Below are 122,040 nucleotides of genomic sequence, written 5' to 3' on the forward strand. Positions count from 1 at the left end.
CGCCCGCCCTGCGCCGCGCTGCTGCTGCTGCTGCTGCTGCCCCCGCCCACCACGGCCCTGGCCTGGCCCTGCGCCCCCTCCTAGCCCCAGGCTGCCCCCACACACACACATACACTCCGCCAGCCACTTGCGCACTGGGACGCGCGCGCGCGCACACACACCACACACACACACACACACACACACACACACACACACACAGGCACATCCTCCCGGGGACACGCGCACCACACACAGGTGCATGGCGAGCATACACACACAGGCATGCACACACAGGCAGGGGAATCTTGAACAGGAGCGCACACAGCCAGACACACAAGCCCAGGCATCGCGTCCACACACGCAAAACATATGTCCTGACATGCGTGATGGTCGCAGGTACACAGGTGCATACACACTTGCACGTGCACACAAATGGTGGTGTCTACACATGTGCACCCATACACATAGCTAAACTCGTGCACTCTTCACATAATCCTTTCGCTTTGCACACCAAGCACACACATTCACGCACATACCACCACCTCCCCTTAATGCCACATCTCCCCTCCCCATCCTGTGCTCAGTTTGGCTTCTCCCATTTCCTGCTTTCTCCTCTGTGTTCCTCCCCCCTGCCCTCTCTCGGCTGACTTGACCGTCGTGTGACCCCCTCCTCTTGCCCACCCCTGTCTGGGAGGCTCAGGCTTCCTCCCCAGCCTGTCCCCAGGCGCCCTGCCCTCTCAGCCTCCTGGGGCCTATTGTCTGAGCCTCACATCTCTCTGCCTCCTGCAGGGCCCAGGCCTTTCATCCTGGCAGACAGACCAGCCTGGCTGGGCCCTGACCCAGGGAAACCCCATTTTATCACTGGCCTGGACCCCAGCTCAGCCCAGGGGCCAGAGAATTGGGCTGGGGAGGCAGGGCCTATGCCCAGAGCACAAACCTCAAAAGGGCTCCTAGGCCCCCCTCAGCCTCCAGCTTCCCCTTTAATGTGAAATATAATTATGTGTCTGCACAGCGGGGAGACTGGCTGCAGGATTCTAACCAAGGAGGACGGCTCTCTGGCCTCCGCCCAGATTGCTGGCAGGCAGCTCAGTGCAGAGCCGTCTGCAGGCTCCCCCAGCCCAGGGCTCTGACCCAGGCTCTTCACCCAGGCTCCACAGTCATCTGGAGCACTCACCATCCTCAGGCTGTGCTGCGTTTGAAAATCCCACTTCTTCCACTGACAAGTTGGAGGCAAGTCACTTGCCACTCAGGGCTTCAGTTTCCCTATGGTCAAGTGAAGATACGGGGAATCCCTGTCTTAGGGAGCTGGAGTGAGGGCTAATGGAGATCAGTATACATAAAGTGCTCAGCATGGTGATAGGCTGGGTAAAATGGGCTGAGGTCATTGGGTGCTCAGCTCTGTGCAAAGGACCTGACTAGTTTTACACCATCCCTTTGACCCTCTGGGGTAGATACCCTCATTGCCACATTTTACAAAGAAACTGAGACCCTGCCTTACAAGTGGAGAGAAAAGAGATATCCGGGGGGACTTGACCCCAACACCCCCACACCTGCCCTGGACAACCACACCATGTCCTGGTTTCCTCCTCCTCCTCCTCCTGGGAAACAAGACTCTCAAGAGACCAAAAGCTCTCAGGACGATTTTTCCCTTCTCCTTCCAAGTGTCCAAGGAAGGAAATGACTCAGTTCCTACCCTTCCCTGCCCCAGTGTCCAGAAGAGGGCCAAAGGTGGGGCCAAAAGAAATAGCCCTCAAAGTCCCTCATTTGCGTTCTAGAAGACTACTCAACTATCCCAGGAGAATGGGGCCTAAGTCACCCCTCTGGGAGGGTCCCACTGTGGGTGCCCAAAGGATCCCATAGCATTCCCTTGGCTGGGGGCGGGGGTAAGAAAATGAGCAGACACACTACAGGGGCTCCTCTGGGTCTAATTCTGATAACTCCTGGGACAGGGGGTGAGTCTAGGATGTCATCAAGCCTCGATAATCAATATGCATGAACGCACATCTCCGCGTGCAGGAGCGCGCACACATACACACACACACCCCTCCCAACCAGTTATTCTCCAAGATGGCCCATGGGAGGCAGGTGGGGGGTCTTCTTCCTGGGCCCCATTTTCAGACTCATTTCACAGAAAGAGCAAGTGTCTTGCCCAAGGTCAGCCAGCGGAGAATGCCCCAGGAGAGAAGCAAACCAAATGGTCCAGGCTACTGCCTTTAGGTTTCACACCTTTCCTCCCAACCCACTTGCAAGGTTGGAGTTCAATTCTTAATCACCCACAGCTATTGTGGGTCCTCTGCCAGGCATAAGGGCACCAACCTCCCTTTGAGGAACATTCCCATGTTCCAGACGCAGAGACTGAGGACCAGGAGGACAGACACACAGGCAGGCCTCTCTCTAATCAGTGCACACACCTGCACTGGTGGGCTCCACCTGTGGGCAGAAGGGCTCATGCCCTCCCCCTGCAAGAGCAGAGGCATGCCGCCTGCTTCCTGTTGAGCTAGAAGTGTTTGGGAGTGTCCCAAGGTGGACCCACACTCTAGCACTGCCACTCCCAGGAGACAGCCCTTGGATACATCCCTCTATAAACTTGGGGTGGTAACAGCCCCAGCAATAACAATAATAACCTCCCCCCTGACACAACCAGAGGAGAAGCCAGCGAGATGGTCCTATGCCGGGTGTCCTGTGGCACTGCCTTGTACCCAACTGTCCCTTAACCTGAAATTCCCCTTCTTCCCCTCCAGGGAAGGAGCTGCCCCAGGACAAGGATGTTGTCAAGGTACCTCCCAACCCTGTCCTCAGTACATGAGCAACAAAGGTATGCAAGGGGAGGAGCGTCCCTAGAGCCACAGTCTGGGAGGTCAGAGGAGCCCCTCGTTTCATTTTTGATCTCTCCATTTTGAGGACAATGAGGCTCACCAAGTGGCTCCCAGAGAGTACACTGTGCACAGCAGGGTCGGAGCCTCAGCTCTCTATGCTGCAATTGCCAGTTCTCTTTTTCTTTTTCTTTCTTTCTATTTTCCTTTTTTTTTTTTTTCATATTGGGGATTGAACCCAGGAGCACCCTATACTGCGCTTTTTATTGTTTAATTTTCTTTGGAGACAGGGTCTCATTAAACTGCCGACTCTGGCCTCCTGCCTCTGCCTGAGTTGCTGGGATTACAGGTATGTGCCATCATACCTGGCTAGCTGCCGGCTCTTAGGGTCGTCACATCTTCATAAAACGCCACTGCTTTTGTTTTAGGCATAAGTCAAGCATTCGCTATTATCAACTGAGATACCGAACCCAGACGACCCCTGTCCAGTATCTCTTCTCAGCCAGCCAGACAGCTGCACCTACCTGGTGCTCCCCAGGAATGCTTCCTGCAGAGAAATGTCAGGATTTCTCCTGCCTGCCCTAGACCATGGCCTGGACTCAGCACTCGGGGCCTCTCCTGGCCAGCAGAAGACCATCAAAATGTGAAATGGGTCTGAAAGTCAAAATCTCCCAGGCTGGGGACCTGCCACTCTCAGGACACCCAGGGCCCTGGGAATCCCTCTTCCAGACCCACTGGCTGGTCATGCAGGCCGGCTACCAGCTGGGTCTCAGCACCCACTGACTGTGCTGGGTCAAGAATGGTGTTTCTTAGAATCATTCTTCCTTTAGAGCAGCTAGTTCAGCCAGCTCCCCCGGAAGAGATCTACCCCTGGGACTCTTCCACCTCACTACTCTGAGGTGTCAAGTTTAATATTTCTCTCTCCCCTTGGCCGATCAGCTCTTTGAGGACAGAGACAGGTCCCTGGGTGCCGCCCAGGGTTCAGCACACCATGGGTGTGTGATAAGTGTCTACAGAATGAGAATGGCAGAATGCATGAATGGATCTCCTCTGCTGAGTTCTTACAGCCATGCCTCCCTGCACCTGTACTATTGTAGACCCGCACTTGACCCTGTGTGAAATCATAGTCTACCTGTCAGCACAAAACTTGCAGGTGGCCAGGGTCGGAGCCTTACCCTCTTTCTCAGTGCTTTACCCTGCCAGAGAGACCTGTGTGCTGGCTGGTTCCAGAATACACATTTCTGTTCTGAGCCCAGGGCAGGAAGCCCAGAAGGGCAGGGTTGCATTCCACTTAAGCTCCACCCACCCCAGGGGGTGGTGTCAAAGGCCAGTTGAGCTGGAAAGAAAGGTTCCCAGCTCTCTCGGACAAGAAGCCACAAAGCAGAACCCAGGCCCCGTAGCTTTACCCACAGCCTGGTCTCTTTCCTTAGCACCATTTGTCCCAAGACAGTCTGTGATGATAATGACCAAAACTGATGGTGACAATGGCCGATGCCAGCTGTGCTCTTGGCATGTGCTAGGCAACACACAGGTGGGAGTGATTGCCGAGGGAAGACAAGGGCCCTGTCCCCAGAGATGCTGTGGGGGTGGGGTGGGGGTGGGGAGTGGCTAGGACCTTGCAGGCAGTCACACAGGCATGCACATCCACCCCTCCCCCACCCAGGTGCCTGAAGGCCCCAGGCTGACCCTGAAGCATTGATCTGAGGCGTGCAGAACTTCAGGAATGATGGCAGCCTGGGGAACAGGACACTGAGTCCCTCCCGCCCCTCCCCGCCTGCCGGAAGCAGGCATTGATCAGCTCTGGGAGCTGGCGCTGACTGATTCCCTTGTGCTGGGCTCTGACAGTCCCTCGGCCTACCTCTCCTCCCCCGGCTCCTCCCCTGGAGCTCTGGCTTTGAGGAGGATGCTCTCACGGTGGCCAGGCAGGCAGCAGGGGGCCAAGTGGAAGGCCAAGACTTTCCATTGGGCTCCATCCTGCATCTCCTGGGCATCAGGAGGGTCTGGATTTTTAGGATTTTGTCCAGGCTGGGCAACTTTCAGAGGTATCATGGGTCCCAAGTCCTGCCATTGTTTAGGCCCCCCTCTTCTGAGAACCTTACTCTTGGGGATCTCACCCACTCCTCCGACCCCATACCCTCCACCCCATACCTCCTGTGGGGTTGGGGCCATCCCCAGGCCCAGGGGTAAGAAGTGACCGAGGCCTGGCAGTAGGCATCACAGTGATTGGTTGAATGATACATTCGCCAACCAGCGAGATTCAGCCGTAGGACTTTTGTTGGATCTGCAGAAAAAGGAGGCGTTTTACTTCCCAGGGCTGCTAGAGTGTTGGAACGGAGCCTCTGGGGACCCCAACGTTGGGTGAACCCACCTGCAATGACACCCACTCAGAGGAAAGCAGAGCTGAGATACTGAGAGAAGCAAGATTCTAGCCCCATCTTTTGAGTCCCATAGATCTACCCCTAGACCTTTAGTTATGAACCCAACAATCCTGGGTTTTTTTTTTAATATTTATTTTTTAGTTTTCGGTGGACACAACATCATTATTTTATTTTTATGTGGTGTTGAGGATCGAACCCAGGGACCCGCGCATGCCAGGCGAGCGCGCTACCGCTTGAGCCACATCCCCAGCCCCCTCCTGTTTTTAATTTAAGAAATTTCCAGTACCCTCGAGGGGCTCCTGGTGGAGGCCACAGAGGGTAAAAAGCCCGAGGCCTCCAAAAATAACATCCCTTAAGCTTCCCCAAAACCTCTTTCTTGCTCTAGAACAGGGCGCTGAAGAGGCACCCGGGCAGAAGCACGTGGGGACCAGAGATGTGGGTCCATGCAGAGGGATGTTTTCCCCTCTCCCTGCCCCCTTTTCATCCTGTCTCCTCCCCTAAAGGGACACAGCTTCCAGGAAGGCGGGCCAGGCCTTCAGGCCCCAGGAGGACAGGAATAAAGGGCAATAATGGGAGGGAGGGAAGTGGCTTCAGTCTCTCAGAGTTAAAAATAGCTGTCCCCCAAGGAGGCCTTCCCGCTGGGATAATCCGGCCAATTACCCAGCCCCTCTCCACCCTGGTGGGCACTGCCTGCCCCCCTCCCGGCCTCCCCCACTGTGGTCCCCACGTGGGGCCATCACTCCACAGACCCTGGGGGACTCTGCCCCAAAGCCAGGACTGGCCCTCCTCGCCCTGGCCCTCGTCCTCCTTCCTCAGCAGCGGGCAAAGCCCTTGGCCTCCAGTGTTTCATCTGAGTCCAGTGAATTGTCCCAAACTGCCCCCTCCCACAGGAATCAAGAGGCAGATTCGGGACTGCTATGTGATCCTATTTATGTTAAGAAAAAAAGAAAACTACAAATGTATTTGCATCAGCAAATGGAGAAATCTAAGAGTTTGGAGACCAAAAACTGTTGGTGATTTGTCCTCCCAGGAGGGGACTTCTGCTCATTCATTTCTGAGACCTGACTCTGAGGGCTCTAGACTCCAGCTGATTTGGAAGGGTGGGGATCCCACCGCTTCTCTGGCCACTGACAGGTCTCTCCAGGCCCAGCACCCCCACCCCCACCCCGGGGGGCCTCTGCTCAGTGATGAGGAGTGTGTGAGGCACTTTAAAAAAAAAATTTGAGTTACTCTGTGAATGGAATAAGCTGGGTAACTGGAAGATGGGGAGGGATAAGGCTTCGTGGTGGTCAACAGGACAGGAATCCAGCCTGGTTGGAACTCAGCTCTGCCCCTACCCACCCATTCCTGGGTCTTTTGAGGCCTCTGATCTCCCACTTGCCCTGTGGTCAGGCTGGACTCTAGAACATCCTGAGCACCATCTAAGTGGGCCTGCCCCAGGTGGCTGGCTGAGATTCCCAAAGGAATCTGCTGTCCTGTTGGGCAGGGGAGATTTCCTAACTGCCGACTTGATCCTTGTCTGCTCTAAGGCTGAGCAGAGTCTGGGGAGTGGGTCTCTCTGGGGTAAAACAAATTTGTGCTTCAGAGAGCTCAGCCAGCTAAGGCCTTCTGGGCCCTGGGCCTCCATGTGCTCGGGTCTGACCTTCCAAGGGGTCATTACTCTGTGAGAGTCAGGTGAGGAGGTGCTGGGCCTCCCACCCCAGCAGGAGCTGAAGATAAACCACACATCTTTGTCTCAGAAGCTGTGGAGCCACGGGAACAAGGCTGGAAATCTTCCTTCTTTATTTATTTTTTTAATATTTATTTTTTAGGTGTAGATGGACACAACTCAATGCCTTTATTTTTAGGTGGTGCAGAGGATCGAACCCGGGTCCCGCCTGTGCTAGGCGAGCGCTGTACCGCTGAGCCACAATCCCAGCCCAGGGTTGGAAATCTTGCCAGGCCAGAGCAGATTTTGTGGGGGCCCAGCCCCAGTATCTGGGGCCATAGGCAGGACAGGAGGGATGGACTGGCCAGCTGAAGCCCAATCCCAGGAATCAACTGGGACTGCAAGCGCCTACTTATAGGAGCATCCTCAGCCCAGGCAATTCTCAGGGGTGGGAAGCAGGAAGGATGCAGATGGGATTTGGGGGACCCAAGCTTTTGCCTTCTCCTTCCAAACCTCAGCTTTCTGAGCTGCAGAATGGGCACAATGTTCCCCCCCAAAGTGAACTGCTTCCCCTCCAGTGCTCTGTGCACTGACTAGTGGCAGTAGTGCCAGGTCTGTACTCAGAGTATTCACTGGGTGAGTGGAGGGACCACCCAGAGCTCCCAAGACAGCACACAGGGAGTCCCAGGCTGAGTCTCAGGCCTCCTCCAGGCACACGCAGCCTCCCGGACTCCTCTATCACAGCTCTCCAGGGACATTATCCCTCTCTACTTCTGCTCTCCCTCAGCCTGAGGGCTCCCGGGGGCTCCTCCCTCCCCAGCACTTGATCCCTTCACAGTCCTCGCATGTGCCTCTCAATCCCTATCAGCCCCATCTCCCGCAGGGTCACCTGGGTCCCCAACCTGGGACACCTCCCTGTCCACAACCTACACCTGACATTGCAACCAAAATCTGGTCACAGCTGGCCACATTCAGACTCATCCCCTTAATCCTGGAAAATTCAGGCCTAGGAATTTATCCCTCTGATAATCTTGCAAGTTGTGCATCCAAATTTACTCACGCTGTGACAGGACAGAGCGGCACAGTGTCCCCCCAGGCGAAGGCCACCACGGCACAGCGTCAGTGCCGCAGAGCAGGACAGCCAGCCGCCAGGACTCTGAGGGCAGGGCTGCCCTCCTGACCACGTGACAGCACTGCCTGGCACTTAGTAGGTGCTCCATAAACGTCTGTGGGATGCATCTCACATAGAAGTGTCATAAGACATGGTAGAAAAACCAGTACAAAAGAGCAGGCTTTGGGTGCCACCCTTGAGGTTTTTTTTTAAAAAAGCAAGATAGATACATACAAGGGTGTGTTTAATAGAATATTCTAGAAGGAGACACCAGAAACTGGTTGCTGGGAGGGGAAATAGGAGGTTAAGGGAGGACAAGAGAGAGACGAGCCGTTTATCTCTAGACCATGTTCCGTGATTCCATGTGGTCTCCCCCCAAATTAATTAATTTTAAAAACAGCTAAAGCCAAAAGAAGAGAGAGACCGCCCCATTCCGTGGGAGGAGGCTGGCCCCGACGCCCCAGCCCCTGCTCTCCTGTGCTGAACTCCAAAACCCACCTCCCCCCAGGCCTCCTTGCTCACGGGGTTCCCTCCCAGGGCCGATGCCCCGTGGAGTTGCTCAGCAGGCCCGACCCCATCCTGTCTGAGGTGATTAATGAACACACAGTGATGGCCTGGATCTCACAGGAGCTCTAGGGAGTGGTACATCCTCTTCTTGGGGACAGCCTTGTCCCATGCCCCTGCAGCAGGAGGGCTTACTGATACCAGGGACACTCTGGAGGTTTCTGTAGTAGGTCAGGAGATCCCACCAGGGCACCCTTGCCCAGGCTGTCCCTTCTACCCAGCATCCTCCCTGCTCGCATCCTGGCCTATTTAAATCGGTGATGTAGGTCCCCGTGAGGGTCCCTGCTCAGAAATTTGGTCCCAGAGCTGGAGGAAACCCTCCCCACCCCCCGCCAGGCTGCCTCATCCACAGCATGAGGGCAACTCATATCGACTCCATTTAAAACCCATTAACCTGCCCAGGAATGGGCCTGAAGACTTTAGGAACCACTGTGGATCCACAGAGCCCAGCCCAGCCCAGAAAATGTCCCTTTGTGAACACAGAGGATTCGGCGATGACCCTTGAAACGGGCCAAACATCTATTCAACTCCACTTGTGTGCCCACTATTCTATTGTGGGCAGTGGGAGATCAAATAGCACAAGCTCCCTGGGTCAGACAACCTGGGGTTCAAATCCTGACATCCTTGCTCATGAGCTGTGTGACCTTAGGCAAGTTACTTAGCCTCTCTGTGTCTCAGTTTCTTCCTCTGCACAATAGGGACTACACTAGTGGCTGCTTCACAGACCTATGTAAGGATCAGATGAGGGAAGCACTGTGCCTAGTGTCTGGCACAGAGCAAGCCCTCAATGAAGACTAGTGGCTATTATTTTGTCACCGTCATTTCTTGCATGTGACCTTACTGATGTTGCTGAGGCTCTATTCCTGGCAGGAAGTTCTAGAACAGGAGACATGTAAGGGGTGGGACTTAGGGGCACATGAATTTGAATGAGAGAAAAAAAAATAAGTATCCTTATTTCTAGCAACCTCCACCTGAAATTTAGCCTTTCCTTCTACTCTGAATGGAGACAACAAGCCCCAGCCTGAGACTTTGTCACAGCCCACTCCAGGCTCACAGACTTCTCCAAATGTCCTTTAACAGTTCATTTCTGATTCAAAGGTATGATTATCAGGCTTTGATCTGCTATTCAATCTCCGTGCAGGAGCACATTTCCCCAGATCACAAGTGTGCTTCTTGACTACTCTGACGCCTGGCTTTCTGTGCACCAGTGGATGCTTTAAGACCAGGGTTCTGAGCAAGGGTCTGTAGCACAGAGAAGGTCAGGCACCACCTCCAGAGGAAGGGCCCCAGGTGGTGCTGGTCCCCTCTTAGCCAACACTCCACGGCTCAGGTCCTGGCCCTGACACCATTGGCCACAGAACCCTGAGCCAACCCATCCTCTGTCTGCACCTTGCAAATCCATCTGAGCAGGCATCTCTGTGACCGTCAGGGGGCTCAGCAGGTATCTGAGTCCTGACAGGCGTTAGGGGGAGCTGGGCAGGCGTGCTGGGATTGGGGTGCCTCTGCCCACCTTGTGCCCTGGGGAGACAACAGGCATTCAACCCCACAACCCCAGTTTCCAAGTCTGCCCAGAGAGCCCTCTCACCTCCAGCTGCACCTCTCCCTCCCTCCCAGAATCTCTTGCAAGTCCGCCACCGTCTCCAGCCCTCTGGAACAGCCAGGCAGAAGCCACGGAAATGGAGGAGTGAGAAGAGAAGCCCCAGGATGGGGTGAGCCCCTGCAGGATCCGGCTTCTGAGGGCAGGGTAGAGGAGGCGAGGGAACTGGGGTGTCCACAGCAAGAGGCTCCAGAATGAGGCAGGAGGGTGGCATGGAGAAAGCAGCCCCTCCCTGCTCCCCCAGATCTGGGGGCTGAGCTGAACAGGAGGCCCAGTACCCCCACCTCTTAGAGAGGTCCCCAAATCCCAGGTTATCAGCTCATCCGGGGCCACCAGCATGCTGATTTCTCCAGATAGCCAGATCGCCACACTCACCCCCTCATCTAAAGCATTTTGCCATTTTTGCAATGAAGGGAAACATTTTGCCATTTTTGCAATGAAGGGAAACATTTTGCCATTTTTGCAAAGAAGGGAAACCCAGGACCACATGAACGCTGTGTGTACCTGGTAGTCATGCTGCACAGTTGCGGGAAACGTCTGCACAGGTTCCGTGTGGGCTACACTTTTGTGCATGTGCGGGGAGCTGGGGATTGAACCCACCGGCCCTCCACCGCTGAGCTGCACCCCAACCCTTTACTTTTTTTTTTTTTTTAATTTTGAGACAGGGTCTCACTAAGTTGCCCAGGCTGGCCTTGAACTTCCCGTCCTCCTGCCTCCGCCTTCTGAGTGACTGGGATCCCAGGCCGTGCCCCTGCTACTGACAGGTGCAATTTTTTTTTTTTAATTCTTCAATTGCTATTGGCTGGGCCCAAGGTTGTGGAGCCTTGGACAGAGAGGGCCCCGTCACACCCGCTGCCTGAAGAAGTCATTCAAGGTCTGAAGCCCCACCCCCACCCCGGTCCTCTGCTGCTTAGAGGCCCAACATTGCAGCAGGGGAGAGGGTGGCGAGGAAGGGATTCAGGGCAGGGAGATCAGTGGGCACAGAGGGCTGGCCGTGGGAACCCGGAGGGACACATGGTTAGCGCTCTTGGAAGCCCCAAACTCGGCCTCTTTCCGCCGCTGGCACAGAAGAAAGAACAGCTTTTTCCTGTGATCCTAACAGCTCAAAGCCAAGCACGGCTGCCCTGGGAGGTAGTGAGCCCCACAGCGCAAGAAGCATGCAAGTAGCAGGGACACTCTGTCCCCGAATGGCAGGCCTGAGTGGGAGACTCTACTCTGCTCACCCTGGCGGCAGGGGGAGGCTGGGGGGGATACTGCCATGAAGCCCATCCCGGGCACGACCATGAGGTCAGCAGCCAGAGCTGGACACCATTGTCCTGGGATCCCCCCTGGGCCTTCCGCTGAGCCGGGGCTTAGGCACAGAATGAGTGCAATGAAGGGAAGCCAGATGCGGAATTTGGGGCTTTGTGTCAGCACATAGCTCCTGCGGGGTGAGGCGGCTCCCCCTCCACCCCTCACCACCCCTCCATCAGACCCCCCCAGTCCCACCCCCCCCACCCCCAGCACCAGCTGGGGACACCACTGGGAGCTTGAGAAAGGATTTTCATCCTTTTGCTTTTGAACAATTTGGGTTTATGTTCCATGCATATCCTTGGGGGTTCCCACCGCGGGAAAAGCGGGCCACAGACTGTTTCCAAATTAAAAACCCCAAGTTTCTGAAGGCAGCTCTGAAAGGGATGCAGGCTCCACACCACAGGGTAGGGCAGCCACCCCCGGCACGCATCTGGGTGCCCCCGGCACCCTCCTTGCATTTGGCAGTCAGGAGCCCAGGTTTGGGGGCTCAGGTGCTTCTCCAAGTTGGGGCCCCATGAGTTAAAGTCAACCTTTGCCTGGACCCCAGTGGAGACAGTGACCAGCTCCCTGAAACCTCCACTGGGGAAGGGGGAGGCAGGGCTCAACCCCACCAAGTTCCCAGGAGAAGGGACGCTCCGTCACCGAGGACAGACAGCCCCTTCCTCGCACATGACAGCCCTGGGGAGCCTGTTTGAATCTCGAATCTCGGCTGTAAGCCCTCCTTCCAGCTCAGCTACAACCTCTAAGCTGTCATCACCTCTCAGGTCTTAGGCTCCTAGCCTTCTCCCTCTCACCCTTCCTTTCTATCCCTGAACATACCAGGTCCATACCTACCCCAGGGCCTTTGCACCTGCTGCACCCACCAATGGATACTCTCCCCTTCCAGATTTCAGTATGGCTCACTTTTTCTTCAATTTGGGGTCTCTATTCAAAGGCCTCTTCTCAGGGATATACCTGTTCTAGATATTTTATTTAAAATTGTACCCTTTTCTTCACCCTCCTTCCCCTGTTTTATTTTTCTGTATCCTACCCCCCATGACATGTGCATAATTTGCTTAATTTGTTGTGTTCATTATCAGATCCCCTAAAGCAGGAATATTTGACTGTTTTGATTTTTGTTTCGTTTTCATTTTTTTTTTTTTTTTGAGATGGGTCTCATTATGTGGCCCAGGCTGACCTAGAGCTCTTGGGCTCAAGTGAACCTCCTACCTCAGCCTCCCTAGTCACGGGGGTACAGGTGTGCACTGCTGTATCTGTCTCATTTGTCCGTTTGATTGACTGCTGTGTCCCTAACTCCTAGAAAATAAATCCGAGGAAATAAATCTCTGCTAACAAGACTGGAATCATCTTAATGAAGCTGCAAGTCAGGTATCTACGCCTCCATTTTAGAGTGCGGGAACATCAGACTACTCTGGAAGGATCGCTGTGCCTGGGGGTCATGTGGCAGAGCCGGTGGGATGGCCCCCAGTAGGAGAAGCACATCTGTTCACAGTGTTCCCTGAGCCAGCTGAGGAGTGGGATGCCCCCTACACCGTGGGTCTGTGGACTGACTGTGGCTGTGCTGTGCTCAGAGGCCTGGGCACCAAGGATTCTTGCTGGAACAGGCTGTCTTCATCCTCAGTGAATCCTGCCAGCCACTCTCCCACCCACACCCTTTCTCCACGGGGGGCCACCAGTGCCGAGAGTCCCGTGGAGGATTGTGGGTTGGTCTCCCCCGTCTCACTCTCCTGGGACCATACATGACTGCCAACATCAGATTAGACCTCACAGACCTCCCCAAGAGGCCAGCCAGGGGGCAAGCCTGCTCCCAAGATGAACCCTCTCACAGGACAGAGACAATGTCCCCAAAATTTCAGGGTAGCAGAAGGGGGACTCAGCTTTACCTGAGAGCAAATGTGACCTCCACTTCTCCTCAGCTGTGACATCTTGGTGAGCCATTTCATGTCTCTGAGCCTTTGGTTTTCCATCTGTAAAAAATGGAGACCGAAATGGTTCCAGCCTAAGGTTGTAGCAGGAGGGCGATGATACAAAGTGCAGGACACACAGATAGCACTCGGAAAATGATTCATCATCATCATTATGGTCACCCTCTCCATCTGTCCACCCATCCATCAATGACAGATCCACCATCTATGGGCCTTCTGTCCCCTCCTCCCTCCATCTACCCTTCCACTCATCTTTCCATCCACCCACACACCCATCCATCCATTCACTTATCCACCTATCCACTTGTCCGTCTGTCTATCCATCTTCTCATCCGTCCATCCTTCCACTCATCTTTCCATCCACCCACACACCCATCCATCCATTCACTTATCCATCTATCCACTTGTCTGTCTGTCTATCCATCTTCTCATCCATCCATTCATCCATTCACCCATCCACTCATCCATCCATCCCTCCATCCATCCTTCCATCCATCTCTCCATCTATCCACACATCCACCCACTCACTCATTCCTCCACTCATCCATCCATCCTCTCACCCGTTGATCCACCCCTCCATCCATCCTTCTGTCCATCTCTCCATCTGTCCACACATCCATCCATTCCTCCATCCAACCATTCACTCCTCTATGCATTCATTCACTTATCCAGCCACCCATCCATTCATCCATCCTTCTGTCCATCCATCCGTCCATCCATCCACCTATCCATCCATCCATGCACCTGTTTTCCTTTCTTCATCACAGCATGAGCTTTTGCACCCTTCCATTCTCTCTCTCTCCAAAGACTTAAAATGTTAGCATCTGACCCAACTTTCCCTACATAAACCCCCCCTCTGACTTCTGCTGACAGAATCAAATCTGAACTTCAGACTTAGTGGGGTGTTCATCTTCTCCTCCAGGCTCAGGCACCCCAGGGAGCAGGAAAGGCAGCCACCCACCTTCCCGCTCACCCTGCCCTCCAGCATACCCAGGGCTGGCTCCCTGGGAGCAGGCAGGGTGCCCTGCAGGCAATCTGTCCATCAATCAATCATTGAAGCCATATTTATTAGGCACTCCCCGTGTGCCAGGCACTGTGCCAGCTGTTGGGGACAGGTCAGTAAACAAAACAGACAGATTTCCTGTCCTTGCAAAACTGACGCTCTAGTACAGGCAATAGAGTGTATATGAGTGGGGAATTAGAATGTCCAGATGAAAAATCAAAACAGGCAGGGTCAGAGAAGGGACTGCAATTTTAGGTTGGGTCACCCAGAGACTGCACTGAGACAGAGCTGAAGGAGATAAGGGAAGAAGCCCAGGAGCGTCCGGGGAAAGAGGGATCCAGGTAGAGGGGACGGCATGTGCAAAGGTCCTGGTGTGGAAGTTGCCTGGTGAGTTTCAGCAGAGGCCTGTGTGGTTGGGCAGAGGGAATGAAGGCAAGTGGGGTGGGAGGTACCCAGGGTCAGGCATGGGAAGTCTTGAGGAACTTTGGCCTGGAAAATGGAGAGTCATCGTTGGAAGGCTTTGAGCAGAGGGGTCACCTGAGCTGAGATGGATTTCAAAAGGGCAACAGGAGAAACTTGTGGAGTGCCGTGGACTTCAGTGTCCTGAAAGTCCCTCGAGACCCTCAGGGTGGCTGGTGGTGGTGGTGGATTCTCTTACATAGTTCCTGGAATGTGACTGGAGATGCCTACCGGATAGCCTGTAGGTGGCTGGTCCCCAGCATTCAGCACGGGATCTGGCGTATGTCAGGGGACGGGGAAGGACTTATTGGGAGACAGAGGGAGGGCGAGAGGGACAGGTGATGGGAACTGAAAATACGTGAAGAGGGAATCGAAGAAAGAGGGAGGGACAGAATGAGGCTGGGGGGTCTCTGCTCTTTCTTCTCTGTCCAGACCTCTGGGGACCCGCTTCTCACCTATATGTGGGACAATGACCCCCGCCACCAAGGGGGCCTTGGGAACTCTCTCAGTCTCCAGCAGCAACCCTTGGCTTTTACAGCCTCTAGTGACGGTGCTCCTAGGACCTGTGGCCAGGGAGATCTTTTCTCAGGTCCAGGACACCTGAGGCTGGGGAGGGATGGTGGGAAGGCTCAAGGAGTCTCTGAGTCACGGGCTACTCACTCCCCACCCCCCACTCCCGTCCCTGAGACCATTAAGAGCCACGCTCTGTCCACCAAGCCTCTGTGATAATGGTTCAGCCCTCCCCGGAGGCCTCCACCCAGCCCCAGGACCTCAGGGACAATTAGCTCCTCTATTTCACAGATGAGGAAGAGAAGCTGCTCAGGCCAGCTCCAGAGCCCCCCACCCCACCCCACCAATAATCCTCCATCCAGCTCCATCTGGCTCCCCTTTCCCAGGCACCGGCCCAGCTCCAGACATCATTGTGAAGCCTAAATCCTGTTTTCAAAAATCAGTTTGAAATTTTAAATTTTTCAAGATCGAAACAAGTGTGTAGTGTTCTACCTTGTCCCTGCCCAAGTCAGGCTCTAGGGACACAGCTCTCCTAGAACACCCAGAATTCCAGGATTTTAGCCCTCCCCACCCCCCATGGAATCGATGCACTAAGTAAGGCCTCCTGGGAGCTGATTTTTACCCAGCCCAGGGAGCCCCTACCGGCTGATGAGGTAAACAAGAGGGTTTTTTACTGAAGAAAAAAGAGTGTAACTCGGCCATGAAAGATTAAGATTTTTCAGGTATGTCAAAGGCCAGGCAGCAGGAGGAGCCTGGGGAAGAAAGTTGCTAGCCTGCTTTAGAATAGTGGCCCAGCCAGTAGTGATCCTAGGGACCTGGGAGGCTGAGGCAGGAGGATGGAAAGTTCAAGGCCAGCCTTGGCAACTTAGTGAGACCCTGCTTCTAAATAAAAAAATTAAAAGAGCTGGGGATGTAGCTCATAAGTAGAGTGTGGTTCAATCTCAATAATAATAATAATAATAGTAATAATACAATAAAGCTTTGTCCAATGCTTTGTTAGCCTAACAAATGCTTGTTGATTGACTGACTGATCCAACGTAGCTCCGCCTGTGTAAAAACCTCCGCCCAGAGTAGTGACATGGTAGGTCCCAGTCTTAGGACCTGCTCTTTCTCGGCCAGGGCCGAGGAAGGTCACAAGGGATCACTAGGGACCGAGGAGGAGCCACGAGGGTAGTGACTCACACAGTGAAATGTGGGTCCCTCCCTCTGAAGGTCTCCCCCTTTCCTTCCATTGTGGGCAACGAGAGAGGGTCTCCTGGATTCTGGGATCTTCACCAGAAGTGTCCCCTCCTTCCCCTCCGCGGCTGAAATTCCCCCATTATTAGTGGCTCATTAGGGGAGTGAAGTGACTCAAGGGATATAGCTCAGGCAAGGAGAGGCTGACTCCAGCTCACACCCAGGAGAAAGAGCCTCCATCGCTCCCTCGCCCCCACATCAGCACTCACCCCACCCTCTCTCTCTCTCTCTCTCTCTCTCTCTCTCTCTCTCTCTGAAAATGTTTGTGGCGCTCTTCGCACACTGACGGGCTCATTATGAAATAATTGAGCACTTGTAACAGTTTTTCTCCTCAAGGATCCCAATTAAGACATCACTTTACGCTCTCCCTCCCTGGGAAGAGCGTCTCTGAGTCCCCTCCCCGAGCACGCTGGGCAGCAGCCGCTAAAAATACTTGCCAGGCCTGGCTCTTTCTGCAGCTCTTTGTCCCCCCAAGCCCCGAGGTCATCCCCCCCGCCCCTGCCCAGGACAGGACCCAGTCCCTCTGAACAAGCGATCCCACCTCTCTGGGCCTGTTTCCTCTCCTACAAAATAGGGAGGATCATGGTACCCGGCTCCTCGGGGGGCGCCAAGGGAACAGATGAAATGACCCGAGTGACGTGCTCAGCACAGGGCCGTTGGGGACAGCAGCCAGGACCTCTACTGCCCCCAAAGACATCTATGGCAGGGAAAGGGGTTGGTCAGGCAGGGAGGGCAGCTAGCCTAGGGCAGCTCAGCTCCCTGTCACAGTGGAGAGGCGAGGCTGGTCCCCCACCTCCATGAGCTGACAGCCACCCTTCACTGCCAGAACATCATGAGGCTTCTGATTCCATTCTAACTCCTGATTCAGAGAATCTCATAATTATAAGATTCCTGAAGATCCTAGTTCCTGACCCCTCGGTCCCAAGCAGGTCCGAGTCTGTTCCCTTCTGTCCGTCCCCCTGCCTGGTTGGAGCCCCCCGACTTCTCTTGCCATGATATGGGTAGCAGAGAGAGAACAGCCTCACTCCCCCGCAGTTAAAGGATTCTACAGACCAGAGCCAGGTCCTGTCCTTCAAGCTCTGAACACCCAAAGGATTAACACGGCTGTCCAGGGCTCTGCCAAACAATAAATATTTGTTCATGAACAAATGAGTCCTGTCATTAGGAGTCTAAGGTCTTGGCCCTCCTGCCAATGTCCAGTGCTTTGTTAACCTCGCAAATGCTTGTTGATTGACTGACGGATCCAGCGTAGCTCTGCCTGTGTAAAAAGCAATCCACATACGATAAGGGAGAGAAAGAGACCGGCATATAACCCGTCTTTGGCAAAGATGACAGAGGAATCCTCTTGCTGATTTGCTGGGCCCACAGCCCACACCTCTGGACCTACCATCTCCACCTGCCTCTGATAAAGACTGGTAAAGCCCAGCCTTGAGGGTCAGGCTAATAGCTCACAACTTGACTCTCTTCCTCTCTAGATCTACAAGGGATGGCCCTGGCCCTGCCCAGACTGACCAGGCCTTAACCTCAGATGGGGGCCTCTGAGGCCTGGGGGGTGGTGCTGGGCCAGGAGGTCTGCCGGGAAGTGAAGGGCAGGTCCCAAGACTGGGGCTGGGGGCTACAGGAGGGAGGAGGATGGGACTAATGGGCTGCTAATGGCCTCACAGCTGGGCCCCAGTGACCCCTGGATCCCCAGAGTCTGGTAACTGTGCCAATGAGGGCTGCCCCTCCCGCAGCAGGCCCTTCCTTTCTGGCCAGGACCCATGAGAGCTAAGTGGGTATGTGGCAGGGAGTGGGGGGGCAGAGCGTGCACCCCTCCTTCACAGTCCCCTTTCCCCCAGGCACAGGAGGCAGCTTCGGAAGCCCAGCATCTAGCTTAGAGTGTGAGGAAGGACATCACCACTCTACCCTTCGTGGTTGGTGGGGAAACTGAGGCCCGGTGCATGAACTTGGTCTCCCTCGCCACCTCCCCTCCCACCCGCATGCCCATGTGCCCTCTCGGGGCCCAGGCCTCCAGTCACAGATCCCAGCTTTCAACCCCAGCCAGAGGGAGAGGGTGGGGGGCGAGTCATCCCTTGGGTACAGCAGGCACAGTGTCCAGAGCCCACCTGGCTGCTCAGAGCACCAGCAGGAGCAGTGACAGGAGAGACGAGCTAGCTTGTCAGAGTCCTGAAGCCCAGCCCCTTGTGATGAGAAAGATGGGGGCAGATGGCAGAAAAGTCTCTGCAGGAAGGAAAAGAATGCTGAGGCTGATGAAGACACACAGGCAGGTAGCGGAGTGGACAAAGGGTGAGCACCTGTTTAAGGAGGGACCACTGGATGTATGGAGACAGAGCTGGATGGATGGAATGGACAGGTGGGTGGATGCGTGGACAGGTAGACAGGTAGGTGGATGAATGGAGGGCCGGTGGGCGGATGATGGGGGAAGTGGATAGATGTTTGGATGAATGAATGGATGGGCAGATAGAAAGGTGGACTGGTGGGTGGATGGGGGAATGAATGGGTGGAATGGATGGATGGATGGATGGACGGACAGATGGATTTTGAATGGATGGATGGATGGATGAATGGATGGACAGGTGGATTGACAAGTGGGTGGATGGGTGGGTGGATGGATGGGAATTGATGGACAGGTAGATGGGTGGGTGGAGATGGCTGAATGGATAGATAAACTGGTGGACTGGTGGGAGGAAGGATGAATGATGAACAGATGAATGGATAATGGATGGATGGATGGACAGACAGATGGATTTTTGAATGGATGGATGGGTGGATGGATGAACAGGAGGATGGGCAGATGGATGGATAGAACAGTAGATTGGTGGGTAGATGGGTGGGTGGATGGATGTGTGGATAGGTGGACAGGTGGGTGGATGAATGGATGGGCAGAGAGATTGGTGAGTGGATGAGTAGGTGGGTGGATGATGGGGGAAGTGGCTGAGTGGTTGGATGAATGAATGGATGGAAGGGGGAATGAATGGGTGGATTGGATGGATGGATGGATGGATGGATGGATGGACAGATGGACCAGTGGATTGATGGGTGGGTGGATGGATGGGGGGGATTGATGGGCAGGTGGATGGGTGGGTGGAGATGGCTGAATGGATAGATGAACGGGTGGCTTGGTGGGAGGGGGGATGAATGAGGGACAGGTGAATGGATGGATAGACACGTAGATGAGTAGATGGATGGACATATGGACAGGTGGATGAATGGATGGATGGATGGAAGGATGGATGGATAGACAGGTGGATGAGTGGATGGGATGGACAGATGGCCAGGTGGATGAGTTGATTGATGGATGGATGGATGGATGGATGGATATGTGGATTGGTGGGTGGGTGGGTGGCTGGCTGAGCAGGCAGGTAGGTGGATATTTTGGTGACTGTATGAATAGATGGATGGCTCAGTGAGCAAAGGTATGGATGCATAGATGAATAGACAAGTGGATGATCAACAAATCATATTCATCTCTATACCAATGCAGTCAGAGAGTACAATTTTAGTATTTTTCAAGGAATAATTGATTCTTGAAAGCAGTAGTTCTCTGGGTGATTAGAGTCATGATGTGTGTCAGGGGAAGGCCCAGCAGCCCTCCTCTGGTGACCAGCCAGGGGATTTTTTTCTCATCTTCCTCTCTCCAATATGGCTCAGCTCTAAGATGTGTCTATTTCCCCACCTCCAGACCTTGGCTTAGACTGTTTCCCATTCCTGCATCCTCTCCTCCTCCAGAAAGCTCTCCCAAACTGGCTCAGGGCCACATTTGGGCTCCTGGAGGGCTTTGGTGGCCACCCAGTGGGTCCTGGGCTCCGTTATCTCTCCACATGGATTGAGAGCCCTGGGAACAAGAAGTGACAGCCCTAGGTATTCTGATTTTCCCAGACCTTGATTGTGTGCCAGGCCCCTCATTGCAGCCTCTCACCATTCCCATTTGGGGATATGGTAAGGTGGGTGACCAACCCCAGCTCAGTAAGTGGATTCTTCTTCAGCCTCTAGATCCCTGCCCACAGGAAGTGGGTATGAGGGTCAGAGGGCAAAAACTCCCGGGACAGGGACCCCCAGCAACAATACCAACAGTAACAAAAAACTACCAACCATAAACCAAAATGCATCTTTAATACCACAGCTGATCCTCCCCTTCCTGGCTCTGTGACCTTGGAGAACTTCTTTTTACCTCTCTGAGCCTCATAGTTATTTCACCTGAAAAAAATAAGGTTCGTTATCACTCAACCAGAATCCAGAAGGCCGGGGATCATGGTTAATGGATGTCCAGGTGCTCAGGAGATCTTCCATGATTGTTATCATCATGTTCCCTCCCCCAACACTTCTTGGCTCCCCGCAATCCATCAGGGTCCAGGGGAGGAGCTGGAGCTGAGGAGAACTGGTGTATTAGACAGCTTTCTGTGACTGTGACAAAATGCCTCAGATAAGCACCCGAAAGGTTTATTTTGGCTTGCAGTTTCAGAGATTTCAGTCCATGATCCCTTGGCCTTGTTGCTTTGGGCCTGCGACAGCACAGAACGTCCCCTTGGGAGCATGTGGCCGAGGAGGACTCTTCAGCTCATGGTGGTTGGGAAGCAAAAAGAGAGAGAGGGGGGCCAGGATCCCATAATCCATGCTCCAAAGAAGGGGTGGCCCCCCTGGGAAAGGCTGCAAATGCCAGGTCACATGCTGTGGACTTCACCAGTGTGCAGTGGGGACCTGCGATGGCAGGCAGGGCAGGACATGGCCAAAGGCTCCCCAGATGTAGCTAGAGGTGCCTCGGGCTCCACCAGGGGTGGGGGTGGGGTGGGGTTCTGGGACAAGAGGACCCCGGGAGGCAGTGGACAGGCCATTGGGGATGCTGGAGACAGGCTGGCCAGGTGAGAAGTGACAGTGACGTTCCTACGTGCGCACGTTCATTCACTCATTCCTATGTCAGGCACCTTTGATGTGCTGGTCCCTGATCTGGGCTTTGGGGATACCAACAGTGACCAAAAGAAGGGGGGGGGGGGAGAAAAAAGTCCTGGCCTTTTGCAGCGCATGTTCTAAAACAGGAGTCAGAGCACAGAAGTGGAGAAGAGCTGACTTCAAAGGAGAGAGTTTCAAGCCATGCATGGTAAGGGCTGGGGAGGCCCCAGGCAGAGGGCTGGCGGGCGGCAGCCTGAGTGGCTACTTTCTCCAGGGAGGTCAACAGAGGCCCTCATGGAGAGGGGGGTAAGCTGGGGCAGAGAGAGGAGGCACGCTCAGGGAGCAGGCACCAGCATGTGGCTCTTGGAGGAAAGAGGATCAGGAAGGCCCAGCCCTCCCCCCCACCTCTTCTCTGCCCCCTGGAAACCACGAATCCACGTTCTGTCCCTGTGGGTTTTCCTACTCTGGACATTTCGTGGAAGTGGAATCATACCCGTGGTCATTTTCGTCTGGCTTCTTTCACTTAGCAGGGTATCTCTGAGGTCCATCCATATGGCAGCATGCCTCTGGGCTTCCCTCTTGGGTTTAATCACGTTCTTTGTGTGGATGGACCCCATCTTCCTTGTGCATCCATCTGTTGATGGACGCTAGGGTCGTCTTCACCATGAGGCCATGGTGACGAGGGCTATATAAAATGTGGGTGCACCTGCACTGCTCTTAAGGCCTATTCTATTTGTCCTGGGTGTATAATAACCAAAAATGGAGTTTCTAGGTCATAGGGTAACTGTATTTAACTACCAAAATGGTCTCCTTTATGCTTTAAACTGCCTCCAGTTACCTTGAAAACAGGGGGTTAGATGGGCAAGAAGACCAGAGAGGTAGCTACAGCACTAGTCCAAGCAGGTGCTGGTTGTGGGCAGAATCAGGAGTGGCAGCGGAGGCAGGAGAGTGGATGGATGTGGGGATGAAAGAAAGCAAGGAATTGCCAGGGATGGAGCCACCTTGAGGTCTTTGCAATTGCCGTTCCCTCTTTTTAGAATGCTGTTCCCCAAAGGAGTCTCATTTCATGCCTCCCCTGCCTCATTTTTCTAAGGCACCAGTCACCACCTAATATTTATCAATCGCCCTCCAGCTTGAATGTTATCTCCACAAGGGCAGGGACCTTGTTCTGTCACCACTGGGTCCCTGGCCCCTTGCCCAGGTCCTAGCACACAGTGGGTGCTCCATAAGTGTTGTAGATTAGGAAACATTGACAGGCAGTGGGTGTGAGGGCCTAAAACCATCCACTGACAGTCATTCCTTCCTCCTATCCATTCGTTCAACCCTGTTCATTGAGCACAAAGTCGTGTCTGATCAGGGCACGGGGAGGTGGGGGCGGGGCCACATTCCTGTCCCCTTGGAGACCCCACTCACTCCAGTGAGGAAGACACATAATCAATGTGCAGTGAATCCTTCAAAAACCAGACAGCTCCACAGTAGCCGAGCTAGAGCCGGGGTGGAAATGAGGCAGGACACAGGACCAGGTGACCGCTCCTCTCCGTCCGGCTCTGAGCGTGTGCTTCTGTCACAGGGGGAAGACTCAAGTTCTGGGTGACAGGAGAGCCACTCATCCAGCCTCACAGCTCCTCTTAGCAAGACCCCAGCCTCTCTGGCCCCAGCCACCTCGGGTTGTCACTTCCCGGTCCACTCTGCAGAAACCCACGCTTGGCTTCCTCCTGGGTGGCTCCCTTTCAGGAAGCAGGGCGGATTTGCTCACCCGTGTGCGGGACCTGGGGGGCTTTCAGGGTGGGCAGGAGGATGTCCTCTCCAGAGGATGCCCAGCTTTCTCAACAGCTCCTGGCTGCCCAGAGAGGATGGGCCCTACCAAGCCACCCAGGCAGGAGGCCAAGGCCAGGGAGCGACTAGAGATAACAATGTCCCTGCCCACCTGCCTTTCGGGACTGCATGAGAGGAAATGAGCCCTGGTCCTCCACTCCTGGGAGAGCCTGACTCTGCCCTGGCACTTCCCTGAGCCTCCATTGACCCAGACACTCGGTAGCAATAGACCCACGGCTTCCCTGCTCCCACGCTGAGAGGAGTGCCCCCCACCTCGGGCAGGGAAAATGGCTGGGATGGTGGGGGAGGTGAGGCCAAGCCCCAAGACCAAGCCCAAAATAGCCTGCGATGGCAGGATGATCGAGGCAGTGCCAGGCTGGGTGGCAGGAGCCCGTAATTGATCGCTCTGTGCCGACCATGAATAAAACATCGGCCTCCGCTCCGATCCGGGTTCATTATTTGCTAAGGGGGACAGGACTCATTTGATAGGGTCGCCTCTGCTCGCCCCCTCCTCCTCGGGATGGAAAAGACCCTGCTCCCTCGGCCCTCCCTCTCTCCCCCTTTTGCAGACTTGGCTCCCAAGCGCCCAGAGGACACACCCAGGCTCTGGGCGAGATGGCCTGTCCTTGTCCCCATCCTGACAACCTGGCAACCCTGTCCGCTCCCTGAACTTCCACACTTACCTGCCTTTGCCAGCTGTCCCCCTCTGCCCGGATTGACCTTCCCTCTCCTTCTCCTGGGAGAATATCCTCCATCACCTCCAGGCCCAGTAAGGTAGACCTTTCGGGATGCTCTCCCTGCCCTCGAGGCCAGGCCGGGACATGTGGGGGTCCTTGCCCAGCCCACCACTGATGACTTGCTGCCTGGCCGGGGTGGGGGGGACTTCTCTCCCCACCCCTAATCAACTTTGCTCTATTGGAAACCAAATTTCAATCTACCTGCAGGTGCCACGGTCACCCATCACATTGTCAGGGATCCCAGGGAGGCCCAGGAACGTGGACACCTAGTTCAGTGCTGGCTGGTGTCAAGGACACCCAGCGGAACTCGTTTGCACAACCAGGGTGCTCACCACAAAGCTCGGATGCATACAGTGTGGTGTCACCACTGCCCCAGCAGGATGGTGCAAAGCCGTGACAAAGAGCAAGGTGACTCAATTGCTCCCCACTGGAGACGTTTCCAAGACACATTATACACACACACACACACACACACAAAGTGTAGAACAATGTTCACACACATGACATTTTATATTCAAAGAGCCACAGAAAATATTTCTGTGACATGGGCCCATGGAAATCTCAAGAAGGACCCACAAAATCCAGTGGTCATCTCTGGAGAGAACTGAGAGGCTTGGGGTACGGGTGGGAGGAAGGAGTGTCTTTTTATGCACTAGCACACCTCCCCATTTTTTGGAGCTAGTGTATACAGTGTTCCTTAAAATAAAACGAACCCACAGACCCAGGTGTTTCCCAAGGAGGCCCAAAGCCTTACGGAGGTCATTTTAGGATATGCGGAAGTCACAACCTCAGGAAGGCTACAGTAGCGTTGCTCTCATGGCTGAGCCGTGACAATGACTCCAAAGTCCACTGTCCAGCAGCTGCCACCGTGCTGTCCACACAGAAGGCTCTGACAGTGTGGAAAGGCCCCAGAAGGAACTGGGAGTGGACAGCAGAGGCTGGGCAGGACAGCCATGAGGAAAGACCCAAGCTAGCACCCAGGTGACAGCGTGTCACGGGCAGGGCTTCTGGGCTCTTCTCGCTGTTGTCCCTGTGTTTTTGAGAATATCTAATCCTGGTGGGGCAAAGGGACTCCCTGCAGGCTGCCTGCCTCTCCAGGCTGAGTCAGGGACCCTGTGGCACCGCACACCCACCTAGTCACAGCCTGGGCTTCATGGGGGTGTTGTGTGCTGTGTGTGTGTGTGTGTGTGTGTGTGACTATGCAAGTGCGGGCCGCCCTCTGTACCCATGGGTTTCCACAAATGCAGATCAAGAATATTCAGGGGTGGGCGAGGAATTCCAGAAGTTCCAAAAAAAAAAAAAAACCCACAAAACTTGAATTTGCCAGGCCCCTTACGCACCACGTTGAATCCGTGCAGATAAAGTGACGCCCAGGCAGGTCCCGCGCCAGCCTCCCGCCACTCCACCGATCCTCTGTCTCTCTCTCTCCAGCACTGTCGCTGGAACATTGTGAGCCTTGGGTCTCATTTGGGTACCATGTAATTAGGCCTGTGATGGCTGCATTTGTACTGTACACCCTCAGCCTTTATTTTCTTGTCATTTTTCCCCCAAACAATACAGCGTAATGACTATTTATGCCGCCTTTACATTGTACTAGGTATTATACGTAATCTGGAGATGATTTAAAGTGCACAGGAGGGTTTGCATGGGTTCTATGCAAATACTATGCTATTTTATATAAAGGACTCGAGCATCCAGGGATGTTGGTATCTGGGGGGGGGGGGTTGCCCTGCAAGCAATTTCCCCTCCCCTGACACTGAGGGATAAATGTATGTATCTATGTTTGCATGTCTGTGTGTCTCTCTCTGTATAACTTTGCAGGTGTAGACATGTATGTTTATCTCTGTGTGTCTGTGTGTGCAATTGTGTGTCCATGAGTATGTCTATATACACATGTATCTGTGCACCTGTACGTATCCATGTGTATTCTTACCTGTGTCTGTATGGACCTACCTGTGTGTGTCCGTGTGTCCGTATGTGTGTGTGTGTGTGTGTGTGCTTGTGTGTCCTTCCTGATGGCTCCCCCAGAGCAAGGCCATGTCTAATACTGACTGTCCCCCAGGACCACCTGGATTTAGGGAGCGAGTCAGGTCCAAGGGCTGTGAGGGCTCTGAATCTTTGGGCATAAGAATGAAGAGAAGTCCTGAGTGTGTGACCCAGACCTCTCCTCACAGCCTCCCAAGAGGGCGGGAGAAAGAGGGTGAGGCCCTATTGCTCAGGCCAGTCCTCTCTGCCCCCCGAGAGTGCAGGGCCTGAGGTCCCCCGCCCACCCTCCTGGGCTGCTAAGTGTGAGAAGCCCCCGTCATGGCCACTGCACCCACAGAGAACCTTCTGGAGCCTCAGAACAGGTGGCTCTATCTTTGGGAGCAGATGGGTCTCGCACACCTGAGGAGCCCTGAGGGATATGCTAGGGTCAGAGCAATGCTCAGGGCAGGAGGGCAGGGGCTCACCTTCAGGACACCCTGGAGCCTTCAGACTGCCCCTGTGTGCCCACTACAGCAACGTGGAGTGACTCACCAGATGTGACATCAGAGGTCTCCTAGAAACAGAGGTCCTCACTGGTGTCTGTGATGTGCAGCCCAGACCTGCTCGGGTGGGGCCTGCAGGACTCATGTCCTCCCGAACCTCCAGCCACTCCCTCAGCACTTACCGAGCACCTGCTGTATGCCAGGCCCTGGATGGAGGACGATGGCAGGTGGTGCTCACACACTCAGTGTTGAGAACTCTGATGAGAGCCCCAAATGCGAGAGCCCGTCGCATGCGGGGTATCAGGAAGGGCCTGAAACGGGAATGAGGACAAGGCCTTCAAGGTGGGGACAGAGAGGAGGAGGTGACAGTGGCCATGATCTTGAAGGGGAAGGTCTGGTCTTTACTCTGAGACCAGGGTCAAGCCCTTATTTTGAGCACCTACTGTATAACAGGCCCCGTGAGGTGAAATGTCAGAGCATTTACTTCTTAAGACAGGCTGGAAATCTGGACTTTTTTTGTAACATTTTAGTTGTAGATGGACACAACACCTTTATTTTATTTATTTATTTATTTATATGTTGTGCCGGGGATCGAACCCAGTGCCTCACACATGCTAGGCAAGCGCTCTACCACTGAGCCACGACCCCAGTCCCGGAAATCTGGACGTTTCATAGGAAAAAAAAAAAAAAAAGAATTTCAGATTTTAAAAGGTTGGCTACCCATTCAAAATTCTAAAACTCTCTTGAGAACTAACTCACCGTCTGTGTCTACAGGCTGAGCCAGAACGGCCATTTCTCAGGTCAACTCCCTCAAAGGGTTCATGCATTGCTGACCTTAGGGCCTTTACCTGTGCTGCCCCTGCCCCACCACTTCCTCCAGGTGTCTGGTCCAACACGGTCACCTCTAAGAAACCTCGACTCAGTCTACATTTGTTCATAAGGGGGATGGTGAGCACCTCAGGATCCTGGGACATGGCTTCTAGGGCCACAGAACATGGTGGCATGGGGCTTGGGGCTCGCTCAAGGAGGCCAACTGAGGTCTGGCAAGAGTCAGGGATGCTGGTTCTCACCCACCCCACCCCCACAGACTGCGTGGGGAGCTCTGAGAAGGCCTGACTCCACGGAGGCCTCGGCTTCCTGCCTGCACAATGGTAGGACTGGTAGGTCTCCAGGGCGCTCATGGCATTCCCAAGAGAGCCACCATTGACACTGGAGTTGCCATCTCTCTTTGGGAGAGGCAGACCAGGTCTGGGTCCGGTCCCAGCTTGGCTCTAACTCAATGGGTCCTTTTCCCTGTGGCCCTTGATTCCCCATAGGAAACCTGTCCTACCGGGCCTGGCCGGAGCTCCTGGTATGAGAGGAAGGAACAAAGCCCCATCTGCAAGGGGCAGATGAGGAGCTTGCAGGCAATGCATGGAGTCCCTGGGGAAGACACGTCCAGGGTCAGACGGGTGATCAGAGCAGAGCGAGCAGAACAGTGGTCACGAGGACCGTGGTGAAGCCCTCAACAGCCAATCAGCCAATCCTTATAATACCAGGGACCGTGCACAGCAATCCCACCCAGAGGTCTCTGCCACAAAGAACCCAAACACGTTTTTAGAGAAAACCTGTACGTGAACGTCTACCTAAAGGTAGACACCAGTGATGTCCATCCATGAACGAGTGGGCGGTTCAAATGTGGTCCATCTTACCATGGAATATCACTCAGCCTTGAAGAGGAAAGAGGAATGTTCTCACCACAAAAGAAGATACGCGTATGAGGCCACATGTGTCCTAATTAGTCCGATTTAAGCCGTTCCACAAAGCAACATGTTGTAGATGAGAAGTACCGTCTATACTGTAGGCTGGGAATAGCTCAATAGAAATGCTGGGTTTGATCCTCAGAACCATAAAAAATAAAAATAAACAAAGGCTTTATAAATCTAAACTCTCTTTCAAAACTGAAAAAAGAAAAAAAAAGATGTGATAACTATTTTTTTAAAAAATGAAGGCTGGTGTGTAGCTTTGTGGTAAAGTGCTTGCCTAACAAGCAGGAGGCCCTAGGGGTTCCATGCCCAGCATATTAATAATAGTAATAAAAATAATAAATGAAATACCACCAGGCATGGTGGTGCATGCCTGTAATCCCAGCGGCTCTGGAGGCTGAAGCAGGAGGATCACAAATTTGAGCGAGATCTTAAGTAACTTAGTGAGACGCTATAAAAAATAAAAAAGGCTGGGGATGTGACTCAAAAATGATAGTAATAAATAAATAGGTGGAGTACTGAGCCATGCTACAATATGGATGACCCTTGAAAGCAAACATGACGCTAAATGAGAGAAGCCAGACCCAGAGAGTCACACCCTGTGTAATTCCATTTTTATGAAATGTCCAGAATTGGCAAATTCATAGAGACAGAAAGCTGATTAGAGACTTCCAGAAAAAAAAAAATAATAAAGACTTCTAGGAGCTGTGGGGAGGGAGTGGGGAGGGCCTGTCAACAGGTACAGGGGTTGCCATCTGGGGGAGGAAAGTGTCTTGGAACCATCCGGGTGGTGGCTGCCACACTGGGAATGCCCTCGATGTCACTGAACTTTCTAAGATGGGCAGGTTTATGTGATTTTACCTCCAGGAAAGGAAGAAAAACCCCACCAGGAGCATGGCAGCAACAGCCACCAAGGTGAAACCGTCTAACGCACACACACACTCCCTCACACTCACCCACACACACACTCATTCACACACCCACTCTCTCACACTCACCCGCACACATACTCACTCATACACCCAGTCACACATATTCACCTGCACACACACACATTCACTCTTATACACACTCACCTGCACACACACTCCCTCACACTCACCCACACACACACTCACTCACACTCCCTCACACTCACCTGCATACACTCACTCATGCACACAGTCACACACACTCACCTGCATGCACACACATTCACTCACCCTCACACACACACTCACACACACTCACCTGCATGCACACTCATACATATACTCACCTGCACACACACACTCACACACTCCCTCACACTCACCCACACATACTTACTCACACACACACTCCCTCACACCCACCCACATACTCACTCATACACACTCACCTGCACACATTCACTCACACACACACACTCACACACACTCACCTGCACACACACACATTCACTCACCCACACTCACTCATACACACACTCATACACACACTCACCTGCATACACACACACGTTCACGCACACTCACACTCACCCACACACACACACTCAGTCATACACACACTCACCTGCATACACACACTCACACACTCGTTCACACACACTTACACTCACCCACACACACATTCACTCACACACACACTCACTCATACACACACACCTGCACACACACATATCACTCACACACACTCTCACCCACACATACTCACCTGCACACACACTCTCACCTGCACACACACTCACCTGCACACACACTCACCTGCACACACACTCTCACCTGCACACATACTCATTCACATACACACACCCGCATACACACCGGCACACACACTCCTGCGGAGGAAGAGCCTCTGGGAGTGGGGGCAGTGTGGCCCTGCTCCGGGGGCGGATTCACCCTCCAGCCACACTTTATGAATTTTGCATCATCCTGGCTATGAATAGCTTCCTCCACAGCAAGACAGACAGTTCAAAGGGAGGAGAAGGGCCTGAGGGGTGGGGGAGGGGAGAGATGCACCCCGAATCCCTAACTCGGGTTCTGGAGGCATGGCCCAGGGAGGACAGCTGGGCACCATGAGGATCTGAGGGTGGGAGGCCATCCCAGCCACACCCCACACGAGTCGGGTATGCGCCCAGGGCCGGATGAAGCAGCCTAGGGTCCCAGCAGAGGCCTGGTGCCCCATCCACGCCTCCAAGATGGGGGCCCAGAAGAATGCAGCAGGAGCAAGAAGGGCCTCGGGGAGCCTGGGGGAGCACCCAGGTGCACCTTCAGGCCCTGTCCTTCCCGGTTGTGGCTACGAGGCCATTTCTGAGGTACCCTGAGACCTGGGGCGGCCACTATTGTGCCAAAGGACCCTCACACTGGCCGGGGGCATGAAGAATCCATGAAGTGGCCCAGGTTGAGCTGGGAATAAGGGGTGACAGAGGGTGGAGTCCAGCTGTGGGCAAGGGAGGCCATGGTAAGGGTGATGGGATTGTGGCCACTTCTACTGACTCAGTGACTGCAGGTCCTGAATTCAAATCCCAGCTCTACCCCTTCCTGGCTGGGTTGGACTTGGGCAAGATGCATAACCACTCTGGGCCTCGGTTTTTCCCAGTGATGAGTTTATAATGAAATCATGGACGTAGGCCTCCCGGGGATGGCCCAGGTGCTGAATGTCCCCTGCCGCTGTCCAGCCATGGATCTTTGCCTCAAGGCTCATCTGCACCTATAGAATGGGCCAAGATACTATGCCAGGCTGTGAGAGAATTAGGCACAAGGCACTCAGAAGCCTTTGGCCCAGCGTCAGGCCGCGTGAGCATCGATCAGCATCGCTGTTGACTTTTTGGCCAGTGGAAGGTGAAGGGGGCCATAAACAGAGAAAAACCACTGCTAGGCAGCCCTCTCCCCACCAATGCAGGCACCCCAAGTGTTTGAGGCACATGTCCTGCTCCTGCAATGTGCCTTAAGCCATATTCTCAAGTCCCCACACCTCTGTTTGCTTGTCTGGAAACCGAGAAGAGTGAACCAGGCACCTCACGAGGTGGCCTGTATGAATGAACAAGCCAGCACCCTGCCAGCTTAACCTCTTCCTGACCACCGGCTGTACAAAGTCTCTACCCCAGGCCGGGCAGTGTCCCACAAGATGGTGATGCAGACTTCACCATCGTGCCATCCCCCCGACACACCCACCCATCCTCAGTGGCGTCTGGTGTGTGTACGGGGAGAACAGGGTGAGTGCTTTCCTGACCCTGAGCCTTGTGTCCCCAGCAGCGTTGAGTCTGGGACACCGAAAGCAAGATCTGGAGCTCAATCCCCAGGCCTCCACTAGCTGGACGGATGAGCCCTTAACCCTGTCTGTGACTGTTTTCCCCTCTAAAATGAGAGCATCCCAGGATCCGGCTCTTAGGGCAGTGCCTGGCCTTAGTAAGTGCTCAGGAAGTGATGGTTGGGCTCCCCCAAAGGGAAGGGTCTTTATGATCCCAGACTGGAGGGCGGGGGTTCCAAACAGCCAGGACCCACAGAGTCTTGGAGGGCATCCGAGGCCCAGCCCCGTGGCTGTAGGAACCCATGTCCCTCAGAGCAGGCAGCTGTGGGTCTGGTTAGCCCTACCTCGCCTCTTATTCTCAGCCTCCTACATGCCAGGTCCACTTCCCGGAAGGTCTTTTCTCTTCCTTCTGGTCGGGCTGGAAGGCACTCGGAGAAAGCAAACATCAAGGGAATGGGTAGCCCAGAAGGGCAAGATGACTGCCCTGGTCCTTCCAAGCCCCACTCCCAAGTAGGCCCTGGAGCCTAGAATGTTCCAGGCAGGGCGGTGAAGAACCAGGACTCTACCTGGGCTCTGCGGCTTACAGGCTGTGACACCTTGGGCATATGGCTTTGCCTCTCTGTACCCCAATTTCCTCACCTCTAACATGTAGGTGGTCACCGCCCCATCTCAGAAGTGGTCTGCAAATTCAGTACCATGTCACAGACAAAGCAACTGGCCTGGTAATCACAGGGCCACTCTCCTGGCTCCCGAGGCTCAGCCTAGTGAGAAGGAGCAGGGCTGCTGGCGGATTTCCAGAGCCACATCTTGATTGGTTGTGTGAACCTTGGGCAGCCGCCTCCGTTTCTGTGCCTCAGTTTCCTCATATGCAAAATAGGCTTGATCACACTGAAGGAGGCAAATCCAGGAAAAGCCTCAGCAAACATACTGTTATTGCTACCACCGTTCCTCCTGCTAAGCTGGAGATGTCACCACAGGCAGTCCCCAGCCCGGGGAAACCCAGGGCTCTTCTCAGACTAAGACCCCCTCCCTCCTTTCCAGGGGACAAGGAGCAGTTGAGAGATGCACCTCCTTTTGCAGCAGGACCAACACTTGACAGACACGTGAGAAAGGAAAGGCAGGTTTGAGACCCACCCAGGAGCTCAGCAGCAAACCCCCAGGTAGGTCCTGGCTGGAGCCCCAGGAGACACATCCTGGAGCCCTTCTTACTACCTATATTTGGGAGGCTGCAGAAAGTCCAACCCAGCCTCCACATCCAAGCCTCCAGTCACCTGCCTCCCAAGCTCACTAGCACACGCACCTGCAGGATGGGACCTGAAATCACTGGCTCACCTGAAAACATCTCACCCACTGAATCGCTGGGATCGAGATCAGCTGGCCTGAGATAGGCACAAAGAGCCAGGCGTAGTTGGATCCTAATCCCAGACCCACCTTGAGCTCTGCGGCCTCATTCGCCCTGAGCCTCCGAAAATAGCTGCCAAGATCGTCCAAAACACCCCCTGGAGAATAATTAGTGCAGAAGCCTATAGCTCTTGTCCCCTCTAGCCAAAGGGCACTTGATAAAGCCCTTTCGTGTTTTGTTCCCTCCCACCTACCTCGGTGGCCTCATTTCTGGGTTAGGCCAAACTTTCCATTGATTTTCAGCACCTTGGATGCGCCCAGGTCTGAATGGGAGGCTTCTGGAGAGCAGGAGCCAAATCAGATTTCTCTCTCGGTGACCCCAGCAACACCAGCCTAAGACCTGGTATTGGGAAGCTCAATAAGAACACGCTTATTGATCCAGTGTACGATTGCTTTCACCACGGAGGAGCTGCCAATATGGATGCAAATTTTTTGAAGCAACTTCCATTCAGAGAGGACTTGATCCTGCAGGCGGAGGTATGCTGTGCCTGTTCTAAGAGTAGGTCTCAAAAAACCCTTGCATCTGTCATGCCCATGCTAGCAATACGTCTGTGTGGGCTAGCCTGGCCGCAATTGAGTTTGGAGGACGTTGGTTTTGGCATGATATCTGATTGACATCTGCCATATTGCGGGGTAAGGAGATTAAGGTTTCAATAGGAGCAGAGCTCGAGGTCTTATCTCCACCTAGAAATGAAGCCGTGGATGCAAGTGCACACCCAGGCACGGGAGTCCGCGACAGTTTCTGCCAGCACTTTTGGTTGCATCATTCAAAGCATCATTATTAATAAAGACATATCGTTGCAGATAAAGCTTATGCCAAGGGGCGCCTTCTAATTGCTCCTGACGTTTTTTGTGTACTGGCTGCTCATGGATCAAGCTGGCATCCTGGCCCCCACCAGAGAAAGTAAAAGAGCCCGCCCCATTGGCCTCTGCCCCGCCCATGGACCACAAGGGCTCACACCCGCCCCCAATCAGGTAGCACCTAGATACCCACAGATGAGGCAAGGGATGGCAGAGTTACCAGCCCAACCTGACACAGCTGGTAAAGAGGTAGGTCAGGATTCACAGTGAGTCCTGCTTCAGAGCCCCAAGGGCTTCCACACCAGGCAGAAGGGGCACTGCAGTCCCAGGGCCCTCAAACTCCCGGCTCTGCTCCCAGATCACCATGTGACCTTGATCATGACCTTGGCCACATCACCATCCCCTGAGCTTCGTTTCCTACCCATGACTCATGGTCCCATTCTGACTGTGTCACCCTCTGACCACAAGACTCGGGGACAGTCAGTGGCAGGGACGGCAGCCCAGCCGGGGAAGTCTGTGTCAGCTGGAACTTGAGCGCTGTGTGAGTCCAAGCCAGGCAGAGCCTCTGCCACCAACCCTTCCTTCCCCCTCACCGGCCTCACAGATGCCTGTGTATCCTCCCGACTCACGGCCACTGAGGTTAAAAATACACCCAAACGAGGTTTCCATTGACTGACCCTGAGTTATGGACCAGGGCCTGGCAGCCGCTTCCAATTCAAGCTCCAGGAGAGGTCGGGCACGTGCGGCAAGCCACAGCAGGAGGGCATCGCCTCACCTCTCTCACCTGGGGAACAGGCTGGCATCACACTCCCTGAAGGTGCCTGGAAGCATTTCCAGGGACAACACCTCTGTCCCCTGTCTCCCCCAGGCTCGACCCTCTAGCCCATGGGGACATGGTCAAGCTGCGAGCGATAGAGCCGCAGATAAAGGACATTCGGGATTTGCTACGGTGCCAGCTTCTGATCTGGAGATGGCTGAAGAGAGGTCAGGAACAGAAATCAGAGCCAGGGGGCCCTAAGACACATCGGAGAGGACAATGAGCCTTCCAGAGAGCTCAGGGTGGGGCTAAGGGTCTTGGAAGTGGTGGGCACATCAGGTCACTTGTCTCCAGCTCCCCTCTTGGGAAGGAACCGGGAGCACTAAGGTCACAGTCCGTGTTAGTGCCTCTTTCCCACCTGCATGCTCTACACACACCTGGTCCCTCATCCCGTTACAGAGGCTGCCAGGGTCGGACGACTCGGTTACCTCTGCAGCCATATCCCTTCTCCCTAGTTAACAGAATCTTCTTCCGAGGTCCCCACAAAGCTGTCCATCACAATAGCCACATGCAGCTCTTTAAGCTTAAATTCGTTAACATTTCCTTTCATAAAAATTCAGCTCCTCAGTCAACACTAACCACATTTCAGGCACTCCATCGTCACACATGACTGCCATATTGGATGAGAGGTCTAGAACATTCTGTCACAGCAGAGAGCTCTCTTGGACAGCTCAGCTCTGAAGGGTGAATCCTAACTGGTCCTAACCAGTCAAAGAATCTCATTTGTCAGTGGCTGATCTATGCCTGCCTCATGACACACTTCTGAACAAAGAGATGTAAGGGGAGGCTGGGAGAGATGGTTCTCCTGGACACAGAGATAGAAAAGAGATGAGTGCACTCTGAACACGACAGCCACCTCCCTTGCCTCCAGTCTTTGAAGGCTGTGAAAGGACGCGATGACTGGAGCTAAGGCAGCCATCTTGCAATTGTAAGGCAACGGACCACCATTTGACCCAGCTATTCCTCTTCTCGGACTACACCCAAAGGACCTAAAAACAGCATACTACAGGGACACAGCCACATCAATGTTTATAGAAGCACAATTCACAATACCTAAATTGTGGACAAACCTAGATGTCCTTGAGTGGATGAAAGGATAAAAAAAATATGGCATATATACACAATGGAATATTACTCAGTACTAAAAAAGAATAAGATCATGGCATTTGCAGGGAAATGGATGGCATTAAAGAAGATTATGCTAAGTGAAATTAGCCAATCCCCAAAAAAACAAATGCCGAATGTCTTCTCTGATATAAGGGGGTGACTCAAAATGGAGTTGGGAGGGAGAGCAAGGGAGGAGGATTATCTCTAGATAGAGAATAGGGGTGGGAGGGAAAGGGAGGGAGAAGGGGAATAGCATGGATGGTGAAAGGAGACCCTCATCATTATACAAAATACATGTATGAAGATGTGAATTTGGTGTCAACATACCTTATATATGATCAGAGATATGATAAATAATGGTATAATGGTGTATTAAGAATTGTAATGTAAAAATAAATAAATAAATAAAAATCATTAAAAAAAGAGAGAGATGGAGCAAACACAACACACAGGGGACAAACCTGTCGTGGAGTGTCTGCCCCAAGGTCCTGTGTCTCTGCAGGAATATACAGAGGTAAAATGATTGAACTGAGAGAGCTGTCACCTAATCAGTCATCCTAGTTTGAATGGTCTTTGTGATAACTGTAGGCAGCTGGGGTGTGGCTGGAGGAGATAAATCACTGGGAACAAGTCCTGGAAGGGTGCATTTTCCCTGTGGCCCCTTCCCCTCCTTCTCTCTCTGCTCCCTGACCCCCGCCCTGAACATTCCTCCACTGAGCCCTTCCCTCACCCAAGCAATGGAGTCCGCTATCTATGGACTGAGACTTCTCAAACCAGGAGCCCCAAATAAATTTCCCCTCCTCTAAGTTGTTCTTGTCGGGTATTTTGGTCACAGCGGTGAGAAAGCTGGCTAAAACCAAACCACCCTCAACCCATAGCAGGAATCTCTTCCCTCTTATGCCTTTCTGGTAACTTAGAGAGTCAAATAGAGGGCTGGGGTTGTGGCTCAGTGGTAGAGCGCTTGCCTTGCACTGGGTTTGGTCCTCAACACCACGTAAAACATAAACAAATAAAATAAAGGTATTTAAAAAGAGAAAAATAGAGAAGCAAAGAACTGTTTTTTTAAAAATATCTTTGAAATTCAAGTGGAGTTTATTAAATGTGGTTGATAATACCATGGAATATTACTCAGCCTTTAAAAGGAAGAAAAATCCTGACACATATTCCAGCATGGATGGATTTTTGAGGATATTATGCTGCATGAAACAAGCCAGTCACAAAAGAATAAATACTGTATGGTTCCATTTTGTACGAGGTCCATAGAGGAATCCAATTTATAGAGACAGAAAGTAGAATGATGGTTGCCAGAGGCCAAGGGAAGGAAGGAATGGGGGAGTTGGTGTTTATGGACAGAGAGCTCCAGCTGGGGAAGAGGAAAGAGCAGCTCTGGAGTCGGGTGATGGTGGTGGTGGTGGCTTCACAGCAGTGTGAATATACTAGATATCACTGAATTGGACACTTAGTAGTGACTAAGATGATACATTGTGTTATTTGTATTTTACCACAATTTATTTTCAAATACTATGTAGAACACATATATCCAAAAGAGTCTATAAAATATGCTTAAACCAGATGTGATGATGTACCGCAGTGGACCCACTCCCTGCCTGAAGAAACAGAGTGTCATAGTGGCCCTCTTGGAAGCCCTGACGTCCCCGCCCCCCAGCTCCCTCCTCACCCCTCTCCTTAAAAGAAATTCCCCTTAGAATATTGAGTCCATTATTTCCTTACTGGGTGCCACAGTTCTGCAGGAAAGCAGATTCTTCAATAATACATACCGTCCAGTTTTGCTTGGCTTTAACTGTGAAATAAATGAAGCAAACCCTCTCTCTCTCCTGTGACTTCTTTTTCTCCCTGAATATTTTGAGAGCGAACATTTTTATTATTATCTGCTAAACTTGCACACATGTCATGTTCTCTTGGTATGTCTCATACATTTCACAGTTAAAAATAAATACATGGAGTGTGAAATATAAAGATCGAAGCCTTAAAAAAAAAATAAAGACATCTAAGTGACTGTGGTTTTTTTTTTTTTCATAAGCTTCAGATGGGGAAATCTCTTCCCAGGCATAATACCAAAAGCAGAAGCCACAAATGCATAGGTTGACATGTTTGATTACAAAACAATCTAAAATGTTTATGAACTGAAAAGCACCCTAAAGCAGAGTTTTAGAAAGATAAAACACAACTGAAAATAAGACAGAGAAAAGATTATTTACTCGGATATTTACTCAGACAGGAAAAAAAGGATTAGCCGCTGCCCCCAATTCTGGTCCTTCATATAAATTGGTACAACCTTGTAAGAAAGAAAAATGTATCCGAGGCAAAAGAAAAGTTCACTCTTTTAACCAAGCAATTCCACTTTTAGGAATTTTTGCCTTAGGAAATAGCCAGAGATTATGCACTCAAATTTAATGTCAAAGATGTCCTTCACAGATGATGTATCTACAATCAGGAGAATAAATAGAAGTGACCCAAATGTTGAACTACAGGGGATCATTTGAATGATCAAAACCATTGGAATCATTCTCCAGAAGCACGTTTCCTTAGGTAGGGAAATAGGGATGCTCTAGGAGAGTCTTGTTCAAAAGCAGGTTAGACTCCCACCGAATGCTGATTGCAGCGCAAATGGTTTCAGCCACTTTGGAAAACATTTGGGTGGCTTCTTCTCAAGTCAAATATGCATTTATTACACAACCCAGAAAATCTATTCTTATATACCTCTACTCCAGAGAAATTAAAAAAAAATATGTGACCACACAAAAATCTGCATACATACAAATGTTCACAGCAGTTATATTGGCAATCACCAAAAAAAAAAAAAAACTGGAAACGACTCAAAATGTCCACCAACTGCCGAATGGTCAATAAACAAACGGTGGAACATCTACATTACGGAATATGACTCGGCAATAAAAAGGAATGAACATTTGGATCAATCTCAAAAGCATTATGTTAAGAGAATTAAGCTCAAACACAAAAGGCTACATACAGTGTGAATCCATTATGGAATCCATTATGCATGGCATTCTGGAAATGCAGAAGAACCCGTAGTGATAAACAGATCCGCGTTTGCCAGGGAATGGGGGTGGGAGTGGAAATCAACTGCAGATAGGCAGGAGGGAATTGGGGAGGATGAAGGAGGTAGGCTATAATCTCGATTTTGGTGGTGGTCATACATGGTTGTCTACTCTTACCCAACTGTCATTCAAATTGGCAAGTTTTATCATCTAGGAATTATACCTCAAATCAGCTGCTTTTTAAAGGCTTTTTAAAGTCAATTCTAAAATAACATGGTTGGTAGGGTCTTCCTTCTGTGTCAAAGAAAACACGACTTTTGTGGGTCAGTTCAGGCTGAGATATGCCATGATAACAAAACCTAACCAGCTTGATGACTGAACCAAACTAAAGTTTCCTTTGTCATGTCCCCAGTCTCAAATTAACTATCCCAGGCAGTTCTCCTCCACGTGGGGACACCGGTTTCCAAATAAGCTTCCTTTCGTCTTGAGACTTCATCCATCTCAGCATCTGATTTTCAGCATCCACCAGCAAAGGAGAAGAGAACAGAGGAGATGTTTCACCTCGTAACTGTCTCAATCTGAAATGGAAACACTAGTCATTCGACTCATAATTCATTGGCCGTGAGGGGTCACATAACCCCAACCCAACAGCAAGGGAGGCTGGGAAATGAAGGAGACTGTGACTATTCAGCCAGTGTTGAATTCTCTTCTAGTCACCGAATATCCCTGGGCACCATTTTTCCCCCATAGATAGGACACACCTTTCCCTTTGCAAACCCGTCTCCTCCAACCATGGCGACCAGGAGAGAAGGCTGGCAGGTCTCTCGGTGGCACGCAACGGTGATGGGTCTGTTAAGTTCCTCTTTGTCCAGAGTCTTCTGAACAAAAATAACAAGTCATCTGCCCCTTCCACACACCATCCCCACCCAATATATTACAATGGAACAGGGCGACCAGATAATCACAAAAAAATCTTTCCCATTTCGAACCTGGATAGACATTTCAAACCTCAGAGCAATTCTGAGAACCCACCAGTACCCACTTCGGGCAGCCTCTGTCTGGAGGGTGAGAAACCTTTTTTCCTTTTAAATACGTAGTATAGATTCTGGTCTAGTTTGCCTCCAATCTGTTGTAGGGGGCCAAGGACTGCGCTTAATTATTTGCAAGAAATGATCTTCACTTCCGCAGCCTTCTTTCTCTCACCTCCGTGACCGGGTCCATCTGGAGCAGTAGGTTGGAAGGGCACAAGCTTCGTCTAAGGCTCACCCTCGGAGGCCATCATCCAGCAAGGAGTTCTGCTGAGCTTGTGGTTCAAAGTGCCTGGGAATTACCATACCCTCTCTAACTGTTAGGAATCCAGAAGCAACTGAGGTTGTCAGACCTGCTATGTCCTGACTTTCTGACTGATCCCAACTCCTTTCACTTCTTTTCTGAGCTGATGTCTTCCTTCGAACCTTGCCAAACGCAGTCAAGAGTGGCGAACATTAGCCTGACTCACGTGGTCTTTTCCGGTTTCTTCCTCTAGAATGTACCTTCCAGATTGCCACAGGATATAATAGCTTTACTGAATGGTTTGCCTCTGAGACACTCAGGTCTTTCATCTTTCCAGTTTCCTGGCCATATCTACCACTCTGCTGCCACTCCAGTGTCCCCTGTTTCAGGAGTTTGGTATGACCACATTTCTCTCTCTCTGGGTAAAGTCAGTTCTTTATTGCTGTTGTTTGTTTGTTTGTTTATATTGTTTATTTGCAGTGCTATGGATCCAACCCGGGTCTTCACGTTGCTAGATCTACACTGAGCCATCCTCCCGGCCCCTCTTAGTGTAAGTCAGGATACAACAGGCCTCATTAGCAATGAAACTGCATCAATGTTCAATGCCTACTTTGCAAAAGTTTCCTTTTTGTTCACACACAGTTTAACAGGGATTGATGGGGAGGTAGTGTGATGCCAGATTCGTGGGACCCCAATAGACCTCCAGGAGCCGAATCCGATGCAATCACACAAGAGTCTTTATTGCAAGCTCGAGCCTGGACTCACAACCGTTTCCGACGCAGCCGTCCCAGAGAGTGAGTCCTGGTCTTTTGTTCAGTGAGATTTTATAGGTTTGGGGGGATATTCTATGTGTCACAATATCACACACCAAATCATTCCATACCGCGGGAAAATCAAACAACAACTCTTAACATTGATTAGCAGCATTCACTGGTGGGAACAAGTTGGGTAGGGAGATTGGTTAGTGCAAGAGGGGGATTCCTTTGAATTGATTGGTTTAAGCCAGGAGGGGTGTACGTGCTAAACTACATGGTTTCCCAACATGTTATCAACCACCATAAACTACTGGGAGGGTCATCTGGCATCCCAGGTATTTCCCTGTCTCATGCTGATTGGTGGTTGCTAGGGGGTTGCTATGGGTCCTCACCTAGCCTGACTGAGTCAGGGACACCTGGTGTAGCAGATCTCTCCTGTTATTTGCAGACAAACAACTCAGCAGGGTGGGTATGTGCTTAGGAGTGCTCTGTGGGTTTTTCCAAGGACAAGGGTCACGTGCCCCCTTCCTTGGACAGGCTTTGCTCTGAGGTAGAGGCTGGTTTCTCAGTAGGACTCAGAGATCCAAGCAGCCATGTCTTCCAAGGAATGCAAGTGGATCACAGGAGTGACGAAAGAAATGGAGGAGGGAACACCAGGTCCTATTTGCCTCAGGCTAGAGGTGACATGCCCTGATGACCCCAGGACTTAACCACACACACACATCATGTGTGGGGATTGCAGGGGTCCGGGGTAAGGCTGGAAGGGCTGGAGCAGTCCCAAACCCATGAACATGATAATAAGGGGAAAACTCCCTTCTAGATCAGGGCTCCAGCAAGCACTGGCGGAGAGTAAAAAATCCAAATGAGGCAGAAGAAAGACAATCGGAAACAAAAAAAAAAACCCCGAAGATACAAAAAGGAGGGAGGGAGGGAGGAAAGGTCTAGGAAGAGGGGAACAAAAACACAAGACCCTGTTTTTCAACATTTCATGAAAACAGTATCACCAAGAACCACAGCAGAAAAATGACCCTGGCCCACCCTTCCTTGAGAGCTCAGAAAACTCATTTCATATAAAGATGACCAACAGACAAAGATTGTGATTAAATCTCATCCAGTTATTATGAGAAAAATGGAAATAAGGAGCCGTGCCACTCCAGATAATAAAGAATTCCAGAAAGACATGCTCCCTAAACAGACTCATTTTTAAAACAATGAGGCAAGATGGCACATCAACGAATGGAGCTGGAGAATATCATGCCAAGAGAAATAAACTAAATCCCCCCCCCCCCAAAATAAAAGGCCAAATGTTTTCTCTGATAAGTGGATGCTGATCCATAATGGGGGTGGTGGGGGGGGTAGGGAAGAATGAAGGAACTGGGCAGAGGGGAGTAGGGGGAGGGGATGGGTGAGGGGAGAGGAAGGAGGTGGAATGAGACTAACATTATCGTCCCATATACACGTATGTTTACGCTACCCGCGTGACTCTGCACCATTTGTGCCCAGCGTGTCAAAATGCATTCTACTGTCATGTATAACTAATTAGAACACATTTAAAAAATTAAATTGAATTTTTAAGATGAGGCAAGAACAATTAAGAAAGTAATCAAATATACAAAAAGGATAACAAGTAGAAATTAGAAGGCTTCAGAAAAGACGGGCGAGAACTAAAGAAAAGAATTAAAACTCTCATTTCGGAATGAAGAATAATCTCGAAGGAACACGAGAACAAGAAAACCCAAAAGATAATGCCTTTAAGGGAATTAGAAGATAAAATGGTGCAATTTTTTTTTTTTTAACAATAAACGGAAGTCTAAAGAGAAAGCCCCTGTGTAGAAGACAGGCAAAGGCTTTAACATACGCATAACAATGTATAACAAAAATCGCTGAAGAAGAAAAACAAAGGCAGGTAAACAGTGCAAATCAAAAATACTTTCCTAAAAAAAAAAAAAAATACTTTCCTAAAATAAATAAAAACTTGAAACAATAGTCTGTAACTGGGAAAAACTGACTCGGTGCCTCCAAAAGAAGAATCCTTTTATTTCACATGTTCTATCAAGTCCCTTGTCAAGAAGATCAGATTCTTGTCAGTCTCACCTACATCAATAGTTCAATACATCAATAGGCATGGGAGCAAAGCAAGACTGAAATCCAGCTGGGCCAAGGAGAACTGTAGCTCCATGTCCAGCATCTGGGGCCCATGGCATGGTGATGTTCTGTTCAAAGGGCTTGTGTATCTCTGCCCCTGTGGCTTTACTAGTTTCAGCCCACATGGCCTCTTCGTTAGCTTATCTCTACTGGATTCCTGCAGCTTTCTTTAGTAGATGTTCCACGGTGCTCCCATTTCTTAACCTTGGGGGTCTACACTGCAGCTTCAGCATCCTGCTCACATCTCCATGCATCGCCCTTTCAGAGGCTGCCCACAGAAGACTCTGACCCTCCTGCATTTTTCCTGGCCTTCTAGGTCTTCCTTTGGAATCTTGGTGGAAGCCTCCAAGACCCCCCTAACTCTAGAATCTTGCAATACTGAAGAACCAGCACCACCTGGTTCCCACCAAGCTCCATCCATTACCATCTTGAGCAGTAGTGAAGACTCCAGGACCCCTGGCTGCAACAGCCGCTAATTGCCTGAATGGCTGAGCATGGTGAAAAAAACTTCCTAGGCCCCCCTTGTGCAGGCAGAGTGCCCCACTGGTCTCCTTCTCAAAAGGAATTTTTACTTTTAGTCCCTGAAGCCTGAGATGTGGGTAGGTCTTGCCAATTCCTGAGAGGCCCTGAGCCATCTGTCTCGGTATCTCTGGGCAAAGTCTTTAGCATTTCGTTAGCAGCAATCCTGTCTTTAACAACTTACAACTTCCTTAGCCCCGGTTTTACTCCCACCTTTCAAGTCCAGATTTTTCATATCTTTCTGCCCCTGGAATATCACAATAAAAACTCAGCTAAAAGCCGCCAGCAATACCCATGCTGCCACCTGAATACTAGGCTGCCTAAAAATCTCTTCCACCAGATTAAGAAGTCCATCATTTTTAAGAATCCGCCTCACAGAACAATTCTCAGGACATGGGCAAAATGTAGACCAACTTCTCAGCTGGAACATAGCAGGAATGGCCTGGAGTCCAATTCCCATAGTGTCCTCCTTTGCCTCTGAAACCTCGTGAGCCCTGTCTTTACAGTCCGTAGTCCTATCAGCCTTCTGGCCTTCTGAACTCCCCCACCAGAATCCCCCATTAAGCTCACCTTATAACCATCGAAAGCTTTCCCAGCTTGCGTCACTAAACTTTCCAAATTTCCCTCTCACAAACTCCCAAAAGCTCCAAAAGCAATGACCCCCACTCTTGGTACCAATTTCTGTTTTCGTTGTCAGCTTTTTCATCTCTGTGACCAAAAGACCAGACAATCACCATTAAGAGGAGGAAAAGTTTATTTGGGGGGCTCACAGTTTCTCAAGTCTCAGTTCATAGAAGACGGGTTCCATTCCTCAGAACTCAAGGTGAGGCAGAACAATCATGGAAGAAAGACCTGGTGGCAGGGGGAAGCAGCTCAGGACGTGATCAGGAAGAGGAGAGGGGTGGAGGACTCTTCCCAACAAAGACAAAATATGAACCCAAAGGTATGCTCCCAGAGACCCACCTCCTCCAGCCACACCCTACCAGTTACTACTCAGTTAATCCCCCCATAAGGGGATTAATTCACTGAATGAGTTAAGGTTCTCATAACCCAATCATTTCACCTTTAAACCTCTTGCATTGTCTCACATATGAGCTTTTGGGGGACATATATCTAAACCATAACAGATGGCTTTTTGATTTTATTGATTCAATATCATTGAGACCCAGACTCTTGCCTAGAGAAGAAATAAAAACAAAATCATAGAAATAAAAGCCCCTTTGTCCTGAATTGGAATCAGAAGCATTGGTGTGTGTGTGTGTGTGTGTGTGTGTGTGTGTATATATATATATATATATATATATATATATATATATATATATAAATGATGTGGAAATTATGGCTAACACAGTAGTTTTGTGCACGTCTAACACCAGACTGTGTTTTCTAAACCCTATTTCTCATTAAAAGACCTAGGGCTCCCTAGAGAAATGGTTGACTCCAGGTCTAAACAGGTATAAGATGAGCTTGTAACAGTTTTTCCAAATAAAATAGCAAACACTCTCCCAAAGAATAGAAGGTCCGGTCCAAGGACTCAAAAAACAACTTGAAAGATGGGACAATAGGAGCCTAAATAAATAAGAGTAATTATTCTAATTAACTTAAAAATATACCAAATTGTTTTAAGTTCATGCATTTGTAGTTATGTCTATTTGTATTTTTTTAAAGAGAGAGAGAGAGAATTTTTAATATTTATTTTTTAGTTTTCGGTGGACACAACATCTTTATTTTATTTTTAATGTGGTGCTGAGGATCGAACCCAGCGCCCCGCGCATGCCAGGCAAGCACGCTACCGCTTGAGCCACATCCCCAGCCCCTTCTATCTGTATTTGACAGCAAAAAATTATTTATAAAACTTCAAGAAAGGCCATATCAAGCATACAATCTGTCTTTCCTTTACAAACCAAACATAACACCAGGCAGGTGTGATGGTACACACCTGTAATCCCGGCAACTCAGGAGGCTGAGACAGGAGGATGTTCGTGTTCAAGGCCAGCCTGGGCAATTTAGTGAGGCCCTACCTCAAAACTTTTTTAAAAACATAAAAAGATCTGGAGATACAGCTCAGGGGTAAAGCACCCTGGATTCAACTCCCAGTATCAAAAACCAAACCAAACTCTACCATCAAGTAGCCAAACAGTAGAAGTTTGGCTAAGAGGGAGTTTCTCTGTACAGAAACATTTTAGCTAATAAACGAAGAAGGAAAGATAGAATGAGAATCATCATGGCACAACCACTAATTTTGTTTTAGATTTCTTTGCAACCACTAATGAATTAATGAAACCAGCCTTGACCAGCAGCAGCTGCTAACACCACAATGAGATGGCAGCACGCTGTGCCTCCCGACGGAGAGACACAGAACTCTCTACAAAGTGTGCTTTCCAAAAAATTTAAAATCCCACCTCTCCATCACACTCCCACAATGTACTGCAACCTCATGAACCAGGCCTACCTGGGCCACTGTGACTCCAGCACCCATGCCCTTGCAGATACCTGCACTACAAGTGACGGGGAGGATCCAGCACAGCATGGGGTGCCACCTCCAAGACTGGAAGAACCAAGCTGCCTTTCCCTCCCCACACCCCAGCCGCCTGCAGCCTCAGCCTGCAGCACCACCCTGGGAGCTCACCACTGTGGGGCGTGAGGATGCGACTCAGTGGCCCGTGCTCCCAGAACCAGCATTGATGTTGCTGGAAGCCCTCGCCACCAGTGACGCTCACCCCTGAAATTCCTAACAGCATGTCCCTCATGCTCCACACCTTTGGTGCCAAAGGATCCTGCAACAGTTGGTCTTGCCCCTCGTGAGGCCTGAGGATGTCTACTGTTCTCCACTCTCCTGGAACCACGGGTCCCATTGCTGGGAGCCCCCATTCAGCAGCTCCTGCTTCTGTAGGCTTGAAGACACATACCCCATCATCTGCACCCTCTGGCACTGCCCTGGCCATGACCAGAGACCCAGCCATGACCGGCACTCTCCCCTCTAGGTCCTAAGGTCACACATCCCTGACAAGCCCATAGACATGGTGTCTACTACCACCACAAACACCTGTGGTCTATCCAGACTCTCCAACACCACTGATGTTGGTCCCAGCTGAGGACTTCACACAGCCTTTGTCACTTGGTGTTCATTTGGAACCAAAGCCAAAGTACCCTACCCGACCAACACCCTAAAACTTTTACAAGAAAAAAGCATTTCCCTCTGAAGACTAGTCTGTAAAATTAGAAGGTGATTGTTACACCAGAAACCCAGGCATGAACACTTGTGCAAAATAAAGGATATCCAAGAAATGCCTGAAAAGGAATTCAAACCAAGGATCCTAAAGAAACTCAGTGAGATGGGAGAGAATACAGATGGGTAGGTCAACAAAAGGAGGGGGAAAAAATCATCCTTTGAGTGAAAATGCAACAAGGAGTTAGTGTCGTGAGAAAGAACCAAAAAGAAATCTTGGAGCTGAAAAATCCAATCAATGAAATAAAAAATGAGATCGAGAGCCTCAATAACAGACTACCCTAAACAGAAGGAAGAATTCTTGAACTTGAAGAAAGGTCTTTGAAAATAATCCAGTCCCAGATTTTTAAAAATAGAGAATAAAAAAAAGAATAAAGAAAGACCATGAGCCGGGTGCAGTGGGGCAAGCATGTACTCCCAGTGATTCAGGAGGCTGAGGCAGGAGAATTGCCAGTTTGAGGCCGGCCGCAGCAAGTTACCAAGGCCCCAAGCAACTTAACAAGATCATTTTTCCAAGTAAAAAATAAAAATCCCTGGGGATGTGGCTCAGGAGTTAAGCATGCCTGGTTCAATCCTCAGGACCAAAAAGAAAGACAGAAAGCCTATTGGATTTATGGAACACAATAAAGTGAACAGATATTCACCTTATAAGTGTTTCAGAAGTAGAAGGCAAGGGGAAAGGCATAGAAAACCTATTCAACAACATAATAGCTAAAAACTTCCCAAGTCTTAGGAAGGATATGAACATCCAAGTCCAGGAGGCTCAAAGAACCCCAAACATATTTAGCCCCCCAAACAGGTCCTCTTCACAGCATATCATGGTCAAACTGTCGAAAGTCCAAGACCAAGAAGATAATTCTAAAAACAAGGGGAAAGCATCAAGTCATATTTAAGGGAAACCCCCCCCCCCCGGCCATTACACAAATAGATTTTTTTCATCAGAAATCTTATAGGCCAGGAGGGAATGGGATGATCTATTCAAAGTTCTAAAAGGAAAAAAAAATCCTAATCAATTATACTATACCCAGCAAGGGTGCTCTTCAGAAATGAAAAGAGAGAAAGACTTTCCAAGGCAGGAGAAGAACTGAAGGGATGCATCCCTCATCAGTGACAACTGGCCCCACAAGAAGCACTTAAAGGAGTCCTGGAATTGAGGACAGCAATCGTCATCACAGAAACACACAGAACAATGAAGCTCTCGGGTAAAGCAGGTACACAAAAGCAAAAGGGAAAATAATCCAGCCTTATCATTGAAGAAAACCACCAAACCAGTAAGATAAGAAATCTGCTGGGCTGGAGTGGTATGTGGCTCAGGGATAGAACAATTGCTCAGCAAGTGGGAGACACTGGGTTTGAGCCTCAGCACCACATGAATATAAATAAATAAAGGTATTGTGTCCATCTATTGAAAAAAAATTCATACGTTCTTAGGAAAAAAAAAAAAAGAAATCTGCTGCTAGTCTAGTCTAAAGGAAGTCATGGGGGTGTCCCTTAATGGGACCTAGTGCTCTTAGAAGTCTGTGTCTTGGACGTTTGACATGCTGTGAAGAGGTTTTGTGTATCCCTGTGGGTGGGGGTGCATGCACACGTGGACATGCACGCTGGAATCAAATCCAGGGCTTCATGAATGCTACATGCCTACTCTACCACTGAATCACACCACCCCGCCCAAAGAGGGCTTTCTGTGGTCAAGTGGATTAAGTGTTCTTTGAGCTTCCTGGACCTGAATATCCTTATTCTCAAGGCTTGGGAAGTTTTTAGCTATTTATTTCACTGAATATGTTTTCTATTTCTATTGTGTCAGCAAAAAAAAAAAAAAAAAAAGATAATAAAATGGTGGAAACTGATTCTTCCTCATCAGTAGAAACCTGAATGTCAACGGACTCAATTCCCCCAATCAGAAGGTGTTGGGATAGCCAGGTGGTCCTGGAATCCCAGGGACTCAGGAAGCTGAGGCAGAAGTCACAAGTTCAAGGCCAGCTCAGCAACTTAGTCCTTGTCTCCAAATAAAAAAAGATAAAAAGGGCAGAGGATGTACCTCCGTGGTAGAGCACCCGTGGGTTCCATCCCCAGTACTGAAAACAAATGAGGTGACCATAGTCTACAACCACTGACTGCACATTTCAAAATAACTCGAGAAGAAACCGAAGGTTCTCCACCCAGAAATGATCACGTTTGAGGAAGATGAAAACATTAATTACCCCTGATTTTATCATCGCACTCTCTATACACATATATGTATATTCAATTACAATACTGTGCCTCCTAAATATGTACAAATAGTCTATATTTAATAGCAGCATTAAATAATAATTTTTTAAAAAGAAACATTAATTATTAGACAAATAATTATTAATAATTTATCTTGTTTTTGTTTCAAGATAAATATCATCACAGGGTTACATTCCAAAAGATAGTGATCTTTACATTTTTATATTATTTAACTATAACAAAGCACAATATATTAAAATACATATTTTTTAAAGAGAGAGAGAGAATTTTAACATTTATTTTTTAGTTCTTGGCGGACACAACATCTTTGTTTGTATGTGGTGCTGAGGATCGAACCCGGGCCGCATGCATGCCAGGCGAGCGTGCTACCACTTGAGCCACATCCCCAGCCCAAAATACATATTTTTTTAAATGTTTATTTTTTTCAGTTTTTTTAGGTGGACACAATATCTCTATTTTATTTTTATGTGGTGCTGAGGATCGAACCCAGTGCCTCACGCATGCCAGGCGAGCACGCTAACACCTGAGCCACATCCCGAGCCCCAAAGTACATATTTTTTAAAGTTCTTACAGCTGGGGATATAGCTCAGTGACAGAGTGCTTGCCTAGAATGGAACGCCCTGGATTCAATCCCCAGCACAGAAAAAAAAAGAAGAAGAAAAGAAAGAAAAAAAAATTCTGACCTGAATCTGATCAAATCTCTAGACACAGCTATTAATTTACAGGAAACATCAAGAGTGTAGGAAACTACAATCTAATAACTCAATTTCTTCAACCACAACAAAAAATTATAAGGAAGAAAACATGGAGATGAAAAATACTGAGGAGAGATGTCAGCCAGTTGTGATGTGGAGCCTCATCCAGTTACCTATCTTTTTTATTACCTATATATTTTTATTTGGGGCTCTTATGAGAATCAGACTTTTGAGGGGCAGAGGGTGCAGCTCAGTGGTCCAGTGCTTTCCTAGCATGCACAAGTCCCTGGGTTCAATCTCCAGCACCACTCCTGCTGTTTGGGTTTGAATCTTTCATAATAAAAAGCTGCATGTAAATTTGTGCATATAAATTTCCACACAATTAAAAACTGAGATGTAGGGAGAGAAAAAAAAAAAAGCTGGAAGACTCTAAGTCAAAACGTTAGCCATAAATCATTCTGACGATGGCATTATGAGTAAACGTTTCTTTTTAAATTACTTGCTATGTTCTAATCGTATTTTTTTTAAAAACCTGGGAAAGAAAGATAAAATCCGAACTAACCCCCCACCCCACCCCATTCCCTCAGGGCGAAGGTTTCTCGGGGCTCTGCAGGTGGACGGGCGAATTGGCACGGCTGGGCCAGGAAGCCATTTGGCCGCACAACCCATGGCCCTTACAGGCAAATGTACTTCCCCTCTACCCCACTTCTTTTCTGGGAATCATGCCCGAGGAAATCATTCCAACATCTGAAATGTCAACAAAGCTGGCCGGGCAAGGGTGTCCACGTTGGAGTTATTTACCGGAGCGAAAACTTGGGAGTCAGGGCCACTTCCCACATCAGGGGGAACTGTCCCGGTCAAGTCCAACAGGAGATGATGCAATGATAAGAAGCCATCAGAAATGGAATCCTGGGAGGAGAAGGCCTCAGGTTTAATTTGTGTGTGTGTGTGTGTGTGTGTGTGTGTAACGAGGATGCACATCTGTAACATCTGACATGATTCCAGTCTTGCAAATATGCATGCAAAATGAATGGCATCCAGTTAACCTCAGGGGACACCCAGCTAACATTTAAAATTAACATGACCTAGCCGCTTATGGGGGAAATTTGGCATTCTCGGCCATTCTCAGGAGACTTACGCTCCCTTAACCCTGCTCGCTCCCATGTTCCATGTCTGCCACATTCCCCAAGTGGACTCTCTTCAGTTTTTCCCTCTGGGTGCCTGGTGGGTCTCCATCCACACTCTACTTCTTTTCTTTGATCTTCAACATCCTTCCCAGACTACTGTGTTTGACTGTCCCTGAAAATTAGAGAAGACTGCGTTTCAAAGTGAATGTCTTCTCATACCAGGCAGGACTCCCTTCCTCCCCCAACTTCTTGTCCTAGGGTGCCCTGGACCACTAGACAGCTCCAGAAAAAAATCCTCAGCATCCTGTATCTATCTCCCCTGGGCTCTCCCTAGCAAGAGCTCTCCTTTATCCACCCACTGAATCCTCAACTTATTTCCTTTAAAAGAAAAAAGACCATTCTCTCTAAAAGAATCTTATTTCCTGTTTAAAGTAACATTCTGTCCCTACTTGTGGTGGGAGTGGAGAGTTTTCCTCCATATCTATTCCTTTCTCCTGTAGCCATAGAACGCTTGGATTTGCCAGTGCCCGTCTGTGTACAAAAAGACTACATTTCCCAGCCTCCCTTGCAGCCACAATGACTGAGAGCTGACCAATGGGATATTGCCAGCATGGTTTGTGCTACTTCTGGGGTGCACCCTACCAGGGAAGGGATGCGCTGCCTCTGTATCTCTCCCCATCCTGCCACCTGGAATGTGGGTTTCATTTTGGAACAATCTGGCATCAAATGCCCCTAGGAAGGGCAGAGCAGTCATATAGAAAAACCTAAACTGTGGCACTGCAAAAGTGCCATGGTTGCTACAAACCACCACCCCTCAGACTGTTGGGAGAGAATAATAATCTATCTTGTTTAAACCACCATGAAGGTGGGTTTTGTTTTTATTTTTTAATAAGTAGCCAAGCCTAGATCCTAACCAATAAATTCACTCTATTAAAACCCACCTGTGATGGACTCATACATTGCTGGTGGGACTGCAAATTGGTGCAACCACAATGGAGAGCCCTACGGAGATGCCTCAGAAAACTGGGAATGGGACCACCCTTTGACCCAGTTATCCTGCTCCTCGGTATATACCCAAAGGACTTAAAAATCAGCATACTTCAGTGACACAGCCACATCCATGTTTATAGCAACTCAGTTCACAATAGCTAAGCTATGAAACCAACATAGGTGCCCTTCAACAGATGAATGGATAAAGAAAATGTGATAAATACATACACACACACACACACACACACACACAGAGTGGAATATTACTTGGCCATCAAGAAGAATGAAATTAAGGCATTTGCCGATAAATGGGTGGAACTGGAGACTATCGTGCTAAGTGAAATAAGCCCCTCCCAGAAAAAAAAAAAAAAAGGCCAAATATTCTCTCTGATACATGGATGCCAACCCACCAGAAGTAGGGGAGGGAAGATTAGAAGTACATTGGATTAGACAAAGGGTGGGGGGTGAAGGGAAAGGAGGGGGGATGGGAATAGGAAAGACAGTTCAATGAATGGGACATAACTTTCCTGTGTTCATATATGAATACGAGACCAGTTCAACTCCACATCAGGTACAACTACGAGAATGGGAAGTTTCACTCTGTGTATATATAACATGTCAAAATATATTATACTTTCATGTAAACTAAAAATAACAAATTTAAAACACGCTTAGGACACCTAGTGCCGGCAGGTTGCCAGCTTCTCCCAGAAGCAGAATCTGAGACAAGAATCGGGAGCAGGTACTTCATTAAGGAAGTTCTCCGTGAGGCAGGGTCTCTCTGAGTTGCTGAGGCTGACCTCAAACTTGCAATCCTCCTGCCTCAGCTTCCTGAGCAGCTGGGATTACAGGCCTGTGCCACAATACAATAATTTTTAACTGTCACAGATTTGAAGCCCAATTGCTTTTTTTGTTTTCTTTCTTTCTGTGCTAGACATGGAACCCAGGGCCTCACGCATGCAGGCGAGCCCTTAACACCTCCAGGCCCTGACCGCTTCTTAGCCCCTACACGCCCCACCATAATCATCAGCCATGTTGGCTCACCAGGATCTCCCACCACACTGCCAGACACACAGGTCCCCTCTCATTACCTGATGGAAACGCAATTCTTCCCAGCTGGCCTGCTTCCCAACTACACAAGCAGCCTTGGCCCCAGAGAAAGCCCTGGGCAAGGTCCCCATGACTGGGAATTCACACCCTTAAGGGGCAAAGCAGGTACCATAGCACCTGCCCAGGGAGGTACCCCCCCCACCTTGGTGGGGACTGAAAGATGCCCCTAGGCTCCGTGACCAAGCAAGCTCCTACAGAGTGTCTGGTCACGTGGCCAGACCCTGCCCTTGCTCCCATGAACTCCAGGATGAACTACGGCTCCAGAGCAGCCCGTGAAATCCGTTAGTCCCAATCAGATGTCTCCAGACACCGAGACCGAGGGTCAAGCAAGTGGCAAGCCTGGCTTGGCCACAGATGTGTGTCTTGGGGGAGATCTCTGCCTGGTGCATAGTAGTTGCTCAGGTAACTCCTACCATCTACCAAGTCCCGCTGAGAACAATCCAGACACGATTCTGGGGGACGGTTCTAGTTTAATGACAACAGTGGGAAGGAGAGCGAATCTGAGGAGGTAGGAGGAGCAGGGCTCAGTGGTACACACTTGTAATCCCAGCAACTCAGGAGGCTGAGGCAGGAGGATCACAAGTTCCAAGGCCAGCCTCAACAACTTAGTGAGAGCCTGTCTCAAGATAAAAGAAAAAGGGCTGGGGATGTAGTTCAGCGGTGGGTTCAATTCCTAGTGGGTGGGCAGAGGCACAGGAAGACCTGGACTAGAGGGACGGGGATATGAATTGGGCAGACCAAATCATGGCTGCCCTCGGCGGGACTTAGAAGTTTCCAGGTTTTCATTGAAGCCACCCAAACTCCTGTAGGACCAGGATCAGGAGCACAGTTAGTAGACAGGAAGCCGGGTCTCAAGGAGGTGCTGGGGACATCTTCAATGTCACACAAGTTACAGCGAGAAAGTACAATTCAGGGATGTCTGAGCTGGGGGTGACAAATCTTCATGTAAGGGGACACAGAGCAGGCCACTGAAGGCCAAAATATGTGTCCCCTGGCAGAGATGGAGACATTGCAGCAGAATACCTTGTCATTCTTTTTTCTTTTTTTTTCCCATATAAATCAGATCATGTCTGTCCCCTGCTTAAAAGCCACCGGCAACTTCCCACGTAACCTGCCCTCCAACCCGGCATCCTCTCCAATGCTACCAAGGTCCCTCCCACCTTGGGAACTTTTAAATTCAAATATAAATCATTTAATTAAGCAATCGAATTGAATCACCTAATTGTAACTAAGCTTAATTTGTTTGAATTGTTTAATTAATTAATTTTAATTTAATTTGATGTTTCTCCCTAGGGAGCCATCATGAGAAAAAGTTCACAAGTTTAAAAGAAAAAAAAAATGGTAGGGAAGGCTGCTTTAAGCATCTGTGAGTTTGCTTCGACCCGTGTCTGATGTCCTCACGCAGCATGCAGAGGGTAGGCCCAGGTCTGTCATCGTCCCTCTCTGTAGCTCCAGGTCTACAATACTGCCTGGTGCATAGCAGATGCTCAGGTAACTCCTACCATCTGCCAAGCCCTGCTGAGAACAATCCAGACCCGATTCTGCTGTAGAGAAGTCATTCTGGGCCTCTTCTCTGCTAGGTGCCATGAGCCGTCAGCAGCCACGGAAGGTTTAGAAGCTAGGCAAACGGAAGAACTTTCTTGATGCACAGAGCAACTCTCGCATCCCCAACCAGAGATTGCTGCTCCCAGGAGCTGCTGCTACCTCCCCAAGCCTCACCCAACACAAGTCCCCCACAAGTCTGGGAAACAGAGCCACCCACGGTTTTCTGTGATACCACAGGGGGGTGGCTGCCACTAAAGATGGCTTGGCAGGTGTCCCACTCAGGGTGGGGCAGAGCTCTGACCAGGGGCAGGATATCTGGGTTTCCAGGCTCTGCCTGACTCTGCCCACCTTCTGGATGGCCTCCAAACAGGGCCAGAGTCTCACGGAGACTTCATAACCTCCAGCGAACCGGGATGCCCCGGGCACAAAGATTAGCACTCTCAGATAAACACAGTACAGCTGGTGTATATATAGGCCCTCCCACCTGTTTTCCAAAAGGATTTGCAACCGCTTTCACAAGAGGCAGGGAAATGAGCATTTAGAGTGCGCCAGAGTGTACACACGGGGGCCCTCCCATCACAGGCCTCCTCAGAAAGAGAATAGGACAAGAAGAGGGATCTCAGATCCCTCCGGGAAGCTTGTCTGTCTGTGTAGGAGTGAGCTCCCCATTGGGGGAGGTATGTAAGCCCAAGCTGGCAGGTCTTGGCAGGGGTGTGGCTGGAGAGGGATGCAGGCATCCGATGGAGGCTTGGGCAGATGCTTTTAGATCCTTGCTGGGAATCAGGAGCCTCTTAGGCCCAGCCACAGCTTCCTATGAAGGATCCAAGAAAACAGACTGAGATAAAGCCTTTATAGGGAGCCACGTGCTGGCCCCGTCCCTGGGACAGAGTTACCCAAATGGGTTTATTTATTTATGTGTTGGTGCTGCAGATTGAACCCAGAGGCCTCCTCTACCACTGAACTACATCCCAGTCCTTCCTATTTTTTTTTTTTTTTTTTGAGACAGGGTCTTTCTTGCTGGCCTGGAAATTGCAATACTCCAGGTGCAACCTCTTGAGAGACGACAGGCATAAGCCACCATATAAGGCTCCAGACAGGTTTAAAGAACTGAAGGGAAGAGGGATTTCCACTGGTTTCTGGTACTGTGGTGTTGAGTTCTGTGGCTGCCAGGTGAGTAGCAGAGGCCTTTCCTGAACCATACCCCCAGGAGGAGAGGTGGGCTGCAAGAGGGGCAGGAGACCCACAGTGTGGTGCCGGCTGTCTGCACCTTCCCTTCTGAAGTGCAGAGTCGTGGATTGGTGCAAGGAAGGGGCCTGACTCACTCCTGAAGGGTCCACCCAGAATCAACGGAACCACATTTTTGCTTCAGCCCCAACCTAGCATGGATCTAGTAGGATCTGGCTCTAGGAGTCCACAGTCTGCTTCCTGGGCTCTACCTTAGGTTTGGGGGCCAACTTCCTGATGCCTGCCATGTTTCCTCTATCATCCTACCGATCCCTACCCCGCCATACACACACAGAGCGGAAAAAGACAGAATCCCCCCTCCCCAGTGTAGTCCCAGAGGCAAAGAATGAATAAGAATGCAAATACATAAGAAGAAAACAGGGCGGGCTCTGGACAGTCCTCTGGACAGTCATCCAAGGGCTCTCTGAGGAGCTGGCATCTGGGAGACCATCTCTGAAGAAAGCATCTGGAAGGAGAGGACAGCTAACTCAAAGGCCCTGGGGCACGTCCAGGCTTGGTGTATTTGAGCCCATGCGGATGACAGTCAGGCAGTACGAGGCACAGCACTGGCCGGCTGTGGGGCATGACGGCCATCTAGAGGCTTCGACTGGAGAAAGTGGGAGCCACAGCAGCATTCGGAGGGGAGGAGAGACTGAGCTGATGTCTCACAAAGAGGCTGCTTGCCTTCCCCTCCAGAAGGGAATTCACCAACTCTTCCCTCCAAAGCAGCTTCTGCTCCTGCCTGTCTACTGCAATTTTAATGCTGCCTGATGAGGAGGCTCTCATAGCTGTAACTGAAACAGAAAGCCGCATGCCTGTGCCATCTGTCTGTCAATCCAGAGAGACACATTAATCCCAGGTCTGGGAGCCGTGTCTGCCCTCACCCTGCTGCCTGATGGAAAATGGAGACACCTGGCCTCACCCAACGGTCCCCAGCAGTTCCTATCCCCAGGGCTCTCACCACTTCAGGAAGAGATCATGGGTTGTGCTTTGTAAACGCCAACATGATCTGCACGTCTGATGCCTGGACACCATAAATGTGAACAGAACCTGGAAAAGACTGGTGTTGGCAGGAATGTGTTCAAGAATCTGCAAACTTCAAAGTGCTGTCTAATTTAGTCAGGGCTTAGCAAACTGTAACCTACTTGGTAAACTAAACAGTGCTTTGTAACCCCATGGGGGCGGGGGGGGGGGGCGGGTTGCAAACTGTAAATTACTTTGCAAACCCAGTTTGGTAAGCTGATAAGAGCTTCGGGGTGCACGGGGCTTGCACCATGCATGATAACCTGTGTGAGCCAGGTTTCCTGTTCTGTCACCCTGCATCAGCCTCTGAGCCACGTCCACTCGTGGAGCACAGGGGGACAGATCAGTGGGCTAACCCACTAACTCCTGCAGAAGCCAAGACTGAGCTGAGCACAGCAGGCCCAGCCACACCAAGTCCCCAAGTCCCCGCCCTTTCTAGGAGGACCTGGGGGGGCGCTGGGAGCCCCGGGCGGAGCTCCACAGGCACGCAGTCAAAGTCCGGGCTCTGCCGCCTCCTGGCGGCTGCAGGAGAGTTGACTGGGGCCACGCCCCTGGGCTCCAGCGGTCCTGCACACCACGCGGGGAAGGACGCGCGCACAGGCACAGACGCCCTCGCACACGCGCTCGCGCGCGTGCACAAACGCACCCGCACGCGGACCAATCCGCGCGCGCGCCCCCACACGCAGGGCTGTGGGATTGATTCGCTCCTTCCCTCCATTCATTCTTTTCTAATTCATTCAACAAAGGCTGAGCTAGAGATGGCAGTTTTCTTGCGCAGGGGATAGAGTGGCAGGTTAAGATCTGCCCAGATAAAGCAGTCATTGGTTCACTTGGCTGGACCAGGGAGGGCCACCCTTTGGTCAGGGTGGTCCCAGAAGGCCTCCCAGAGGAGTTGACATGGGAGACTTGAAGCCAGCCACAAGAAGACAGGGGGAGGGAATGTTCTAGGCAGACAGCACGGTGAATTTCAAGGCCCTGAGATAAGAACCAGCGTTCACCATGGAACGATCCAGAAACTAAAGGTCTTGGAAACTGTTAAGTACAGTGCCAGGGAAGGGTTAATGGGCAGAGTCCTGTCCCAGAACTACAGGCTAGAGATGAAGAATGGTGGATGGAGGCCCAGCCTTCACATCTGGCAGTGTGACGGCTAATTCTTCCAGGTCCCATCTGTGCCTGAACAGTCATAAACTCTACTCTTTGGGCCTATAATTAGCCTGGGGATGAGCGTGTGACCCTTTCCCAGTGGATAAAATCCACCCCTTAGGACTTCCAGTGGAGCGTTGGGCCCTTTTGCTGAGCTGGGAAGCACCACTGGATTCTGACTTATCCCTACAAGGGCAGTGTAAAACTGAGAACAGAGCTTCAGGTGGACACAAGTCCTTCAGGACATTAACAGAGCTTCTGGATCTAACCGTACCTGAAGCCTGACACATTCCTGATGAGGTGAGCAAATAAATTTCCTTCTGTTTAAATCTGATGGAATAGAGTCCCATCTGCCCCAGTCCATGCATCAAGATTCTGAGCTGGACTGGACTCCAGCAAGGGGGCCCTCCCTGGGCTGTCTCAACACCACTCGGAGCCTTCTCCACAGTCCTGCTACATGTCCCTGAGCCTCCAAGTTATGTGGCTTTGGGCAAATGACTGTGGCTCTTTGGACATGTTTTTTCATCACCAATGAGGCACCCGGGTCCAGGCCTGGGCAGTGTCCAGGTGTGCTCATCACTCTCTGTCTTTCTGGCTGTCACATGCTTCGATGATAGTAGGACGGGCAGCCTCCACCAGGGACTGACTGTGTGTTCACTGCTCTGTCCCGCAGGGGTCTGGCACCTGGACAGTCACACACTGGAGTATCTTGTCACAGCGCTCTGGGAGCGTGTGTGTCTTCATATGGAAGAGGGCCTGCCAAGTGTAGGGCCCCAGTGGGTCAGCAGGCCTCCCCTCCCCTAAATCACAGTGTCCTGGCCCTGTCCGGGAGTAAGGGCTCCTTCCCAGACCCTCCCGGAGGAAGAGTCGGGCTTGCTGCGGCTGTCACATAGTTTCACACATTTTTGTCTCTCTCTTTTTTTTTTTTTTTTAATTAAAACAGCAACCAGGTACCTGACCTGACCCATCAGGGGAAGAACCCAGGATGGGCAGGACTTTGTTCAAAAATATATATATTTTCTTTCTTTCTTTTTTTAAAAACACCAAAGCAAATCCATAGCTCCCGTGGAGCCAGTCACTCTTTTCAAGAGAGTGAGGGGACAGCTCCCCCCTGGCACCCTCTGAGCAGAGAGTCCCTGGCCTCCATCCTGAGCAAAGGCACAGGTCTTAGCTTGCTGGCACCTAGAGTATGGAAAAGAAGTGATCAGCTCCAAACCATGCAAGAAAAAAAACAACAACAAAAACAGCCAAACCCCACAAAGCAAGAGAAAACATCCACAGAGGATAAATTAAAAAAAAAAACAAAAAAAACAGAAAGGTGGACCCACACCACGAGAGGTGTCAGGCTAGAGCCAGGTGACCAGTGTGCCCCTCAAGACTGTTTTCCAGTGCTGGGGTGAAGGCCTCGGGTGGCTCAAGGCATCTCCCTCATGGGAGTCTTGGAGGATTCACATGGCTCATCCTCCTACTCTGTCCTCCACACTAAGGCCAGGAGAGAGGAGGAGTGGCCACCAATGGGCCAAAGGGTGCAAAGTCCATTCAGTTGAGAGATAAAAAATAGATATATATACACAACATGGGTGGCATCCAGGGCTGAGCCGAGGCAATAGACTTGTCCACAGACCAGACGGGCTGCCTGCTCTTGTGAGGAGGAGCAGCGTCTGGCAGGGGATTTCCAGGCCCCTTCAAGTCCAGGGGCTCAGGGTGGAGACTTGAGGTCCTTACAGCAGCTGGGGCAGAGGCACTGGTGGGGTCCACATGGGACCAGCTGGGAGCCCCCACACGTCTAGTTCTTTGGCACTTGGGACAAATGGCTGGTTGCGGAACCAGTCTGGAGCAGCCCCCTTGATTCCTCCCAGGACTCCCAGAGCCAGGATGGCAGTAGCTTATGGCTGTGGGCAAGCAGTGTCCCAGCAGAGAGGGCTTTGGGGTGCTGGAGGCCAGAGTCGGGTCCCCAGGTCCAGCCTGCTAGGAGTCTTCTCCCAGGATCTCCTTCACAAAGGCAGCAATGTCTGTCTTCTTGGTTTTGTGCAAGGTGAAGAAAGGGTGCTCCTGATGGGTAACAGAGGACAGAGTCACCTTAGGGGAACTGCCCCCTCCTTGAACCCAACCCACTGACCACTGAGCCTAAACCACTGAGCCCATGTGCTGCAAACTCCTGCTCACCCTTCTAGAACCTCTACCCCTAGGAAGCCCCCCATGACCATGAGAGAACTCAAGGCTCCTCCTCAGCCCTCCTGCGGTGGCCCTCCAGCCCACACTAGTCTGCCTTTTTCCCATATGGGCCAGTCCTCTGCCTCTGCTTGGAGTGGCCTCTCCACCCTTCCTTCCCCCTGCAGCGAACGCTCATCCTTCCTTCCAGGTTCAGTTCCAATGGCAACTCCTCCAAGAAGCTGGCTCTGTGACAGCACTGTCCTGCACCAGGGGCGGGCAGGGAGTTGGAGGGGCAAAGCCAGACAGGCATGACTGAATGGGTGAGTGATGCAGGGGCCATTTTGAGGAGCTGCCCCTCCGTGTGCCCAGGCTGCTGCTCCGTCCCCAGCCCCACCCAGCCAACTGCCCAGCCCCAAAGAAGAGCAGAGCAGGTACCTTCGACCCACACTCACCATCAGCTCCAAGTAGCTCATGCGCTCCGCGGGGTTCTTCCTCAGGCTAGAAGACAAGAGGGTTGAGGCCAGGACATCACAGAGGAACTGAGTCTAGCTAGACCAGCTGGCCCTTATTGGGCAACAGGGGGTGCATGCTCCTGGGGCTCAGGAAAGAAGGGGCAAGACCATCTAAGGGGTCTGCCAAAATAGAGCGGAATCCGTGGATGCAAACTAGGATTTTGTTTTGTTTGGGTCTCTGCAGGAATCCAGGGAATTTCCATGATACCCAACCCGAAAAGACTCTGCCTAACAATCAATCATATACTTGGTATTCTTAATCACAAGAGGGGACTCCTGGGAGAAGAAAGGCCTCAATTAAAAAGGAGTCAAGCCAACTAATGATTCTTATCTGCTGGGCTCATCTGTTTTCAGTTTTTCCTATTTTCCAATTAAAGAACAACAAAAAAAAAAGACGATGAATTTTACTCTGAGTAGCTTTGCCCACAACACACAGATGTTCATTTGTTGTTCTCATCATTTTTTAAACTTCTAAATATTTTTAAAGATCTTTTTTGGTTTGTTTTCATTTGGTTTTTATTTTTGTTTTTGTTTTTTTGTTTTAGTTTGTTTTTTTGTTGTTGTTGTTGTTTTTGATACCAGGGATTAAACCCAGGGGTGCCTAACCACTGAGCAACATTCCCCCCGCCCTTTTTATTTATTTTTTTTTTTCCTTTGGAGATAGGGTCTTGCTAAATTGCTGAGGCTGGCTTTGAATTTGTGATCCTCCTGCCTCAGCCTCCTGCATCACTGGGATTACAGGTGTGCACCAACTGCACCAAGCTTAAATCTCTTTTGTAACCCAAGAATTCCTTAGACAAATTTACCCTTAAACGCCGCATAGCTTTTTTTCCTCTTTAATTATTAGTTTCTTGTTCTATTTAACCATGGTCAGAAAACATGGTCTGTGTGACTTTGCCTTTTTTTTCCGATTTCCTTTGTAAACTTGAACAGGACTCGTTTTTATAACGTTCCCCAGGAGCCTTCCCTGATTTGGTTCCCAGGGGGGTGGGGATGCGGATTGGGCGCAGCAGGCCAGAGACTCACCACTGGGCAGTGAAGTCCACAAACTCGGGGGAGAAACGGTCAGCGGGGAGCTGGGGGGACGGCTCCTCCACCACCTGTTTCAGCTGCTGGAACGGGGTCCCCCAGGACTCGTAGGGGAATCGTAGGATGGCCATCTCAATCTGCGGTGGGGACAGTAGGGTCAGCAGGTCCCCCCCGCCACCAGAGGAACACACACATTTCATCCAGAAGCAAAGAGGTGGGAGGGATCTGCCTGCCCTGGTGCAGTGCCCAGAGCCACAGGAGAGGCTGAGGGACTTTGGTCACTGACCCTCCTTGATACAATATCACAAACCAAAGGTAGAAGTGTCAGGGGCATCCGTGCTTAGCTCCTCTAGCAAACTCAGCTCACAGGGAAAAAATCCATCCTGGGCATGATAGGTTTCAACTACCACTGGTTTTTCCAAACCATCAGATTTTTGGAAGACTCCTTAGCAACCCGAGTTCTAGCTGATCCGTAAAAACTCTTGAGGAGCTGGTGGCCACGCTCACCTTCCTGTGAGGCAGCGACCAGCACAACACCATAATTAGACCATTCCTCTGTCCCTGGCCATCACAAGACCTTCCCAACACAGACTCATGTGTCCGTTGCCATTCATTGGGGTTCTTGTTTTTACAGAGGGCAAACAGAAAATAAAAATAATTCGTACCCACCTCTCTCCCTGCAGCTGGAAGGAATGTGGGATTGGGGCGAAATGCATCAGATGGGCTCGCTTTGCACAGCTCAGTGGGCCCATCAGGAATGCGAATCTACAGCTCCTTCTCTACAGAGCTGGTCCCCCACTCAGGGCCACTGCCTTCCCTCTCTGTCCCTTCACTCTTGCTCTGACCCCCTAGACAAGCAACGGGCATAGTATTACCCCCTCCTGCCGGGCTGGACTTCTGTAGGTGGCTTGGGACCAACTGGTCTCTGCCCCCACTTGGACTCCTAGCCCCAGGCCCTGGCTTGCAGCAGATGGGAAGTCACTGTGGAAGAGCCTGGCTAGCCTACGACAAATTTGGGGTTCTGGTTTTGACTGCTAGGCTAAAAACACAAATCAGGTCACCCTGGGACCCTGCCACGGTTCCAGCACAAGGTCCGTAATCACCATAATGAACAGAAGAAACCTCAGCTCCAACAAATGCCTTGTGTTGGCAACTGGCTCCCAAACAGAGCACTAATTACTGTGCTGAGAAAGGGCCCTTCCATTAGGCCACAGGCCCCTTCTACCCAAGTCATAAACGTCCTCGGATGCAGCGGCAGTGGGGATGACCCTGCGTGCACGTGCCTGTCCTCCACAAACCCCACACAGACTCAGGGCACTTTTTCCTTAAATATTCACAGATTCCAGTGTGCAGAAGTCAGGCCCCTCTATGAGCTGAAAGAGGAAGACCAATGGCTACTACAGATTATAGTCCGAAAAATGAAAACGTGTACGAAGACTTGACCCCATAATCTTCCTTCGAAAGACCTCAAGAAATGCAAACTAAAAAACTGCCTTTGGCCCAAAGATGCAGGCTACAGTGTCACCTGCTGAAATATTTAGAAAAAGCCTGTGTGTATGGCCAGCGGTCCTTCCCCTACAGGCAGCAGGCCGGGAGGCCCCCGTGACACACCAACCTGGTCAAGCACTTGGCCAATTCTTCCTGAGTGTGCCCATGTCTGTTCAGCGTGATTCCCCTTTATGTGACATGGTGTGTGCAGGAGGTGGGCACAAGTGGATGCCCCAGAGAGCTCCTGATGCCACAGCCCACCTAGAGGGACGTTTCTCACTGCCACACAGTGGCTCCCCGGGGAGACTGAGGATTTCCAGTGGAAACCAGGGAGATATCCTGCCTTAGGTCCAGTAAATGGTTGTGGGGGTCTTTGGAAGAGATGCCTACAAGGGTTTATAACAATTCAGAAGAATATAAACCAGAGGTAACGTCAACTGAAAAACAACAGAATTAAAAGTATCGGAAGGGAGGTATGTGTGTTGCTGGGGACAGAACCCAGGGCCTCATGCACGCTGGGCCAACACTCTACCACTGAGTTACATCCCAGTCCTCATTTTTTTTTTTTTTTAAAGAAGGCACACAAAATTCTAGAAGGAAATGTACAACACTGGCAGTTGGCAGTGGGGAAAGAGGACAGTCATCCTTACCCCCTTTTCCGGTTTTTTATTCTGGGTTTCTATTACTTTGGAAACTTGTAGAAGATGAACCTACCCCATACCGGGGCAGCTCGTCTCCAGAGTGGCCGCCCCACTTCTCCCTGGGGACTGGCACCTTCCCATTGGGCAGAGCGCTTGTTCCCTCACCTGAAACCTAGGCTGGGCTCACAGCTCCTCTGACCAATGTGAGGAGGCAGGGAAAGGCCCAGTACTGGCCCCTCAGGAGCCAGCTACCATGAAAGAATCCCAACTACAGACAGCCAGGCTGGGCGGAAGCCACGGAGAGCAGCCACAGCAAGGAGCCCCCATGGACCTTCCAGCCCAGCCAGCCAGTGCCAGTGTAGCAGAGCTGCCTGATAGAGGCTGGCCTGGTCACCAGAAAGACCAAGTGACCGAACCAGCCCCACCTGGAAGGGGCAGGTGGAGGCTGGAGGTGAGGCTCTATGAAAAACCCTCCGTGAATCTGGGGTTGGTGAGCACGTAGGTGGAGGTGCTCGGAGGTGGCCTCCCACTTCACACGCTGGCCCTGTGGACCTCTCCCATCTGGCTGTTCCTTGGTGAGTTGTGTCCTTTATGATGAACCATCAAACACAGTAAAGTCTTTTTCCCTTGGTACTGGGAATTGAACTCAGAGGCTGTTTACACTGAGTTACGTCTCCCGTCCTATTTATTTATTTATTTACTTTGGTGCTGAGGATTGAACCCAGGGGAGCTTAACCACGGAGTCACACTCTCAGCCCTTTTTTTAATATTTTATTTAGAGACAGGGTCTCACCGAGTTGCTCAGTGCCTTGCTAAGTTGCTGAGGCTGGCTTTGAACTCACAATCCTCCTGCCTCAGCCTCCTAAACTTCTGGGATTACGGGCACGTGCCCCCATGCCCGGCCCCTTTTTATTTTTAATGTAGAGACAGGGTCTTGGCTAAGTGGCTGAGGGCCTTGTTAAACTGCCAAGACTGGTCTTGAACGTGCGATCCTCCTGCCTCAGCTTCCTGAGTTGCTGGGATTACAGGTGGGCACCACCACACGTGGCAAACAGCAAAGTCTTTTCTTGAGTTCCGTGAACTGATCTGGCAAATGATCACACCTTCGAAGAGGGGTATGGGGGGGCTGGGGTTGTAGCTCAGAGGTAGAGTGCTCACCTAGCATGTGCGAGGCCCTGGGTTCAATCCTCGGCACCACATAAAAATAAATAAATAAAATAGAAGTATTGTGTCAATTGAACTAAAAAATAAATATCAAAAAAAAAAAAGAAGAGGGGTATGGGAATCCCCAGGTAATAGCAGGTGGGTCAGCGATAGTCTAACTGGCAGTCTGGTGGGCCGGAGCTCTTAGTTTGTGGGGTCTGCATGAACTTCAGGTAGATACTGTCAGAATCGAACTGCAGGTAACCTGTCGGGGGGTCTAGAGAATCCTGGAGGGCACACCAACCCATCTCCACACCAAAGATGGAGTTGACTAATTCTTACTGTCCCATGCCCCCAACAAACAACTAGCCAAAGAGGCGAGGGTCGCCAGAAACTTCCTTGGGCCACGTTCTCTCAGAAAGGGAGGGTGTTGACCCAAGGCCATGCTGCATCAGTCCTGATGGCTAGGATGGAGAGAAGGGACTAAAGGCCACTCTAGTTGGCCACATCAGCTGGACCAACCCAAACACACCAGAGCCACTGTGACAGCGACACTCTTCCCCAGGTCCTGGTCTCCTGCACATCTACCCAGAACACGGGGGGTACAGCCTAGTCATTTTCCTATCCCTCCAATGCATTCTCCACATGGGCATCACGGTGAGCCTTCCCCTCCCCGGCCCCCAGTGACGGAGATGGAACCCAGGGGCCCTCTACCCCTGAGCTACATCCCCCCTCCTCTTTTTACTTTTGAGACAGGGTCTCGCCAACTTGCAATCCTCCCAAGTTGCTGGGATTTGCAGGAACACACCGCCACACCCAGCCACGGTGAGCCCTCTAAAGCAGCCTGACTGCAAAGTATAAATAAATAAGCTTGACCTTCCCTCTCCCTTGTGAAGGGCGGGGATTCTGCCAGGCATTCTAGAAGGAACAAGAGGCCCGTCCCTACATCTAGAGCTCGGAGGCACCCTACCCCAAGCTTAGTCCTGAAGAGCGGGACAGCTGTCCCCAGTCACCAAAGCCAAGGGTCCTTTCAGTCTTCCCAGGCTCAGGATCCAGATGCCTCACCAACCCCACACCCCCAAGCCCAGCGAGAAGCACCAGGACCCCACAGGCAATACAAATATCTGCAATGACTTTTGCCATCTTGCTTTGGAGATGATTTGCACAGCAAGAGCTCTCTTTGGGATCGGACGGGATTTCCCAACATGCACCAGGAGTTCTGCGGGCCAGTCCAGGGGGGCTGACATCACATCACAGAACACGGAGGGCGTTTGTGATGGGTAAACCCAAACATCAGGGAACGGATAATGTCATTCCTAGACAGGAGTTTTGCGTGACACATTTTCTTCCTAGATTTTGAAGCCAACACTCTTTTCTATGACCTAAACTATGTGACAGACCCCCCCCCAGGGGGTCCCATGGCCCCAGGCCCAGCCCCAACCCAGCTGCCCACACCCGACCAGTAAGAGCTGGACCCAGCCCCAGGCCCTACCATGGTGATGCCGAGACTCCAAACATCGGACTTGACGTTGTAGCCCTTCTGGTTGAGCTCGGGGTTGATTCTCTCAGGCTGTGAAGGGAATCAGAGAGAGATGAATGGCCACGCCATGGGGACCACCCAACACTCCCTTCAGTTAGGCCTTGCCTCCCCGACCCCAAAACTGAGTGGGCATTGTGTCCCTGCCTGTCCATCTGACAGAGGAGGAAACTGAGGCCAGAAAGAGTCAGGGTCTAACCCCTGCCTCACAGCCAACCCCAGCTGCAGAGAGGGCCAGAGGGGCGCCATCTTACTGACTGTCCATGAGGACAGGGCAGCACAGCCGAGACCACACGACTTACCCAGGTGGAGCAACCTGGGGCGCAGGGAACGACGTGGGTAAAGAGGGTGCGCTCTGTGGCAGGAAACACAGAGTCCGGGGAGACCCTGTCCCAATGGATGAGGCAGCTCCCCGCCCCAGCCCTGTCCTCCCCCAGCCTGGGGCGGGCCCGGCCTCACTCACGGCCATGTAGGGCTTGCAGCCAGCGTCCATCGTCTTAGCCACCGAGTCCACCAAGTAGCCGCTGATGCCAAAGTCACACATCTTCACGTGGCCCTCCTTGTTGATGAGGACGTTGGACGGCTTCACATCTGCCCAGTGGGGGACACACCATTCTCAGCCCTTGTCTGCCCATGGCCTCTCCCGGCTCCCATGGCGTGACCCAGTGGGCAGCCGCGTGTACCAGGGCCCCAAGGATCAGGCAAGAGGAACTGAGGCGGCAAGAGGTGCCACCCCAGGTCCCAGCCACCGCTGAGGGAAGAATCCTCAGGTCGTGGACTGGATTCAGACTCAAGGGCTGGGCATTTCACGTGTGGAAATCGTACATCAAAACCAGAACCAGCCAGCCTTGGCCAGGACAAAAGTAAGTCCAGTTCTTGCTCCAAACACCAGCAGACACGAGAGGAAGTGGGTAAAGGCAGGCTGGACCCCACGGGACCCCATCACGATCTACCCCCACCCCCCCGAGCCTCAGTCTGCTCGGCCTCGGGTTGCAGGGTGGGGACACTGACCTCTGTGGATCACAGACAGCTTGCTGTGCAGGTGCTCCAGGGCCCGCACGATCTGGATGGGAATAAGAGGGGGACAGACAGGACGGCTGTAATTCCAGGCTGCATCCACCATGACACACCCACCTCCACAGGCGCCTGCCCACAGCCCAACATGGGCCCCAGCTATCTCGGGGCAGGCATGCCGGGCTCCTGCCTTCCTCCCACTCACCAACGCTGACATGAACCGCCAAAGACCCCTGCAGATCCAAGCTGCATCTCCCAAGGGGCCACCACCATGGCCTACCAGGCTCCCTGGCTCCTCTCCCTCCCCGGGCAGAGCCATCTCCCTGGGGGATGGTGGTGGGGGGTGGGGGGAGCCTGAGACCTGGGCACATTTTAAATATTTCCAGATGCTGCCAGGATTGAGAGTCACATTGAGAGTCCTGATCCCATTTCCCTTTTTCCTTTGGCTGCTGGGATGCCCAAACCCAGCAGTCACTCAAGATAGTTATCAGCGGGGCCACTTACAGACACAGCGATCTCCCCCAGAATGTCCTCTGGAATGGTCATGTTTTTCTCTAGCACCTTCCGGTAGAACTTGTCTAGGGACGTGTCCATCAGCTCCATGCAGATCCACACATCTCCCTGCAGGAGAGACACCAGACATGAGCAGAGCCATCGGGGAAGCCCGTGCCCATCTCACCTTCCCGGGCCCCACCTCACACAGACAGCATACTGAGTGCCAGCCCCGGTCTCCACCTGAGACGGGATGGCGGGGACAGAAGGGACACGTGCCCACCCACGGGCCCTCGGCTGTTCCGGCAGCAGCTCCTGGCCCCTCCCATCCTGCCTATCCATTTCTCTTGCCTCTCCCTCTCCTCTTCCCTCGGCCCCCCAGCCCTGCCAGTCCACACGCCCACCTCCAGCCACGGGCTCTGTTGCCTGGGCCTCCTGCACCTGACCCCTGACTCCATGGCATGTCCCGGGAAGAGGAATGACCTCACCAGGCTGATGGTATCCCTCTCCAAGAGAGCATTAGGATGTGGAGGCTCCCTTGTGCCAACTCTGCCCCTGCCTGCGATGACCTCGTCCCTCTTCCCGGCACACCCCGCATACCCTTCCAACCCCAGGGCCTCCCTGTCTGCTGAGGCCTGGTTCCAAGAAGGATGAGTGGTGAGGAAAGCTCGGCTCCCCGCTGGGATGCAGGAGCAGGGGACAGAGCCACTCAACAGTGTCACAAAGATGGCAAGACACCACCACGACGCCCTTCCATCCAAAGCAGCTCCCGTTCTCCCTCCTCGATTATGTCAGCACCTCACTCCTGGCTCAGGCTGACGGCGCCACCCATCCAGCTCCATGGGTCCTGCATCCCGGCCTCACCCTTATCTCCCCTCCTCCCGGCTGATAACCCGGAGTCCAACCCACAAGCCCGCACCTGGATGGACTCTACCTGCCTCGGGCCCACGGCTCCCCAGGCACCGTCGCCAGGAAGGCAGATGGCAACCCGGACAAACCGCAGCACTCACCGAGTGCCAGCCAACGCCCTAGCCACAACCACTGGACCTTCATGACCACACAGTCGCTAGCCTCAAGGAAACCAAGGCACAGAGCAGCGAGGTCACACTAGAGAGCAGGGGAGACGGGTGGTCTGGCTCTAGGGCCGGTGACCTCAGGTGGATAGGGAGGGACTGGGTTTGGCTCTCCCATGTCTCCCTGAGTCCCCAGCACCTGCACACAGGAGGGGACTGACTGACGGTGGGTCACTGGCCAAGAGATGAGCTGGTGGCAGGGAACATCCCCTCGCTCACCTCTCTGAAGAGGGCCCCATAGAAGGTGACGGTGTAGAAGCAGTCGACTGTCCGCATGTTGATGTCCAGGTCCATGAGCAGCCGCTTCTGCTCCTGTGAGTTCACGGTGGCCCGGATCCGCTGCAGGGGGAGAGCTGTGGTTCAGGGGCCACGGTGGCAGAGACAGGCACCCCTTACCCATTACATGGGGCCAGGAGTTCTGGGGACCCACAGCCTAGTCCACCCTACAAAGCTCTGCCTCATCGCTGGTCGCAGTGAGGGACAAGCCATAGAGCAAGAAGCCACCCTGCAGGCTCAGTCCCCCCGAGGTGGTCCCCAGCCACCTTCAGGCCAGGCCATTGCCCCCCCCCCAGAAGGGCAGGCTGGGGCAGAACGGGGCCCTGCTCACCTTCACTGCCATGATGGTACCACTCTGGGCATGCCGCACCTTCTCCACCACCCCGTAGGCTCCACGGCCCAGCTCTGAGATGGTCACTAGGTCATCAGCCTCCACTTCGAAGTTCTTGGGGGAACACAAAAGACATGGAGTTGGTGGGGGTTGGTCCTTATCCCTCACTCAGCGAAAAGAGAACATGACAAGTTATTCAGATCTCCCTGATGGGTGGCCGTGGGCAGGTCACTTGACCAGTCTGAGCCTCATACTGGCCTCTATTGAACAGATGAAGCACCGAGGTCCAAGGGACCTCATGAGAGAGCCACTCTCTCTCTTTCACACTCCACCCTGGTAGATGGATCATTCACCCAACTTCTATTTACCAGCACTTACTACGTACCAGGCTCCTATTTTAGAACCAGGGACTCAGAACAAACCAAAGACCTGACCCTCCCAAGGGTTCCCTCTGCTGGGAGACACCCCGCGACACAGGAATGAGCCAGCAGATGAGCAGGACATCAGAGGGTGAGACACTGGGAGGCAAGACCAGCCCAGGAGGCAAGACCAGCTCAGCGGAGAGGGCTGTGTGCCGGGGCCGCCTGGCACGTGCTGTGAGCGCTGCCCGGTCAGAGCCAGGCTTCTCAGTGGCTGGTGTCCTCCTCAGGGACCAGAAGTGCACAGGGTGCAGACTTCAGGGTCTGACCCTGAGACCTGGGAGGCCCAGCCATCTGTGTCGACATGCTATTCGCAGGTGATGCAGGGGTGGAGGGCTCCCTGCCCTCCGTCTGAGGTCAAAGAGCAATGCAGCTCTGAGCTCCCCGCAACCTCCCAAGGATGCAATGATCCCTATTCTAGAAGGAAGGTCAGGAAGCAGGTGGCCCAGATCCACAGGGAGCAAGGTGCCCAGGTGTCTGCCACCAGAGGCCCTGGACAGTCCGTGCGGCCCCTTGTCAGATGAAGTCGGGGACCCCCACCCAGGGTCCAGCCAGCACCTACTCTGTCTCCAATGGTAATGAAGGTCCGGGAGTCCAGGTTCCGGGGGGGTCTGTGGAGAGAGCCAACTCTGTGAGCTTGGGGAGAACCAGAGAGTTCTCCAAGAGAAGGAAAAGGCAGGTGGCCTGGCCTTTGGAGGTGACTCGAGGGACTTCCTTTCATCAGTTGCTAAACATCCACTAGGGGCTAGGCATGGGGCGTGGGGCGGGGGACATCAAACAGATGGCAATGCTTATGAGCCCACAGCTGCCCACCTGGCCAGGTGCTACCCAGCCCCTCTCCCTGCTGACTCCGCCCACTGGGCCCCCCCTCAGGCAGGGAGCAGGGTGATCCAGGGTGGTCAACCGAGGCCGACTCACGTGGGGTTGGGCACAGCGGGCTTAGTCATACAGGATATCCGCAAGTCCTTCCTTCTCTTGGATTTTCCTAAAAGGAAGAAAAGGTGAGATGTCTGGTTACTCGGCCCATCGATGTTTTCCCCCTGCGCTGGACGAAACGGGGGACAGAGATAACTCAGGTCCTGCCCGTCTCAGACAGAGAGTTGCCCATTGTAGTCAGTGCCATCGGGTGGGCGGGGGGGGGGGGGGGGGGGGGCGGGGACAAGGCTCCGTCTACTGCCCTGGCCGAGAAAGAAGGGAGCAGCACCTAGCACCGGAATGGGGCTCACTGAAAGAGCCCAAGCCCCACCCTACCCTCCTAGAAGCTATGCCACAGCCATGACCATCACCATCAGAGCCGCCTGATCCCATTGTCCACCTGGGAGGCCACACATGTTCCCATATTCGGCTGGCGGATGGGGATGGAGAGGAGGCTTGGGCAGCCCAGCCAGGGACAGAGCCTCGGTGATCCAGGCCAGGGCTGACCAGCTGAGGTTTTGCCAGGCTCCAGCCCTCCTGACCCTGCACAAGACCTAGGCCTTGAGCTTCTGTTATGGGGTTTTGAACTGGGTCTCTTAAAAAAAAAAAAAAAAAAATTCACATGTTGAAATCTTAACCCCAGGACCTTGGAATGTGGCCTTATTTGGAGATAAGTTCTTTACAGAGGTAATTAAATGAAAATGAGGTCACTAGGGTGGGCCCCAATCCAGTCTGACTGGTGTCCTTATAAAAGGGGAAAACTGGGACATCGGAGAAAGGCAGACAGGGAAGGGGAGGTGAAGGAGAGACGCAGAGGGGAGACGGCCACCAACAAGCCGAGGAGAGGCCTGGTGGATCTCTGCCCTGCAGCCAGCCCAGCCTCCACCTCCACTGCAGCCCGGACGGTGAGAGAGAAGGCAACTCCCTGTGGCACAAGGCACAAGCCGCCCAGTCCAGGGTGCTTCCCTGCAGTCTCCCTCACGGCTCCCCCTCCGACCTTGACGGGGGTGTCGGAGGCAAGCCCAGCTCCATCCGGGGCCCTGGCTCCACTCCTCTGTGCAGACACCCACCTCAGAGAGCTGGGGCAGGTGCAGGCTGGGGAGTCCTTGGTGGGGACAGCAAGCCCTGGGCTTAGGCCTGGTGGGCAGCACAGGCATCCCAGCCCAGGGCTCTCCCTCCAGGTCAAAAGGGCCACACCTGGGCTCAACTCCCACCTTCTGGCCTGGACCCCCCTGCCTCTCGAAACCTCAGCCTGTCCCCTCTGCAGCAGGGGCACTGACCCCAGAAAGGCCTCTTACAGGGAGAGACTAAGACACCGGCCTGCAGCCCAGACAGGCAGGGACTTCCTTCCTTCCTCCCAGGACCCCACCTGCCCCAGAGGCCCATGCGGCCCCACTGCTCCGATCAGGAGACTGAGGCCCAGCACGTGTGGCCAGGGCTGCCGGCTCCGCGGCCTGGTGTTTCCTGGAACATGGTGCTGTCCACGTGCCTCAGTTTCCCACCCATGAGGTGAGGGCTTGTAGACAGGGTGAGCTCTGGGCAGTGGGGCTGGGGGGCCTCTGGAGCACTCCCACCACCATGAAGTTCCTGCCTTCAATGCCCTTCCCAAGGCAACCTGAGAGGCCCTCACCCCCTCCTCCCCAGGCAGGCCAATCCCTGGGGACAGGCAAGAGGGCCCTGTGTCCATACCTGCCCGGCACGGGGTTGGCACTCAAGAAGGATCTACATTTATGGAGGGGGCAGGGCACGACTGGGCTGGCGCACACGGGAGCACTCCTGAGTCTGCCCTTTGAACACGGCACAGCCGTCATCTGATCAGCAGGAAAAAGCAAGGACCCGGGCAGCTGGGGAGCCTGCCAGCTGTTCCCAAGAGCCCTGAGGTCAGGCTGCAGCTTTCTGAGCAGAGAAGTAACTTGCTCAGGGCACCAAGGATCTCCTGGGTGGCAGAGCTGGGACTGAACCCCGGCCACAGAGCAGAGATGTGCCAGCCACAGGCCTGCCCCTCGGAAGAGCTTCTGCCCACTTCTCTGCCCACCCACCGGCCCTTTGTGTCCTCACGTACCACCCCATAGCCATGACCACAGGGGCCTGGGAAATGCCCAAGGTCCTGCCACCACCTGCCAAGGAGACCCTTGTCCCTTAAGCCTCCTCTGAGCCATGTTCGGATCCAGTCTCAACCATGCCACAGAGCCACGTAGGTGGAGCCCAGCTGGGAGCAACACAGGAGGTGGCTGATTGGCCGACTCCCATAGGCCAGGCCCAACCGCCCAGGTGGCCCTGATGCACCTCCGTGGAGAGACAGGCCTAGGCTCTCATGCTCTGCAGGAAACAACAAACTGGCCTGGGGACCCAGGGGCCACCCAGGACCTCCCCAGGTCTGGCATAGTCTACATGACAAGAAAAGAAATAAATAGAGAAAAAAAACAAGGCGTGTGGGACCACCAGCTCCTGAGAGAGAGACCCTCTCCCCTGCCTCTGGATCAAAGTCACCGTGTGGGCTCCGGGGGATGACCCGGGCCGGGGCTGAGGGTGACACTGCAGCAGCTGGAAGGTGGCCGACACAGCAAGTCTTTGCAGCTAGTGGTGACCCCGAGACACAGACTCGGAACCTCAGGAACCTATTATCTGCAAAATAGAATATGGCAGAAATGCGTGGAAGTTGGGGGACCCTGTGGGTGTGAGAGGTCATAGGACGGCCCTCTTGCCAGGCCTCAGTTTCCCCATTCGTCAAGGGCATGTCCGCACCAGTAGCTGGGCTGCGTGGTGAGGCCAACCCCCCCCCTTCCCCCCGGGGCTGGCAGCACACAGCCTGGCCTTGCCACCTGCCCTGAAGGGATAAAGGCCTGCGTCAGGAGTGACCTGGGCTCCACAGGGCAGCCACACCAGCTGTCGGAGTGGGCGAGGCCACCACGGAGACAGCCCAGAAACAGGCCTCGGGCCACCGGTGGATGCCACTATCTGCTACCAATGTCAGGGCCGGGCCAGATGGCCAGGCAGCCCGGGGCTACCCAGGTGTGGCTCAAGGTAGCGACCGTCACCACAACAAACAGAGGCTCTGGGGCTGCCAGGGCAATCCACAACAAGCCCGCCAGCATCCAGCTCGCAGGGGCCCTGGTGCGGGCGAGCCTAGTGCCAGGCGGCCAGCCGCGTGTCCTCAGGTCACTCTGGACCCACAGCAGCCCCTAGGCAGGAAGTGAGGAAGTTAGGCTGGGTGGAAGTCCGAGAATGGTCTGAAGTCGCCACCCCGCTGCAACAAAGGTACCGACAAAACTCCTGCCCTGTCCCCTCCCATCCACCCCTCACTCACTGTGCACGCACCATGCCTTGAGGAAGACACCTTCTTTCCCACCTCAGGGCCTTTGCCTATGCCATTCCCACTGTCTCGAATGCCTTTCCCTGCAACGCCATCCAAGCTGGGACCCGGCCCTGCCAGTCGCCTACTCAGAGGCTCCCCTGACCACCCCAGCATAGTTCCTTCCTATGGGGTAAGGAACCGATGTGGCTGCTGAGACGTAGGTGGCCAGAGGTCCCATCCCCACCCAATTCAGCTGGCTACTCCCATCTCGCAGGGTTGTAGAGAGACCTGACCAGACTGACCCACAACTGCACAGAGGGAAGAGCCTCACCTCAATAGCTGATGTTCATTGGCTGCAATGAACCAAAGCCGGAGCTGAATACCTGACGTTCTCCCTAGTGTCCCAGATGCTCTCAGAGAAGCCCCCCAAGAGCTTTTGGGAGCCCAAACTGCCAAGCATTCACAGAGAGCAAGGACAGACCTGATATGTGCTCCTCTGTCCCCAAGGTCCCAGAGACCCTGTCCTGGGGCTTTGGAGAGAAATCCAGGGGCTGAAGGAAGGGTGTTTCATTTACTGAGCACCTACTACATGCCACTCCCAGGCCCGCCCCATCCAGCCTCACAGCCACTCCACGCCACCAGCACTGTCTGTGTTCCTGCTTCACAGGTGAGAAACAAGTAGGGCTGTAAGGGAGCCACTTCAGGGCATGCTCCGACCACTCACTGCCCAGCTGCATGTGGCCACCTGACCAGGCTCCAGCCCGCCCCCCCCCCCAGGGCCCTGGGTACCTCCCCACCCTTCACCTCACTTTCCACTCTGCAGAGTGCAGGCTGGGGGTTCCCATGGCCCATCTTACAGCATCCACTGTCCTCCACACCCAGGTCCACCCCCACCCCCGAATCCTGCTCCAACCTGGGCACATGCAGCAGTGTCTGAGGACACTCTCGACCATCCCGGCAGGGGGAAGGTTTAAGACTGGCGTCCAGCAAGGCAGAGGTCAGGGACGCTGCCCAACAACCCACATCACACACACAAGCCCTACCGCAGCCAAGGGGTTCTCTAGTCGGAGATGTGCACAGTGTTGTCTCTTACCCTTGACCCAAAAACTGCACCCTCCAGCAACCCACCCCCACACTCCTCTAACTTCCACTAACATTTAGTAAGCACCAAACACATGCCAGGCCTGGGTCATTCACTGAGTGCCAGCAATGCTCCTCACTTACCTCCTGATCATGCCCAAACTCCTGCACCGACATCCAAGACCCTTCACAGCCCTGTCCCAGAGAGCCTGGTCTGTCAGTCCACACCTGCTGATCACACACTCCTCAGGACAAGCATCTAAAGCTACTAACGTAAGCCCAGCCCTGCAGGTGAGGACCGCTAGAGCTGTTGATACAGCCGCACAGGCTGAGCACTGCACCATCTGCATTACATCTCATCTGAGCCCCTCTCAGCCACCCTGGGAGGCAGGAACTAATATGATCTCCACCTTGCAGATGAAGAAACTGAGGCCAAGGGTTTATGAAATCAAAAGCCTGGCAGCCCGTCTCCCCGACACGGTAAGCACCGACAGCCAAGAGCAGTTTGTGGAAGACAGGAAGAAAATGCAAGAAATGTTCTTCTTATTCCTTTGAGATTTCTGTGCACAGCTTCAGCTACTAAGCGTAAGGAATTTCAATAAAATTAATAAGAAAGAAAGAGGCCTGGTGAAGTCTGGGTCCTGGTGCTGATGGAGTCTGGGCTCCGGGGTCCTCGCCATCTTAAGGGGACAACTGGGCTCACCTTGCATGACCAGGGCACCGAGCAGCAGGCTGCTCAGAACTGCAGTCAGTGTCTCTGAGACTCAGCTGATGTGACACACCAGGGCAGCAACCGAGCCAGGCCTGAGCCCCTGCCTTCCCCGGACCACGACTGAGTAGCCACGTCATCTGCCCCAAACCACTCTGGCAGAGGCCAAGTGACAAGGAGTGGTACCAGGAAACCTGGCTGCGGGGACACCAAGAACAAGTCAAACTCCCTCTCTGAGTCTCGTTTCCTGCCTCTGGGTGTGGGTGTGCAATGACCGTGACCTCTAAGAGAGGGCCAGCAAGGGTAAAAGGTTGTTAGGATAAGTCCCTGCTCCCAAGACGGACCTCTGTGACTTTGGGCAAGTCAGTCCCCAACCCCAGGCCTCGATTTACTCATTCATAAAATGGGGATGATAACAACAGGACACATCATTGGGTAACCACGAGAGCAGAATGAGACCGTGCACATAAAATGCCTGCACAAACAGCTCAGGTCAGTGGTCACTCTGACCTGGAGCCCTGGTGCACAATGGGCCCCATGCACCAGGCCTCAAGAGGCCATGACTGGAAACAAGGGCTTCCAGGTGAGAGGGGCACTCCCTCCAGCTCCAGCTCTGGGCTGTGCTCCCAGAGGCCTCAACCTGGGGGGTATGAGATCAGCCAGGCCACCCCAAGGGCAGCCCCATGCTGCCCCTTCTGCAGAATGACTGAGCAAAGGCACCTCGTCTTGACCAGTGTCCTCTTGGCTTTTATTGTCACCATCACTAAAGAGCAAAATCAGTGCATTGGGGAAAGGTGTTCTTGGTTGGAAAAAAAAAAAAAAAAAAACACTCTACGTGGCTCAAATTCAAATTCAGCACTGACCAGCAACCACGGTGTCCCTGGATTGGACAGGTCTCATTGCTTCTCACCGTCGTCAGCAGTCCTACTGCGGGGTGGCTGTTCCTCATCCCTTTCATTCAGAAGAGGAAACAGGCTGGGGAGGTCACAGGGCAGGTTGGGGCAGAGCCAGGCCTGGGACCAGCCCTGCTGTGTTGGAAGTTGCTGCAGGTGAGTGGGGTTGGGGAGGCCATGCTAGCAGAAGCCTGCTCTGGGGTCTACCAGAAGGCCCAGTCACAGAGAAGAACGAGGAGGGTGGAGGGCATCCCCGGTTCTGTGCCACAGCTGTCCCGACAGGCCTCCGTCACACCACCATCAACAGGGTGCCAGCAACGCTCCTTGCTCCCCACCAGCTTGTGCCCCCAACTCCTGCACTGACCTCCAAGGCCCTTCTCAGCCCTGCCCCAAGGAGCGTGCCTGTCGCTTCACACCTGGACTGGGGACGTGGCTCAGTGGTAAAGTTCCACTGGATTCAATCCCCAGTATTTAAAAAAAAAAAAAAAGATTCAACTTTTAAAAATAACAAAGAAAAGTAAACAATGATTAACATAAAAGCTAGACAGCTATTGAGGGAGAAGGAAGGGAAACAGAATGCACAGGGGTTGGGATCCGGGTCGAGTTGGATTCCTTTAGCTGGGTATTATGTACACAGAATTCATCCGACTCTTATTTTTTTTTTTTTAAATACAGAGGTGCATTCTTTGTATCCTTTTGGTATCTGTGGATACATTTACAATTTTTTTTTAAAAAAAAAGCTGCTGGGACCGAACATCATAAGGAGGGTCACAGAGCAGGGGACAGGCCTGACCACGGGCCCATTCATGGCAGGAGGGTCTGGCCAAGCCACCCAGGGCAGGGGACTGGTGGACAAAGGGGCAGCTGGACGCAGCCTTCGCAGAGAAGCCAGGGCAGGACGTGGGACACCAGCTTAGCTGTGACATCCCAGAGAGGAATCCACAGGGAAGGGGGAGTGTGATGGGGACTGGGATCTGGGGACCTGTCCGTACCTGGGACTGATGGTAGGAACCTAAGGACCCACCCTAGACTGGAGGGGACCTAGATCTGGTGTCTGAATCTCAGAGGGGCCCAGCAGCTGGCTGAAATCTCTTTTGCAGGGACAAACCTGCAAAAAGACCCAGTCACCCAGTTCTCTGGTCCCCACCTGCTCGTCCCAGCTAGGGCTTGGGGACCAGAGGGTATTAGGTACACAGAATTCATCCGACTCTTATTTTTTAAGAAGTCCTGAAGCCTGATACATCATGGCCAGCAGTAAAGACCATACTGCATGGACACTTCATGTCCCTGAGCCCTCAAGTGCAGGAGCAGAAGCCCCCCCTGCCCCCCGCCAAGTCCTGTTGATTTACTCGACAATGAACAGTAGTCACAACCATCACAATTATAAAACAGTTAACAGATGCCATTTTGCCGGACAGACACTATCTCTGATCTTCAACCACCACCCTGCCAGGGACGGGTGTTTACCCAGTTTAGACACTGAGGGTCACAGAGGGCATGTCCCTGGCCAAGGAGGCAGGACAGGAAGCTGGCCAGTCAGGATTAGAACCCAGTCCCACTCCATCAGAGCGGAGGCTCCACCCCCCCACCACCACTTCCTGCCTTTCTGAGGAAGGCCGTCCTGCTGTGACCATTACCTGACACTTGGCCACGGTGGAGAGAGGCTGTCTGCATCTACACAGGCAGGGGGTCCCCGTGCCCATTCTGCAGGTGAGGAAACTGAGGCTTCTCCTCTGAAAGAGGGCCCGCGCACGTCCAGGGAACTGAAATCATTGACTTGAGTGCAGAAAATACACCAGATGTGACTTGTCTAACATCACCTCGCAAAAGGGACCCAGCTTGGGACCCGAGCCCAGGCAGGCGGGCTCCAGATCCGAGTTCCCGACCTCTCCACAGCTGTCCCGGGCGAGCTCAGGCAGACCCACCTGGGTTGACCCTGTACCGCCTCTGCTCTCCCTGAGCTCCAGGCTGCACATCTGAGCCCAGGGAGTCTCTTGGGCCAAGGGCAGTAAACAGCCACTGTCACCTGCTCCCGCTCAGTGAGCAAGAGGAAGCAGAGCCGTTTGCCTACCAGAGGAAGTTTCTGGATGGGACACAGGGCCTAACCAAGGGGTCCTGGCCCAGTGCCCAAAGTCCAGGCCAGGCCACCTCCCGCACCTCAGCCCAGGGCCAGGTGCTGCCCATGGGCCGGGCACACAGGCCTCTCCTCCCCGGCCAGGCCCAGCATCACCACCCTGTGTGCTGCAGGCAGCCACTGGCTGGCATGCCCAGGGTGAGTCAGCACCACCGGGCGCTGCTGACTCACCCACCGGAAGCCCAGCTGCCCCAACCCTCTCCCCACAGGCCCACGGAGAACTTTGCTCCCTTCAGGCCCTGAGCCACGGGCTGGCTGATAGAGAGTTTCCTGTGCGTCACACCAGGGGTGGGGGAAGTCCCAGAGGTGCCACCCTCCAGTCTTTCCGACAGCCGGAGAAGGAGGGGGGACTGAAACCACAGAAGGCAGGGCCAGGCCAGGCCAGGCCAGCACAAGGCTCCCTACAGCCTGGCCGGGCAGCCAGGAACTGTGCACCCACCCAGCCACGCCACGAAATGTCCAGTGGGTGGCACTCCCAGGGTGGCAGGAGACAGAGGGAGGCCCTGCTGGGAACAGCAACACCACACATGTGGGGCCCCCCCAAGGACCAAGGTGGCTACAGACTCGGGTCATGCTGACCACACGTGAACTGCACGCCAGCCCCAGCCCCCAGCGGCCCTTGGCCTCTGACGCCAGCCAGAGATGGCATGGGAGAGCCAGCAGGGCTACGGGACCTACAGAGAACTCTCCAGGCTCCTGGCACAGAAGACAGGGCAGGTGCCTGCTGCCAGGCAGGAAGCCCAAAGGCAGGGCACCCAGAAGGTCCGGCCCCAGCCACGCCCTCCTTGTTTGAATTCCTCTGAGGAGGTGGAGAAGAGCTCTGTGCTGGGCCCAGTGCCCGGGACGGGGAGGGCATGGGTGAGGACCCCTGCTCTGTGCATTCAGTGAAGTCAAATCCCCTGTGAGGTCTTGGTTTCACATCTGTCAAATGGGCCAGGTTGCAGTGTGTCAGCTTGGACAAGCAGCACACAGGACAGGCAGCCTCCAGGTCTGCCTCAGTCCATCCTCCAGGTCTGGCCTGGCCTCCAGGAGATGCCCAATGGACATGGGGGTGTCCCACAGCTTAGTCAAGCATCCAGCATGGGAAGGGGACCTAGGGAAAGCGCTGGAGAGACCCCTGTCAAGACACACAGTCCTGTGGAGCCCCAACTCCATGCGTCACCGTGATGCATCCTACCGAGGTACTTAGTGCCTCTGAGCCTCAGTTTCCTTATCTGTAAGCAGGGTTGTGACGAATAAATCACGCCCACACATGGCAATGGAAAAAGCTTGTTAAGTAACAGCTCTTGGGATTTGGGGGTGAAGGGAGATCACGGTTCCCCACCGCATCCTTCTCAAAACCCCTGGGAGGACACGAGGCCCCTGGGTTTGGTCTCTGACAGCCATGCAATCCACAAATCATCCTGCTGGAGATTCACCCCGGCTCTCTGCAGAGGTCCAGTGAGGGCAAGGTCAATCCTCAAGTCACACAGCACATGGGGGTCCAGCAATGTCCCCCTACAACACTGTCCACCCATGACTCCATCCATTCACAATCCCGCAACTGCCTGGGAGAGCTGAAATGCCTCTCCCCAAACAAAGAATGCTTCCAACTCCTTCCCATGCTCTCCCAAGCGGCGGAGAAGCGTCTGATTTCCCGGTTCCCAAGATCCACGAGATCTGCACGGGGCGAGCTTCTCCCCAGCCACCTCCCCCGGCGAGTGCCTCCTGAGTTACTCACAGCAGTTGGGCAATGGTCAGGGATCCGGCCTCCCACTTATGTAAGACGTAATTACCCTGCCCACCCAGCTCCAGCCCACAGCCACCGCAGCCAGCCGCCAGCTGCAGGGGCCAGGAAGGGCCCACACCCTCCCCAGGACCCCAGTGGCTCCAGAGGTCTGGGCCCCTCCAGAGAGAAGGAGGAAAGGAGACAACCCCTGAGGGCCTCCAAGTGCTTCTGTGACCTTCCTCCTGCTGCCTCTGCAGCTGCAAACCAGAGGCAAGGCCCGGACCCCACGTGGCTGAGGCTTTGCAGGAGGAGACACGGTTAATAATAAGATGTGCAGCAGCTAGCCCTTCCTGAGCACCTATTATGTGCCACACGTTGCACCATGCGGAGCTCTTCACCAGCTCACCACAGCTGCTCTGGTGCATTCCCAATCTCACGTCATTGACTCTTGATGTCCAGTTTACAGGTAAGGACACTGAGGCTCAGAGAGACATTAAGGGGCTTGCCAAGGGGAGGCAGCAGCAGGTTCAGCGAGCTGGGAGTCAGCCCATTCACGACAGACACGTCCGGTTTGGAACCCTCTCACACAGCCCAGCCTACTGAGACTCAGACATGCCAAAAACATCCTTTCCTCTTCCTGAAAAAAAATCCCCCTTTTGCTCTCTCCAAGTCTCGTCCTCCCCCCCACCGCGTGATAAATCCTGCTGCTGTTGCTGCTACTGCCACAGCCGCCACAGCCACCTCACAAAAATTTCCAGGAAGGCCAGTTCCTTGGAGAAGAAAAGAGCAAGCCCCCTCGCACAGCCAGCACACTGGCCTGGCAGCCAGCCCAGGTCCCAGACAGCAGGGACAGGCTGAAGACACCAAGGTACAGGAGCTGGTGAGCTCCCCAAGTGCACAGAGAAGCTGCAACTCAAGTCGAGGACGAGCCCCACAGAGAAGGGGCTGTGCTAGGGAGGGATGGGAGGCCAAGAGATGTTCCCAGGAGACAGGGCTGCAGGATGGGGGGTGCAGGGCAGCCAGAGATGGGGGTGAATGTAGGGCCTCCAGAGATGGAGAGAGATGGGGGAGGGGAGGACAGGGCCTTCTGTACAAGGGTGTAGTCAGGACACCTGTGTTGGAGACACAACGAGGTCCCCCCCAAAAAAAAACAGGAATACCTTTGGAGCCCAGACAGAGAGCAGAGTTCAATCCCATCCTGGACACAGCGCCACAGCCCAGTGAGGCTGGCAGACAGAGGACCCAGGTGGGGATCAGAGTGAATCCCACCTGGGGACAGCTTAATTTCTACCCAGGCTGCACCCCTAAGGCCTCCATGAGGAGGTCAGGGTGAGGTTCCTGACCTGGAATGGGGTGTGCAAGAACAAATTCCTAGCTCGGGTCCAGCCGGGAGATCTCGGGGCCTGGGTGCAGTCCCAAGGCCTAACCTGGGGATCCAGGTGAGGTTCCAGGCTGGCACAGAGACCTCAGCCCGAGCAGGGAGGGTCTCTGAGCCGAAATGTTGCTGCCAGGACCCGGCACCGGGAAGGGATAGGCGCCCACAGAGGTCGGGGGTTTCCCCGACTGGGCTTGGGCGCGGGGTTCAGGTCGCTGTCCCGGCGGGCGCGCCTACCTTTGGACTGAGGCATGCTGGCGGGCTGGCTCGGGGCAGGCGACTCCATGCTTGCAGACGGGTCCCGGGCGACGGCGACTAATCGAGAGGGCAGCGGCGGGTTTCACCGGGGCCAAGAGCACTCATGGCTGCGGGCGGGCGGGCGGGCGGCCCCCGGGCGCGACGGACCAGCAGAGGCGGTAGCAGCGGCTGCAAGTAAACGTCTGGCGACGGGCGGTGCCACAGTCAGACTGGGCAGTGCCGCTGGGGCCTGAGCCGGACGGCGCCGACTCAGGTCCCGCCCCCTCTCGCCGATTGGCCCGCCCGTCTCCAGGGCCCGGCCCCTGCCTATCAAACGCCTTCCTGGTCCTGCCCGTCAAGCACAGACCACGCCCACCGGGAGCCCAGGATCCGACCCTGCCCACAGGGGTCTGTCAAGCCCGCCTGCCCCTCGGCCAACCCAAGCTCGGTCCAGCTCCGCCCCTCCCCGGCTGGAGCCTGCACCTTCTCGCTGCCAATCAAGACATAAGCCCCGCCCGCCCGCGGGGACCAACCCTCCCGCCCTCTGCCTGTTAGATTCGAGCCCCGCCCCTTTACACCCCCACCCCCACCCCCACCCCCGCCCGGTACCCCCCAGCGGGTGCGCAGCGTGGGCGCGTCCCCGGTGCGTAATCTAGAAAAACCCGGAGATTCCCCCAGGGTAGTCCCACTGCGCTGGTGCTACCGGGGTTAAAAGTGCGCTCCTGAGTGAGACCCGGGTTCAGCTCTAACTCAGCAACATTGTAGCGGCGGGGGGGGGGGGGGGGTGACCTTGGGCAAGTCGCTGACACCCTGGGCCTCCTGTTTCCGCCTCTGAAGAGCGGCGATAACCGCCCTGCCTCCGGGGCGCAGCCGAGGAGCACAGGAGCCAGGCATCATGGGAGCTCCCCGTAAATGTTTGTTGACTGACTGTTGTAAAGGGCTTAGCACCTTACCCCCCACGTGCACGCACTTATGTCCTGCATCAGCAAACATGCACGAGCCCCTACGCGTGAGAGGGACCGTGCCAGGGTGGAGGAGCAGTTGGTGAACCTGATGGTGGCTCGTGACAAGTCAGTGCAAGTAGGCTTCTTTGTGGTGTCGTGGTTAGGGCCCCCCCCCCGTGTTTAACACGAGTGGAAGGAATTGAGTCTCCAAAGAAATAAGGTATCATTTTGCAACCTTTGGCAAACCTCGACCAAGGTTCCCAATCTGGCTTCCTCCTGGAACTTGTCTGCCTCCTGCCCTCCAGCTCATCTGTATAATGCCTACCTAGGTCAGTACACTCTCTGCTCCCTCTTGGAGGACTTTTAGGGACCACTGACCAGTCTGGAGCTGGGAATCAGGTGACTCTGGACGGAAAGTCAGGGCTAGTAAAGTCAGGAAGCCCCAGCAACAGTCAAGGGGTCAGCCCTGGCGTCCCAGGCTGACATAGGTCTGGGTCCTGTCCGGGACCTCACCTGAGGGATCAGGGGACTGACTTCTGCTGGCCTGCGTGTAAAACGGGGACCCTGCAGGGCCTCACCCACACAGCGGTGGGGAATGCCAGATGAGATAAGAGGGAAAGACATTATAATTATCATTATTCTCTTCCTGTGTCTCTTGCTCATTCTTTCCAGGCAGTAGGATGGAAAATCATGAGTTGTAGTAAAAAGAGATATGGATTCCAGTGCCAGCTCTCCCACTTCCTAGTCGGATGACCTGGGCAAAGTCACTCAGCACCCCTGAGCCTCAGTTTACTTAGCTATGCTGTGGAACAATGAAATGCTCTGAAGGCAGCGTTTCACGAGCTCAATCTTGGAAGTACCTGGCCTAGAACTTAGCATTCACTACCTGTGCAGGAAATGAGTTCATAAACACCCTGAAGACCACCTCCTACAGTAAGTCCGGAACACCTTGGGACCTCCACTTACCTATCTGAAAAATGGGCACCGGTAGCAAATATCTCCCCTACCAGAACTGCAAGCCCGGTCTGGCAGGTTTTCTGGGTCTAGGTCCCTGCCAACTGCTTCAGCTTCTGCTCCTCCCAGCCTCCTCCTTTCCTACCCTGCTTCTTGGTATGTTGAGAGGTCTCAGTGCTGTCCCTTGAACATGCCAACACGGGTCTGCCTCAGGGCCTTTGCCAATGCTGCTTCTTCGGTCTGGAAAATTTCTTTCCTGCCACCCCATTGATATTTCCTGGAGCCAGGACCCTTTCGTCTCTCAAACTCCTCCTAAATGAATATCCCTAATAGGCTCTCCTAGTCTTCAGACCCAACTGAGTCTTAATTCTCTGCACAGCATCCTTGATGCCCATGCTTTGCTGATTTCCTCGGATTCCAATGCATCTCGCCCACCAGCTCATCCACCTCTCCTGAGCAGGAATTCTGCCCGTCTCTTTCCCTGTTGCATTCCTGAAGCATAGCCCAAAGCAAGGCACACAGTAGGTGCCTAAGAACTATTTGAGGAATGGACAGAGGAAGGAGGAAAGCATGCCACAGACATAGGTGAAGCGACTCTAGTCCCGTGCCCGACTCCCAGGCGCTAGGATGACTCAGACAAGGTCTCCACATAGGAGGAGTTTACCGATTAGTCAGGGAGGCTGACGAAGGGCCCAAGAATCACAGAACTCTACTGGGGTGCTATAAATAGACGCCATAAGCAGGAGTCCCAGGAAGGGGCCTGACTGCCTGAGTGAGGTCAGGGATGGCTTCTCCGACGTGGTGACCTTGACACTGGACCTTTGAAGGACCCGTAGTAGGAGCTTTCCAGGCAGAAGAGGCAAGAAACAGTTGAGGATCAGGCTAGGATGCAGAGCTGCTGCGATGAGGAGTAGCACCGGAGAGCCGTCCACTCTTTTCCTGTTGCTGGCTTGTGGCAGCAATATCCGTTCACCTCTTTCTGTCTCTAAGTGAGAAGAGAACTCCACAATCATTCAGAAATTGGACAGGGACATTGGATGTGGACCCCAGTAGGCTGTGTCCTACCTGACTCCTAGGAAAAAAAAAAGTTGCAAACACCCCTCTCTGCAAATGCAGGGAAACTAGGACATTGGATGGGAAGGGGTGTGGCCCAAGTTAGGACACAGGTGTGAGCTGAGGTGGACAGGACCTGGGGTAAGAAAGCAATGGAGCGAGAGCCCAGACGGAGATGGGAGAAGCTCATGCGTTTATTCATTCATTGAATCAATGTTTACTGAGCACTTACTATGTGCCTAACACCGAGGGCAGGCCATTGAACAAGACGGCTGGAACTCTTGCCCTCACGGAGATGACCTGGTGGGCAGAACAGACAAGCAAAAATGCCTAAGTATTAGGATGTCAGAGAGGGACAAATTCTAGGTGGAAAAATAAAGGAGAGGACAAATGGCGTGTCTGAAATGGGGGCTGTCATTTTAAAGAGGGAGGCCAGGAAAAGCCTCTCTGGAAGGGAAGAGCATTACAGGCAAAGGGAACAGCATATGCAAAGGCCCTGAGGCGAATGGCTTATAGGGGAAAAAGCAGGTGCCTAGTCAGGGTGGTGGGAGGCAAGTGGCCCCATGGTCACCCTTGCACAGTCTAATTCCTGTGTACTCACCCCACACAAGCACACACTCAGGGACATGAATGGGGTGCACAAGCCTGTACACAATTGTGGGCATGTTAACAGACACAACCAGCGCGCACAGCTGTGTTGTGGAATGAACTGCCACCAGCAGCGCCCTCCATGACTTGCTGGCTCGCAGCGCCCTCTGGTGGTCGTTTCCAGCACAGCCGTGCTCCGAAGTGCCCCGTTGCAGAATCTTGCTTTGATCACTCATCTAGCCTCCTCCTCTCCATGCCTTCATCTTTGAAGCCCTCCCAATCCTGCCCCCGTGCCTTACACACTGCAATGAGAGGGACAGCCTTCCAAAAACAGAGCTGGCCATGCTCCAAGCCTTGCCATGGCTTCTCAGGTGGGGAATTTCCCGGTCCAGGCTCACCCAACCCAAGCCTTCTTCCTTGAGCCGTTCTTTTGCAAAAGCTGTGCTCCTGGCCAAGAATGCCCTTCCCTGCATTCTCCACCTGATACATTCTGTCTCTTCCTGGTCCTACCCTTCCCACCGCCCCTGCCCGGGGCCTTCTCATCATGGGTCATCCGTTTCTCCCATCAGACCCAAAGCAGAACCTGTGACTGGTTCCTCGCAGCCCGACATCAGACCAGTCTGGGAATAGGGCTTTGGAAAAGTGCTTGGAGACGCTTGGAGGCAAGTGGAAGCCTGTTGCTCAGGGTCAGGTTCTGAAGCCATGATTGACAGGAGAAACCAGAAGGGGGGCTCACCTGCTTTCACTATCTATTTTTTTTATTTTCCTTCACCTGCTTTATTTAAATGGCCACAGCCTTGAATATCAAAGAATGAATTCATTCTTAGTGACATAACTCCACCAGCAAAATAGCAAGAACCAAGAACACCTACCATATGCTGATCCCTCAAAGCACATACTCTTGTGGAATCACCATCATGCAAGCTGTTTTGGTCACCGCAGCATCCCCAGCATACAGTAGGCGCTCAGCAAATACTTGGAGGAATGGAGGAAAGCAACACCCCAGCAAGATTCATCTGGTTATCATTGTTCTCATTTAGCAGATGAGAAAACAGAGAATCAGAGAGGTTGTGGCATGGTCAAAAGGCCACTGGCAAAGGCAGAACTACTGTCCAAACTCCAGTCTATCCGATGGTGACTGTCCCCCCTGCCTTTAACTGCCCATGCTTCCATTAAAATGGCCTGCATCTGAACTTCGTCTGCTGCTTTCTGAAAAGACACCACAACAGCCCTTTCCTTCTGATGGATCCCTCAGGTCTGGCAAGTCCAGGTTCATGCTAAGGTTGCACAAAAAACCCTGTGGGTCACACAGACACCTGTCAAAGGAATCCTGGGAGCCTCAGCATGGTGCCTCTTTGCCCCCCAGGGTCCTGAGACATGGTGCATCCTCCTGGGAGGTGGAGGACAGGCCTCACGACTTCACATTCAGCCTCATGAAGCTGGTGAGGTTAGAGCCTTATTTGACAGATGAGAAAACTGTCAAAGGCCAAGGCTTCGGGCAACTTGCCCAGGTCACATCAACAGCAGAATGAAACCAGATTTTGAGCCCAGATGATCATGACCACCACCTACAGAACTGTATCAGGCTTTTTACTAGAGAGCTTGCTCTTGTTATCTAGAATGCAGGACCAGAGGGGGTTCTTATCACGATGTCACAGGTGAGAAGAACGGCCGACAGAGACGAACAACTTGCCCATGATCACACCACCAGGGAGAAGAGAGGCAGAAGAACATCTGCACTGAGCTAATGCCACAGCCTGGGTGCAGTATCTGCCTGCAGAGGGCTGTCTTCTGATCTGAGCCAGAAAGTAGCTGAGTGGCCTTGAGTCAATCACTCATCTTTGCCAGAGACCATCCTGTCCATTCTCGTCATTGCTCTGACCCCTTTCAGCCATCTCCAGACTGGGCTAACATCCTCCCCTCATGGAGTCTCATCTTCTCACTGGCAGCATCTTAGATTCCCAGGAAGCTCTGACCATAGCAGCTCCTTTCTAAGTAAGACTGGAGATCCTCGGGGAGCTGAGATCCGATGCTCACACCCATGCGTGCAGTCAACACGTTTTTCCTGAGCATCTACTTTTGCCTCACGCTGTGAAGCACTGACTGTATACCAAAGACACAGTGGATAGACAAGGTCCTGCTTTTTTAGAGCAAATGTTATACAGGAGCTGGAGAAAAAAATGAACACAAATAGAGAAAATACTTTCCAAATAGTGGTAAGACTCAGAGGCACAATTAAAGCAGGTGACAGTGTCGAGAAGCACGAGTGGTCATCAAGGCCTTCCCAGGAGGGGTCTTCTGAGCTCAGACCTGAGAGACACAAGTATGAGAGACAAGGGAAGGAACTAACTGATCCCACCATTACATGCCCTTAGAATGCACCAGTTTAAAAAACTGGAAAATAAAAGAGAGATCAAGACCAAGAACAAGAGGGACCAATGTTCAAAGCTGGAAAATGAAGAGGAAGGGTAACCAACTTTAATGGAAGCTGAAATCTAAAATTCTGGAGGGGGAAGAGCCAATCCAAGGCCAGACCACTGACATGACAGCCCCCCCACCAAAAAAAAACACATCCTCTGGAGGTGGAGGGGCGGGTAGGGATAGAAACAAACTGAGTCAGGAATTATGTTCTGTCTTCCAGTTTCCCATAAAAGGTCCAGTCTCTAGACTGAAAGGATCCACTGAGTGCCCAGTTGGAGGCAAGAAGAAACCAAGGCAATTATGAACTCCTGGAAAAACAAATAACACAAAATAGAAAAGTAGTCCTAATGTACCCCACAGCTGAGCTCAGCCTGAAACAATATTGACATAAGCATCATACTCTAAACCCCCTACAGGAGGGTGGAAACTTGGGCCACGGTTTTATCCACCAGTTCTAGGAGCTCAGCACATAATTGATGCTTGACTGGGTTCATTCCTGGAGTGTGAGCAGTCCTGGGGAGCAGGTGGCTACTGGTTTTTAGGGTTGTTGTTATGCATCTTGCAGGGCTAAGTAGCCAACTGTGTACTATTGCCTTAATAATTTTTTTTTTTAAAGTAAGCTTTAAGGAAAAATAGAAAGGCCATTGTGTCCAGGGTCGAGGACGTAAGGGGAGGGAAGGGGTGGAAAGAGATGAGGTTAGGAGGTTAACGGCCCAGGTGGTGAGAGGGCAAAATTGGAATATTTTTAGACTCTGGAGTTATTCTGGGACACTCCTGCCTGCCAACTACCCGCTCAGGAAAAGAGCCACAGCCACCCGGCAGAGCCACAGGAGTGAAAGCAGCTTTGGTTGCTGCAGCCTCCAGGGTCGAGGCCACAGCCAGCCTCTGCAGGGCCCGACCTAGGCCACGCCCCCAGCCCTGTCAAGCATTTGATTGGCTGTTCCCCAATCACGTGGCTGCTGTGACCATGAGCTTCTCCAGAATTAGCACCTTTCCCCGGGAACCCAGCAGGAGGACCCCGGGGTCAGGGTCTGCTCTGGGGGACACAGAACGGGCCCCCACTAGGGCTCTTGGGTAGACCTAGGGCCTTAGCTGGGACCATGACCTTGGTCCAAGGTCTGAAGTGGCTGCCTTGCTGGCTCCAAGAGGTCATGACTGTCCCAGGAGAGATCAGACCAGGCAGTCAGCCAGACCCCAAGTCAAGCCCCATGAATGCCCTGGACTCATGATGTGGCCCAGGAAACACTTAAATGAGAAGTGCTATCAGATGCTGGGGTTTTCTTTCCCCCCTGAGCCATGAAGAAAGGAGCCTGCGTGTCCTCGGAGGCAGTGAGACTTCCCAGGGTTGCAGCAGCTCAGGGTTCTAGCCGTTTGCTCAGGACTGCGGCCCTCAGTTAAAGGCCATTGCCTGCCACCTTGATCACCCCCCCCCCCCAGGCTACTCCAGGGGTCGCAGGCTCACCCACCCCATCTTTCCAACCTGGAACTGATCTTGTATGAACGAAGAAAGGGCATTCAGATGGCTGACCTTGGGAAACTGCTTTATAGAGTGTTGCAAAAAAATTCTTGGGTGGAGAGAAGAATTTGTCCCTGGTGGAGGAGGGCTGCTGGGAGCTTGTGAGCCGCTGATGAAGGGAATTCATTTCCTATCCCCGGTGCCCAGGACTCAGATGGATTCAGACATCTGTTGGGCCAGCAGCCAGGATGCCGCGGCGTGATTAGAGCAGTGGCTTCTTTGGCCTCTTGAGGATAGATTTACACTGTCCTGAATCTGCAGGTTATTTTTTGGTGCTGGAGGATTTGTGAGCCAAGAACGGATCTGTGTGGCAGGAAGGATGCAAAAATCTTCAAAGTTGTCCCTACGCAACAGGGCAGAGCCTGTGTTGCAGAGGTGGACTTAGAGGTGGGGCTCATCTTTTTTCTTCCTCTCTCTCTTTCTCTCCCCCCATCCCCCCACCCCCCACCACCCCACCACCACTTTTTTCTTTTTTTTTTCCTTTATTTGCAGTACTGACGATTGAATCCAGGGGCACTCTGCCACCAAAGCTCATCCCCAGTTCTTTTTTATTTTCTGAGACAGTGTATTGCTAAATACACTGGCCTCCAGCTTGTGATCCTTCTGCCTTCCAGATAGCTGGGATTGCCAGGGTGCACCCCTGCACCCAGCTGTTTCTCTTCTTCACATTTCTTCTGTCAAACATTTCTGCAACAAGTATGTATTATTTTCAGGCTGTATTAAATATATAAAATTTTAATAGGCTAATACAACGGATTGACATCCTGTTGATATAATATTTTCATATAAAGAGATAAAAGACCATAATTATTTTAATTCTGCCTATTCTTTGCAGCTCAAATCCTGTTCCTTATGTGCAGCCTTTCTGGATTACCCAAACAGATCGTCTCAGGATTTCAGATCCAGAAGGGGGTCTCATCACCATCTAGTGATTTTGAGACCCCAGACTAGCTAGGTACAGGGACACAGGTCTGTAATCCCAGCAACTCAAAAGGCTGAGTAGGGCAGGAAGATCACAAGTCCAAGGCCAGCCTGGACAATTTAGCAAAACCCTGTCTCAAAATAAAAAGGGCTGGATGTCGCTCTATGATAGAGCAATCCTGGGTCCAATCCCCAGTACCAAAAAAAAAAAAACAGACTCCAAACTAAAATGGTGTCAGGAACTGAGTATGGTTTAATGGTTTTTGGAGAAAGTAGCAAGAGTCCCAGGAAATGTTCCCGGATCTAATCCTGCCTCATTGTTTTACTGGGGCAGGGTAAACAGTTGGTCTAGGGTTTGACCTCCAGCCAAGTTCCAACCTGGTGCTGCCGCCACATCCCCAGTCCCTCAAAGGTTCCAGCAGGTAGCTGTTGATGAAGGAATAGTGATCAGAGATGAAGAAATTCACAAAGTCCCCACCCTCCCCACGTCCTGCTGCCACACCAACCGACCTAAACTCTGTGACCGAAAACAACTGGCATAAGGTGGTCCTGGCTCTGTCCCATGCGACCCCCCCCCAGCTGGATTCCACCTGGAAGGTCCATCACCTGCGTGTCCAGCACCTGGGCAGGAAAGACACCGAGCTCGGCCCCACCAGGGCTGTGCACTGGAACACCTCCTCTGGCCCCTACGTGTGGGCCAGGGCTTCTTCATGAGTGTGACTGTCGTAAGATCACCCAGTGACACTTCTCACAGCCTTTTCTGATGCAGTATGAAATGGTCACCCAATATCATTTTTGACTGACCCCGTGGGTCAAAGCAGCCCACCCAGATTTTAAAGGATGGAGACACAGACCTCTGCCTCTCACTGAAGGAATGTCAGAATTTACAGCCATTTTTTTTTTCAAACCTCCATTACTCCTTCTGGAATTGTATCCTAGACAGTGACCATTCACAGGGCCACCCACTGCACTTCTCAGTTTGTCAGCATATGTCGCCTTAGTGCAAGGGCCCTGGCAGGGGGCTTCCCTCTCCAACTGGGAATACCTGGAGTAAGTCAACACGGGACACTGGTGGGCATGGAGTGTGCAGACAGAACCTGAGAGCCAGAGGCCATAGTGGCTGGGCAGGCAGGAAAGGGATGGAGGCTGAGGGAGGAGGCCGGGCGATAAGTAAGCTTGGAGCCTCCCCCAGATGGAGGCCGGGGAAGCCTGCAAATCAAAAGATAAAAGCAGGCCCAAGCAGTAGGTGTGGGAAGAGAAGATAGTAAGCCTGCAAGGAGTCAGGGACTTGATAACCTCTCCTCATCTTTCTGGTTCAGCCTGGGAAGCCTCTGGTGTCTCAACTAGAATTCCCTGTCCCTCCTCTGAGCTTCCCATAAACCTTCATCACACTGTATGGGAACCCACAGACCCAGGCCGGATGCATCTTTGGGTTCCCAGCCCAAGCAAGAGAAAGGACCCCCCCTGAGCCCAGGCCTTCCAATGGGTTCAAGGACAGGGACCCAAGCCAGTCGGCCTCAGGAGGCTGCCAAGAGCCTGTGGGACTGAGTTCTCCCTCCGGTTTACTCCCCCTGGCCTGTTATGGATTTAACTGGGCTCAGTTTCCTCAACTGTAAAATGGGTGTTTTAATCAGACTTGCTTTAAGGGGTTAGGGTCAGGGTTAGCATGTTCCTGGCACAAAGTCAGAACTCAGGGAAGTCTGGCTGCTAAATCCAACCCTTCCTGAGGCCCAAGCAGAGGCATGAAGAGTGTCCTCACTGGATCCGAGTGGACTCCGTGGACTAGGGTTTTGGCTGAACACATGGATTCCCCTAAAGGAGCTGTTCCTTTAGAGGTGTCCAGCCTGACCCAAAGCGGGGCCAGGTGGGAGTTGGTGGGAGACACCTCCCGAGCACACCTAGATGTAGACAAGGAGGGGGCAGTGAGCCTCACCTCTGAATCACTTAGATTACTCAGGACGTTTTTGGGCAACAACATCAGAGGTTTCCCGGAGGTGGGGGGAAATTCAAAAGGTGACAAGGTAGAGGGTGAAAAGTGTCTCCCACCCCCATCCTTAACCCCTTGGCGCCTGCCCAGAACTCAGCCAGTGTTGTCAGCTCCTTGGGCGTCCTTGCAGAAAAAAGTAAAGATCTTTTTTTTTTTTCTTTTTTCACTGCCCTATACACCTTTGTGCACTTAACATTCTCTTGTATGTCCTTCCTGGACACATGGTGGCACACCCCTGTCATTGCAATGACTTGGGAGGCTGAGGTAGGAGGATCACCAGATCGAGGCCAGACTGGGCAACTTAGCAAGACCCTGTCTCAAAATAAAAAAAATAAAATAAAAAGGGCTCAGGATGTAGCTCAGTGGTAGAGCACCCCAGTGCGCCACACACACACACGATTCTCTTTTCTCCTCTATATCCTTCCATTTCAGCACAAGAACAGCTCTCTTGTCCTGTTTTGCAACTGCATAATACACCCCTGCTTGACTCTCCCTGGGTGGAGTGAGCCAGGGCCCGGCTGGCAGGCATTTGGGTCTCTCTAGTATTTTTCCATGAGCACAAATGTCCTTGTGCAAACAGCATTTCCCACACAGGATGCACCTCTGAGGGAGACAGTTCTAGAAGGGTCTGGTTTGCATGCAGGGAGCCTTAACCTAGACAGACTCCTAACATAGCCAGATCTCCCTTTATACACCAGGCCCCCAGCAGGGTCTGAGAAATTTTGAATGAATAAGGGTGACGCTTGCATAGACAGGGTGAGGTACCATCAGCCCTGCCAGGGATTATGGGAGCCAAAATGAGCTTCCAGGGGTGGGAGGGGGAAGGAACATCATGGGTGAGGGTGGGGGATCCCAAGGGCTGTGATGTTGACCAAGGATGCCCAGACGCCATCCTGGGGCCTCCCCAGAACTGTGGCCTTACAGATGGGGGCAGGTCCATAAAGAGACAGAAGCAGAAGATTCCGTCCGGCCCCGCAGTCAATGTCCCCTCAAGGCTGGGGGACAGTGCCTGCATTCCCGTCCTGCTCTCTGCTGACTTACCGAGTGACTCCATTCGTCTCTTTCAGCCTTAATTTTGCCATCTATAAAATAGGAGAGGGACTCAGTGACAAGCACTCCTCTCTGCAAGATCACTCATGAAGAACCCGGCGCTTGGGACCTGCCGGCGCTCAGGAGTCACTGTGTGATGGGGCCCGATGGCCGTGTGCTGAATGAGAGTGACGACATTCAGTGTGAAGAACATGTGTCCAGATTCCCAAGGCCACCCTTCTGGGATGTGGGACTTGGGGCATCTGCATTTTGCCTCAATGCTCATAGGGCAAATGAGAGTCAGAACTCTAGATCAGGGTACGAGGCTGTGGCACCAATGTGGGGGCATCTCTGCATGCCTCCAGCATGCTGGGGCTGCGGATGGGAGCCAGGAGATGGGAAGGCAGTGGTTTTTGTCCCTCAGGGAGGGCAGGAAGGGCAAGGCCAATCTCTGAGGCCTTTCCTCCCCCTCCCACGCGTAGCCTCCTGCCAAACAGCCTAGGCCATCTGGCAGGTTTTGATAAATGAATATTATAAACAACAAACAACCCCACAAAGCGTGACCGGGGATCCCTGAGGAGGGGAGGGGGACCTCGGTGGATTCCAGGGCACTGAGGAGGTTCCATTGGCAGGTGGCCCTGGCAGTTTTGGTGGGAGGCACATCCTCCTCGCCACATGACACTGTGGAGTAATAAAATCGTAATAATGACGATGATAGGAGCCACGACTTCACTGGGTGTGCACGATGGGATTTAATGCTTAAAATAACCCGGAGAGAAAACTCCGGCAAAACACCTCTCAGATAAAAGCCCAGCGCCGAGGATATGGGAAGAACTCCTGCAACTCAACAGTAAGAAAACCAACAACCGAATTAAAAACAAAAAAAATGCACAGAGTATCTGAACAGACGCCTCCCCAGAGAAGCTCTGGATTGCAAATAAGATGCTTGAAAGCACTGGGAGTCGGGGCAATGCAAATAGAACCATCAGGAGATTCCACCACGCACCTGTTTAGAATGGCAAAAAAATTAAAATGACTAGCAATCGGGGCTGGGGTGGTGGCTCAGCGGTAGAGCGCTCGCCTCGCACGTGAGAGACCCTGGGTTCGAGCCTCAGCACCACATAAAAATAAAATAAAGATATTGTGTCCATGTATAACTAAAAAATATATATATTAAAAAAAATAACTGGCAATCGCAGGGATTGGTGAGAGGGTGCAGAAACTGTAATTCTCACCCATTGTTGTGGTGGGGGTGGTCATGAAGTTCGGTGAACTCTGACTTTACAACTGAGCTGTTCCACTGCCAAGAGAAATAACCATGTTCATAATCACACACACGCATGTACCTGCATGAAAATGTTAATAGAAACTTCAAAGGAAAAAAAATGGGAAAGAATCTAAATGTCCATGAACTTGGCCATGGATGAGCAAACTGTCGTCTATCCCGATCTCCGTGGGACATCACTAAGTGACACAAAAGGAATGGACGAGGAGCACACACGTGACCATACGGATGAGGCTCAAATGCGTGCTCCCCGATTAAAAGAAACCAGATGAAAGGTTCTATTCAATCGGATTCCCTTTCCAGGACATTCCAGAAAAGGCACAAGGGTAGTGACCTGGGAGTCGGAGCAATGCAAATAGAACCATCAGGAGATTCCACTATGCACCTGTTTAGAATGGCAAAAAAAATCAAAATGACTAGCAATCAGGGCTGGGGTGATAAGGGGCTGGGGGTTGTGGGGTGGGGATCAACTGTTAAGGATCACAAGGGGAATCAGGAGTAATGTTCTACATGATGGTGGGGATGATTATACAACTGTATACATTTGTGAAAAGGCATCCCACTGTGCGCTTCAGGGGGTGGATTTCACTGGATACAATTGTAACTCACTGAAGCCGGAGGAGGAGGGAGCCAGTTCAATGAAGGAAAAAAAAATCCCTGAGCAGAAAGGGTATTTATTTTCACGTTACAGATAGGGAAACTGAGGCTCAGGGAGGTGACAGAAGAGCCCTTGTTTGCTCTATGCCTGCAGGTTGCCTGAGTTTCCCATTCTGTGATGGATGGTGATGAACAAGACCCAGGCTTTCCCTGTCAATGGGGCAGACAGACCCACCTCCGGGTCACAGACAGGAGCCATTTCTAGTGTCTAGTACCCTTGTATATATATATATATATTTTTCAGTTCCATGATCTTTTATTTTTTTTTCCTTCTCCCTTATCCCCCCAATTTTTATTATGAAAAATCTCAAACGCACAGGAAGTCAAAGGCATAATCCCCGACCCCTGTTCACCTGCAATCGATGTCAACTATTGCTGTCACTAGGCGTCACCTGGTAGTGTGCTGGTACACACGGGCTCCCCATCCCCATCCCCACCCCCTGCAGCTAAGTACTGTTTTCTGGATCCTTTGAGAATGTCTGGCATCATGACCTTTTTATTCCCCCCAGAACAAGGACATTCTCCTACCCAACCAGCATGTGATTATCTCACCCAAAAAATAAACAACCCCCCCTCAAAAAAACCTGTAATCCCACAAATATCTAACACAGGGGCCACATTGCAGCTACCCCCATTGTCCTCAAAGCATCTTTTTTTTTTTTTAATTTAAGATACATCTTTTTTAAAGGAGAGAGAGGGAGGGAGGGGGATAGAGAGAGAGAGAGGAGAAACTTTTTTGTAGATGGACACAACCCAATGCCTTTATTTTTATGTGGTGCTGAGAATCAAACCCGGTTCGTGCCCGTGCTAGGCGAGCGCTCTACCGCTGGCTGAGCCACAATCCCAGTCCCTCAAAGCATCTTTTACAGCTGGATTTTTTTTTTGTTTGTTTGTTTCAAACCAGGAGGTAACCAAGATTCACATGTTACATTTGGTTTTTATCTTTTTCGGTGGAGGACAGTTTTTAATTTGGAAAAAAAAAAAAAAATCTACGTTTCTAGACAAAAAGCCAGAATCTTGCAATTACTATGTACCCAGCCTTCACTTAGACCCACTGATTAACAGTCAGCCAGATCCTTCCACTGTCTCTCCCCCATTCTGTATCTCTGAATCCTATCTTTCTTTCTCTCTCTCTCTCTCCCAACCATTTATTCCACCAGCAGACACACATGATTGTGTTTTTCAATCAGTTGACATTTAAACATCAGGCGTCTCACACTATATTTCGATTTCATTTGATTTCCGGATCCTGTTGTCAACAGAGAAGACCTGGAACAGGTCTCCCTCATGGACCAGTGGCTGGAGGGAGCAGTCGCCCTTGGACGCCTCTTAGGCACGCTCCACACCGGTCCTCTTGTCCGACACCCAGCCTGTCAATCAGTCTGCCTGGGCCCTGCACCCATGGAATTTGAGAGCCCTAATCTATCCCTAATGACCTTTAGATGCCTCCCAGGTCTCCTCAGGAGGAAGCCACCTCTATCCTTGGGGAGGCACCTGGGGATCAGGCCCATGCTGGAGGCTAGGGGATACTACACCAATTTGAAGCTGTTTATCCTCAGGTCCAGATGGCAGGTTCTGGACTCAGCCTCGCTGGGGCTGGAATCCCAACTCCATAAGCTACAGAGAGACCTTTGGAAAGCTAAGTGACCTAAGTGACCTAAAGACCCAAGAGCAGGGAACGGGTGAGATAGTTAATTCACCCCCAAACTTAAAGAAGCAAGAGCCTATACAAAGATGCTACACTTAGAAGTGATCAAAGAGCTATCAGCTACGTCATGGACAACGGTTGTCTCACCAATGGTTGACGCCTCAGGCGTGGAAATCACTGAGCTGTAGAAAAGAATGGGGCCACCCTCAAAGCACCGGCTCGTCAGACCTCCAAGAAGCTCTGATGAGTGACAGGCACAACTTTTAGGTTATACGCAGAATTTTGGGTTAAATGGGGAAAGAATATATATATTTGTATTTACTTGTAGTTATGTGTTGGAAAGTTCTGAAAGAATTCAAAAGAAACAGGTACCAATGCTTGCCTGTGTGTGGTTGGGGAGACCTGGGCAGATGGCAGACAGGGAAAGGAGGGAGAATGTTCCTTGGTCCCTATATTGACAGTCGGCCCTCCATATCCACAGGTTCCATGTCTGTGTGTTCAACTATGAATCAAAACCATTCAGGGGCCAGGAGTATAGCTCAGAGGTAGAGCCCCCTGCTTCCTGCTCAGCATTCACAAGGTCCTGGATTCAATCCCCAGCAATAATAGTCATAATAATAATAATATTAATAATAATAATAATAAAATTTTTAAAACACTACATCTGTACTGAGCATACACAGACATTTTTCTTGTCATGACTCCCTAAATAATACAGCATAACTATTTACATTTACTATTGCATTAGGCACAATATCTAGAAACAATTCAAAGTACATCCAAGGATGTGTACAGGCTGTATGCAAATACTACGTCATTTTATATGAAAGACTTGAGCCTTCATGCATTATGGTATCTTCAGAAGATCCTGGAACAAATCCCCCTCAAAGGGGATATGAAATGGGAATAAACTGCTATGTTAGTCAGCTTTCTGCCACTATAACCAAATACCTGAAACCATCCACTTATAAACATAAAGGTTTATTTCTGGCTCACAGTTTTGGGGGTTCCAATCCATGATTGGTTGGTCCCATAATTTGGGGGCTATAGGGAGACAGAACCTCAGGGCAGGTACTGTGTGACAGAGCAAAACCAATCACATCCTGGTCAAGAAGCAAAAAAACAAAGAGAGCAGGGCAGGGGTTAGGGTCCCATAATCCCCTTCCAGGGTGTGCCCCCAGTGACCTACGACCTTCCACTAAGCTCCACCTCTTAAAGTTCCACCACCTTCTAGTGACTCCAAACTGGGAACCAAGTCTTTAGCACAGCGGCCTTTGGGGAACATTTACCGTACAAACTGTAGCAATTATCTCATCCAAATTAAATTTTAAAATATTCTTAAGAATAATTATATATTAGTAGTTGTAGGTGGACACCATGCCTTTATTTTATTTATTTTTATGTGGTGCTAAGGATCGAACCCAGGGCCTCGCACGTGCTAGGCAAGCGCTCTACCACTGAGCTACACCCTCAGCCCCAAGAATAATTCTATTATAACTTGATAACACTTTTGTTGGAAAATAAAAACATCCTGTTTGGGTGTAAAGATCTCCATATGAGCAGGGGCTTTGTCTTATTGTCAGCCCTGCATTCCCAGAATCCAGAAAACACAATAGTTGTTCAATAAACATTGAATGAGTGACTGAATTAATGAATAACTACAAGACTCAAGATACGGGGAAAACATCAACAGTGCAGACCTGAAAGGTGGGTTTAGGAGGGCCGGGCATGGTGGGGGATGGTGCATGCCTGTAATCCCAGCTACCTGGGAGGTTGAGGAGGAGGATCCCAAGTTTAAAGCCAGACCGAACCACTTATTTCAAAATAAAATAAAAAGGGATGTGGCTCAGTGGCAGAGCACTTGCCTAACATGCTTAGAGCCTTGGGTTCAATCCCTAGTACCATTAAAAAAAAATGTTAGAAGGGACTTTTATTTTCTTAATATATTCCTATTTTCCTGAGCATTTTAAATGAGCATCTCTCATGCTTCTAATGAGGAAAGAAAAGACAGTAAAGGCATTGAAAGGAACAGAGCGTGGGTGTGGCAGTTTGGGAGGGGGAAGGGGGAGGAGCTCACTGAGAAGAATGGCAGGCTGGTGACCAGGGCAGGCCACCCACCACCACCCCACCCACACTCAGCCCAGGTCTGGCTGAGCCAATAGATCTTCCTGGTGGGCAGCTCAGGAAGCAGCTAGGGCTGCAGGAACCTTGTGGGAGGAAGAGGAGGCCCAGAGAGGGCCTGTGACTAGCCTGAGATCACACAGCAGGCCCAGGACAGATGAGCCAGGGCAGGGCTCAGCCTCCAACACCAGGATACCTGGACACCAGAAAAAGTTACTTCTGTTCCCAGCTCTGCTCACAGATAGGAAACTTGGGGCCCCAGGGGGAGAGAGAGCTAGAGGCTTTGGAGGCCAGGGAAGCTGGCCTTAGGATCCTAAGGTCAAGTTCCCTCAGAAACTCCAGAGACCTCCCACTCCCGGGGGCTGATCTGACTCTGACCCAAGACTAGCACCCCCCCCAACACACACACACAGTGTCTCTATGAGATCAGAAAATACATGGCTGTAGGCATTGGCCACAGCCTCCTCTTCCTCCCCTCCAGATCCATTCCCATGTGGGGTCCTCAAGATACAGGCTGTCATACATTCTCCTGGAATCCTATACAGCCATGGAAAAGGACAGTGCTGCTCTGCAGGACACCCAAGTCACAAGGCTTGCTCCAGTGCAGGGTGAAGGAAGCCAGCCCTGGGGACCCAGGTCGCACATCCTTGCCCGAGACACTCTCGAAAAAAGCCAAAGAATAAAGACAGAAAAACATGTCGGGTGGGGTGGGGGAGGGGTTGAAAGGAGCACAAGGGCCCGGGGAGATGCGCTGTTGTGTAACTGGGTCGCGGGGGAGGCTCCGTGGCCAGATGTGTTTGACAAAAATTTGCAGAACAACAGGCATGTTGGGAGGCATGTTTTAATATATGTAAACACGCCTTTGATTTATGGGGTTTTTGTTTGTTTTGTTCCTGGATCGAACCCAGGAGCGCTCTACCACTGAGCTCCAAACTCACTCCTTTGGATTTTTTGAGGCAGCATCTTGTTAAGTTGCTGAGGCTGGCCATGAACTTGCAAACTTGTCATCCTCCTGCCTCAGCCTCCCAAGTTCCTGGGATTACAGGCATGTGACACTACACCTGGCTGCTCCTTTAAACTAAGATCCACCCCCCCCAAAACCCTCCAATGGCTCCCTCCCATCTCAGAGTCAAAGCCAAAGGCTCCTCATTCTGCCCCCCTTCACCTCTTAGGCTCATCCCCACCCACTGCCCCCCGCCATTCTAGATTCCTTGTGTTCTTTAAATATACCCCAGGGTCTTTGCACTGGCTGCACTCTGTATCCGGACTGCTCTTCCCCCCAATATCACCAGACTCACTCCTTTACCTTCCTCAAGTCTTTCATCAAAAGAGCCCATCTGAGCTGAGCTCTGTCCTAGCCACACTGTCTGAAACCATGACCTCCCCGAGGAGCATACGCATCCACCTTCCAGCTCAAACTCCTTTCAAGGCACTTCTGACTAAGAGACTCTATATTTATTTTCTTCTTTTTTTCTCTCTCTCTATACTAGAACATTAACCGTATGAAGGGAAGGGGTTTTGTCTGTTTTATTTACTCTCATGTCCCCTTAGAACAGTGCCTGACATACAATAGGTGTTCAATAGTTGCTAAATTAATTAGAAATTGAGTGAATAAATAATACCTCATATATATATATATGATCTGGTCCGTGCATGGCCCCAGCAGGCCCCAGTCCCACAGCGGCCTTCACACACATTCATTCAACAACCATTAATTGCTCATTTTTTTATTCTTTTACTTTTCCTTATTTGAGGAAGGATTTGGGGGGGTGGGGTTTAAAGACTCCAACAAGCGAAGAGACATTTACAAGCAGGAGCCAAAAAACAAGGAAGAGGGTGTAGTGTGGTCCCTCGGCCTTGGCAGGGATTTATCAGACAGAAATCTCCCAAGTCCAGGCTGAGGGTGGGGAGGACAGACACAGACACTGTGTAAATAAATGTGATGGCAAAGATGAGGGCTTCTGGGAGGAGATGATGTTTGGGCAACAGCACATGCAAAGGCTTAGGGACAGGGAAGCCGCCTGCTCATGAAATTTCTAGGAGCATGTTCTGGCCTCTCCAGCCATTTCAGTTCTTTGGAGGCAGGGAAGTCACCTGAGACACACAAGGTCTTATCTCCCTTGCTCAGGATGGAAGCCAGCCCTGACTCAGTCGAGGTCAAGGCCCTCTCTGACCCCAGAATCCCTTTGCATCTCCTGGTAAGTAATGATTCATCTTGTTTTGTTTCCCAACTCCCTGATACTCCATAACACACTTGTAAAACAAAAACAAATTGTCTGGCGGGGCTCAGTGGCACACACCTGTAATCCCAAGTGCACCATCTTCGGGGAAAGGAAGGAGGATCTCGAGTTCAAAGCCAGCCTCAGCAAAATCGAGGCACTAAGCAACTCAGTGCGACCCTGTCTCTCAATAAAATACAAAATAGGGCTGGGGATGGGGCTCAGTGGTTGAGTGCCCCTGAGTTCAATCCCTGGTACCCCCTCCAAAAAAAATTTTTTTAAAGTATCTAACAATAAAAAGAATGACAATAATTCCAAAGGTAAAAAAATTATGGGCAGAAGCGTTCACAAAAATTGCTATCCAAATAGCCAAGGTGTATATGAAAAGAAGCTCGAGTGTACCTGGTTGTAGGGCTCCTGCCTGGCATGCTGGGAGACCTTGGATTCAATCACTAATACAGAAAAGAAAGAAAGGGGCGGGGCACAATCAGTCACCAGGCAATTAAAGCCCCAGCAAGAATGCATTTCATGCTCATCAGAATGACTCAAATTAAAAAGACCCAACAAAACTCTCAAAATTGTTGGTAAGAAGCTAAAATGGTTCAACCACTTTGGGGAAAAAAAAAAAAAAAGTCTGGCAGTTACTCACAAAACGACACCTACAGCCACTATAACATCCAAAAATCCATTGCAGGTGGCTACTACCCAAGGGGAATGCTCAGTTTGCAGATCCTAAAAGATGCCCCAAGAATGTTCACACCATGTTTATTTACGATAGTCCCAAAACACAACTCAAATGCCCTTCAACACGTGAACAGATAAATAAAGAGTCATGTGCGCACAATGGAGTACTTAGTTATAACAAAGATACAAGCCACAGCATGGACACATCTCAGATAAAGGCTGAGCAAAAGTACATGTTGTCTGATTCTGTTTAAAGGGTGTTCTAGAAAAAAGCTCTTCCGTCATTAATGCTAAAAGTCAGGGACTGTGGTTACCGCCCAGGTTGGGCACTGATTGGAAAGGGGACCCTAGGGAACCCTTTGGATGGTGGGCACCTGGGTGTGAATGGTCAAGTTGATGCGTTAATTAACAAAACAATAAAAGCAATCTGCAGTCGTGTGATTTCAAGTGGGCAGACACAGCCAAACTTCAGACACTAACGAGGAAAAGTCTGGGGTCCGAGGGGAGAGGGGACGACTGGTTAAGTCCCCTTTCCAATAAGCAGTCTGGGGGGAGCCCAAGGGTCCTGGGTCTTCAAGAAAAGTTCCCGCCTCTTTCTAGAACTCCGTGCCCCCCCAGTCCCGCCAGTCCCCACCCAATCTGTGGAGTGGAACCAGGGATTCCCAGCAATCTGTAGCCCTCTTTCACAGAGGTGGCATTTCGCCCCTACCCTTTGGGACTAATCCCACTCCAGCATCCCACAGCTGCTCACAGATGGATGGGCACCACCTGAGCCCCCTCCAGCATCCTGTGAATCGGGGATGCATTTCGCTGCTCCGGGCCTCGATTTGCGCACCTGTACAATGGAGCCAGGCATACCTATTTCTCGGGCTCGTGGTGAGAATTCTACCTGAGCACAGGGGACTCCTTACAGCGTGCTTCCTGCGTGAACAGGGCTGTGCACAAGCCGTGCACACAACAAGTGCTTAATAAATGATGCTGGTTGTGGTGACTGATTAGAATATTCCTACAGGTTGTTATAACATCTTTGAGAAGGGTCCATGGGCGGGGGGGGCGGGGGGGGCGGGATGGAATCCTAGAGACGTCCGTAGAACCCAACCGGAGGGAAGAGCAGCTCAGCCGGCCGCAGGAGGAGAGCGCGTTGTTTTGTTTGGGGCTGCGAAAGTGGAACGCCGCCCGTGGGGGGCGCGCGGCCCCTTTAAGAGTCGAATGGAATGTATCAAAACAAAAAGGCCGCGCGCCCATTGGCTGCGCGCCGCACGTGACCTCACAGCTGATTTCCTGGCCGCCTCCGGGGCCCTCCCCCGCCCCCCGCTCCTCCTTTTTTTTTTTTTTTTTTTGTTGCTGCCGCCGCGGCCGCCGCCGAGTGTCAGTTTCAGCGCCGCCGCCTGCGGTCTCTCTCTCTCTCTCCGCCGGGTTTCCCCCCCCCCCCCCGGCCGCCCCGCGCCCGCAGCCGCCCTGCTCCTGTGCCCGGACCCCCCGACCCGCGCGGCCCGGCCCGCGCCCATGGCGCACTCGGCGGCCGCGGTACCGCTGGGCGCGCTGGAGCAGGGCTGCCCCATCCGCGTGGAGCACGACCGCCGGCGCCGCCAGTTCACCGTGCGCCTCAACGGTAACGGCGCCCCCGCCCTTTGTCTGCGCCAGCGGCCGGGGAGCGGGTCCCCGGGGGCGGGCGGGCGGGCGCCGCGGGGAGGGACGGCGCGCAGGGCGGGCGGGCGCGGGGCCAGGGGGCGCGCGGGGCCGGGCTGCCCCGGGGGGGGGGGGGCGCGGTGCGGAGCCCGCGGGAGCGCGTCGTCCGAGCCACCAGGGGACTCCACCTGCGCCGCCCGGCTGCCTGCCTTCCGGTGTCGGGGACCCGCGAGGGCCGCGGTCGTCGGGGACCTGCCCCCTTCCCCGGGCGGCTCAGGGGCTGGTCGCTGCCCCGGGAACTGGAGCTTTTTTTCCCTACACTAGAATCTGCCCCCTGGAGAGTCCTCCTGCCACCTGGGGCTGACGGGGAGGGGCTCTCTCTCTCTGCCCTCGCAGGGAGTGTGATATGGGTTTGTATGGGGAGGGTGACAATGAGGTGACTCTGGGACAGTGGCCACTCGGCCTGTCTCTTCTGAGTGCTTCGGGGAGTAGCGCACACTTCACTGGACGTGAAGGACGGAGCCGCGCATTGGGCTCCTAAAAATGTGGATGGAGCATTATTTTTTAAAAAAATATTTATTTTTTTAATTTTAGGTGGACACAATATTTTTATTTATTATTATTATTGTTGTTATTATTATTTTAATATTTATTTTTTAGTTTTCGGCGGACACAACATCTTTGTTTGTATGTGGTGCTGAGGGTCGAACCCGGGCCCCACGCATGCCAGGCCAGCGTGCTACCGCTTGAGCCACATCCCCAGCCCCCTATTTTTTATTATTTTTTAATATTTATTTTTTAGGTGTAGATGGGCACAACACAATGCCTTTATTTATTTATTTTTTTTAATGTGGTGCTGAGGATCCAACCTGGGTCCCCGCCTGTGCCAGGGCGAACCCCCTACCGCTTGAGCCACAATCCCAGCCCCCTGAGCATTATTATTATTATTTTTAATCAGAAAACAAGGTCAAGTCCTTAGTTCCTGTAGAGAGAGATTTTTACCAGCCCACATCCCCTTCCCCCCTAGAAGGTGGAAATAGAGGTTATGAAGTTGAGGACCGTGAACATCCTATCCCCCTGAACTCTCCACATTCCATCCCCAGCTCAGCCCTCCCTGGATACTGTCCAAGCCTCTTAGAGGCCACTGTGCCCATTTCAAAGAGGGAAAGATGGAGGCCCAGAGGTGGTCAGCCTCTGAGTTGAGGTAGCAGCGGAACAGCATTCTGCTTGCCTCCGGCCACTGGGCACTCATGGCCGTCGCAGGAACTGGGACTTCTGTTTGGGCATCCTGAGCATGGAGCTAGGCCCTACCACTTCCATGGCCTTCTGATGCAACTGTCACAATGTCTCTTAAGATGTGTGATGACACACCACCCCACATTACAGATAAGTAAATTGAGTTCAGAGCTGCAGGAAGTGTCTTGCTCAGCGTCACCTGAGGCCAGAGGCGAAAGCTCAAATCTGGACCCTGCTGACCCTGTCACACAGTCTTCCCTCATAGGAGCAAGTCTTTCTGCTGTGGTTCTGGCTGCGGCCCAATTGGCAGTGACATTCAGTGTTCCGGCCACTTTTGTGGGGAGAGCCTTGTGGCTTTTCAGATCCTCTCTTTTGAGGTTTTTCTGACTTCCAGGGGGGTTCTGGTTCCCCTGGTTGGCTCAGGAGGCCCAGGAGACTTGCAGAGAGAAAGAAAAAGGAATGTTTGAGGTTTTTTTTTTTTTTTTTTTTTCCCCAAAAAATGGCAAAGGACAACCCTACTGGGGGCTGGCTGTCATCAAACCATATTCTTACACTTGTCCCCTTCTGGAACTTACTGCCCTGTGGCTAACTATAGGTGTGGCTAGGGATCCTCCCAGTCCAATTCAGAGGCAGAGGGAAGCTGGCAGCTCCTTTTAAGTCCCCAATATAGGCACAGCACAGCCCAGGGCTGGCCTCAGGGTGTCCAGGTGGCCTGGAGCTGGGTATATTTGAGGGCTGATGTGTGTCCAGCTTGGCCTGCCTGAGCTGGAGGGGCACAGACTCAGAGGGTCTCCTAGTGCCTGTACGGAAGCCTGAGGCTGGTGCCCCTGTGCCCATTAACAGATGTGGGCACTGAGTCTGAGCTGTCAAGCAGTCGGGGGCTGGCAGTGCAGGACCATGTTGGGACTGTCATTTCCCTGGCCTCCAGAGAAGGCTTATTCCTCAGGGTCTCCCTGTGGCAGAGCTGGGCTGTTTATCTTCCTGTGAGCTCTGGTTCTGAGTATCATTTACAGATGATACTGAGGCCCAGGCAGTGCAATGGCTGGCCAAAGTTTTGCATCCAAGGTGTGGAGGAGCTGGTATTTGTTCCCCAACTCTTTATTGAGCACCTATTGTGTGCCAGCACTCTTCAAGGTGCTAGGGACTCATGGAGCTGATAGCGTCGAGGGGGAACGTGGCTGATAGATAAATTGTGAAGTCTCCTAGACAAGTAGGACTCTGGGGAGAAGGGGCGCAGGAAAGATTGGCGGGTGTGTAGGAGTGAGGCTGCTGTTTCAAAATCAGGTGTCCAGGAAGGTCTCCTCCCAAGAAACGGAGAAAGAAACTAGCAAGAAACTGAGCGGCCCCAGCAAAGAATGTTCCAAGGCAAGGGAACATAGCGTCCAAAGGCCCTGTGCTGCCCGGTGCGCGTTCAGAGCAGCAGGGCAGAGTGGAGGGGCCGGTAGGTAGGAAGAGGGGCTGAGATCATGGTGAGCAGATGGCGCAGGGCCTCGGGAGTGTGAATTTGTATGAATTTGGCTTTGACTCTGAGGCAGGTGGATACTCTAGGGGCCCCGTGAGTGTCCACCTTTCCCTCTCCCTCCCTCCGCCAGGGCTGAGTGTCCATCTTTCTGCAAGGAGCAGGATCACCCAGGATCCCAGAATCCTGGAATTTTTCCACATTCTCCCCACCGCCCATTTGCAGATAGGAAGCCTGAGGCCCCCCAAGAGGCTTTGAGGCCTCTGGCCTCCCCCAGCACCCTGCAAGGTTGAGAATACAGTGCCTGGCCCCATGGGGGACCGTTTCCCGCCCCAATCACCAAGACCCCCTCCCCCCAGCACCCCTGGTCCACTGTGGCCTTTGTGTCTCCCTGTGACTACCTTCCCTGACGACTTGCTGGGCCCTTTGATGCTGCACAGGGCACTGGGGTAAAGAGCCACAGGAAGGTCCCCATTGGCATGGGGGCTTTTACTTCCTTTATTTGGCTGGTTAGTCAGTTGGTAGCTCCCACAGGCCTGGCCAGCACTCTACCTCTGAGCCACGCCCAAGCCCTGACCTTTAACTTTTGGGAACCAGCTAGGATTCATGATCTGGATCTGATTCTCAGTCCTCCTAGGAAGGAGGTGGGTGGTATAGATTTGTCCCTGCTTCATTCAGGTTCAGCCACTCTGGCCTCCTTGCTGTTCCTCGAATATCCTACCCCAGGACCTTTGCACACACTGTCCTCACTACCCAACCTGTTCATACTCTAGATCTCCCCTCATTCCTTCTAGTCCTTGCACAAGAAAAACTTCCCCTGTACACTCTCTTTACAATGGCGCTCCCCCTCCCCCAAATCCCTGCCCCTTCTCTGCTATAATGTCCTATAATAGCACACAGATACCCATCACTTGAGAATCCTGAGTCATTTGTAATAATTATTGTTTATTACCTGTCTCCTCTACTGAAACAGAGCCTCCACGCGGGAGGATTTTGTTAGTTTTGTTCACTGCTCAGCACCCCATACTCTGCCTGAACAGAGTAGGCCCTCAGTGAATTTGGAGTAATTAATTAAATAGGGTAGGTGGGCAGCTCCCTCAGGGATCAGGTCAGTCCCAAATAGCTTCTCATGGCTGCTTGCCTGTCCCAAGGGGGCAGAGTTAAGCCCAGCAGATGCAGCCCTGAGGACCAAGTCCTGTGGGGTACAGCTGGGGCAGAGGTGGCCTTGGAAGCTGCAGCTGGGCATTGGCCAGGGCGGTAGGCATAGCCCACAGATCAACGGTCAGGCCAGGAGGGGGCGCCAGTGCAGGGCACCTGGAGGTGTGGGGCAGAGGAAGGGCTGGGGGAGAGCATTCTGGACCAAGAACTGCTCAGGCAAAGGCTTAGCGGCAGGAAGCAGGGGCGGTGGGCATGCCTTGGTGGGGCAGGAGAATGAACTTGGCTTGGGACTCAGAGGCCTGGTCCCCGCATCACCTTGAACCTGCTGTGTGACCCCTGACTCTGCAACGCACTTTCCTCAGCTGCCCGAGGAACTTGGGAGCTGGCTGGGGAGCCTCCCTCCTGGAGTTGGGGAGACCCAAGGGATTTCAGGGGCCAGAAAGCCTGACAAATGGGGGTGGGATCCTGTTCTGGGGTCTGATTTGCTTTTAGGACCCTGGGTGGGTCATTTGATCTCTTCTTCCCTTTGTGACAGCTAGCAGCACAGCAAGGCTGGCCACCCAAGCAGAATTTACTAATGTTAAGCCATGTAAAATGCAATTTTTTTTTTCCTTTCAAGTGAGAAATACGTGAAATACGATTGGCTCTTAAAACGCGGAGAAAGACAACTTGATGTTGACATGTTTTCCTTGGGAGCCAAGGAATGGTGTCTTCCAACCTCACACTGGCCGCCCCCTCTACCTGTCCTTCCTCCTCTCTTCCCTCAGCCATTTCCTGCTCATGTTCACACATCTCAGCTCAGGGAGTTTTCCGGGGAGGGCTCCTCCCGACTGCCCCTGGCATAATGGCCCTGACCCTCCCCGCACCCAGTGGATTTATCTCCTTCATGCACAAGAAACTCCCCGAAATTGGAAGGCTTGGGACAGCCTTGAGAGCACATGCCTGTCACATGCCAGCAATGTGGGAGGCTCGGGCACGAGTACTGCGAGTTCAAGGCCAACCTGGGAAACTTAAGATTAAAAAGTAAAGAGGGCTGGGGATGAAACTCGGTGGTCAAGCAGCCCTGGGTTCAACTCCCATTACAAAAGAAGGGACCCACCAATGAATGGAGCAGCATAAGGAGCAGAGGTCTAGCCGCACTCGGATCCTGCAAGGGAAAACCTCAGGGCAGCTCTGGGGTCCCACCTCTTCTCCTCCTCCCCAGGCTGCCCCCAGTGTCACCCACCAGGACCAGCGCAGCTAACACTGGTCTCCCTGCTCCTGCCCCCAGTCTGCCCCCCCCCCCCCCCCCCCCGTGAAGTCGAGAATCACCTCCTGTGCATCGTCTTCCTGACCCATCTCGTGATGGCTTAGGCTATGCAGGACTGTCACCTCCCTGCCCTCCTCTCCTCCATCCTCCTGATCACCTGCTCCACCCTAGCCACATAGCCTCGCCGTCCCTCCTATAGGGCCTCAGAGCCATTGCGCCTGCCTCCTCCTCCAGCACTCTGTCCCCCACCTAGCATTCCTCAGGGCTCTTTCCCACCCCGTGACACGTCACGCTGTGGGAGGCAGGTCTCTTGGTGTCTTGGCCTTTGCTTTATGCCCAGGATTGAAACCGTTCCCGGGGCTCCACAGACACTCAATGGGAGGACGGAAGGGTGGCCATGTGTGTGAGTGGATAGTTGGATGGAAGGATGGTTAGGTGGACAGATGGACGACGTGTAGCTAAAAACTGGGACTGAGCCCGGCACTGTGGCACACGCCTGTCATCCCAGCAGCTCAGGAGGCTGAGGCAGGAGGATCCCAAGTTCAAAGCCAGCCTCAGCAACGTAGCAAGGGCTAAAAAACTTAGCAAGACCTTGCTCAAAATAAAAAGTAAAAAGGGCTGGGGATGTGGTTCAGGGGTTAAGCACCCTGGGTTCAATCCCTGATACTCAAAAAAAAAAAAAAAAAAAAAACAACCCTGTGATTGGAGGAATCACAGCAGAAGTTGCAGGTGGCCTGGGGAGCCCCTGTCCTGGAGGTCTTGGGAGAGCAAGAAGACCCACTGCCTCCAACCCTGTGAGGAAGCTGAGGCCCAGAGGTTATTCAGAATTCAGTTCTAGTAACCTGGCTCCATGTGCCTGTCTCTCCATCCCAGTGTCCTCTCCTGGGTCCTGTAGGACTCTTGGCCAAAGCTGACCGAGCCTCAACCTGTTTGCATCTCCCATCCTCAGGGTGTCATGACCGGGCCGTCCTGCTCTATGAGTATGTGGGCAAACGGATTGTGGACCTGCAACACACCGAGGTACCGGATGCCTACCGTGGGCGTGGCATTGCCAAACACCTCGCCAAGGTAGGGTCGTCCGCAGGTGGGGGGGCCCTGGGGACAGTTACCCTCCTGCTCAGTCAGGCTGCGGCCTGGCAGTTGATTGCTGCGTGCTTTTTGGCCAGAGTATAGACCCACAGGTCTTCATTGCCAGCAGGTCACAGTGGGCAGTAGGGGTGTTGGGCAGTACTCTGTACTCCCTGGCCCTCCTGAGGGAAGTGGCAGTCACTTGGGGCCCAGGCTCCCCATCGGCAGAACCCTGCTGCAGACACATCTCCAAGGTTACCACAGCCTAATTCTGTCCTAGGGCCCCAGACCTGGCACATAGTAGCTGCTCAGTAAGTTCTGGGGGGTGGGGGGGACAAATGGATGAACAGCCAGGTCAGTGGGCTCATGGCCCTTTCCCAATCCACCCCACAACTTTGTTCATCCTCAAAGCCCCTGAAACCTCAGGCTGCCTGGACTGTAGGTCTGAGCTTCATAAGGGCGATTGCTTCTGGAGCCGAGAATGGCCTTCAATTTCCCCGCAAGGCCTGCTCCCAGGCTTAGCTGGACCCTCTGTCGGCTCCCCCTCACCCACCACAGCCTCTGCTTCCTGGCTCAGGCTTGGGAAGGGGGTTATCCCGAGTCGCTAGGAAAGGGACCCCCTGTCGTGGGCCAAGTGGGAGGGTTGCTGTAGAACATGGGGGATGCAGAGGAGGTGGGTGACCACTACCTTCTCAGGCTGGGGGCTCTGACCACCCACTCTCTCCTCTGCCGCGGTCGCCAGGCTGCCCTGGACTTTGTGGTGGAGGAGGACCTGAAGGCCCATCTCACGTGCTGGTACATCCAGAAGTATGTCAAGGAGAACCCCCTGCCGCAGTACCTGGAGCGGCTGCAGCCGTAGCCCCGGCCGTGGGCAGGAGCGCCCCCTGCCGGCCCCTCCGCGCGGACTTGGCCCCAGCCCCGCGTGCTCTCAGGAACCTGCTCCCGCTGGGGACAGGCTCAGAGTTATTTTTGTAAGGACGCCCATCCGGGGCCCTGTGTCCAGGCTCCTGAAGATGGCTGGCCGAGGATGGGCGGTGATCCAGTGACCAGGGCAAAAGAGGGTCCCCACCGCCTTCAGTGGGCAGCGCGACAGGACCCGGGGCCAGCCCGGGGTGGGTGGGGGGGGGTCCTTGCTCTGTGATTCAGCAGGAGGCTGGCGTGGGACCCCTCCCACACCTGGTGCTGTGTCCTTTCTACGAACGAGGAGGGCATTTCCCAGAGCCGAGAGGAGCAAGAAAGAACCTCGAGTGCCAACCTCGCAGAGCGGTGGCACCAAGCCTCGTCTGCCACCAGCACTCCCCCGCCCCTCCCCCCACGTCTCTTCTGCAGAACTTTGGTGCCCAGGTGCAGGGGGGTGGGGGGCAGAGCAAAGGGCACCCCCTCCCCTGGTGTGAGCCAGAAGGGTGTGGATGGAGCTCTGGCCCAGGGGCGGCTCTGCGCATGTGCACAGCCTCGCACAGGAGCTCGGGGTGGGTGTGGGCAGGCTCAGGGAGAAGCAGTGGGTGCTTACCTTGCTTTCCTCGGTGCCTCGACTTCTGCTGGCCTCTTACCTGTCCAGGCACTCTCAGAAGGCTCGCCTAGGAGCTGGAGCTGGAGGAAGGCATACTGACCCCCCAGCGCCCACCCCAACGGCCTCATCACCAAGAGAAAGGAGCACTTCCGCTGGCAGGTTTCTTTTACTGATGCCAAACACCAGAGCGTTAGTTCTCTTTGCGGGTCCAGCTGTGGCCAGGTCCATTCTGTTGGCCTTTGTAAGTCCCACGCCCCCTACCCACACCAGCCTTCCTGGTGACAGCCTGGGAGGTGCGCCAAGCATGACTTGGGTCTGTGGGACACCCCCCCCCCCCCCCCCCGCTTTTAGGGGACCTTGTGTCTTCCCTTTGAGGGCTGGTTAGGGCTCGGGATCCTGATTTCTTGTGCCCTGTTCCCCACAAGGGTCAAGTCTCTTCCTGCTCCTCTATGGAGCCGAGGGTGACCCAGGAATCCAGTCCCTTTTGACTGGAGGGGACAGTCATCAGTGAATCCTCGGATGTGACGTGCCCCTTCCTCTGGGGGGTGTCCGGGGCTCGGGTGCGTCCCCACTCCTCCCGTGCCTCCCTGCCTCCAATGCCGGGGCTCAGGGCGGGGTGGGTGTTGGGGTGCCTCGGTGACTCCTCCCCGTGGTGCTGGGCTGGCCGGTGGCCCTTTCTCCCATCACTGCCTCACGTCCCCCAGCCTTGGCACCAACATCCCCAGCTTTCCTCCCCCAGCCACGGCCAGCGCGGGGGCTCAGACAGCTTCGTGCCCGGCGGCAGCGACTTCAAGGCCCACACACACGAGGAAGGCTGGCAGCCTTCCTGGGGGGGCCCCCTCCGTTTAGCACCGCTGAGCCCCCACCACGGCGAGTCATGGGTGTGGGCCTTCGGTGGCATCTGTCCCAAGCATCCCCTGCCTCCCAGGCCTTCACCTTGGGCCGGGTGCAGAAGTTCCCGCTCTGGCCTCCAGGAGAGCCCAGGTGGCCCGTTCCTCACGTGCTCCTCAGCTCTGTTCCCAAAGGGCTTCCTTGAAGGGCCAGAAAAATACCCTGGGCCTCCCGAAAGAAATGGCTGGCAGGAGGGGCTCAGCTGTGCCGTGCCCCACACAGCGGTGACCCCCGCTCCTGGGTCAAGATGCTAAATGAGCAAGTCCCAGCCCTCCGAGTAGACAAGCCGCACGGTCTCCCCTCCTGTCCAGGGGCCGCTGGACCAGGGCTTCCAGTCCCTCCCGCAGGACCCCGACCCCTCCCACACGTCCTCCCCACGTTTCCTCCGAGCTCGGTGAGCCAGTGCTGGGGCTGTGGACGACAGGATGGGGTGGCCCTGCACGCTGCAGCCTGCCCACAGAGGTGGCCCTGCAGCGGCAGCATGAGGGATGCCCCACGGGAGGTCCCCGAGGACTAGCACGGTCTCAAGGAGCAGGGGAGCCAGGAGGAAGCAGCCCCATCCCTGCCTGAACCCAAGGTCCCCACCCACCGCGTTCTGACAGCAGATGACTGGCCACGAGCCCGTGAGACACTCACTCAGTACTTGAATATGGAGGCCCTGGGCCCAGGAGGACTGGCCGGGTCATCCCCAGTGGGCCCGTCCCAAGTTCCTGCCGGGGGAGGGGGACCTGAGCATGCTCACCTCCTCGGGTTGCCTTAAAGCCCCAGACTCCACAGCAGGGGTGGTGACCGAGCTGTGCTGGGCCTGGCCCTGGTCACCAGCTGAGCCTTGGAGCAGCAGCAATAGCTACATCCCCACCCTGACCTGGAGCCCCCGGCCCGCAGCCCAGTTCAGCTTCTGGTGCTACCCTCCTGCCCGGCCTCCCCGCCACACCCCTCTCTTGATCCACTTCGCTCCAGGAGCAAAGGGACATTTGCCCCCTCTCCACTGGGAGCTGTTCATCTGAAGCCTCGTGCTCTCCTCCTGCTGGGTCTGACCTGGGGGGGGCGGGTTCCCTTTCTTTGTCCAGTCCACACAGGTGCCTTTCCTACCCAGGACCCACCCGCCCCAGGGGTGTCCGGCCAGCTAGACCCCGTCCCCGGTCCTTCTCAGATTTCTGAACATAATGATGAGCATTTCAACAGAAGGGAGACCTCGGCTCCCCGGGAGCTGTCCCCCGTGCAATCTAGTGTGTGCAGTGAGGACGTTGGAGCCCCCCCCCCCCAGGGGCAGGAGGAATGGGAAAGTCAGGCTACGAAGGTGTTCTTTGTTCCTTGTCACTAGGGACCAACCTAACCATCAGCACCTGCCAGAGACTCTGAGACACCCGGACGTGGCTGAGATTCCCCTTGCAGGACAGTGGCTTTGGCATTAGGGTCCCCACCCTGGTATGGGCAATGCCTCTCCCGTCCAGCAGGCCCGACCCACCCCACACAGTTCCACTTTCCCTGAGGTCACAGTCTAACTCGGACCCCAGCCTCTCACCTGCCTGGGAACAGGTTTCCCGGGACACAGCTGGTGAAGTGACATCAGCCTCTTCTACAGGAACTGCGCTCAGTCCTAAAAACTTGGGGATTTTTTTTTTTCAGAGCAGGAAGTTGGGGGGGGTGTCCATCCAAATGCCAACAGCCTAGGGATCATAATGAAGGCCATGTCCCATGCCATCCTGTTGCCCAGAGAGGTCGCCTTCTCCCGAATGGGAATTTTCCTAGTAGTTCCCAGTTGGAGAGTAAAATATCTAACTCCCCCCACCCAAAAAAGAGGAGAGGCACAGCGGTGGCTGAGCCTTTCACAGTCTCAATTTTCAACCATCCCAGGAGATGCCAGTAGTTGGGCCTGTTCAACAGATGAAGAAACTGAGGGTCATAGGGAGTCAGTAGCCTGCAGCTCACACAGAGGGACTAAGCCAAACCCATCCTCCCTGAATGATGGTGCCAAGCTTGTGATTTTATTTCTACTTCAGATGACAGATGGCCCCAGAAAGCAATAAACAGATAACATTTTCCACTTCCCTGCTCATTTGGGGTGGGGGGGATGAGGTGGGCCCTACTGGGGCTCCCAGGTGTGAGACCTCAAGAGTGCCTGGCTGCCATAGAGAGGGCTTGAGTCTCACGGGTGGTGGGGTCACAGCAGGAGTGTGCACGTCCTCACGCTGTTCTCGCTCGGTTCAGCGTCCCTAGGTTGGTTCAAGTCCACCCAAACATCCCTTTTACAATTCTCAGGGTCCCACTTCTTCCAGATCAGTGCCCTAAATCTCCCACGAGATCCGGCGAGGCGGTGCGTTCAGCCTGCTACTCTGCCACCTGCAGGATCGAGTTTAGGGTCATGTTCTCAGTTCTCTCTGCCCAAGGAGACAAAATGATTAAAGACGCTTTTCTGGTTGTCGAGGATGCTCTCTGGTTTTTCTCTCAGTGTCGTGAGTTTTCTTTCTCATACCGGCGATTTAACCCGGTGGTGCTTTACTGCTGAGCCACATCCCCAGCAGCCCTCTTGATGTTTTACTTATAGACGTGGCCTCCGCTGAGGAACTTGAGATCCTCCTGCCTCAGCCTCCCCAGTAGCTGAGATTACAGGTGTGGGCCGCCGCGCCCAGCCACTACCCACCCGTGTCGAGCTGAGGAGTTGGTCATGTTTTCTACCGGATCTCCAGTGTGGTGACGTGTCAGCTTTTTGTTGATACGACCAAAAGGACAACTTAGGAAAGGCGAGGTTTATTGGGGGCTGTGGTTTCAGAGGTCTCAGTCCGTGGCTAGCTATTGCCATTGCTCTGGGTGGTGGAAGGGGGTGGTGGAGGGAAGCTGCTCACCTTGTGACAATGGGGAATCTGACAGGAGCCAGGGACCAAATATAAACCCTAATGACCCACTGCCTTCAGTTACCACCCAGCGAGGCAGCCCTTTCAAATTAGCAGTCCAGCAAATGGATTAATCCACTGGCTGGGTTATAGTCCTCACAGTCTGATCTTTTCACCTCTGAATATTGCTCCGTTGCCCAACATGAGCATTTATGGGGCACACTTAATGTCCAAACTGTACAGGTGAGAAGCCTCCGGGCCTCGTATGCTGCACCCCCATGACCATGGTCAAGGGCAGCGGCTATTTGGTCTCCCAGGCTTTGCCTTTAAAGAACGCGTCACCCCAACACTTGAAGTAGGTGGCATTGGAAATGCGGGTTCCGCCACTTGTCAGTGTGTTCCGGGCTATCGCAACGGAATTCCCAGGACTGAACTTAGAGCTGGAGGGTGAGGGGCCCACCTCGGGCAAGGGTCTTGAACCCCATCCCCAGCTTGTCCTGTTAGGAGAAGCTCGGGGAGGGAGCCACTAGATGTGGAATGACACTGAGACCGGGCACTCTCAGGTGGGCAACTCTGATCCACTACACACTTCTGCCGTGACGTTCTGTGCCACGAAAGTGACAGGACCAAGTGACTGTGCAGCCTGAAACCTCTGAATTTGTAAATCAAACCTTTCCTCTTGGTAAGTTGATTATCTCAGGGATTTTGTCACAGCAAGGGAAAGTAACACAAGGAGAGCCAGGCAGGAGCGATGTGTTGGTGTTTTATCTAAGACAACTGAGTGCCGGGAACTAGGGGAGCAGGTTGTCCTGTGAGAACTTCCCAGCAAGCCTGGGAGGAGAGAACCTGGGCTCCTTACCAGCAGAGCTGCCCTTCAGAGGTCCAGGGCCAAACACCCAAGGGTCACCAAGTAAGGATGCCCAGACAGGGCTCCATCTTCACAGTCCCGTGGGGGTGGTGAGAAATCACACACCAGAAGGAACTCTGTTGAGACTGCCGGTGCACACCAGGTGAAGCCAACAACTTCCAGCAGAGGAGGAAGGCTTTCTTGAAGAAGGGACATGTGAGCTTCATGGTGGGAGGAGCTGCAGGCCCTGAATGATGGGCCCCCATGATCTGCAACCTTATCCACTGCTCTTCCCCATCTCACCCACCTCAGTCATCCAGGCCTCCCTACTATTCCCCATACCTGCAAAGCCACTCCCACCACAGGGCCTTTGCACGTGCTGTTGTTCCGTCTGCTTGGAGTGCTCTCCCCACATATGTTCATGGCTCCCTCCACATCTCCTTCAAGTCTAGGCCCGGTTATCAGCTCCTTGGTGAGGACTCCTTCCCAATCTCCCCCCAACACACTCTTTTTGGTACCAGTATTGAATGAACCTGGGTGCTTAACTACTGGACTACATCTCCAGGCCTTTTTAGTTTGAGATGGTTTCACTCCATTGCTAAGGCTGGGCTCCAACTTGCTATCCTCCTGCCTCAGCCTCCCCAGTTATTGGGATCCCAGGCGTGCATCTCCACGCCCACCCTCCCCTCTTAAGACGGCTATGCCCTCCACTCCTGAATCCTTACCCTAGCTCTATTTTTTCCCCATTTACTCCTCACACAATACATAACTTGTTTGTCTTGTTCATTCTTCGTTGACCACAGGCTCCACAATGGCGGGAGTTTGTTCTTTGTTTGCTCACGGGGAATATCCCAGCCCGCAGATCAGCGCCTGTCCCGTACTCAGCGCTCAAAGACCTCTGCTGGATGGGGAGACGGGTGGATGGACAGATAGATGAATTCAGAGGTGGGTGGGGGACAAAGAGTGAATGGACAGATGGACAGAATAGACAGACGAGCGGAGGGCAGGGTGGGTGGGCAAACCAAGCATCCTGAGAGCAGGCTCAGGTGTGGGCTGGGCTCGGCGTCTTTGAGGAACTGGATGGGCCCTCTTAAGGCTAAGGGATACGACCTCTCAGGGGACATAGGACATCCCAGCTAGCTCTCAGGGGTTTTTGTGGGTTTGGGTTTGTGGTACGAGGGATTGAACCCAGGAGGGGCTCTCTCACTGAGCTGCACCCGGCACTTAATTTTTTGAGACAGAGGGACACTCAGTTATCCAGGCTGGCCTCCAACTTGCGATCCTCCTGCCTCAGCCTCCTCCTGGCCCTTCTGGCTCAGGCAGAGGCCCCTGGAACATCTTTGCATGTGCTTAGATTCTCTCTGGGTGCAGGGTTCTCTCCTGCTGCTCTGACCCAAGGATCCGGATTCGGTATCCGTTCCCCCCACCGCCAATAGCACCCCCCCCAGGGGCCAACAGTTTAACACGTGGGCCTCTGAGGAACGCTGAAGCAGACCTCAAATAAATCAAATCTGGGGGTTCTTCAGACAGAGCCTCTGCCCGGAAAGCGAGGGTCAAATGAACATAGCGACAGTTGAGAGAGATAGCTTCAGGGTAAGTGTCCAGCAGCTGAGAGGGTCAGAGAGGTGGGGACCAAGAACCAAAGATCAGAGAACCCTGGGTGGGGGGGCCACATGGAACTTTCCAGAAGGTAAATTCCCTACCCTCTGGAGGGGGTTGTATTGCCAAAGTTGTGAGCCTTGGACCCCAAGCCTATCTGGGCAGGGAAAGGGGTGCAGAAACTTGAGCCCCCTCCCCAGGTTGGGCCATAAGGAAAACTGAAGGGGGGAGACTCCCCCCCAGAGAGCAAAGCTGGGGTCCAAGCCAGGAAACCCCCACAGCGTGGACAGAGGTCTGTACCATGCCTGATCCTGGGGATGGCATCACTGTTGGGGCCTGGGACTGCTGTGTGTCCCCTGTTCCCTGTTTTTTTTTTGCACCAAGAATCCGTTTCCTCCAGGGGCCGGTAATCCCACCACTTGGGAGGCTGAAGCAGGAGGATCACCTGTTGGAGGCTAGCCTGGACGACTTAGGGAGATCCTGTCTCAAAATAAAAAGTGAAAAGGGGCCAGGAATGTAGGTCCATGATGGAGCAGCCCCTAGGTTCAATCTCCGGTGCCATTAAAAAATCATAACAAAAATGTAACAGTAAAAATCCACCCCGCCCCCGCCCCGCCGTCCTTCCTGAACACTGTTTCCCGGGTTCCTCTGCAGTCAACTGGGATCACCTGGGAACTGAGACCTTCCTGCAGCCTCCCCGCCTCCCTGGCTGGATTCACAGGGGCTTGATGGAGGCCTGAGGCTGTGGAGCCTGGACCCTGAGTCACTGTGTGGAGGGAGGCGAGTGCCAACCGCAGCCCTTGTGCCCTGTGAAGGTTTGCAGCCTGTGGCCAATATCCTGACCACACAGAGGCCATCTCAGGCCTCGTGGCCGAAGGGTTCTAGGCAGGGGGTGGCGCAGTCAGGCTTGTTTTAGAGCAATGATGGTGGCTGGGCCTGGGGAAATGTCAGGGGTGGGAAGGCCGGTTGGGAGGCCGTGGCAGACGCCAAGTGAGAGAAGGTGTCGTCCTGGGTGGGGACAAAGAGAGAGACCGGGTCAGGGTGGGATGTTTAAGTCGTCTCGGGGTCACACAGCTGACGGGTGGCAGGTGGGATTCGAACACAGGTCTGTCTGTGCAGAACAGCGTGCGGAGGTGCAGGGCCTGTCTACAGCTGGCTCCCCACTCGGCTCCTGCCCACCCAGGCCAGAGCCACCTCCCTCTCCCGACTCTGGGCCGCCGTGACTGCTGGCTGTGCTCCATGCAGCTGCCGGAGGGAGCTCTCTAAACCCACAACCTGTTCAGGACTCCCCAGGGCCCAGGGTCTCAGTGTCGCTCGGCTCACCCTGCCCTTGATTTCTGTCCTACCTACCACTCAAGCTTGTTCCTTACGGTACCAAAACGTGCCTCTAATAGATGTCCTCGTAATCCGATCTTCTTTGTCATTCAGGTCTGCTTTAGTCTACTACAAAATTCCAACTTACAGTGGCAGTTCATGTATTGTTTAGATCCCAAAGTCTGGAGAATTGTGGCCCAGGGCTTATCACCAAATATCATCAAGATACCAATGATGTCACCTGATGAGTGCAATGATGCAATGACGTCACCAAAGGCACAGGCTCTTTTCCATCATCCTTACCATCTTTTGAGTGTTGCCTCATGGTCACAAAATGGCTGCTGCACTTCCAGGCATCACATCCATATTTCATAGTCTGTGCCTTCCTAGACCTGAACTCCATATGATTTCTTGGAATTTTGTTGCTTGTTGACTATTTCCCCATCACTGCTCTGAAAGCCCCACTAGGGCAGAGCTACAGCCAACTTGTTCATTGCAAAAAATCCCAGCCTTGGCACAGAACGTGGGCACACAGGAAGTGGTTAGTATTTTTTCTCCCTGTGGGTGCCGGAAATGAACCCAGGACTTCACGCACACTAGGTAAGTGTCCTACTACTAAGCTACAACCCCAGTCCCAGTAAATATTTTTGGAATGTATGAACAATTAAGTCTCCTAGCTGGCTTGGTGCCAGAGCCAGGATTCAGACCCAGGCCTCCCTCCTGGGCATTTCCCAGTGTGCCCAGGGCCTCCCTGGGGCCTCTCAGTGAGCATCCCAGGCAGTCGTGGGCAGCAGCCAAACGCTCTGCAGGTTCCAGGCATCCAAACCTAGAGCCTGCATTCTGCTGCCCGACTGGGGCAGCATGCTGGTCCGCTCACAGGGGTCCAGCAGCAGCACTTCTGCACACGCCCAGGAGACAGAGCCATCTGTGCTCCCCATAGGAGCCAGGCCACGCTGGGGAGCGAGGACGGGAGCAGAGAGAGTGTCCAAACGATAATTCTGTGAGTACGTTGGTCACGGATACAGTTGGCCTCCACATCTGCAAGGTCCGCATCACGGATCCAACCAACAACAGATCAAAACTATTTTTTAAAATTGGCGCCATTTCTGAACATGTACTTTTTTTTTTCTCTTATCATTACTCCCCAAACAAAACAGCATAACAACTATTTAGGTAGCATCTGCATCACGTGAGGTCTATCATAGGTGACCCAGAGGTGTTGAAAGTCCACAGGAGCAGGCGTGTAGATTATCTGTAGGACTCCACCATTTAATATGTGATGGTGCACCCCTGTGATCCCAGCCACTCTGTAGGCTGAGGCAGGAGGATCACAAGTTTGAGGCCAGCCTCAACAACTTAGCAAGGCCTGAGGCCACCTGGTGACCCTGTCTCAAAATAAAAATATAAAAAGGGCGAGGATGTGGCTCCGTGGTTAAGCACTCCTGGGTTCAATCCCCAGTGCCATGATAAATAAGTAGAATTTAAGATTTTTTAGAAAAGCGCCTTGAGCATTCTTGGATTTTGGTATCTGCGGGGGATCCTGGAGCCTCTTGGATAGTAAGAGGGGATGGGATCATTAGGTTAACCTCAGCTGGCTCTTTTTAGTCTTTTAAATGTAGCTACAGGAAAATCTGAAAAGACACGTGGGTCTCACGGCATCTTTACCCTCAGGACTGGTCTAGACATGGGACTCCCCGAGATGGGCCCCTCTTTCTCTCTGTGTCCCCCTTCTTAGCCAGATACCCGGTGTGTGATTTGTTGAAATGGATGAGAGGTTGAGGAACCAGTTCTTCTTTGAGGGGTAGGGAGAGTACTGGGATTGAACTCAGGGACACTTGACCACTGAGCCACATCCCAGCCCTATTTTGTATTTTATTTAGAGACAGGGTCTCACTGAGTTGCTTAGCGCCTCGTTGAGGCCGAGGCTGGCTTTGAACTAGCGATCCTCCTGCCTCAGCCTCCTGAGCCACTGAGATTACAGGCGTGAGTCACTGCGCCCAGCTGAGGAGGCAGTTCTTGATCCCCCACAACTTGATATTGGGTGGTGGGGCTGGGACTGCAGCAAGATGCTGGAGAGTTCCATTCAGTGTCACCCAGGGGAGCCCAGGATGGTTCCCTTGGCCAAGGCAGAAGTCTAAGGCTGGATTTTGCTTCCATGGTCACTTTTGACTCATTGCTTACGTATGTATTTAAGTGTTTACTTTTAACTAACCACGTAGTAACTGACGTATTTGTGATCCCAAGGCCTCTTGGAGCTGCAGATACAGTGTGACACTTCAGTGCACTCAGTTACTTTTTTAAAAATCAAGGTGAGATTCACATAACATAAAGTTAGCAATTTGGTTGGTTCTTTTGCATATACATGGCAGTAGAATATACGAGACCTAGTTATGAAGCGTGGACTATAATTTGTTCTAATTCAGTCCCCAGGATTTCCCCTTGCCCTCCCTTCTTCCCATTCCCAATTCCTGTCCCTCTGCATAACTGACCTTTCCACTATTCACCTTTTTTTTTTTAATTAGTGTGTTGTGGATGTCCATGGTGGTGAGATTCACTGTGGTCTATTCATTCCACTGTCTTCCTCTATCCCATCCCCCTTCCCTTTCCCTCATTCCTTTTGTCTAATCCACTGCTCTTCTATTTTTCCCACCCCCAGCCCAGCCTATTGTGGATTAGCTTCCGCAAATCAGAGAAAACATTTGACCTTTGGCTTTGTGAGACTGGCTTATTTCATTCCCATGATAGTCTCCAGGTTTATTGGCAAATGCCATAAACTCATTCTTCTTTATGGCTGAGTAATATTCCATTGTGTGTATATACCACATTTTCTTTATCCATTCATCTGTTGAAGGGCACCTAGGTTGGCTCCATGGCTTAGCTATTGTGAGTTGCGCTGCTATAAACATGGATGTGGCTGTGTCACTGTAGTGTGCTGATTTTAAATCCTTTTGTATAAATTGAGGGTGGTTCATTCCTGTTTTTTTGAGGAAACTTGATACTGCTTTCCAGAGGGGCTGCACTAATTTCAGTCCCACCAGCGATGCGTGAGGGTGCCCTTTCCCCACACCCTCCACTGTTATTTGTATTCTTGATTGTTTCTGTTCTGACTGGAGCAAGGTGAAACCTCAGTGTAGTTTTAACTTGCTTGAATAATGTTCTCTCCAGGTTCATCCTCGCTGTAGTGTGGAGCAGGACTCCACTCCTGTCCATGGCTGAATGAACCTG

General features: G+C 52.7%; 2 protein-coding genes and 2 long non-coding RNA genes across 14 annotated transcripts; 1 reads left to right on the plus strand and 3 right to left on the minus strand.

The window, feature by feature from the left end:
- Window positions 1-58,490: 58,490 nt before the first annotated feature.
- Map2k3 (mitogen-activated protein kinase kinase 3) lies at window positions 58,491-82,199 on the minus strand. Of its 2 annotated transcripts, none has more exons than XM_027921433.2 (12): window positions 81,995-82,199; window positions 70,567-70,633; window positions 70,211-70,259; window positions 69,230-69,343; window positions 68,842-68,961; window positions 67,562-67,678; window positions 67,055-67,106; window positions 66,507-66,634; window positions 65,999-66,076; window positions 61,232-61,371; window positions 60,146-60,191; window positions 58,491-59,591 (listed from the first exon to the last, which is right to left on the minus strand). In XM_027921433.2, exons 1-12 carry the CDS (start codon window positions 82,041-82,043, stop codon window positions 59,508-59,510), a joined length of 1,044 nt encoding a protein of 347 aa, XP_027777234.1. In that variant the 5' UTR covers window positions 82,044-82,199; the 3' UTR covers window positions 58,491-59,507. The 2 variants fall into 2 exon arrangements, with proteins under 2 accessions (XP_027777234.1, XP_027777235.1); XM_027921434.3 differs by lacking the exon at window positions 81,995-82,199 and adding an exon at window positions 78,178-78,291.
- Window positions 82,200-84,559: 2,360 nt separating this feature from the next.
- Window positions 84,560-87,212, minus strand: LOC139702300 (uncharacterized). Of its 2 annotated transcripts, none has more exons than XR_011704890.1 (3): window positions 86,406-87,212; window positions 85,178-85,245; window positions 84,560-84,877 (listed from the first exon to the last, which is right to left on the minus strand). It is a non-coding gene; the product is annotated as an uncharacterized lncRNA (long non-coding RNA). The 2 variants fall into 2 exon arrangements; XR_011704889.1 differs by lacking the exon at window positions 84,560-84,877 and adding an exon at window positions 84,881-84,964.
- A 3,409-nt stretch (window positions 87,213-90,621) lies between these two features.
- Window positions 90,622-91,571, minus strand: LOC114079952 (uncharacterized). Its single transcript, XR_003580548.2, has 2 exons — window positions 91,437-91,571; window positions 90,622-90,817 (listed from the first exon to the last, which is right to left on the minus strand). It is a non-coding gene; the product is annotated as an uncharacterized lncRNA (long non-coding RNA).
- Window positions 91,572-103,406: 11,835 nt separating this feature from the next.
- On the plus strand, window positions 103,407-114,646 carry Natd1 (N-acetyltransferase domain containing 1). Of its 9 annotated transcripts, none has more exons than XM_027921422.2 (6): window positions 103,407-103,633; window positions 109,702-109,820; window positions 110,563-110,627; window positions 111,379-111,489; window positions 113,546-113,649; window positions 114,484-114,646. In XM_027921422.2, exons 1-5 carry the CDS (start codon window positions 103,528-103,530, stop codon window positions 113,634-113,636), a joined length of 492 nt encoding a protein of 163 aa, XP_027777223.1. In that variant the 5' UTR covers window positions 103,407-103,527; the 3' UTR covers window positions 113,637-113,649; window positions 114,484-114,646. The 9 variants fall into 9 exon arrangements, 8 of the variants coding, with proteins under 8 accessions (XP_027777223.1, XP_027777224.1, XP_027777221.1 ...); XR_003580547.2 differs by having other exon boundaries at window positions 103,410-103,633; window positions 111,379-111,485; XM_027921423.3 differs by having other exon boundaries at window positions 103,414-103,633; window positions 111,379-111,485; window positions 113,546-114,646.
- Window positions 114,647-122,040: the final 7,394 nt, after the last annotated feature.

The sequence above is a fragment of the Marmota flaviventris genome, chromosome 17, assembly GCF_047511675.1.
Source record: "Marmota flaviventris isolate mMarFla1 chromosome 17, mMarFla1.hap1, whole genome shotgun sequence".
Lineage (NCBI taxonomy): Eukaryota > Metazoa > Chordata > Mammalia > Rodentia > Sciuridae > Marmota > Marmota flaviventris.

Excerpts from the sequence above, each read along its gene's own strand:
- Map2k3 (XM_027921433.2), bottom strand. The coding sequence starts at position 82,043 with ATGGAGTCGCCTGCCCCGAGCCAGCCCGCCAGCATGCCTCAGTCCAAA. Across the intron at positions 60,192-61,231 it reads GTGGACTTCACTGCCCAGTG|CCTGAGGAAGAACCCCGCGG; the intron begins GTGAGTCTCTGG and ends CTTGTCTTCTAG. Across the intron at positions 59,592-60,145 it reads TGAGCTACTTGGAGCTGATG|GAGCACCCTTTCTTCACCTT; the intron begins GTGAGTGTGGGT and ends GTTACCCATCAG.
- Natd1 (XM_027921417.2), top strand. The coding sequence starts at position 103,528 with ATGGCGCACTCGGCGGCCGCGGTACCGCTGGGCGCGCTGGAGCAGGGC. Across the intron at positions 103,634-109,701 it reads GTTCACCGTGCGCCTCAACG|GGTGTCATGACCGGGCCGTC; the intron begins GTAACGGCGCCC and ends TCCCATCCTCAG. Across the intron at positions 110,628-111,378 it reads ACGTGCTGGTACATCCAGAA|GCACTCTCAGAAGGCTCGCC; the intron begins GTATGTCAAGGA and ends TTACCTGTCCAG.